Source organism: Chelonoidis abingdonii, chromosome 17 (assembly GCF_003597395.2).
Source record: "Chelonoidis abingdonii isolate Lonesome George chromosome 17, CheloAbing_2.0, whole genome shotgun sequence".
Classification (NCBI taxonomy): domain Eukaryota; kingdom Metazoa; phylum Chordata; order Testudines; family Testudinidae; genus Chelonoidis; species Chelonoidis abingdonii.
Window position 1 is genome coordinate 17,037,068 of NC_133785.1, and position 140,835 is coordinate 17,177,902.

Sequence of the window (140,835 nt, forward strand, 5' to 3'; positions counted from 1 at the left end):
CAGCTCAGGACTCCAGCACTGTGTCTTACTGAGCCAGACGCTTCCGTCTGCTCCACAAAGACTCAGGGTCTGAATTACTTGCCCCAAAGCTGCAGGTTTACCTGAAAGCAGCTCATAGAAGTGTTCCTGTCTTTAACACTCAGATGCCCAACTCCCAATGGAGTCTAAACCCAGATAAATCCATTTTACCCTGTATAAAGCCCTGTATGAGGTAAACTCATAAATTGTTCGCCCTCTATAACACTGATAGAGAGATATGCACAGTTGTTTGCTCCCCCAGGTATTAATACATACTCTGAGTTAATTAATAAGTAAAAAGTGATTTTATTGAATACAGAAAGTAGGATTTAAGTGGTTCCAAGTAGTAACAGACAGAACAAAGTAAGTCACCAAGCAAAATAAAATAAAATGCGCAAATCTATATCTAATCAAACTGAATACAGATAAGATCCTCACCAGTTCCAGAATGCTCCCTTTTACAGACTAATCTCCTTTTAGCCTGGGTCCAGCAATCAGTCACACCCCTTGCAGTCACTGCCCTTTGTTCCAGTTTCTTCCAAGTATCCTGGGGGTTGGAGAGGCTCTCTCTTTAGCCAGCTGAAGACAAAATGGAGGAGTCTCCCAGGGGTTTAAATAGACCTTTTCTCTTGTGGGTGGAGACCCTCTCCTCCTATGCAAAGTCCAGCTCCAAATGGAATTTAGGAGTCACTTGGGCAAGTCACATGTCCATGCATGACTCTCAGTTTTTACAGGTAGCATCCATTGTTTACATGCTACCTTGACTTCTTATGTGGATTGGAGCATTCCAAGATCCATTGTTCTTTAAGTGTTTCTTGATTTGGGTACTTAATTTCAACATTCCTTTCTCCAGGAACTGACCAAATGCTCTACTAAGGTTATTTAGAAATCAAGCCAGTAGATAGCCAACATTCATAACATTCATAACTTTGAATACAAAAATGATACATGCGTACAAATAAGAGTTAATACATTCAGTAGATCATAACCTTTGAGATATGTTACATGGCATATGTAGCATAAAACACATTCTAAGCATATTTCCATAAAGCCTTATGGGAGGTACTGTCACACACACACCTGCCCCATATTCTCCCTATGCATCCCCTCTAATTGCATGTTCCCATTATCCATACAAATGTCCAGTTCTTTTTTTAAAATTAAACTAAGATGTGGCCTCAGTTATACCTTGTAGCAGAGAGTTTCACCGATTCATTCTGAATTTTGTTTTTCAAAATGTCATTGAGTGTCCCTCATTTTTGTATTATGAGAATAACCAGGAGTGCCCAGTTTACCTTCTCAGCCATTCAGTCTATAGACCTCTGTCAGGTAATCTCTTAATCTTAATAATGCTGTAATATTTTTGCTTAAGCGTCATTGACCTAAACACAGTCTTTGCCCAGGGAGTTTACAATCTGAAAAGTTCTGGACAAGCAGCTTGTGTGATGGTGTGTATGTGTTTGACTCCACACTTCGACTGGATTCCCTCAGTCTGTGTGTAAGAGACCATTAGTATAGATTGCTTTTCAGGAGCATTAGACTGTATATGGTTCTCTGGCAACTTCTTCTCATGATACAGCTACTGCACTCAGTAATGATCGCCAGGTTTCAGTCAATTATGCAGCAGTAAGATACCACAGTGATAGAATTGTAGTCTGTACTTGCAAGAACAAACTCTATGGCACACGACCCTTCGCAGATGGTATGTTTAGATCTGGCAGGATTGGGTGAGGTGCTCTGGAAATGAATTAGAGACAGAGTGCTTCTTGTAGTAAATATGGCGTCATTATGGAAATGTATGTTAGATGGAAAAACTTTTTCCAAGGCATAAAAAGTATCTTTCTGTTCAACTTTAAAAAAAAAACAAAACAAACACCTGGGTTTTATTTATATCAGATGTATAAGTGACCCAATCACTATCAGGTAGATGTAACTGATCATAGTATTTAGCCTTTATTTAGCACTCTGCACTTCCAGAGCACAGCACAAACATTAATGCTCCGCTTCCTGAAATCTTCCAGATGGAATTGAGGGGATATAGACTTGTATTTCATTGTGACATATGCACTGTTGTATAGTTCTTCTATAAATCCCTACTGAAGCACACCAGCTAATTAAGATTCAGGGAAGGCAGTGGTTATGATACTGTGGAGCATTCCTGTAAAGCTACTGCCAGTGAAAATTGTGATAGACTAGCAGGTTGTGGGACAGATTGATGCATGGGACAAGTATATCCTGGAAAGCCAGCAGAATTCACACCTGGAGTCTTGAGCATTGTATGCTTCAGCCTCAGGTGACTTTAAACAGTTAGCCAGATCTGATCCATTGAAAATGGAAGAATGCAGACACAGTAGCAAAGAAACTTAGCCATGACATGTTAACCATTGAAGCAGGAAGTATTTAAAGATGGCTAGAAGGATGGGTGCTTTTCTGGTTCCAACTTATTATATAAATTGTTGGAGGTGTCCAGGGATGGCACAGGGGAGATTTTAATTATTCACCTGTCATGTTTATTAAGAGCCTCTTAAGAAAGAAGGAAAAAACAAGAACATTCATTAAGATCCCAAAATTGATTGAAAACGTATGTCTGCCATGTTCATTCCGATCCTGCTGCTTTTGCCTCTTCCCTTTCCACTGGAGTACTTACCTGATGTGTTGGTGTAGTTCAACAGGGTGTCTTCCAAAGTTGGATGAATTATGCAGTTTCTATAGAAATAATATGCATCAAAGGAAACTTCAGCCTATCAAACTCCTCCCCTACCTCTCCCCTCCCCCCCCCCGCCCAAAAATGTTTTTTCCAAACTCTATGTAAAATACATGAGGGTCTGGATGACATGAGTTACGGAACTGGAATGGAACTGGCCTGTCTTCTCTACAGATGTGGATTCAAACCCTGCCTTGGATCATGGATGAAAATGGGTTTCCTCTTTTTAACCCTGGCCACCTTTTCATGAACTTTTTATCTGTAACTGCTCTTTCTTGCAGGTTCAGATGTTGAGATGCGATCTCTGTTAGTGGTTAACACGTGTTTAGTACTGGACCTCATATTCACAAGAAGTCCAAGATTAGACTAGCAGGCACAGTATATGTCAGAAGAGAGGTGCCTTGGTGGAGCTAGGTGTGTGCTTGTACACACACCTGTGAAAGTACAGGATTATGGTAATAGAGGATGGTGTAAATGAAGTGTGAGCTGCATTGGCAGAGCTGCAGGGAACAAACAATCCTTTCAAAATGCTGCTTGGGGTTTTTTGTTTTTGTTTTTGTTTTTTTTGGCTTGGTTTTTTGTTTTAGAATGGGTGTTGGGAATTTAAATGTGGCAACTGAACTGAGAACTGAATCTGGATGTCCTAAATCTATCCTGTGCTACCTCACTGTGCTGTTAGTTAATGTATTTATCACTGCAGTGCTCAGAGGCCCCCATTAGGATCCAGGCTTGTTGTGCTGGTTGTTCTCAAACACATAGGAAGACCTGGTCCTGGTCCCAAAATGCGTAGACTGGAATATGGCAAATGATATGTGAAGAGTGTAGAGAGAGGGATACAGTAACATGCATGTATTGTTAGATACATGTGTTTATTTGTATTGCAGCATTCCAGCTGTCCTGAAATGCCCCTCTGCCTTGCCATCATTAATTGGCTGGGTGTCTTTTCTAAGCCTCACAGTTGAGATTCCTCTTAAAAAGGGAGAGGGTAGTTGCCTACCTCCCTATACGAATTAAATCATTTATCACCTCAAACCAGAGGGCAGACACTTGGGAGTATTAATGACTGGATCTATGGTTTTATCTTGCAGACCATCAAAAGATGTGCTACTCTGCACTGGTGCTGGCTATGATATTCTCCATGGGAGAGCCGCTGCCATATCACCACTATGGTAAGAACTGAGTGCATTGTGGAGAGGGAAATCTACTGCCTAGACATCTTGGGGGAGTTCCTGGTGGCCAAGAGCTCTCCAGAGTGCTAGAGGGGGATTCTCCCTGCTGCGTGCATGGGAGGAAAGAGATGCCCCTACACCTTCTCTATCCCCTCTCCAAATTTTGCACCAGCACGATGTAGGAGAGTCATTGGCCCAACATTGCCAAGAATCCTAAGGGCTTGTCTGCCCTTGAAACACTACAGTGGCACAGCTGTGGCAGCGCTTCAGTGTAGACATACACTAGAATAACAGGTGGGATTCTCCACATCCCTGAGAGATGTAGCTGCTGTTGGAGAGGTTTGTCTAGGAGTCTCCTTAGATAGTTCACTAGACTCCATGGTAAAGATGCACAATCTCTGAAACCAGTGAAATGGGGAGCACAGAATGAATCTCTCCAAGCTTTCAGAAACATGTATTCCTCTCCTAGTATAACCCGGTGATTATTTCCTGCAGGTGTTCTTGTTTGCATGGGCTGCAGCACTTTCCTAATAGCTAGGTTAAAATTAATTACTGCTAGTGATTTGGATTAATTTTAAATGGACTAAAGTACTGGGCAAGAATATAAATCTCTTCTTGCCCATAATGTTTATGGTTGTTGGTTGGTTTGCTACTGGGACAGTAGCTAGAACAGAAATTTGGGAATGCACTTAGCAAAACATTCGATCTGGTGCCCTGCCTCTAGCACTGCTGTGAAATGTGCATAGTTTTTTTTCTGAGCCATTGACATCTCCTACCACAAAGACCCCACAGCTGGCCATCCAGTGACCAGGGCGTTACCTCCTGGGTGGCTGAAATTGCAGCTGATTTATGCTCATAAATGTAAAAGAAGCAGGCGATGTCTTGCATCAGGGAGGGTAGCGTGTTTGATCAGCACTAGATACTGAAAGCCCTTTTCTCCTCATGTACAGAGCACCTCAACTCACAGTTTGTCCAGTTCTTGTTGGATGTGATTGAAGAGGGGCTGCCCTCAGATACCACAGAGCAACTGCCTGACCTGTTTGTTAATGTCCTTCTGGCCTTTAATCTCCACATTCCAGGTCAGTGACACTACTTTTCCTCCCTTTCACAGGATTCCGGTGGTCTACAGGAGGGAAAGTTTCTTGACCTCCTGGCTGCACTATGCTAACTTGCCAAGCTCCCTTCTCTTCTTTATTCCCTCTTCTAGTCCTCCAAGCCTTTCATTGTAGGCACTGAGCAAGGACCTAGAAAAAGAACGCCTTTGGGGGCAGGGCGGGATTTTAATCACCCACTAAGGAACGTGTGTGTGTGTGTGTGAGAGACACACACCCTGACCCCTCATTCTCTGGCCAGGACTGAGTCGGCAAATACAACCCCACCTGGGATTCCAGGTGAAAATACCATTCAAAGTGAATGACAGCTTGTCAAAACCAGTTAACTCCTTGGGGCAGGCCAAGCCATCCGGGCCCACATGATTCCCTCCACTCTTTCAGTCAGATATTTTGGTGGGATTTTATATCGTGCCATGCACTTGCGTGCGTTAACTTCACAGGAACATCTAACTACTTTAGTGGGCACATATCAGTATAATTGCACAACTACTAATCTTCTCTCTCCTTCAGGTGATTGGCAGAGCTGCTACTTATCCCTGGCTGTGCCTCCTGAATCTCATTAAACGTAGAAGCATTAGGGTCAGTCTCATAAACATATTCTGCTAGGCATCACTTTCTCCTGGATTTCTTGGTCCCTCATCATGCCTACCATGTTGAGCTCCTTACTAATAGGCAAAAGATCTAGTCTTGTGGAAAGAAGCTTAACCTCTCCCAACTGCTGCTGTTTGCAAGAGTTTTGGAGTCCATAATAATTTAGAGGATGGCAGTGTAATATTAGGGCCTAGGCTTGGATTAATCCTGAATATGCAAGATCTCCTGTTGCTATGTTGTAATTGTCATGTTGTTTCCTTGCTGTTGTTCTGTACAATGCCTTTATTCCTGGCTTCATGGAGAGGGAAGGCTGAAGCAGCAATAGCTCACTCATTATTTTGTATTCCCTTTCATTAGCATGCAAGTAGTTGTGGTTTTGTTTCTAATTTCATATGAAAGTTTATTGCACAAACACCGATTAAGTATGCTCTCTCAGTTGCTTTCATTCATTATCCTTTCTTACTGTTACCCAGTGCATTTGCTGGCTTCTGTAATTAGGCAATAACACTTGAGAGGCGGTGCATTTCTGGGGGATTATTGCCCACCTGGAGTGCGGCAAGAAGCTGAGAGCAGAGTGACATGTTCTCGTCTTCCGAGAACTTGCTAAACGATGTTCAGGCTCCTTATTAGTAGGTTGAATTTTTATTCCCAAACCTTCAGAATCTGTCAGAACATTAGCACTTCACTAATGCAGCGGTAGTTAAAGCTTTCTTAGGGTCTGTTACTAGATTAACTCCTTTCAACCTGAAGGCTCCTGAAGTACTTTACAAATGTATAGACCGGGATCCCGATCCCTATCCCCACCACAGAAACGCTTGAGCAGTGTTCCACCCAGCAGTTCAGAACAGGAAGAGATGAATAAATCTGTATTCAAACAAAACCTGAGGGAGGCAATGTAACCCAGTAAGAATTTGGCCAGGACACTAGGATTAACCCATCTATTCTTGCAAAAATGTAGGTCTTCCTCTAATCTGTTTGTCACCTCCTACAACAGATGGCACTTCCTGCCTCCCTCTTGCACCATGCTGAGGCTTAGAGGTCATTAGTGTGGTGCACTTCATCAGCACCTGGGTTTTCCTTTGGGGAGTGTTATACAAGTACATGCCCAGCCCTTATTTACTTTTGAAGTCTGAAAAGGTGCCAGACCACCAAGGTATTGCTGACCTGACAAAGTGAAAGAGATCCTATAGTGGGGTGGGTGGGTCCTCTGGCTTCAAGTGTTGGATCTGAAATAGAATGGAAGTGATGTTTCAGAGTATAAAGGCTTGCAGAGTATTCCAAAGGCTGCTCTGATCTCCTGGATGGGAGCTAGCAGCAAGCCAGCTCACCAGGTGCAAATAGAAAGTGAAATTCCAGTGTTTATGCATTAAATTTGGAGGAGATTTCCTGTCCAACCCTCTGACATTCTCATTCTGAGCACAGCAATGGTTGTGACATCCCAAAGATTCCCATGTCAGTGGCGTGAAGACAGGCTTAGAATTTTGTTTCTTTTCCTTTGCCACTCACTTAAGCCAACCTGAAATGTATTGCAAACAGATCTGTCATTGCTAGTGAGCCCATTTCATCTTTTAGTTCCAGAACACAATGTGATCATGACTACGCTGAGCAAGCACTCCAACGTCAAGACCTTCACAGAAAAGGTGCTGTTGCTACTGAACAGGGGAGGTGAGAGTCTCTGCAACTTTATTACATTCCCAGCAGGTGGGAAAGGTTAATGGCAACACAGAGCTAGAGAGATGAGGCTGATTCATTGAGAGGTCAGAGTTAGAGGGGGCGGCTGGCAGATGAGCTCATGGCTTCACTAAGATTTGCTGCTTTCATACAAGTCTCAGTGTGAGGTGGACAAGGCTGCATTCCTGAGGAAGAAACTGTCTGAAATAAAGCCCTGCTGATGACATCTGCTAAGTAACTAATAACAGCAGGTGGATTGATGTTCTCTTGCAAGCCGATCCCTATGAGCTGAGATTAGTGCAGCCTTTTGCGGGAATGGCAGGCTAGGCTTGGTGGGATTCAGTTTTAATTAAGAACTGTAGGTAAGAGTCCATTTCAGCCAATGCTGAAATTGACTAAAAGAATCAATTGGTTACAAATGAACGTGCTGCAGAGATCAGGCGTCCCCGGCCCCACTCACTCATCACCAGCCAGGAGTGCAGGAGCATTCCCCAGCAGGAACTATTCAGCAGTGAGATTGCCTTCCTGGGAGCCAAGGGCTCATCCTTCTCCTTGCAGTCCTGGCTGGGAGTCCCTGGTCCAGAACCCCAGCCTTTCCCACACCTTGTGTCTGCAGGGATTGGGTGTCACCAGCCCTGGGGCCACGCAGGGAGCCCTCTGCTGAGCCAGGATGACGACAGCCTCCCCTGTACCTTGTACCCTAGTGTCTTGGGTCTCTCAGCCACACAGGGAGCCCCCTGCAGCCCAGCTGTCAGCACTGCCCTAACGCCAGCCCTACCCCCCACAATCACGGAAATAAATATAGTTTAAAATAGGGGGGAAATCTTTAAAATAAGAATCAATAAAAATTCTTCGCAATTAGAAAGCTAATAATTGAACTCTGCTGAGCCTACCTGCAGCACAGCAGCGTTATCTCCTCCTGAGAATGGAAGGCAGTTTTTCCCTTGTCTTCATGCCCCTCCTGGGATGGCATTCGGTACCCCACATGCCAGGATCTGCCTGCCTGCCTTTCTTGTCTGTCAAGTTCGGAATCACTCCCCTGATTGCCCATGCTAGGGAGCAGGTGCCCCAGATGCTGGGTCTAGAGGGAATACTGTCCTCAGAGAACATTGCTTACTGGTACACTTTCCCTTTTCAAATCACCCACCTGATTTGCCAGCTCCAGTATAGTGTTTGTAAAGCAGATCATTAGAAACCCATAAAGCTCAGCTCCAAGTCAGCACAATATCAGGTATTTTTACCTGTTTATCTGCCACTGCATTGTGCTTTTTAATACTCCTGGAGCACTGGTATTAGCTTGATTCTGATGACATGCTGTTAAATAAGCCATCCTGTATCTGTGATACGTGTAGTTCTTTTCTCTGGCTTCAGTTCTTTTCAGGGTTGTAAATCATGGTCTTTGGACAACATCAGTTAAACTGCATACAGCCTCCATGCTGTCCACCTGACTTCCTTCCAAAGCCTTTACTTAACCCTTTCACTACCCGATTACCTCATGCTACCACCTCACCCTGAACGGATGCAAGAAAACAGCAGGAGTTGAGACGCTTTGGTAGCAATAATCTTTTGGGGAGACTTTACCTTCCTCCTTCCCCTGAGGCAGAGGAGAGGGGCCAGTGTACTTCAGAAGCCTCTCTGGGATGTGTATGAATATTTTCCTCTGAAGAGAGTGGAGATGCTGCTGGCCTATTTAAACCTGGAGGTGTTTATTATTTTCTTGCTTCTGAGTAGGTTATTAGGCTGGTCTCCATGGTGAAAGCTCATTTCAGATACAAGCTCTGCTGGACGGGGGGGAGCTGTTGAGGGAGTTTTGCACCAAAATTAATAAACCCCGGGGAGAAGAAAATGAGTGTGGCTGCTCAGGGAGGCCAGCATGTTCTGAGGGGTGCTGGGTAGTGTTGAAGTAATGAGCTTTCCCTGTGATGTGTTAGTGAAACACAAATAATGATTAATACTCAGACTAATATATGAGTTCGGTCTCAGCTCAGTGCCCTGCAGAGCCATCATCCCAATTATGCAGCCCGGAATTAGGCATTGTGCATGCCGGTGCTCTCCCAGCATTCGCAGCTGCCACGCGTGGTGCAGTGTCTGAACTAGTGCTTTGGAGTAGCTGTCTTAGGTTAGGGAAGGCACCTGGTGCTCAAGTCCTGGCTCTGTCCTGGTGCAGAGATTCAATCCAAAGAGTGTGGGCCACAGAACTTGAACAAATGTCGACTATAGATCTTAACACACTTTTTTTCTATGACAACCTGCCTTCATCCCTTCTCTGGCTTGGCCCCCAGATGATCCGGTTTGTATCTTCAAGCACCAGCCTCAGCCGCCGCATTCGGTGCTGAAGTTCCTTCAGGACATCTTTGCCAGCAAGGATACCGCAAACATCTTCTACCACACGGACATGATGGTGATGATTGACATAACGGTGCGGCAGATTGCCGATCTCTCCCCTGGAGATAAGGTGCTGAACCAGAGGGACTGGGGCTGGGATCTGGGAAGGAAGAGAGCTTTCCAGTGCAATGGAAGAGAAGGCCTCTTGCTACCCAAGCCATAGTTGGGAGGGGAAGAGAGGAAGCAGGTTCTAGCAGTGAAGCAGAATAGCCCAGATGAGTAATGGGTGCTCTGGAAGAGAGTAATCAGTGATTGCTGGATCCCTTTTCTTTCCTGTTCTCTGCCTGCTTGGCAGAGCTGGCCTTAGGCCAGATAACACCCAGGGATTCCTTGGAGATCCACGGCCCATTGCTAACTCAGCAACTGTAGGCCAGCCGGCTCTCCTCAGTAACAGGACAAGTGTGTGAGGCAAGCTGTCTGCCCTTGTAGCAGCTGGAGGAATGAGACAGTCCAGGTACTTGACTGAAGGCTCCTTTTAGGGAGTTGTTGCCAATTCTCTGTCCCTCACAGAACCCCCACATTGCTGTCAGATCAGGTGTTTCAGCCCTTAGGACCACTACAGTGATCAGGGAGCCGGGATCAGGTTTGAGTGGGGAGAGGCATGAAAATTTGCCCCATCCATCCTCCATCCATTCACAGAAAGATATAGGAAGAGCTAACCTGTGAGAATCATTTCTCTGCGTTTCAGTTGGTGGGTTCACTCCCCACCCCGGGGTAACTGGCTGCTGTCCCTTCCCTCTGGGAACTCCCAAAGGACAGGGAGCTCCTTGCTTTAGCCCCCTCCCTAAAAGCAGATAAGTGGGATCTGTTGATGTAACTGTTGTTAGTTGCTCTGGGAAAAGCATCAAGATTCCATAGATACTAATGAGTCCCACAGAAGGGCAGGTGCTTACAATGGAATCTCACTCCTGATGGTAACACCGCAGCAGCTCTTCCAGTGTTAATGCTTTTTGGAAACTGGAACACTTGTTTATCTCATTTAAATATTGCATTGTGCTCTGTCTCCCCCCCACTGCAGCTGAGGATGGAGTATCTGTCTCTAATGCATGCGATCATGCGTTCCACACCCTACCTGCAGCATCAGCACCGTCTCTCTGACCTGCAAGGTATCTTGCAGCGCATTTTGGCTGAGGAAGAGGAGGGGCAGCAGTGCCAGATGGACAAAATGATCATCTGGGAAATGTATAAGGAGTTCCCAGAAATGTCTCCAGGAACCAGCTAACTGACCATCAGATTGGACTGAGAGAGCCACTTGGAACAAAAATGTCTCATGTTGACACTTCTCCCCATCCCCTTCCAGTCCTGCTTATACGTATTATTCCTCCGGGTGAGGCCTAGGGTTCAGACAGGCCCTGTAGAAGTATCAGCAATGGAATACCCCAGCAGAAAGCATTTTAAGGGCACTGCTGAGGTCTGGCCCTTTATGAGAGTTGTTACCCTGAATGGAAGAGGACGATTGGCACTAGTGTCATGCTCTGACTGGGACAGGAAGTCCATTCATCAGCTGTGTGGGTATTGTTAACAGTAGGGGACACAGAGTGAGGGACTTACCAGCCTGGATGCTGGATAGCTTTGGATGTTTAGCTGTTCTGGGGTCTGAGGTCCCGAAGTAAAAAGCCTTTGCCGTAGAGTATCCTTTATCCCCATACGCATCTCTCCCTGCAGTTACCAAGTGGAGTAGGCCAGTGTTGGAAGAAGCTTTCATAACATCTGTTTTGTTTTCTGCTGCTAGTGCAAATATGCTGCAGTCCTGGCAAATGGGATAGCTAGCTACATCTCCACTACTGTGTCTGGTGAGCCTTTCACTTCCTCCTGACCTCTGGGTTACAGTCCACCAACTGGGGTCATAACAGCATGGTCCAGCAGCTGCTTTTTCCAGTCTGCTTTACATAGTGATGATTAAATCCAAGATTCTCACACTGTGCCCACAGAGTAGTAACAGTTGTCCAGGCAACGTTATTCTTGTCAGAGGCCTCTGGCCTAGACACAGTGCTAAGGTGGACCCTGCTAACTGAAACCTGCAGCTTGTCTCCTAGTGTCTTCCCAACCTCTGGTGCATCACACGGAGGTGTGTATTTGTAGCTAGGGGCATGGGGTGCTCTGTTCTTAAAGTCTGTGGATTTCTTGCCTTGAGCTTAGTAGCGATTGGTTCTGCCTAGCTGTACCTCCTCTCCTTGTGCCAGTGGCCTGAAGGTTGCTTGAGCCTGGTGACCAGTAACTCTGCTTGTGAATATGCACACGTGTGGAGAACCCGCTATATTTTCTCTGGGTCTCTAACAAAATGGATTAATCTGTTTCTTATTTCTATGTTACAGATGTGGTCACAAGCTAACATGGGTCTGTAATATCTATTGCTATGCACAGCACTGCATAGGTGATACTCTCCTTTGCTGGAGCTTTGCAGTGTTTTGTGTAGATGCTGTTAGAAATGAAACTGGAAATACTTAGGCAACTGGTTATTAGCAGATGAATGAGCAAAACTTGAAGTCTGTATGGTGAGGGCTTGGGCCTCAAGTGCAATGTGAGTGTGAAGCCCAGGAAGGGATCTTGTGATGGCCCTGCAGCCTAAAGAGGGTGAGTGGATCATGAAATCGGCGTTGGAGCATTCAAGGTAAATGAACAGCCCTGTTAAAACAAATCTATTTTCCCTGTCAAAATGTCTGAATGCCAAAAGGGAGCTGTATTTTCGTAATCACTAACGTAAATGTAACACGCAAAGAAATAAACATGTCTTAAACGCTGAGCGCCTGAGAACACTTCTGTTGCCTACTGCATTCAGTCACTATCTGAGAGTGCTGTATCCTTATTGTGGGGACTGAGGAAAGGCCACCACAAAATGGTGTGAACCCTTGTCCTTGGTTTGTTCACTAAATGTTAGTTCAAAGTATACAGTTGCTAATCTTTAAGTGGGAGTTACGGTAATTCAAGAGTTAATTTTTCAGACACCAGAGCCCCAGGTAGGGAAATACATGAGCCCAAACCCCACTCCCCTGCCCCATCTCAATGAAAGGATGGGCAGAAATGGGGAGAGCTAACTGTTCTGGCCTCTGGGTGTTTCTGATCCAAGTAGGAAGGAGTAAAAGTCTGAGGGACAGTGTCAGGGAGGAGGTTCCAGTGAAACGACTCTGCAATCAATAGCCTGCAAAACCTCTCTCCAATAGATTAAGGGTTTGCTTAGAGTTGCAATTCACATCCTACAACACACAACTTCAGTCTTCTTCCAGCAGAGCTTCTGTTTCATTTGGCATCCTGCATCACAGAGGATTTTTTAACTGTCTTTGTTAAGCATTAAGGAATCAAGCTTCTGCTGTTGAAGCTAGCTATATACCTGTTACCAACCCGCAGCCCTTCCCATGGGGTAGGTAAAAATGAGGTGGGGACAAGGGGTTGCTCCAGCCTCATTCTGAGGTGTTCGTTAGGATACTATGATAGAAAGGGTATATGTTGACTCTGCTGTGGAGAGACCTGCCACAGTTGCCTTGGAGGTAGGACTCGTTTGGCTGCTACGCTGAACGTTGGGCTCCTGAAGACTGTTCTTGGCTTGCATCATGGTAATTCCTTTCAGTTTCAGCCCCTCTGAGCTGGGGCAAAACTTACCAGAGCCTTTGGCTTACCTGCAAGCCCTCCTTCTCAAATGGGTTCCTCCCGGAGTGCTATTTCAGTAAGGGGATAGTTGCCCTCCTGTGATTCCTGCCACCTGCTTGGACTGGCAGGTCTGAGCATCACAGCAAGTCAGGAAGAGACCTGCTCCCCCTCCGCTGGTGGCAGCAGTGGCTGCCAGATTGGGTCCCTGCTCCACAGGAGGTGGGCAGTGGCTTTTGTGTCTGGAGAAAGTCAGCAAGAGGGGCAGGAAGTATAGAGCTGTGGGGAGCAAGGAGGCAACACCGCAATGGGACAGGTGCAGTTCCTGGTGGAGAACCAGTGTTCTGGACACTGATGCCTGCAAGTCTGCGTGATGCTGGGAGGCTAGATTCTAGCTCGTGCCCAGGCTGCAGGCATTAGCTAAGAACTGACAAACTCATAGCTGGAGACCAGACCAGCTCATCTGTATGTTTGTTTTGCTCAAAATAGGCATTTGTCTTAGAATGTATTTAGTGTTCAGGCTCTATGAAATACTTGTTAATTGCTGCCTGCATTAATCTCACCTGTAATGTTGGGATTCCACACTAAAGAAAATACATATGTTTTGCCTTATAACTGAGACTGTTTGCTCTGAATTTGTGAACCCAGGTGTGGGAATAATCCCCCTGCCCATCCAGAAGCCATCAAAATCAGATGGTCCATCAAGGAACATGGCAATATAAAAGATTAGTTAATGGCCCTATTGCACCTTGGAAATACTACGTGCAAGGAAGCTTGTCCTGTGGACTTCGAAGCTGAATGAAGGAAATAAAACATTCACAGCAAAATGTTCCCGCTCTTCGCTGTTTGAACTGTCACAGGGCCAGGGCCACCAAATTGAAGCCAGTGCTCCCCCGTGGCTGTGTGCAGGGGTGTTGAACAAATCTGCAGCTGCCTTCCCCGGCACTGATAAAATGTGAGCAGTTACCCTCAAGCCATTCTTGAGGAACCCCAGGGAGACCACTGTCACTCTGCCGTAAGGCTGGTCTGGGTGCTCTGACAGGTAAACCCTCCAATCTACAGCCTGAGTCAGCCAAGCTGGCTGAGTGCCAGACTTGGTACTAATGTTGGCTCAGCCCAGTGGGGAAGCATCACCAGTGAAGTGCCCTGCACTGTTGCCAGCACAATAGAGCGCTCCCCCAAGTGTCGGTTCCCCAATGCATTTGTGGCCTGGGTGCTACTGAGCCCTGGCTTCGTTAGACAAGATAGAAGCTGATACAGAAGACAGTACGGGGACCAGCAGCTCCCCAATGAACCTCCTGTCATAGCAGCTAGCCCCATGTTGTTCTCTATCAAGGCCACTGTCTTTCCTCCCTACGTGCCTGCTCTAAGCACCGGGGGGAATGTCTGAGTATCAATACATTGCATTGCCACTTCACCCATTGACTCCTGGTCCCCTGCCTGGCTGCTGTGACACCCACAGTACTGGCTTCAAGGCTCTCCTCTCACCCTATGTTAGAAGCTGTTGGACCTCTGTCCAGCTGGAGCACTTGAGCTGAGGCAGATGCACCTGCTCGGAGAGTTGGTGCTTTTGGTGCAGGCAGCTCTTCTCAACAGCGCCCCCTCTTGTGCCAAGATCTCCAGCCAAGATAGCATCGGTGCTTGGTGGTGTGTTAAGAGTGCATGAGGTCCCCACGTTGTGTAGGGAACTCCAGCCACTTGCGTGGGGGCTGTCTGAGGATCAGCTGCCGTTTGGATTGATATGAGCTGAAAGATTCTTTTGATGCCCAAAACTTTTCTGCTGTGCATTCCCTGGATCTCAGCAGTCATGGCAGAGCGGGCAGGGTGGCAGATGGGGAGAGGTTGGGCAATATGACCGGCTGATCATAAACATCATGAGACAGGATTCACCTGTCCACATGGGAGGAAATGGAAGGGAACAGCGATGGGTTGGGAAAGCCTGAGCCGTCTATACAATAGGAGATCACTGAAGTGAAGGAGCAGAAAATATCCGAGTTGTGAGGTTTCAGTTCAGCTCTGATGCCATGGTGAGAGGCTCTCTGCCCCCAGCCAAGAGGGTGAGTGGCTGTGCGGTTTCCCTAAGCTAGTAAGTTTCTGCGTGAATGGGAATCCTGTCAGATAATCCATGTAACTGCAGTGAGAGAAAAGGTCTTAGTAAATTGGAGAGAATCAGACTAGCTTTCCCTCTGTAAACTCATTATCATGGCGCCTGTTTAGCCATGCCAAGGCTGAATGCAGGCAAGAGGCACAGATAACACACTTGAATTTTCATTATATTTAATGGGCCATTATTAGACCAGTATCTCTTCAGATGAGTGTGTTTTCATTGTGCCTCAGCGGTGAATGGCATTGGGGGCTAGCATAGGGGAAGCTGTCTGTTGTCTATGACCCTTTGCGTTTGTCTTACTAGCTGGAGTGATTCAATTACAACTGTTGTGCCATGCCACTGCCCTGATGAAATCCTAGCCCTCCCCAGTGACGTGAGCTGGGTAATTAGAACAAATAAACTTGGAAACCCTCACAATTTTTTTTAAAGCATCACTTCTCCTCCAATTGGATTTCTTGACACAAATCCTGTGTTTAAGGAGGTGTGATGTGCAATCAGTTTGATGGCTGAGGCTCTCATTAGTTGGGTATGTCTGTTCCGTGCTTGCATTTACACTTCCCCTCCTTTATTAAGACCACTGGAGATTTCTCAAGCAAATCCATCCATTTCTGACTTGTGTAGCTCCAGTTTCTCTTCCCTCCTTTCTCGGTCAGGATTGTTACTTTATTTTTACCCTGTCCACCCGTCTGGCAGGCACTGGAGCACTGCCTGCCAGGACCTGCGGGACACCTCTGGTGGCAATGAGCCCCATGACTGTACTCCGTTCGGGGGAGACTTAGGTTAAACCCCACTTCATATTAGGGACTGGTTAGGAAACCTCCATTTCGTTTGTTTGTTTGCTTGCCAGGCCATGGTCTAACACCAGCCTGAAATCTGGGACTTAAATTTCAACAAAGCAGCTTGTGGTACTGGCTGTTGATAATCTGCCCTTATACATTTCAGCAAAGCTGCTTGTCTGCTAATCTGTGTCACTCTGCTCCTCCTAACAGTGAAATATGGCAGTGTGTGTGGAGAAGCAACTAATAGTACAGAGAGGGGGTTGAGAAGTGATTTCCAGGGTACTGTATGAAAAAGGTGGATGGCTTTTGTATAGCCTTGCTTGTATTTCAGTAAGCACAGCTTTGTAGTGTCTCCTGTATGTTGTGACGTAGTTAACCAGAGACACTGGAATGGAGTTAGACAATAGCCAATACACTGTAGCAATGGTTCTCAAACTTTTGTACTGGTGACCCATTTCAAATAGCACGTATCTGAGTGTGACCCTCCCGTATAAATTAAAAACACTTTAGCACCATTATAAATGCTGGATGCAAAGCGGGGTTTGGGGTGGAGGCTGACAACTCACGACCCCCCGTTTGAGAGCCCCTGCACTATAGACTATCACATGCAGCCTTATAGTGATGTCTCTAACTGAAGAAGCCATTGAGGGAGGAGATCTGTATCTTCCCATGTGCTTGCATCAATTATCTCCTTCCTCATTCAAAATGGGCTTTTGGTGACCAGCAAGATGCTGAGGGAATGAGGCCGCTGATTATTTTTATGTTCATGTAATGTGTGAACCACGACTGATTTACTGCACACCATTGCAGTAAACTTTGCCATGTGCTGGAGACAATACTTTAGCTTTATGTACTCCCATATGTTGTTAGAACGTATTGTAGCTTTCCCTTAATGTGTCTTCATGAGAGGGAGGAGCTTATTTCTGTGCATAGAGCTTATCCAGTTATGGAAAGAGTGACTGGACCTAACCTGAAAAAGGAAAATGGCCAGTGAGTTCCCATCTCCCTCAAGGAAACTGGGAGAGACCAGAGGAGAGTGGGCTTCCAACCAGTCTTCTGACCTCCACACTGGCTTAGCATCAGCAGCTGGAGCACCGAGAGCTTGGAGACTCTCTTCTCTACTTAGTGTTGGTGCCACAGCACCCCTGAGTAGCGTGGTGAGTCACAGCAGGGAAACCCATTTCAGTCCCTGCAATGCTATTGAAACCTTCCACTGGAAGCAGTGGGAGGAAAAGCCTAACTGGTTTCAAGACTGAGCTTGATACATTTATAGAGGGGATGGTCTGATGAAACTGCCTACAATCACACGCAGTCGATCTGCAACTGCTGGTAGCAAATATCCCCACCAGCTAGAGATGGGACACTAGAGGGGAAGGGCTCTAAGTTACTCCAGATAATTCTTTCCTGGGTATCTGGCTGGTGAGTCTTGCCCACATGCTCAGGGTCTATCTGATCACCATATCTGGAGCTGGGAAGGAATTTTCCACCAGGTCAGATGGGCAGAGACCCCGGGGGTGAGGTGTTTCGCTGCCTTCTACAGCATGAGGCATGGATCACTTGCTGGTTTGAACTAGAGTAAATAGTGGAGTCTCTGCAACTTGCAGTCTTTAAACCATGATTTGAGGACTTCAGTAACTCAGCCAGAGGTTAGGGGTCTATTACAGGAGTGGGTGGTAGGTTCTGTGGCCTGCAATGTGCAGGAGGTCAGATTAGATGACCCTGATGGTCCCTTCTGGCCTTAAGTCTGAGTCTATGGGCTTGGAACAAATCCAGAGAGAATATGACACATCATCTCTGGCAACTATTTGCATTTTACTCCTTTTAAAAAAAAATCTATAATCCTGAGAAACTCAAAGTAAGAGACAAGCTTCAGGCCGCCTTCTTTCACATGCTAAAAGGTTTGCATGAACACATGGCAAGTGCTACTGTGAAAAGTCAACACAGAGCTCAGCCAGGAGCAATAACACAGCACCGTGAAGACATGGATTCACTATGCATCTCCTTCATCTTCAGGCCAATGGCCTGCAGCTACCCTAGCTGGACAGAAGGGAGCTAGAGAAGACTCTGAGTGTGGGCTGAGAAGGCCTGAGTTGGACTTTACTTCATTTTGAGTTCCTTTTGTGACTAAAACCCCACCCCCAGGAAGTGGGTACGCTCAAACTTCTCCATCCTGAGAAGATGGTGTTTGGAGGAGGGTGGGGAAGCCACTTGCTCAGAGGAAGCATCTTCAAAATGGCTCCCTAGTAACCACTGCCAAGCTCACTGTAACATGCTTCTCACCTGCTATTAAAACAAGAGGGAGAGAAGTTAGTTCTGGTGCCACGTGACCTCTGACAACAAAAAGAAGCCAAAACGAGCTGAGGCAGCTTTTGTGAGTGGTTCTGTTCCTCTTTCCTAACACTCATTACGTTCTTGCGCTGGCTCTGGCAGAAGTGAACTAACCCATCCCAGATTAGCAGCATATAAATGTGACCAGTCTCCTGGGGTGAAGTGAGCTGCCCAGTTCCAAGTCCCACTATCCTTTCCCATGTCCAGCTGTTTCCCTGGAATGTTATTTCTTCTCTTGCTGAACTCTCCAAAGTGAGCTTCAGTCCTCTTCCCCCCCATTCCCTCTCCTGGCAGCAAGCTAGTCTCGCTTGCCCTGACAGACTGTATGAAGTGCTCTGTGACCCCTTTGGTGCCTTTGCCCTGGGAGACTGTCCCTGCCTTGTAATATACAGGCTCGCTAATTGCCTTGCTCAATCCCAGGATCTAATAACGCCAGACTGCAATTGCACAGACTGACCTCTGCCCAGAAAAGGAAATAGTGTGTGTTGAAGCAGTTCCCAGCAAGCTCAGTTTTGACTCTTGTGTGTCTGTCTTGGCTGCACATCTACCTAATCCCTGCGCTCCCACAAGGCGCTCTGCAGTGTGATACCAGCAGCCTGCTGTCCAATTAAGGATAGCAAGATGAGACAGACGCGTATTTAAACATGCTGAGGGCCTTCTGGCTGGACAGGGGTTAAATATGATCTTAGGCTAATGCAAAGCTTGAAAACTCAGTGCAAGTTCCCTGCCTTTTGTACTGCCATGAGGAAGGTCACTTTCCTTACCCAAGGCATGCCACCCTTTCTCCTTAAAGTTTGCTTTGCATTCTCCTAATACAGACGATGGCTTTGTGCTGTACAAACTGCATGTTGTGATCTGGGCCTTGCCGAGAGGGAGAGTCAAAAGTCTCCTTGGCCTTGGGGTGGAATAACTGTAAGGAGAATACTGGTTACAAAAGGGGCAAAACAGTGCTAGGAAAGGCCTGTTGCCATCAGGTCCACAGGCCCAAGTCTAAGAATAGCGAGCCGAGAGAGTGGCCATGTTGGGGATTGTAAGGAGGCTAGAACGGGGAGAGCATTCAAGAACTTGCATTGCCAGTTGTGCCACCTGTAGCTTTGCTAGCAAAACCACTTGAAACAGCAGCCCCCATTTAAAAAAAAAAAAATACCACCACACACATAGGCCTTATTAGTTTTGTTTGCACTTTATTTCAGCAGTGACAACACTCTCTTCTTGGGCTTAATTCCCCCTTGGGGTCCCTGGGCCCTCACTTCTTCCCAGCCCATCTTTAATCCCTAGGAGTTATCCTGTGCTGTGAGTGTTCTTGCTTAGACTTTAGTTGTTGAAGTAAGCTGAAATTTCCCACTTCTTTCCCACTCCCTCTATTGCTGTGGGGATGTCAGTGAACAGACAGAGCTATGTTGGCTGTATATTGTTTTGCTGAAAAGCAGAAACTGAATCCTCCTACAAATAAATGTCATCTCAGATGCCCTATTAAAGTCTCTTAGTGAATGCAGATAAAATGATTCTATATGTGTGAACTAGGATGTTATCGGAAAAGTCCACAGCACCGTAACATCTCCTCTCTCCATGGTTGCATCAGCTCTGTGTATGTTGTTCCACATCTGCATTTCAGAAATGAAAAATCTCTCAAATCAAAAGCAATAAAGGCTTTTGGTGATTTATTTTTTATAGCATCCAAGATGGCAAGCGAGGCCCTTCTCAGAGGACATAAGATGTTTACTTCTGAGGTGTAGACAAGGGCCAGTGAAATGAGGGTGATAACTAGGGGGAGGAGGGAGGAGGGGAACAGACAAAAGAGCATGTGGTTATTCTGTGTAAACGAGGGGGGTTAAATATGAAAATAAAATAGATTAAAACACTGAAAAATACTCTGTGGGCAGCACCAAAGGTGTCGGGCGCAGAGACTTGAACGAGGAGAGTAGTAGCTTGGTAAGTTAGTCAGGGGCTTATTTCACAGGCCAGGGGAAACTTATGAGAATGCACAAGGGACCTACTGTTCAGTGATTAAGTGGGGGCAGGAATGGTCCCTGGTTTTTGAATGGTCTGGAATTTACAGCTTTGGTCTCATGATATTAAATGAAATACTGTACTACAGTAAAATGAAATACAGATGCTTCATCAGCTCTAGACTAAACTGCAGTGTTGTGATCTTAGGCTCCCCAGTGCACATTCTCCACTGGAATGAATATAATGCTTCAAATTTTCTCAGCCATGCATATTTCTGCAGCCATTGTTGGTATGACTACAAAGTAAGGAATCTGGGGCCATGTCTAGTTGGACACTGGTAGGAATGGGGTGGTTGTGAACTGGTGTTTCCCAAATGCATTGAAAGTATATTTGGGCTTCTAAGGATGTCATACAAAATAAAATGCCCCACAAACAAGAACAGATCTAACCTAAGACATAAGAATAGCCATAATGGGGCAGACCAATGATCCATCTAGTCCAGTATCTTGTATTCCAATAGGGGCCAGTGCTAGATGCTTCACAGGGAGTGAACAGAACAGGGCAACTCATTTAGTGATGCATCCCATCCTCCAGACTCACCAGCTAGCAGTCAGAGGCTTAGGGACACCCTTGTAATGGGGTTGCATCCCTGACCATCTTGACTAATAGCCATCAAGGGACTTATCCTCCATGAACTTACCTAATTCTTCTTTGAACTTACACTTTTGGCTTTCATGAAATCCCCTGGCAGTGAGATCCAGAGATTGACTAAGTGTTGTGTGAAGTACTTCCTTATGTTTGTTTTAAACCTATTGCCTATCGATTTCATTAGGTGACCCTTGCTTCATGTTATATGAAGGGGTAAATAATATTTCCTTATTCACTTCCTCCATATCATTCATGATTTTATAGACCTCTCAGTTGTCTTTTTCTAACCTAAACAATCCCAATCTTTATAATCTGTCCTCTATGGAAGCAGTTCCAAACCTCTAATCATTTTTGTTGCCCTTTGCACTTTTTAATTCTAATACATCTTGATAAAATGATATCAATATTTTAGCTCTACTCTCAGTAAAAAGAAGTGGGACAGGACTACCAGCTATTCGACTCAAAATTTAGAAAACTTGCTTTGCAGAGTGAGACTGAAAAGGCTTGATCTATTTAATTTATCAAAGAGGAAGCTGAAAGGTATCTTGATCACAGTTTGAATAGCTCTCTGAGAAGATTTCTGAGAGCAGAAGGTCTTAAATCAAGATTGGATGTCTTTCTAGAAGTTATGCTATAGCTCAAATAAAAGTTAGGGGCTTGATGTAGGAATCACTTGGTGAAATGCTATGGCCTGTGTTATCCTGGCAGCAGGCCTAAATTAACCAATGTGCATTCAGTGCATTTCTACTGAGGCCCCAGATCAGGAGGACCCCCCACCCCAACCACCAGATCTGGGTGGGTGGCATTGCAACCTGGCTCATGGGGTTGCAATGTCACTCACCTGTGGCCTGGGTGCCCCTCTTCATGCCGAAGGAACAGCTAGACAAACCTGAATGAGTAGCATTGCGACCTGGCACGCAGAGCTACAGAGCTGCTCACGTTTGACCCAGCCACCCCTCTGACACAATGGGAGCAACCAGGCCAAATTGAGTTAAGGTGGGGAATTCCCAATTTCCATAGTGCACAAGCCTCCAAAATAATCTGGCACAGTGGTCAGACTAGGGCTATGTCTACACTGCCACTTACATCTGCCACTTACATAATGTTTGCCAGCATAAATGGTAGCGTGCACAGCACTATGTTGGTGGGATAGCTTCTCCTGCCAACATAGCTACTGCCGCTCATTGGGTGTGGTTTAATTATGTCAACGGGAGAGCTCTCTCCTGTCAGCACAGAGTGGCTACACAAACCATCTTACAGTGGTACAGCTGTGCCACCATACGCTCGCTAGTGTAGACATAACCTAGATGATCATAGTGATCCCTTCTGACCATAAGAATCTATGACTGAATCCATGATCTATCAAACACATAGACAGGCTACAATATGGGGAAGTTAAAGCACTTTTTCTCTTTAATTACAGTGTGTCACTGGCATAGCTGGGAAAGAATGCAGGAGTCTTGACTAAGGTATTCAAAAGCCGGAGCTAATGGATAAGCTCTGAAATAAGTGGTGTAATCTTCAGCAGGGGCGGCTTTAGGTATTTTGCCACCCCAAGCACGTCAGGCAGGCTGCCTTCGGCGGCTTGCCTGCGGGAGGTCCCCGGTCCCATGGATTCGGCGTCACGCCTGCGGGAGGTCCGCCAAAGCTGTGGAACCAGCTGGACCCTCTGCAGGCATGCCACTGAAGGCAGCCTGCCTGCCGCCTTCGCGGCAACCAGCAGAGCACCCCCCTGTGGCTTGCCACCCCAGGCACGTGGTTGGTGTGCTGGTGCCTGGAGCCGCCCCTGATCTTCAGAAGTGTTGAGGACCAAGTAGCTCCCACTTTCAATGAGAAGTGCTGGGTCCTCAGCATTTCTGAAAATCAGGTCACTAAGACTGTGTTTACACTATGCACCCTACAATGGCACAGCTACAGCACCATCACTCTACCATTGTACTGCCATAGAGTGGATGCTTCTTACAGCGACAAGGGTATTTCCATCCCTGTAGAAAGTCCACCTCTCCAAGCAATGGTAGAATGCTTCCCTCCATCTCATTGTGTCTACACTGGGGGTTAGATCAGCATAGCTATGGAGCTCAGGCATGTGAATTTTTCAGGCCTGGTCTACACTACGCTGTTAAACCGATTTTAACAGCGTTAAATCGATTTAATGCTGCACGCGTCCACACTACACTGCTCTTTATATCAATTTAAAGGGCTCTTTAAATCGATTTCTGTACTCCTACAAAACGAGAGGAGTAATGCTAAAATCGATATTACTATATCGGAATAGTGTTAGTGTGGACGGAAATCGACATTATTGGCCTCATTATTTTACAGTAGCTACCCACAGTGCACTGCTCCAGAAATCGATGCTAGCCTTGGACCATGGATGCACACCACCAAATTAATGTGCCTAGTGTGGACGCGCACAATCGACTTTATAATATCTGTTTTATAAAATAGGTTTAAGCTAATTCGAATTTAGCCTGTAGTGTAGACGTAGCCGCACACTCTGTGTAAGGTGGCTGAATCGCCAGCAAGCAGGCTCCACAGAGCCTGAATACACACAGCACCAATGTGCAATTCTAGATTCACTGTATGTGCATTATAAGGACATCAATATACTGCATAGTACAAACATTAGTGGAGTGCTGTCAGTGAGCTCCATGCTGTAAACATCAGAGAGGTGGAGGTAGTCCCTGCCTTAAAGTCACCAAGCAAATACCCACTACTATTGACTTCAGTGGGACTAAGTTCAGAGTAACTGTTCGCAGGCTCAGGCTCTTCATAACTTTCCCCTTCCTTGTACTTCTCCTGCCCATCCCTGCTCCATTTTAGTTACCCCTCACCCATGTTTGTCCCCCATTTCCACTCCTCAAGGTGAATTGTAGATTTTTCCATTCCCCAACCGCCCCTACCACCTCGCCAGCTCTCTTTGGATTCGGCTTTCTTAGCGGGGACTCTGCCACTGTTCCTTTCTTCTGACATCTAGTGCTGAACACTAATGAGGATGTAAACCCCTGTTATTCCTAAGCCTATTACAGGCTTCAGTGGATTAGGCTGCGATATTAGTTGAGTGAGATAAAACTAACAGGTAAGTCATGAGACTGACAAAATAATAAACCAACACTGCTGAGAGACCTGCCCCAAACGTAAAAGTCGGGGTGTCTTTTTCTCAATTTGCAATGCAACTTTCCCTCTAGTCTTGTTCTTCCCAAATGCAAAATGTTGGATTTTCCTTTCAGGGAGCAAGAGCAGATAAGCTAAATCAGTGCTATATGTACATGCAGACTTGTGCTCAGAGAAGAAGCCAAATGGCTGCAGCTGTTGTTATATTCCAGATAACCTGGCATCCTATTAGCAGTGTCCTGGAGAATCTCTGCCCACATAATATCCGCCTCTGCTCAGCTCCTTTTCGCATGGAAGAAAGGGAAGCTGTCTGCCTGAGAAACAAAAGCCCATTCTTTGTGAATGTGATAAAATCGGCTCTGCTGAAAAATCTACATTGAAAGTCACTCAATGCCTTACCACTGAGATCCAGATTAGATCACAGACACTTTGGAAGCCATGAAATTCTGAAACAGATGCATCTTTTGGCATAATGATTTGTTACTGGTGTCATGTTTTTACCTGACTCCTAATGGCCTTCCTAAGTCCTATAGAAATGTGAAATAGTGCTGCTGTGATAGGGCTCTAACCACTAGCAGCCTGCCACACCATCCATTCCAGCATACTGTTGCAGATGGCACCGAGTGGGTGGGTCTTTCTATTATTGTTTTGTTTTTCTAAGACCCAAATGGCTCCCTAGAGCAGAGCTGCACTAATTACAAGAAAGCCTCTTCATTCTCACTAGTTTGCATATCCTGGGTGCTAGCACTTCAAAGGGAACCAGAATAGCCCCTTAGCCTGCTCTGTAAGGGCGCCAAGGAAAACAGCAGTGTCACGCAGCTGGGGCCAGACACCAGAACCAGCAGAAGAGAATGTTCCCAACAGGCTCACTTGTACCTACCGTTTTTTGTGTGTATACCATATTGGCTGGAGCCTAATGTTCTTTAAATAGCACCTGAAGGAAGCCCTGGAGCGAGGAAACAATGACTCAGCAATAACATATTTCCCCACCACCACCTCTGCCTGCATTTCAGCCACCAATCACTTGGTTAATGCTTGTAAAGGGCTTTGAACATACGCAAAGTATTATTATAGAGAGCCTGCGACTTCACAAGCAGTGGTGTAATGCTGAAGCTTATAGAATTGTTCAGGTGGGAGTTGTCATGCAAGATATTCTCCATTTCCCCCTTCTGCTGGCTGAAAAGGGATGAGTGCAGTTCTCATCATAGCACTGCTGGGCCAGCAGGAGGGTCCCCCGCCATTCCTGCATCACTCCCCTTCTTTGCCAACTGGGTTAAAGACAGATCTGAAGCCTGCTGTCTGCATGGCACAGACTGTGCTTTCACTAGATGCCTGGGCCGTCTCCCAGTGGGCACTTTGGTACTTTCAAAATTAAACTCTTGGGCCTGATGAATGTGGAGGATTTTACTGTTATTTCTTCAAACCAGCCAAGTCCCCCCTAAGATGAGATTTCTCCCCTTCCCCTAACTGGTCCATGTAGCTCATTTGGGAAGTGCACAAGGAACTCACTGCTGCATGCAGTTTTTTGTGAGCAAGGACCCTGGCTGGATTGGGTATGTTCATCTACCAACTTTTTCTTTGGATAATGTCAGAGAACAGGGAGGAGGGCACTGGAATTGGTAAATTGAGAACTCTAGTACACCTAGCCCTGAGAAGACTTGGAATACTCAACCCTGGAATGGGACAAATGATTATTTCTTATTTGAATCATATTTATCTTAGTGCCTAAGAGACCTATTCATGGGCCAGGACCCCATTGTGCTAGGCACTATGCAAACACAGCAAAAGGACTGTCTCTGCCCCCAAAGAGCTTACAGAGACTGTAACAGCATGGCTCACCCACCAAAGGGCTGTGGCTAGCCAACCCTGCTGACAGAATGAGTCACAGCTGGAAAAGATCGGGGCGGCTATCCTGCAAAGAGCAGCAGGAGGCTGCAATGAAGGGGAAAAAGGGAGCTCAGGGAATGGTAGCCACACTCTGAAAGGCTTCAATGAGGAAGACTCTGCCTAAGAGAGCTGTGAAAGGCAGGGGCGGCTCTAGACATTTTGCCTCCCAAGCACGGTGGCATGCCGCGGGGAGGTGCTCTGCCGGTCGCTGGTCCCGTGGCTCTGGTCGACCTCCCACAGGCGTGCCTGCAGAGGGTCCGCTGGTCCCACAGCTTCAGTGGAGCTGCAGGACCAGCGGACCCTCCGCAGGCATGCTGCCGAAGGCACCCTGCCTGCCGCCCTCCCAGCGACCGGCAGAGCGCCCCCCGTGGCATGCTGCCCCAAGCATGTGCTTGGTGTGCTGGGGCCTGGAGTCGCCCCTGGTGACAGGAGTGAGTAGGAGGTTTCTGCTAGGGACCCTGACTTAGAGAAGGGTTTTGGACTTGAAGCCAGAACCAGAGAGCTGAGGGAGGCTGCGCTCCAGCCAGGTAAACCCCTGGAAATATTGGATCCAGCTCCCACTACAGACCCTGACTGAGAGAAAGGCTTGTGGGCCTGGAAGTCAGAAGGCTGAACTCCAGCTAGGTGAAGCTGGAGAGACTTTGTATTGGGATCTAGTCCTGGGGAGACTCTGCCTAAATGGGCAGAGTGATTGAATGGGGGTTGGGGCCTGGGGGTCCAGTACAGAAGGAGTCAATAAGTGGGGCCCTGAGAAGGGGAGAAATTGGTAGCAGGGCACTTCAGAATGACCTCCGGCTATGAGGGGGTGCTCAGGAGGCAGCTGGCCCTGTTACAGAGTCACGAAACAATAGATGGATACAGACAGGTCAACAGGAGTACTGGGAAACAATGAGTCAATGTTGGTCAGCATAATAGGCGGTGGCTCAGCACACCAGTAGCTTAACCATTTTCATGTTTTTATAGACTTCACGCCAGAGTGAAGTTTTAAAGAGGGTTTAGAGTTAGTTTTGCAGATGTTTAGAGGGAGTTTTTCCCAGGCGTGAGGGGCAACAGGGCAGAAAACAAAGGTGCTTGTTTGAAAATGTAACAATAGACAATAGGGGCTGGTATCATGGGCTGATTGGAGGCAAGAGTTGACCTTTCAGTAATGAATAGAGATGATAGGTAGGGTGGGGATAGGTCACGAAGGTCTGGAATGTGGCACTCACAAGTGTACTGAAGGGGCAATCTGAACTGGCCCTCAGAGGAGACAGACTGGATGACATCAGAGGGTCTGTCCCATTTCTAATTTCTCTCATTCTTTCTTCACAGATCTGCCTTGGAAGTGCAATCTGTGCTCAGCTCTTTTCCTCTCTCCTCCTGTAAGTAGAATAAGAAGACAAGCCGGAATAGAACCAGATTTGTGGCTGGAAGCCTGGATCCTAACAATAATATGCAGTGCTTCTACAGCACCTTTTTATTATTGTCTGGTATTTCTAGTTTAGTACACCTCTACCTCAATATAACGCTGTCTTCGGGAGCCAAAAAATCTTACTGTGTTATAGATGAAACCGCATTATATTGAATTTGCTTTGATCCACCGGAATGTGCAGCCCTGCCCCCCCGGAGCACTGCTTTACCATGTTATATCCAAATTCGTGTTATATCGGGTCGCTTTATACTGAGGTAGAGGTGCAGTACCTAGCGGCTCTAATTAGGGCCCTGTTGTACCAGGAACTGTACAAACATAACACAAAGGATTTTAAAGTGCCTCACAAAGGGGAGTAAATATCTCCATAATACATATGGGGACACTGAAGCTCAAAGTAGCTAAATGATTTCTCCAGCAGTTCAGTGGACTGGGCTAGAGTAGAATCTACATTCCCTGCTTTTACCACCCAATCACATTACCTTTTTCACTACAGTTGTGTTGGTTTGCTCCAGTGGCCCTTCTCCAAAATACTCCCTACTCACTCACTCCCTATTGTTGTGCTGTCTTCTGGTCTCTAGCTCATGTGTTGATGCATTATTTGTTGCCTATCACTGTGCTATCGGTGCCTTAGGTTTATGATGAGACATTTAGGATTTTAATAAGAAACCTCAAACACCCTGCTGCCTGCAGCTACTGCTGTATGTATATTGCTTGTTCAGTGCTTTACCGATACAAAGTATTAGTAGCTAGTCATCTTCAAAATCCCGTCTCAGAAAAAATGTATATAATACTCTAGAAAAAGTTGTGCAAGCTCTATATTTAACCCGCTCCAAAAACTTATAAGGCCAGATCAGAGCTCTTCTTGTCCTCCTGCTTGTTCATTTCTTTTAGGAGCAGAAGGTAAGCAAAATTTAATCTGCTGTAGATGGTGTCCAGCGAGTTAAGTCCAATTGGTTGTTGATAATGACTATGAGGGGACAGCAATAACGTTACTTTAAAAAGTATGCTCTGTACCTGTTACTGGGATTTCAAAGTGAATTCCATTCACATTCTAAAGAACTATTCCTACTGCATAAAATTCCTTTTCAGCTGGGAGAGCTGAAGTACCCCTTCAAATGAGGTGAGCTGCAACAGCCCCTTGCTTCTCCTCTGTGCCCTCTGTTTAAGCAGGTTCTAAAGTTTTCACAGCAGTAATTGGCTGGGCTGTGCCAGGTGATCTCTATCTGTGTTGCATAATTGGATTTTACAAGTAGGCAAGATCACTCCCTTATTTAAATACAGAAACTTAAATAAAGAGTAATGGCTACACTTAAGATTAAATAAGACTGAACCCATTAAATGTTATTTCTGTTAAGTGAACAATTATTGGTTAGATCCTCTTCTCTATGCTGGGCCTTGTATCAATAGTTATTGTGGTAACATGTCAGATATTTAAACATTAATCCTCTCTCCTCTTTTGCAAGTGGGCAGTGACCATGGTACAGAGAGTGGGGAAGCCTGATTGAAATGCAAGGAACTAGAGTGTCTGCTTTTTCTGACTCTACTCAATGAGAGGGGAAGCATAAGCTCCAAATCTGAACCTCCTAGACAAAAGCTGGCTGACTCAATGGCCAATGCTAGGCATTGGTGTGAGTGAAGGGGGTGGTTTCTCTCCATTGTGATAATAAGGACAATGAGGCTCTGATTTGAATTCTCTTCCTAGCCCAGCTTCTGTTAAATCTCTGCAGCAGCCTCCCATTAGCCAGTGGAGCATTGGCCTGTGCCATCCACATGCCAGGGCTAGGGGTGGTCAGGGCTGTACCATTGGAAGCCATCACTGGAAATGGCAATGGAGTATTAACTCTTGGGATACCCTAGCCCATGGTCAGCTCTTTAAAAGGATAATAGTGGACATCTCCTGTGCTCCAGTGGCACAGATGTGCCTGGGAGGAGAACATTTGAAAAGTTTTAAAACGCTTAAGGAGGTTTGAGTTAAAAAATAATCGCAATGCTCAGCTCTTTACAAATACTCACTGATTATGCCTACTGTGACCAGATAGCAAGTGTGAAAAACCAAGACACTTTTTCAGGGAGGCGAGCAGTGGGTACAGTTGCATATCTAAGACAAAGCCCCTAATATAGGGACATCTGGTCACCCTAACTATGTCTGATTGCCCTGTGTGTGAGTTAAATCAAGGCTGTTATCCCCATTTTGCAGTTGGGGAAACTGAAGCAAGTAAATTGTTACTTACCCAGGTCCAAGGAGGAGATTGCTGTCACAGTCCGAATAAGAGCTCTGCATCTTCTGGTTCTCAGTCTGCTGTTTGGTATTTAAATTCATGTGCAGGAGTCAAAAAATGACTGGGTCTTTAGATAAATAATAGGAACATCCCCAGTTACCATAGCTAGAATTTTTTTTTAAACAATGTAAGAGTTAGAGATCCTCATGCCTCAAAGCATAAACCACCCACTAACTGCTTGAGATTAGAAATAAGCAGGTGTCCACAAGGGAAATTTACATAATTTTCCATTGTGAGATTTCTTGCACTTTCCAGTGAAGAATCTGAGATTCGCTACTGTCAGAGCCAGATATCTCATATGGCCTGGCAATCCATATGTCTAGGATCTCTGAAATCACAGGAAAGGTGTGAGACAAAACTCAGGGAAATGGCCCAAAGAAGTTCTAATCTAACTTTCTCTCCATGTAACTTCTGATGTTTAATTTCTCAGATGATTACTCCATTTACATGGGCACAGAGCTAGAGTGGGGACTTGCCATGAAGGACAACCTCCTTTTATACAATTTGTTCTTAATGTTTCTTGTGTGGTACGACTATAAATATAATGTTAGCAAAAAGAACAAGCTGCAAAAGAGCAATGAAATTCTATATTAGAATTGAAAGTGAAAGAAGGCTGTGCTCTGTAATTTGTCTGACAGGCTGTTTCCAGGAAGTATCTGATGAAACTGATCCCAGAGCTTGCTGTAATGCATAAATTAGCTTCCTCATAAAAGCGTTATTGAATCTGGTGATTAACTGAGAGTGACTCATGGACAGGGGTGAGGAAGTGGGTGAAAGACAATGTAATGCTAGCCTGACCTGTATCATCCATTAATTTAAATGGAATGCTGGTCATTTGCTTTCCTCCCAATGTTCTTAGTCCCTCTTCTCTCAGCCACATGCTCCCTAGTTTCTGGTTTTCCTCTCATTCCCGCAGGAAGCACATTGCCATCTAATGATCAAAGGAAGGAAGAATTTCAGGGCAACCATATGGTCATGGGAGGAACCATGTTTGTTAACTAGGAGTACAGAATTGAATCCAGATTAAAAAACTAGTTAAGTAGCATTCAGTGCTGGTGCTAATAGACAGTAGAGATGTGTTGTCTGATCACTCATCTTGTATGTATGGTCGGGGCTGAGTCTTTAGGCTGGAGTTGATGGAGTAATCTCAGACTCATAAAATCCAGAACTGGTCAGCCCTATCACATCATGCAGTTCCTCTTCCAAGGGCCAAGGAAGCAGCATTCCTATTGTCATTTTTCTTATGTTTTCTCCTTGACTTAGAATGGTAAATTTAATCAAAAAAGGCAAAGATGCAGGTCAGAGCTTGTGGGCAGCTCCTCCTCTCATTCCCATCTACCCCTGGCTATGAAATTCACCATGCAAATTATATAGCAGCATCAATGCTAGGTGAAGTATACAATATGGCCAGCTGGTGCTTCCTGCAAAACAGCTGGACAGAGCAGGCATGAAGCAGGGAGAAAATAAGAGGGGATGAGAAATGCTACCTGGAGATGGTGTGAATATATCCTGCAACAGCTATTTCCTGCTTGTGCATTTTAGTTAAAAGCAGGAGTTAATTTGTCTGATACATGAAAAATGCATGTTGGGGGCGAGGTACTATACTGCATAGGAGCAGAGGCAAAGGCTGTATGTGGATTAGCACGTCTAGGCATCTAGCCGTCCTCCTATCTGCTCCTGTCTGTCGTGGGAGGGGAGCCAGCACCCTGTGGACTACTTGGCCCTTGTCTTATATCAGCTACTGCTAGAGGGAAGGGGAGGAGGGGGAGAAGGGAGAAAGGGGGAGAGAAGGGAGACACAGGTGAGACAAAGGGGGAGTAAGCAAAAGGCAAAAAGGGGCTGGGGGTTTATCCCCTATAGTCATGCACCATTCCCCTACCACAGCCATGAGCACCCTTCCCTGCTCCCAGCACCCAAATACATCCTCCCTACACCCACCACTGCTCTGACCAGCTCCTTTGAGCCCCTGCCTCCCATGTCAACTCCCCCAACCCATCTCCCACACCTACCAGCACCCCGACCCCTTCCCCACAGCTCTTCCCCCCCACACCCACTGGCACCCCGACCCCTTTCCCCCCACAACCTGCCCCATTCCTCACAGCCCGTCCCCCCAGACCCACCAGCACCCCAACCCCTTCCCCCACTGGCACCCTGACCCCTTGCCCAGAGCCCTTCCTCCCCCCCTGCCACCAGCACCCAGACACCTTCCCCACATTCCCCCAACACACACCCGTCGGCTCCCCGACCCCTTCCCCACAGTCCTTCCCCCACACAACTCCCCCCGTTCCCCAGCCCTTTCCCCCACACCACCGGGCCCGCGCCTTCCACCGCCCTTGCCCTCGACCCCCGCGTGGTCTCGCGGGCTCCTTCGCCGCCTGCACTGCGCGCCGCCCCTTCGCAGTGAGCACGCGCCGTTCAGCACCCTGGTCCAGCTCCGCCGCGTTCTCCCTCCCGGTGTCCACAGTGAACATGCTGGCGGCCTGCCGCTGCGCCGGCGGGCCGTACACTGCGGGGCGGCGGAGGGGCGGGAGGGCGGAGGGGACCATCGGGACCGAGCATGTTGGGGTCTCGGGAGTGGGCGTTCGCGCGCCCGCCGGATGCCGACCCGGCCCGCCGGGGGCGCCGACCGTAGATCGGGTGGCGCCAGTGGCGGGGCAGAGGCAGAGGCGGAGCGGCGGCCGAGGGGCGCTAGGCGGCACGCCCGGGGCGGGAGGGGCCGGCGGTCTGGCACTTGCCGTGCCGCTGCCGGGCCCGAGGGCTGGGCGCGCTCGCTGTGTGCTGCTATCCCTCCTTCTCCCTTTGTTCCCCTTCGGCTGGTGGGCGGGAGCGAGGGGCCGGGACGCGCCAGCGCGAGGGAGCGGCGGGGGGCTGGGGGGGGGGCGCGCAGTGCTGCGTGCCGGGGCCGCTGGCGGGGCTTAGTCCTCCTGGGTGAGCTGCACGGAGCCAGCCCGGCCCGCGGGGGCAGCTGGGGTTTGACCGCGGGCAGGGGGTGTCGCTGCGGCTGCCCCCTTCTGCGGGCCGGGGGTCGGAGGGGAGCCCTGCAGAGGAAGCCGCGGCGGGGCGGTGGGTCCTCCCGAGCTGGCTCGGGGCCCCCGCTGAGGGGCACGAAGAGGACTCCGCGCCTGGCAGCTGCCCAGGGGGAGAGGGCAGGCGGCTCCCCCTGCTTGTGGATTATAAACGCCCAGGTGCTGCCCCCGAAGCCGCCGGGCCTGGCACGGGAGGGCGCTGGGCAGCCCAGCAGCCAGAGCCCCGGCCACTGGGCAGCAGTGCCGAGCCCCGGCCGCAGGACTAGCGGGAAAGGCTGCGCCAAGCCGCCGAGGCACCATGGCGGGGAGCCGGCCGAGCAGCCAGAGAGCGGTGCGGGTCCGGAGCGCCCAGGCACCTTCGCCTGCCTCTGGACCGACTGCAGCGGGGCCCGGAGCCCCAGAGAGGAGGCGAGCGGACAGCAGCGGGGCCGGGACAATGGGGCCGGCTCCCTGGACAATACCGGCGGCCAGAGGGATGGAGCCTGCTGCGGCTGTGCGAGCCGGAGCCACCTGCCCGCTGCCACAGGGGCCCCGAGCTCCCCCGGGGGCTGGCTGAGCGCGGCGGGCGCGGGGCCCTCCCTGCACGCCGAGAGGCTGTGCGTAATGCAAGTGTCCAGGCACCAGCTCAGTCCCGGAGCGTCTAACTTCACGGATCCCTGGCAGCTGGAAATCTGGGGGTCCCTGGCCCCGGGGGCGAGGCCCCGGCACCTGGAGAGGTACCCGCCGGCCTCGGAGAGCCGCTCCTGGTGTGCAAAGATGCAGCTGAGGCCGCCACGCCGCCGCCGCGGCCGCTCGCACCTCATTGAGTGGCTGACCCTAGTGACCTGCCTTCAGCTGTGTGCAGGGAGACAGCCGCACGGGAGCACGTCCTGCCGGTGCGCAGGTGAGTGCAGGGTGGCGAGCCCGGACCATCCTGTGCGGTTGGAGACTGATACTAAAGGGCAGCCGCAGGCCGGTGAATTGGGACAGGCAATTTCAGCACCACCTGCTCCCGGGACAGCTCCTAGAGCGGAGCTGGAACTCGATCCAGCCCGCACTCCTCCCACGCCGCACAGACAGCAGGATCCCTGTCTGTTTTTTCACCTGTTTGATTCCACCAAAGGCTGTTTACAAACTCTTTGCTTTGCTGTGGAGTTTGGGAGCCCGTCAGCCCTGGAGCTCTTTGCTCACCTGCCAGTAAAGCCTCGTCCAGCTATACAGCTTGATCTACCACATTATCAGCCTGTGAAGCGAAGGAGGAGGAGAGAGAGTGCTTTCCTACCATTATTAAGGACTGGCAGGGCAGCCAACCGCCACCCCCACTTCCCTCAGTACAATTACCAGGTTCAGGTAGCTGAAAACCAGCCTCCAGGGACTCCTGTGATAACTATGGCAGCACAAGACCCTGATTCAGGGGAGGCTGGGAAGCTAGTCTACTCCATGGATGCCCTGATGAATAGCAGGTCTGTGGAGCTGTTTAGCATTGACCCCAAGAATGGTCTCATCACCACCACCAAAGCTTTGGATAGAGAGACTATGGACCTGCACTATTTCCGGGTTACTGCTGTGGATCATGGGATCCCTCGCCTTTCTGCCACCACCATGATTGCTGTAACTGTTGCTGACCGAAATGATCATGACCCTGTTTTTGAGCAGAGTGAGTACAGAGAGACTATTAGGGAAAATGTAGAAGAAGGCTACCCTATCTTACAGCTGAGGGCCACGGATGTGGACTCCCCACCCAATGCAAACATCAGGTATCGATTTGTGAATGAACAAGCAGCCCACTCTGTCTTTGAGATAGATCCCAGGTCAGGTCTGATCACCACCAGTGGGCAAGTGGACAGAGAGAAAATGGAGAAATATTCTTTGGTGGTGGAGGCAAACGACCAGGGTAAGGAGCCTGGGCCCAGATCTGCCACGGTTAAAGTCTATATCACAGTTCTGGATGAGAATGACAATGCCCCTCAGTTCAGTGAAAAACGCTACATCATCCAGGTGAGAGAGGATATAAGACCCCATACGGAAATCTTGCGAGTTACTGCCACTGACATGGACAAAGACAATAATGCTTTAGTCCATTATAACATCATCAGTGGGAACAGCAGGGGTCAGTTTTCCATTGACAGTGTGACTGGGGAAATACAGGTGGTGGCACCTCTGGATTTTGAAGTTGAACGTGAATATGCCCTGAGGATACGTGCTCAGGATGCAGGGCGCCCTCCTTTGTCTAACAATACTGGCATGGCTAGCATCCAAGTAGTAGACATTAATGATCATGCCCCAATCTTTGTCAGCACCCCTTTTCAAATCTCCGTTCTGGAAAATGCCCCCCTTGGCCATTCAGTGATCCACATCCAGGCAGTGGATGCAGATTATGGAGAGAATTCTCGTCTGGAATATAAACTAACTGGGGTCTCAGCTGACACCCCTTTTGTGGTGAACAGCGCCACTGGGTGGATCACAGTGAGTGGCCCCTTGGACCGTGAGTCAGTGGAGCACTATTTCTTTGGGGTGGAGGCTCGGGACCATGGCTCTCCATCTTTATCTGCCTCCGCTAGTGTCACTATCACTGTCATGGATGTGAATGACAATCGACCTGAATTCACCCAAAAGGAGTATTTCATCCGGCTAAATGAGGATGCTATTGTGGGGACCAGTGTTCTCAGTGTCACGGCAATCGACAGGGATGTGTACAGTGCCATAAGCTACCAGATAACGGGGGGGAACACCCGGAACCGCTTCTCTATCAGCACTCAGGGAGGAGTGGGGCTGATCACTCTCTCACTACCCTTGGACTACAAGCAAGAGAGGCGCTATGTGCTAACAGTGACTGCCTCTGACCGGACCCTGCATGACAACTGTCACATTCATATCAACATCACTGATGCCAACACCCATAGGCCTGTGTTCCAAAGTGCCCACTATTCAGTGAGTGTCAGTGAGGACCGTCCTGTGGGCAGCACTGTGGTGGTAATCAGTGCCACTGATGATGATGTGGGGGAAAATGCCAGGATCACTTATTACCTAGAGGACAATATTCCTCAGTTTCGTATTGATGCAGACTCTGGTGCCATCACATTGCAGGCGGAGCTGGACTATGAAGACCAGGTCACCTACACCTTGGCCATCACTGCCAAAGATAATGGGATCCCTCAGAAAGCGGACACCACCTATGTAGAAATCATGGTGAATGATGTAAATGACAATGCCCCTCAGTTTGTCAGTGCTCACTATCAAGGCATTATATCAGAGGATGCCCCTTCATTCACCAGCGTGCTCCAGATCTCTGCCACTGACCGCGATGCCCACACCAATGGGTGGGTACAATACACCTTCCAGAATGGGGAGGATGGGGATGGGGATTTTACCATAGAGCCCACCTCTGGGATTATCCGTATTGTCCGCGGGCTGGACCGAGAGAGTGTCCCAGTCTATGAGCTGACTGCCTATGCTGTGGACAGGGGAGTCCCTGCGCAAAGAACCCCAGTCAACATTCAAGTCACTGTTCAAGATGTGAATGACAATGCCCCTGTTTTCCCAGCTGAAGAGTTTGAGATTTTGGTGAAGGAGAACAGCATTGTGGGCTCTGTGGTGGCCCAGATCACAGCCATTGACCCAGATGAGGGACCCAATGCCCAGATCATGTATCAGATTGTGGAAGGCAACATCCCGGAGATCTTCCAGATGGACATATTTTCTGGGGAGCTCACTGCCTTGATTGACCTGGATTATGAGACAAAGCCCGAGTATGTAATTGTGGTCCAGGCCACGTCTGCCCCCCTGGTCAGCAGAGCCACAGTCCACATCAAGCTCATTGACCAGAATGACAACAGCCCTGTCCTCAAGAACTTCCAGATCCTCTTCAACAACTACATTTCCAACAGGTCCAACACCTTCCCTTCAGGGGTCATAGGGAAGATCCCGGCTTATGACCCAGATGTGTCCGACAAGCTCTTCTACACTTTTGAACGGGGCAATGAGCTGCACTTGTTGATTGTAAATCAGTCAAGTGGTGAGCTGAGGCTGAGCCGTAAGCTGGACAACAATCGTCCCCTGGTGGCCTCCATGCTAGTGACGGTCACAGGTAAGATATTTAAACTCTTTGAATGACTGTGATAGTGTAACATTTCCTAGAGACGTTCAGGTGGTTTCAGGTTGGATACTCCAACATGTATCTTGTGGTGCTGAGTTTTCAGCATTTGGGCCATTATTTTACTTAAAATCTGAAAAAATAAAATAAAATGGGTGCTTATGATAATATCCATACTACTGGAACGTCTTGTAAAGTGTTTCAATTGTAAGGATGACAATGCTGTATAACAGCAAAGTGTTGTTATTTAGCTAGAAGATCAGTTAGTCATAGCTTTAAGCATGAGGTGCTCTCTCTAGTAAATGCAAGTATCTGTGATACACTGCATAGGATGCTGGCTTGGGAAGCACACTGCTTTTCCTGGTGGCAGAACAGACTGCTCCTGCTGGTTCCTAGAGGCTGCTGACCCAGGAGCTAAATGTGCCATCTCTGCTTTGCTTTGAGCCCCTCCTAGCTTAGGGAGTGAACCATTCCCATCCTTTGGGGCCTGAGCATGCTCTTGCTACTGTGCTCTCAGCCTTTGCTGATTCAGAGAGTGAGGGATCAACTTGGGGCTTGAACTCAGCCCCTTAAAAAATCTTATTCAAATGTTTGCTGTTACCATTCCCCTTTTTGTTCTCCCCGCCCTTCCAAAAATAGTTTGTTTTAAAATTCTGGTTTTGGAATATTAATACTACAAATATTTAGGGCTCCATTTTCAAAAGCATTTTCTACAATTTTGAATTCATTTTTTGGAGTCCAAGTTATTGCATGCACAGAAATTGGGTGTAAAAGATCACACACACAGTTTTAGAAGAGAGGTTTAAAATGTAGCCCCTAAACTGTCAGTGTAGGTCCTTGTGTGGTGTGCATCCTCTGTATTAATGTGTGTATCCATACTAACCTCCCCTGTGACATAGAGAATTATTATTATCCCCACTTTACAGATGTGGATCAGAGGCACAGATGGATTAAGTGACTTGCCTGAGGTCACATAGGAAACTGATGGCAGAGCCAAATCTGAATGTAGATCTTGTGAGTCCCAGTCCCTTGCCTTTACCACAAGACCATCCTTCCTGCCTTGTAAAGGGTGTTTCTTGAAATACCAAATAACCTATGTGTGACTTGTAGAAGGAGGTGGGGGAGGTGTCCATTTGGAGGGTATCAGTGACACAGGCGAAGTTATTTAGCTGTGTCTAGGGAGGCATACATTATTCATGACTTTCCACAGATCCTCAGCTTCCATCTAACCCTCCCTCCCGCTTCCCCCACCCTACCAACTCGTTTAGTGAGTGAGCTCGGAAAATAAGACCCTTGTTTCTTTCAAAAGATGCAGTATGGGCTTTAAATGTTGATATGTTGAGCCCAGCCCAGCATACTCAGCTACAGCACCTCACTAGAATGAGGTTCTTTAGGGGTTAATTGTAACTGCAGGGCAGGGTAGTATCATGTTCAGACACACACATGCACAGGCTGATTGCTAGAGATGTGGGGAGCCGTGCTGACCTTTCTTGCTTCTGCCAGGGTATGTTTATGCAGGCTCTGCCTCCTAATACACTTAACCCTGCACAAAGGCAGGAGGAAATCACATTTCAAGGCCTTGCACTAAACTACCTTAGAACAACAAGGCTCTTGAAATTACCGTGTCATCCTTTTCCAGTGGAAGTGAGGCTAGAAAATGCTAAGCTCACCATGGCGAGAAGGATAAGAAAGGAAGCCCAGTCTTGCAGGAGGGAAGCAGAGTGGAAAACGTGCTTTTTTTGTTGGCTTCAGTGGGCGTGAGGGGTGTTTAGGTTTAGACCCTGCTTTGTAAGAATGTCACCTTCCTGTAGCCATGGCATTTTTTATTATTCTGTTATTTACTGAGCACCCTCCATGTGCTTTATAAACATATAGTGATGGAAGGCCCAAAGCTCACAATCGGAATCAACACAAAATAATAGTAACATCTAAAGAAAGAGCTAGGGGCACTTTGCAGATTAAAATGAACTGAAATTAAAATTTGATTACACTGTTCATTTATATACAGTGCACACCCAAAATGAACTTCCTTCTTTAACACAAGTACATTCATTTCTGAAGATTCACAGCAATAAAAGCACGTTGGTAAGATACCCAGAGTTATGATCACATAACAGACCAAGAACATTCCTGGTGTGGGAGAAGATTCATTGCTCTGTGTGAGTTTTTGGTCAATTTGGTAAAATGCTAGAGGGCTACAGACTGGAAGGAAGGTTAGAAAGTAACACTACATTAAAGAATAGATTACCACTAAACTGAATATATGAAAATGCGAAACAGAATCTATCACTAAATTGAAGGCTAAGTGCCTGTTCAGTCTCCATCTCTGTTTGGCTGCCAGCTGTATTTGTTATCGACTAGGACGGGACCCTGTCATTGGTAGGGTTAATATGGTGTGAGGAGGAAGGGAAGACTTTGATAGTACTAAAAATATTATTGTACAGGGACTGAAATAACAAAACCACTGATAGGCAGCAAAAACAATAGACTTCTTTGACTCCGAGGAATAAAGTGTTTGAGTTGGAGTGGCGGGTCTCAAAGGAAAATGTACAGGAGTTTCCTGAGGGTAGGTGGATGGTTCCACTTGGATCCCCCTATAATCCCTCTGAAAGACCCCATGTCAGACCTATACTCTGTCCAAAGAAGGCTGGATGCAGCTTCCTATGGAGCCAATCATCATTAGTGTCCTCTATGCATAAAACCCACTTTGGGGTTATTGCAGCTTCATTTTAAGCATCTGCCACTGTTAAGCCAGGATACTGGATTAGATATGCCATTGGTCTAACCTGGTTTGGCAAGTCTTGTGGCAGGCATCACGGCACGAGCCTTTTCCTAGGAAGTGACAAGATCAAAACCACCTTGCACAATAGCTAACTATTCCATGGCAGCTAGCATTTTGCATGAGACTTTGTCTCATCAGTGCTTGAAATCTTTTACAGTGAGTATCAGTGCATAAAACCTTCCACATCCTGGCAGATGGTGAGAGTGCATGCCCAGCTCGAACCAAAATGAGTTGCACTTTGGAGTCCTACTGCAGCAATTGCTGCCCCTCCCGAACAGCTCTGGTGACTAGTCTTTACCAAGTAGCCAGGAGCCTGAGAACTTGCAGCTGTCATCCACACCTTTGTTACTCCAGGCTGCACAACTGGAATATGGTCTATTTAGGGCTACCTCCGAAGTCCACCCTGAAACACCAGCTGATTCAGTATGCAAGGCCTGGGTAGCTCACAGTGAGCGCATAACATTGTTAGTTCAGCTCTCTGAATTAGACCCCTGTTTGCATCTCGGTGCAATTCAAAGTGTTGGTGATGATTGTTAAAGCTCAGAAAGGTCTGGGAACCAGTTATCTAAGGTGCCTCTTACTTTATACTTCACTATGGAATTTAAGATCAAGGGAGGTGCATTCATTGTCAGGTCCTTAGTTTAAACACTCTGAGTCAAATCACTCTATTGAAGTCAGTGAAGTTACTACAGGGATGAATTTGCCCTCCATGTCTGGTGCCAAGTTTTGTTCTGGAGCAGCCCTGCTTTTGGAATTTGCTTCTCTTGCAGGTCCATTAGAGCCCAAGATTAGTAATCTTTAGAGCATGGTGCAACACACACTTATTTAGGTTAGGTGTTAAGTAATAGTCTGGTGTTGTCCTTGGATGTTATATTTTAATCTCCATATTTGAAGCTGCCAAGGCAAGAGACCCTATAATTAATTTCATGATAATACACTATGTAAGTTAAATTTGACCAGATTCACAAGATTTCACAATTTCCCCCAATTATATATATCAGAAACTTGAAAAAGCTGCTGATGCCTCCTGGAAAATAGAGAGGAACATTTACTTCAGAAACAATTCTCTCTTAGTTTCGCTTTCCTTTCATGGCTTTCTCCTAAAGACATTTTTGTAAAAAACACTAAGATCTTTCCAACATAGGCATCTCTCTTGCTCCTTATTCCCACGTGTGCACGTTGTGAATCTTTTTTTTGTGATGGCATCATCCTCTCTTAGACAACTGATTGTGATGCTACAAACAGGATTATGACATGAGATGGGGAAAGAAACCTCAGAGGCTGCTGAGCTCCTAAAAGACAAAGGTCCCAGAGGACATACAGAAAAGCTGGTGTTCAGGGAGAATTGTTTCTGAATAAAATGTTTTCTATGAGGCATTGATTTCTCTGTATCTTTGGCTTATGGGGCCTGGCAATTGATGTGTTAGGAAAAACAACAGTAAGACTGTGTATTCTGCATCTCTCGCTGTTTCTGATTGGCTTGGCATTGGGCACCAGAAAAAGAGACATTAAGCTATCATTAGGGGGAAAGGGACTACTGAGATATTCAGGCTTGAGTATTAACCATAAACTGGGATATCCTGAATTGAACTTGTTCCCTGTACTTTGGAGATGGGCTCCAAGTATGCAGAACTAGTCTCTGATGGCTGCTTCCTCAGGCAGCATTTGTCATGAGCAGATATGATAGTGTCATAATGTAGCATCTAGTGAGGTTCACTGTGGGGTCAGAGGTTAGAACGTGATTGGTGGTTGGCTTTCTGCTAGGTCCATTGGCTTTCACTTACCCAGTATCTTTAACAGTATAGAGCCTAGATACAGTGAGCTAGGTTCTTGGCTGTTGTAAATTGGCATAACTTCACTGAATTCAATGGAGCTGCATGAATTTTTACCAGCTGAGCATCTGGCCCAGCATGACTGTCATCTTGTAAATACCTTAGCTGGAACAGCAGAGCATCCTTACTCCCATTCCCAACCCAAGTTCTGGTTTCTGACAGTCTTTTACCCTAAGCCAGTGGTCCCCAGACTTGTTCCAGCGCTTGTGCAGGGAAAGCCCCTGGCGGGCCGGGCCGGTTTGTTTACCTGCTGCATCCACAGATTTGGCTGATTGCAGCTCCCTGTGGCCGCGGTTTGCTGCTCCAGGCCAATGGGAGCTGCTGGAAGCGGCCGCCAATACATCCCTTGGCCCGCGCCGCTTCCCGCAGCCCCCATTGGCCTGGAGCGGTGAACTGCGGCCACTGGGAGCTGCGATCGACCGAACCTGCGGACGCGGCAGGTAAACAAACCGGCCTGGCCTGCCAGGGGCTTTCCCTGCACACGTGGCGGAAGAAGTTTAGGAACCACTGCCCTAAGCCCATGTGTCTAATAGGAATCAACAGCCAGGATGTCCATAACAGCCTGATGTATAAATGAGTGATTAGTTGCTGCATGTTTGGAGAGAAGAACTCAACCTGTAAAGGATAGTAGGAAAGAACCAGCAAAATAACATATTCTGCTGCTATTCAGATGCATGTGTGACTCCCATTACTGATTATGACAATTATGTAGGTTTATTGACAAGAGTTTGGACCCCAGCATTGAGGTGGGGGATCCTGGGATTTGGATTAAACAAGAAAGAGCCCTGGAAAAACTGTGTGTGACTGCAAAAGATACAGGGGGGTTGTGATAAGAATGACCATGCTGTACTTTATACTTCCACCCCTCCTACTGCAGCTGTGGTGCCACTCACTTCAGCCCTGCTTCTGACATCTTGTACTGTGTCTTGGAACTGTAACTTTGATCTCTACAACCAGCTAAGCAGACTGGTTTTTGTCCTCTGTAAGTACTGGTTCAGTTGGTCAGCAAAGGTGTCACAAAGGACAGGCAGGGAGATAAAGGAACCACTTTCCAAGCTCCATGTTAAGTAAATGCAGGAGCAAACTTCTCCCCATATTCCCTTTGCCATGTCACAGTGGAGTATTTTCCTGGCTGCACTGTTCAAACTGACTTGTCTAGTGTTCCATTGCTCATTGATTGGGTTTTTAATAAATGTGTAATTCCCCTCCACCCATCCTAAATCCCCGCACTCCCTATGTTCCCATCACCATTAGCAATAATCATCTCCATTGGCTGGCAGTCTCAGCAAGGAGGTCCAGCAGGCAGTCCTGGGCATGTTTGTGGAGAGTAATTAGAAGCTGATGCTTCTACCAGCAGTGCAGGGGAGATAAAATGAGCTTGACTGGTGGTTGTGGCCAGGGATTGAATGTTGTGTCCTCCTTGCTCTCAGAGAGCCTGGGACAGGGGTGTAAAGATCATACACAAAGGCCATTTATTTACCAAAATACAGACAAGCTTTTGTCCATGGCTTCCACCATGGATGGACCCAAACCTACTGTTATAGAGGTGTTCTCTGGCAGAGAGGGACACAAAGCCTCTGCAAAAGCTCTCACACACTAGTGTTCTCTGCTCCAGGGCACTCAATGACAAAGCAAAATGTGTATGTGTGTGTGGGAGAAACAGAGGGAGCCCCAAGCCAGACAGCCCTATGGCTGTGAGAAATTCAGAGGCCTCAGTGTGACTGAAGAGGAGATAAAGATGCTAGGCTGCTTTAGCAAGTCTGGCTATGGTGCTCTGCTCCTTTCTTCTCTTTCCTCTTCAGAGGGTGTTTTACAGAATGTGGCTGCAATTTTATCTTCAGTTCTCAGGCCATTAACTCAATAGCAGCCTCTGCGACCTCACAGCCTCTCTTCACTTGCAAAGTTAGCCTGGAATGGTCCATCATAATGCAGCATTGAGTACCTCATGGACTGAGACAAGGCTAGGCTGGTAAATGAATGGAAAAGAACACTCCTTGAACCCCCTCAAATGAGATGTAATCATCTCAACCTGTCTGAAAGGAGAAAGAGAGGTGTATGTATGTGACAGGGAGGGACAGGAAGTGGTGCAGCTTGGAATAGGAATGGGAAGTGAGGAGCTGACAACTGATTCCTGTCAGGCCATATAGATGGGTATCTCCTCCGGAAATAGGTGGGTGGAGTGGGTGGCTGAGCAGTTTTCTAGGTGTATAGCTGGATCTCCCTTGAGGAAGTGAGAGAGACGAGGTGGGTGAAGTAATATCTTTTATTGGACCAACTTCTGTTGGTGAGAGAGACAAGTTTTCGAGCGACACAGGGCTCCTCTTGGAAAGCTTGTCACTTTCACCGACAGAAGTTGGTCCAATTAAAAATATTACCTCACCCTGCCTTGTCTCTCTAATATCCTGGGACCAAACCATCTGCAACAACAGTGCAAACACCTGGGGCATTGAGGCATGCAGGCCTATCCAGGGCTCCTGTTCTATCAGGATAGGTGGGCTTATCCTGAGGGGGTGGAACACTTTGAGCTGCTCCCTCAATCTCATAGACTCATAAACTTTAAGGTCAGAAGGGACCATTGTGATCATCTAGTCTGACCTCTTGCACAACGCAGGCCACAGAATCTCACCCACCTACTCCTGTAACAAACCCCTAACCTATGTCTGAGTTATTGAAGTCCTCAAATTGTGGTTTGAAGACCTCAAGCTGCAGAGAATCCACCAGCAAGTGACCCATGCCCCACACTGCAGAGGAAGGCGAAAAACCTCCAAGGCCTCTGCAAATCTGCCCTGGAGGAAAATTCCTTCCCGACCCCAAATATGGCGATCAGCTAAACCCTGAGCATGTAGGCAAGACTCACCAGCCAGCACCCAGGAAAGAATTCTCTATAGCTATATATTTCTCCAATCTCTATAGCTATATACCTCTCCAGCTTTGTACGTGGTTATTGTAAACCTCAATTCAATGCAAAAGTAGCAAGCCCTCCTCCCTGCTGCTGGACCTGGATGTGCCCTGAGGCTGGAAGCTCTCTTCCCTTGCTCCTCGCTACCTTCCCTGTAGGCAAGTTTCCAGGACATTCCTCTTTGCAGGACATGAATATTCACCAATATCTGGCTCTCCATCCATTCACCAGGGCCTGGATTTAATCAGAATGGCTGAGGAGTCTGTGATTAAATGGTTCCCCGGGGTGTTAGTGCCTCCAGTCAGCTTTGGGCTTTCTTTGTTTTTTTGGAGGGTCATTCCCTGAACCATCTGCTTCCCCTTAATGTGGCAGGGACAGGGAGGCCAGGCAAAAGCCTGAGCTCCGCAAGGACAGTGCTGTCAGTGGGATGCATTGTGTTGTGCAGACAGTGAATACTGAACAGCCCACATGGGGTCACTTGGACTAGCAGCCCCCTTGTGTAAAGCAGAGGCTGAGTGGTGTGTTACAATGAACAGATCTTCATGCTGGCGTAAACAGGGAATGCATTGTCAAGGCCTGGTGAAGTCTCTATCGTAGCTTTGTGCTTCAGAAGCACCATCCATGGTCTGGATTCTGGTATCGCTTGTCATCAGAGGGGAGATGAGTTTGCCAGTGTCAGCGTCATCCCTAGTCTGCAGCACTAATATGGCATAAGTCCATTCTGTGAGGACAGAGGGAAATAGGGGATCCTCCGGAAATTTGCTCTCAGGCACATTCCATTTGTGGGGAAGTCCCCCTCAGAATGACCCTCCCAGCACTTGGGTGAGAAGGGCTGATTCTACACAGTCAGCTCGGGGGGGTGGGGAGTGTGCAAGGTTGAGATCCAAACTGTCACATTATTGGGATCCCCTTCATTGGGTCTGAGTTCCCCTCAGGAGACATCAGGGCTGCTTCGTCATCGCCCAGGTCTCCAGAGACAAGGGAAGTCCTGAGATGAGTCCAACACTGGCTGCCCCACTAGCTCAGTTATCGTTTCTGTAGCACTGGAAACACGCAGGGCACTTCACACTGGGTCAGATATGCTAAGCAGAAAAGTCAGCGCAGCTGCTGGGCAGCCGCTGCAGCACGTGGGAAATTCCCTGTTTCATCACAGCTTCTGGGACCCTACTGGATCGATCAATCTGAGGTATTGATGAGCTGTTGACAGTCCTGCTGTCTAATGCTGGATAGACGCTTCGTCCCTCCCCCCGACACATCAGCCACAGGGAGAGAGCTCATCGCTCCCTGAGGACACGGGCATTATTTAAGAGGCAATGAAGGCTTGAGGGGGGTGCAGAGATCTGTGGGCATCAGGTGTAGAGGGATGGAAGCTCCTTGTTCTCTTTCTACCTGGCAGTGTTGATGCAGCTACAGTGAGTTTTGTTGCCTCTCCCTTCCTATGTCTCTCTGCCTCCTACTCACCATAGCCTGAAGGCAGCAGTTCAGGGCTCAAATACAAGGCAGTGGGGATGAGAGGCATATCCCAAGTCTAGCCAGCAGCATCTGAATGGGGATGGAGAGTTTCCTTCATCCACAGGCTTCTCTAGACAGGTGCTAATTGTGCTTTCCAGTCTCAGGGCAGATGAGGCCAAAGCCAAGTACACACCCAGCCCCCTGCCTCCAGTCCAGCCTGTCGCCTTCTCACTGCTCAGAGGTTCTGCTGCCAGGCATTCTCCTGTCCGACCCAGAACTCAGACCCATATCTGCTAAGCTCTAACAGCTATAAATCAGGCACGTGCCCCCTGCCTGTTGATTGGCGCTGAACAACCTGTGAGCATAGTGAAGGGAGCTCCTCTGTCTATGGGTGGGAACAACTGGGATGGAACCAACCAAACACACAGATTGTACTTGCAATTACTGGAAAAGAAAATGAGCAAGGAAAGAGGAGGCAATGGGCTTGCAGTGCAGACTCTCAAATCCCCTCCCTTCCTCCAGATAGTGGGCTGCAATGCAAAGTCCTAACAGCCTCCCCCTCACGTGGACAAAGAGGCTGCCATTCTGGGACCCTTATAGGACCCTTATAGGCCCCTTATAGGCCCCCTCTAGGACCCTTGTCCGAATCAGCCCCTCCTGATTCGGACAAGGGTCCTATAGGGGATTTCAAAATCAGGGCTAGAGCAACAATCTCCCTGAAAAGCTGATTGATGAAGCGGAGCAAAAAGGGCCAAAAGGCTGCTGTTTATTTGGAGACCTTCATATCTAGGACTTGTAAAAAATCCCATTTAACATTTCCCCTCCGCCTGGCACCATGCAGCCCCACGTGCCTGTGGCAGAGTGCTAGGAACAAGAACCCAGGGTACAGCTACACTGCAAAATAACCCTGTGGCAGCAAGCTCTGGGCTCGTGCTACAGGGCTTAAAACAGCAGCATAGACATTCCCACTTGGGCGGGAACGCAGGCTGTGAGACCCTCCCGCTTGCGAGATTCCAGAGCCCAGGCTCTAGCATAAGCAGGAATGCCTACCCTGCTAGACCGTGAGTCCTAGGAGCCTGAGTTAGTTGCCCTGGGCTCTGAGACTCACAGCTGCAGGGTGTTTTTTGCAGTGTAGATGTCCCCTGACGTACAGTACTAGCTACTTCCCTCAGGGACTGGATTTAACTGGGGGTGGGACTGGGTGCTCAGTGACTTAATTAGGCAGCCAGGCTGATGAGCTAATGAGAGCAATCAGCCTGTCCTTTGGGAACAGTTAAAGCTCAGGAAGGAAGATAAGGGAATGCAGCAGGATGTGACCTTTCCCTCGCTCTCTCCCCAGGGTGGACTGAAAGGAAGTGTACTTCCAATTGTATGTTGTTGTACAGAGCTGTACTGGTGGAGGGGACCCAGTGAATAGCACCCGTGTCTATAAACTCAGAAGCATGCAGCCTGTTTGTGGTGGTCCAAAGGATGGCAAAGGCAGCCTGCTAGAGTGCCTCACCACTTCACTACCCTGAGTACCCCATAAATGGATCCACCACCTCTGGGGTGGGGAGGAAGCAGTCAACATCCAGCACCTGCAGGGAAGAGATTTGGGGCAAATTTCAGTTCTTATGGAAGTTCCCAGGGATCTGTCTTGTCCACATAAGATGAACAGGAGCTCAGCTTTTAGGGTCTGGTATGAAAAGACTCACTCGCTGTAGAGTGGGTGGTGCTCAGTTTGCCCCAGATGAGAGGAAGAGCTGGCATTTGGGTGTTTTTAGCCCTTGGCCATCCCTCTAACTTCTGAGGTCTGGATTTCCAAGCTAGAATGATGGTCCTGCGGACTGAAGGCCTCTCTCCTACAGAGCAAAGCAGCAGTTGGGGAAGCTTCCCACCCACCACTTTTTGCCAACAGAAAGACCCCCTGTAGCACTCAAAGCAGAGTTATGCTCCATGGCCTAGCCAGTCCTTGATTTCTCTGATAGAGGTGCACTTTGTGACACAGGCCCCAAATTCATCTCACGCGGGGGCCACCAAACAACTTCTTGTCACTGCATTCTTGTCTGGGATTCCCAGTACACCCAACAATCAGGAGGAGAGCACACATTCAGGACACCCAATGGAGGGCTCTTGGTTAGATCATGTTGCTTCTTTCCCTGAAATCTAAGCAGGTAAAAAGCATCCTATTGGTACTGGTTGGACCTACGCCAGCCTGTGTTAACGTCTAATGGAAGATGGTTCCTTCTATTATCCCCACCACCCTCTCCTCTGCCTCTGAGTCAGACAGAGTCAGCAGTGGGAGCTTCACAAGGAGAACTCGGATGAGATTTTCTGCCTCACTTCCACATGAAACATAACGAGTTGGATTTAAAATGAAAAGCAAGCCCCCAAGCCATCCACCAGGAGATTAGCTCTTGGGTGATTGCTATGGTGTCTCTCCTTCCTGCCCCCTCCTCTTTCTCAGGCCTGTTTGAATCTTATCTCCAGAGCTCCAGTGCTGGTGTTTGTGAGGGAGGCTTCCACCAGAATTTTCAGGGGTGCAGAAAAGCAGTCACCTTTTAAAGAGAGGGAAAAGGGAGAAATTTCAATCTTTTAAATCCTCCCAAGCGCTGAACTTCAAACGGGGCTGAGGAAATCAAAGGGCTGGCGTCTCGGCACAGCAGCCCTGGAGAGAGTGAAACAATACAGCCAAGTTGCGCAGGCAGCTCAGAGGCAGAGTGGGGCTGGAGCAGTGTTGCAGTGAAATGGGGAGCTTAACACTTAAATACATTGGCTCTTCATCTCCTGAGACCAAGCTTCCAGTTAAAGCTCAGGAGAGTTTGCAGCTCCCAGTGCTGCCAACAAACCTACAACCTCAACCTCTGATGGGGCCATTTGTGACAGATTGTGCTGGGCTCTGTGATTTGGAGCCTTTAACAAGGATTAGACTGAGTCCTCCAAACTCGTTTCACTTGTGAGCACAGTAAGATCTGAATGCAGCTGTCTATTGGAGCGTCAGCCCTCTTGCGCAGCGCAGTAACAATGCCCACTGGTTGTATGTAATGCATTGAAGCCCAGGTTATGTCAGCGCTGCAGGAGATAGCAAATGCAATTATCTCCCACCGGCAGGGCGGGCAGCACAGACATAGCACGAGGGACTGATAATATCCTCCTGCTGTGCTGTCCCTAGGATACAGGCTCTCCCTTTCACAATACCATGATATGAACAATGTGGGGGAGACCAGAAGGACTTTTGGGTCCCCCCAGACCTTCCAATGAGAACACAATGATGCTTCTCTGTGCAGGAGCCTGTGGAGGGTGGGACAGAGCTTATTAATATGAGTTAAAAAGTTCTGTGCACTTACACTAGTAATTCAGGCAGCTCCCCACCTTGGAAATGGTAGGAGCCATTCTGACTGTTGCGTGAGGGCCGTATCTCGCCTTTGGTGTGGCGTCCTGCTAATGGAGTGGTTACACTGGCTGAGGATCCGGAGGTGCTCTGTTACAGTGGAGAGGAGCAGGCAGCACGGGTTATAGATAGACGGAGTAGCTGAGAACTCATCTTTCAGTTTTCAGCTGCAGGAAACAATATGAAAGATGTATAAATAAAAGCACAAAGAAAGCAGAGATGTACGGGCCAGAGTGTAATGACTTGATTTCTCATTCTCCAGAAGTGCTTTTGCTGGAGAGAGCCATTCCATCACAATCACGTTGTCCTGGGGCTGCTGCTGTCACAGTCACTACTAGTGTGGGCTAGGAAGGAGCCCACAGGGAAAAGGTCGAGCCCCCTCACCTCCAGGCCCTGCCACAGCTCTCTGGGCAGTGACACAGCAGGAAGTTATGTGCAGAGAAACTGAGTCCTGTGTCTCTAGCAGGTTGGTTGTGCAGGAGAAAGTCTCGGCATCACAGCTGTATGATTGTGTGTGGTGAGGGGAGCTGAGGTTGTTGCACTGGCCCACAATCCTTTGGGGCACAAACTAATGATGCTGCAAACAGCAGCATCCCCTGGGAATCGGGAGTATCCTGGAAAAAGCAGAGCGGGTGGTTGCACCAGTCTGGGAAACAGGAAGCTGTGAGTTCCACTTGAATGCATCAGTGCGCGGTAGAAGATAGGGCCGGGTGGTGCAGTGAGGCCTGGCACCACTGGGTTGATGGGCAGGTCTAGGAGGCTGCTGTTTGTGTGAGCTCAGGCAGATCATCATGCCAGCAACACTGAAACCTCCAAGGAGAGGTCAGTCACTGATGCATGGAGTATGTCTTCTCAGCACAGCTGGGGGATGGATAAGGATGTCATTTCTTGGGGGGGGGGGGGGGGCATTCCAGCAGACCTCCCGTAGCCCTGAGTCCATTTGCATCAGTTCTGGAATGGTCCTGTGTCCCCCTCTGTCTGGGCTGTAGCATTTGCTAGGCACCGATATGCTAACACCCTCCACAAATGGTAACTCTCGGAAGAGGGACCTTCAGAGGAGTGTCCTGAGGGAACTTCAGCATCTCAGGTTCAGGGTATTGGCCTGTGGGTGCCCATTGCTGATTTAACTCCTCTGAAGGGTCGAAAGGCGCTATCAGAATGTCCCAACCCTCAGTTGCTGTAGGGGTTCTCCAGGGCATGAAGGGGAGGTTAAAAAAAGGGACTGAAAGTGTGTTGGATTCCTCAGTGCTGCAGCGGTTCCCTGGTGGGACACGAGGGGGGGGGGTGAGTGGGAGGAGTGGAGGCAGTTACAGAAGGTGGGGTTCCCTCCTAGTCCATGTAAGTTGTCCTAGTCACAGTGGCACAGCCCCATAAATCTACTCACATCTCTTTGCTTTTTCTGCCAAGATGAATGTTTTCTTTGAACCCTAAGCTATGTCATAAATCAAAGCGCCCCTCCCTTGTATGTGCTGAGTCCCAAGCCACAAGATATTCCTTGAACTTGGCACAAAAATGTTAACAATCGCGTGGATTAAAGGCGCCCCATGTTCCTGTGAAAGGGTATGTGTGAGGCCATTTCTGGGGAATCCATTTTCCTGTCAGACGCCAGGTCCAATCTTTCTGCAGCAGACAGGGGAAGAGTAATGCCCCTTCCAGGAAACCAATCAAGGCTCTTTCAAGTGGTACTTTGCAGAGATGATGGCACTGGCTCAGGAAGGGGAGAGGGAGGAGGACACTGGTTCTGTAGCCTGCAGGCCTTTTGTGTCTCTACAGGGGACCAGCTCCATCCATTTTCCAGCAACCTTCATGTGTTAGCACTTGTAAGAGGTATTGGGGTCAGAGGCAGAGTGGCTGAGCTTGGTCTCAGGCACAAGTCACCTCCCCTGGTCCAGAAAGGTGCTGCTTTGGTATGAGTTGCTGCAGCCGTTCTAAGCACTGAGGCTGGTGTGAATATTGGCTCACAGTATTGGTGCCAGTCTTGTTGCTGAAGGTTTGTTTTTAAATCTGGAGTTTCCCAGAGTCTGTGTTGCGCATGGTGCCGCCCATAGGAGAAGTTCACACAACAGCCACCCAGGGAGTAGATAAGTGAGGAATAGCACCTTGTATGTGTGAAGGATAAGTGCCAAATGACACCAGGGCAGCTGTCTAGTAAGTCTGAAGATGGATTGTTCCATTAGATGGTGAATTGAAAGTTTTCTTATGATTATTATAAAACATTCCTATATCATTATAAATTTCCCCACGGCCTTGCGGAGCATCAGCAGAGCACGTGCCCTGCCCTGAAGAGCTTCCTGGCTCACAAAGAGAAAAATGCACAAGGGGCCTGAAGATGTGGGGATTTCTCATGAAGAGAAGAAGGATCAGATTCATCCCCGGTGCAACTCAGCTGACGTCACTAATGAGTGAGGCCTGAAGGGAGGAGGGGTCGCAGGAAGAAGCATCTTCCAGGAAAAGATTTGAAGGAGGAAAGGGAGGGGCCTCTTGGTGGCTGAGGGGTGAGTGGGCTGGACTTGTGATCAAATGGGGCGTTGGAATATTTCCTGACAAAGCCACTAATTTGCTGTCAGTCAGTATTAAAAAAATAAAATCACTGCATAGCCATGTCTACACTAGGGAGCTTACAGGCACAGCTGAACCGATGCAACTGTTTCGCTGGAAGATCGCTCGTGTAGCTGCTCTGTGCCGACAGGTGAGAGCTCTCTCATTGACAGCAAGCGGTGGTAGCTATGTCGGAAGGGAGAGCATTTTTGTCAGTGTCACTTATGTTTTTTCACACCCCTGAGCAATAGAAATTATACTGACAAAAGTGCTAGTGTAGACATAACAGAAACCTACTTTTCCCTAGTTAGATCAGGGAAGGTTAAGAACAGCCATACCAGGGACCAGCAGACTTAATACCAGGTAGGATAATTAGCAGGATGGAAAACTATGGTCCAGTGCATTCCTGATGAATAAAGAACCCATGGCATTTTTGCAGGATTCAGGGTGTTAGTCTCATTGTCCTGGCAAAACCCCAAATGGGTAATTATATTCTTCCATTCTATGGCTAAACCCGAACTTGGATCTATCTACCTACCTTCCTACTCATCACTTCAATATCTAAGTTCTGTGCTAAACTCTTGTGTAGTGTTGCTGGGAAGTGCTGCTGCATTCCACCCAAAGCGAGATGCGTTTTAGTGGTAGGGAAGGTGGAGTGATGCTGAGTCTAACGTCAGGGGAAGGTCTGTGTCGGCTGCCAGCAGCAGCCTGGGCCCCAGGGGAAGGGGCAGCTAGCTCGGAAAGCCCAGGGTATGGAAAGTGATCTCTATGAATTGAATTCTGTGAAATATTTGAAGCTTTGGAATACCCTGTAGAAATCAGTTAATAATGGACAATAATAGTAACAGTATTAGACCCAGGAGTCTGCCTTGTGACCTTATGTTTTCCTATCTATGCTGCTATGTGGGCAGGCCCTGGGGGAGGAAGTCTCTCACTGCCAGGGAGATTCACACCATTCCTGCGCGCCTTTGAAGGGAGTCCCACACAGCCCATTGCCTCGATTGTACATCGCTCACTGAGAGCTGCGGCCTAGAGGAAGGGTCCCTCTCCACTCTCATTCCAGAGGAGGCAGGCTTGCCCCTGAGCATTTGGTGAGCTGAGGACTCTGAATCTGAAGTCATGGGGATGCAGAGTGTTAGCTGCTAGTAGCCTGTGCTCCAGGGGGAAGGGGCAGCCACCTCAGCAAGCTCCAGGGATGTTCACAGAACTGTGCATGGAACAGGATCCCAAGGACTGGAGTTTGTTTGCAAGGAAGATAAAGATAAAAGAGAATGAAAAATTCAAGTTTGGGGGAGGAAGGAAGAGCAGAATGAGATGGGGAGCAGATGGTGAGGAGGAAGGAAGCATTGAGACAGGCATAGAGCCTTTGAGACCCAGAGAAGAGAGCAAGGGGATGGAGAGGGAAGGGGAGAAGACAGAGGGAAGGGGGGAGGAAAAAGCAGAAGGAATTAATTGTCAGAATACTAGTAGCCAAAACACATTCAAACCCTGTTATCTGCTCTTAGCTCCCGCCACCCCAGTGCTCACTTACTCCTCAGCCCCTCCCCCAGCTGTGCCCATGGCTAGCCAGCACTATTGCTTGCTCATTTTCATGAGCACCCAGTTTGCTCCCAAGTGTGCAAAGACCCAAATCAAACAGAAGCATAGTGGCAGACTCTGCCCAGGTCCAGTGTGTGCTGAGCACAGCAGGCATGCACTCTGGTACACACCCTGTCATGTTGTTTATATATACAGGCCTCATGGAGTCTGTGATTCCATGTATTAAGTGGTGGCACAGACTCATGCTCCAGAATCTCAGCTATCATTTAAAAAAAATATCTAGCCCTCATGGTAGCAAGGGAAGCCTTCCAAATGTGACCTGAATGTAACCAGTGCAGGAATCTCTGCCTGAGTCTGCAGAGTGCCTGAAACAATAACTCTGTAGTGGAACTGCCCTCTGACGCTCAGTGGAGAATTAATTCTCAAACTTAATCATGACGGTTTAAATTGCACCACTGCTGACTGTTTCACTGTCAATCATTTCAAAAGTAACATCCTTAGGCCACAACCCAAGCTGCCCTTTTCAACTGCCAAAGACTCAGCTTCCCTCTGACAACTTCTGTGGTGGTTGTGTTGTGTTAATACACTGGTCAGTGGCACACTGAGAATTGTACATGTAGAGGTAGTGTAATGAACAGGATTCAATATCCAGTTAAATACCAGTGTGGGAAGGGTTGTCCTAAGTGGGTTATTCACACTAAACACAGTGATACTATCCAATTTTCAGTGTATCAAAAGTTGTTGCAGAGACTTCTCTCTGGGTGCTGGAGTAGCCACAGAAATTAGGCCTAGCCATGGGGTTTAGGCCAAGCTTGAGGTGGGATCTGTGGAGCTCTAGTTACTCATGGATAGGACCCTACCAAATTCATGGTCCATTTTGGTCAATATCATGGTCATAGGATTTTAAAAATAATAAATTTCATGATTTCAGCGATTTAAATCTGAAATTTCATGGTGTTGTAATTGTAGAGGTCGTGACCCAAAAGGAGTTGGGGGGGCGGCGTTGCAATACCACTACCCTTCTGTGCTGCTGCTGACGGCAGCGCTGCTTTGAGAGCTGGGTAGCTTGAGAATGTCAGCTGCTGGCCGGGACCCTGGCTCTGAAGACAGAGCCACAACCAGCAGCAGCACAGAAGTAAGGATGGCATGGTATGGTATTGCCACCCTTACATCTGCACTGTTGCTGGCAGGATGCTGCCTTCAGAGCTGGGCACCTGGCCAACAGTCACCGCCCTCTGGCTGCCCAGCTCTGAAGGCAGCTCAGAAGTAAGAGTGGAAATACCACAACACCCCAATATAACTTTGTGATCCCCCTGCAACTCCCTTTTGGGTCAAGACCCCCAATTTGAGAAACGCTGGTCTCCCCCCTTGAAATCTATTTAGTATAGGGTAAAAGTACACAAAAGACCAGATTTCATGGGAGGAGACCAGATTTCATGGTCCGTGACATGTTTTTCATGACCATGAATTTGGTAGGGCCCTACTCGGAGCTCTATCCCACTCATGCCCTCATCTTCCAGGCAAACAGCTGCCATGCTTTAATGTTTTCCTTGTCTCTTCTGCAGACGGGATCCACAGCGTGACAGCCCAGTGCGTCCTGCGTGTCATCGTCATCACAGAGGACATGCTGGCCAACAGCATCACGGTGCGGCTGGAGAACATGTGGCAGGAACGCTTCCTCTCGCCGCTGCTCACCAGCTTCCTGGAGGGCGTGGCCACTGTGTTGGCCACACCCAAAGAGGATGTCTTCATCTTCAACATCCAGAACGACACAGATGTGGGTGGCTCGGTGCTGAATGTCAGCTTTTCTGCGCTGGCTCCCCGCGGCGGCCACTTCTTCAGCTCAGAGGAGCTTCAGGAGCAGCTGTACATGAAGCGCATGACTCTGACCTCCGTCTCCATGCTGGACGTGCTGCCCTTCGATGACAACGTCTGCCTGCGGGAGCCATGCCAGAACTACATGAAGTGCATCTCAGTGCTCAAGTTCGATAGCTCAGCCCCCTTCATCGCCTCCCCATCCACCCTCTTCCGGCCCATTCACCCCATCACAGGCCTGCGCTGCCGCTGCCCCCAGGGCTTCACTGGGGACTACTGTGAAACCGAGATCAACCTATGCTACTCCAACCCCTGCCATAACGGGGGCATCTGCACCCGCAGGGAGGGTGGCTATTCCTGCATCTGCCGCCAGCACTTCACAGGTAAGTCCTTATCCTCGCTGAGGGGGAGGAGCACACTGTGTTGTGGGCATGGCTCTGCCAGGCCTGGCCATCAGTGGGGTAGAGGGTCTGTGCTATAGCAGGATGAAGAGACCAGCTTTCGGACGTGTCTTTGCCACACACCTTTCCAGCAATAATAATCCTGGGTTTTCGCTCTGTAAAGGAGCCAGAACAGGGTTGGTTGGTTGGTTGGTTACGGCTTTTGTATCCAAAACGACGCATTGCATCAGTGTGTCAGAGTCTCGTTGGGAATGGCTTACTAGAACCACAGGGGCAAACGCTGACCTTGTCAACTTAACCCTTCATCCTTCCAGAATGGGGACCCCGTGTGGGTCTGTCAGACTCTGTCTGCCTGGATGGACAATAGAGATCCTAGGCAGAGGCCTCCTTCCATACTGGGCAATGCGTAGCACTGGGCAGAGCAACTCTGTCTGCCAGGCTGCTGCCCTCTAACCCCACAGAAGTCCCTGTGTTTCCTTGGTGCTGTATGGAACAGGGTAAAGGAGAGTGGTATTAACACGGCCCTGAGCAGTCTCCTGGTTTCTTCCCATCCCCCTCGCTCCTGAGGAATCAGCTGCTAATGCTGCAGACGTAGTGGATTCTGCTGCTTTGAGTTTGTAAATGTCACCTGGCTTGTGTTTTGCTGGTTTAACCAGGACGAGAGGCACTGGGTACAAAATGCCATGGCTCTATGCCTGGCACCAGGAATCAAAGCCATGGGAGCTCCCGGCTCTATGGAACTGTTTGTAACAAGGCTGAAACCCTTTGATTAAAGCAAAATGCCTTGTCGTAGCCCAGTATGTTGGGAAGTGGGGATTTGGAGCTTACTCCATGGAGAGGGGACTCTCTCCGTCCTCTTCAATCAATTGCTTTCTCAGAACAACAGTTTCCCAGGGGCTGAGGAATATGCATGGGGTGGGGAGGAAAGAGGCGGTTGTTTCTGCTCATCCTCCCACTTGCTCATGGCTGCAATGCCACAGATATCTGTTCCAGGCTGGCAGACATGACACTCGGGTGCCTTCCACACATGGAATCCACCCTCAGCTCTGCAGTGGCTGGAGCTTTCCATCCTCAGCAGCCTTTTGTCCCTGACAAGTCAGAAAGTTTCATTTCACTTGGGGAAATTAAACTGCTAAGGAGCATGCTCCTCTGAGCCATTGCTGCAGAGTGCACTGAGGGAGCAGTAGGGAGACTTGTGAGGGAGGCTCCAGCCTGTGACGGTCACACACTGCTGCTGGAAGAGGCAGCCACGTCTATTGTGTCTCCCCAGTCAGTCAGTTTATCAGCCTGGCAGAGCCACTCTGTGCATTTAGGTCTCCTCCCCCAGCAGGTGGGAGGGCAGGGAGGGAGCCGCTCTTAGGAGGGAAAGTAAGGCTGGCTGGTGCATGGCATATTCCACTTGGGGAAATGCAGAGACCGAGCATCATTCCAGAACTGCCAGCACCCCTGCTGCTTGAGAAGGAACGGAGAGGTTGAGTTGTGCTGTGCGTCAGGGAAGGAGATTCTAATAAGGGTGTAGAGGCTGCTAGGCTGAAACGTGAATCTATACCCCAGTGCCAGCCCCCCGGCAGCATGAGGAACAGTTCGCACTGCAGGAGCATGACTGGGTCTGGGGAGCATTGGCAGAGCTGCGTGGGGCTGGGCCAGGCCTGGAAGAGTTGAGGTGCTGCAGGTCAGGAGGGAAGGGCATTGCAGAGCTGTGGTGGGGCTGGGCCAGGCCTGGAGGAGTCGACGTGCTGCAGGTCAGGAACGAGGGGCATTGCAGAGCTGTGTGGGGATACTAGGACTGCAATAGATGGGGGTACTCTTGGTCAGGACTGAGGGACATGGGGAGAGGTGCAAGGACTGGACTGGCAGAGGCATTGGCCTCCTAAACTAGCCCTGTGCTTGCTGCATAGAGAAGTGGGAAGGGAGCCTGTGGCTGCTGGTGGAGTGAGGATCTCATTTGCTGGGTCCCAGGCCTGTGGCTCCCCTCAGCTGGGAAGAATTGCTGTGGGGGCTGGGGGGCAGCAGGTGGCAGGGTTGTGAGCATCTCCTGTGTTGGTGGTTACTGGTGAGATAAGCAAAGTCAATAGTAATTAACCCCCAGCATTTAAAGTGTGAACAAACATTAGCAGAGAGGTTAATGAGTTCGTTTCCCTGTCACTTCCCGCCATCTCCCCATCCCCCACAAGCAGCCGGGCAGGTAACAGGACCTAGTGCTGGGTACTTCTGTTTTGGGCTCTGGAAGCCCCAAGGAGACAAAATGGGAAGAGGCAGCTCCCCCTGCCCCTTCCCACTCCAGGTTCTCTCTGTCTGTCTGTCTAAGTGCTTCCATAGCCCTCATCACCTGTTTCCCAATCCCTATCTCCTGCTCTGTCACCTGAGCCCAGCTCTGAGCATCATCCCCTGGGCTGGTCAAAGCCTTGTCAGGGCTGACCAACACGGGCAAGGATAGCTCAGCCAGCGTGTGGGGAGAGAGTGTGTCAGCCTGCTGGGAGGGCCTGGCAGGTAGCCTGGGCCAGCCAGCTCCTGTGTGCGCACAGGGTGCATTGCCCTGCCAGGATGTGTGTGCAGCAGCCAGAAACTGCTGCAGGTTGGGCCTTTGGATGGGAGCAGGGGTCTGTCAGTGCCCAGGACTCTCACCGTCCTACTCCTAGCTCTGTTCCTTCTCCCTCATGCACAGGGTTCTCATGGGCTGTCCGTGGCCCATTGCTCTCTCCCTTTCCTCTCCAGCCTGGTTACATACCCATGTGGATAGGAGTCCCTAGCCTGTAGGCACCCCTGCAGGACCTGGGCCTTCCACTAGGCTCCATGCTTCCCACATTGGTTTGCTCTTGTCTTGACCCTGTGGCCCCAATGACCTAGCAACAGCAGCCTGTAATGTGTGGTGGGGTGACAGCACAGAGTCCAGGCCAGGCCTTACCTAGAGCTAGGCTGTGGAGATACTGCGGCCTGGCAGGCAGAGGGCTCCCTGCATGCTGATTCCCTTGGAATAATGAGTTGGGGACTGTCCTGGATCGCTGTGCACTGAGAGGGATGCTGAGGAGGCCCTGGGTTTCTGTGCTCACTAGAATCAGGCTGCTTACCCCACAGCATGTCACCAATGTGATGTGGCCCCATCTCATTCGAGGGCTGTTTGATTTGTGCCGATATGTGTCACTGGGGGGAGGCCTGTGTGATGGGCCCACGCTAATGCTAGGTTGAACGTCAGCGCCCAGAAATGGATTCTGGGAACGGCCCTGGTTGTGCTCCTTCGGCACAAAGGGGGTGGGCTGGTGTTGGGAAGGAAGTGAATAGCTGCTGCACCTGAGTTCCCTGGAGAAGAGGCAGGTATGGAGCAGTACTCCAAAGGCAGTTCTGGGTGGGTGTGAGAGACACATGCTGTTGGGTGGGGGAAGGGCCAGTGTAATAGATACCACAGGAGAGACGGACCAAGAGGGGAGAGCAGAGAGTCCAGGACTGCAAGCCCTGGGCTCTGAGGAGCTCTGGAGCCAGAGGCAGCTCCGGGCACCAGCATGCCAAGTGCGTGCCTGGGGTGGTAAGCCACGGGGGGGCGCTCTGCCGGTTGCCACGAGGGTGGCAGGCAGGTTGCCTTTGGCGGCATGCCTCTGGTGGGTCCGCTGGTCCCGCGGCTTCAGCAGACCTCCTGCAGGCATGCCGCCGAATCCACGGGACCGGGGACCTCCTGCAGGCATGCCACCGAATCCGCGGGACCGGGGACCTCCTGCAGGCATGCCGCCGAATCCGCGGGACCGGGGACCTCCTGCAGGCAAGCCACCGAAGGCAGCCTGCCTGCCGTGCTTGGGGCGGCAAAATACTTAGAGCTACCCCTGTCTGGAGCATGCAATCACTTGAGGAAGAGGGGAGGAGGGTGAGGAGTTCCCAGCCCTCCAGTTGGGATGAATAAAACATGGCTGCTGCTTCCTTCCTTCCAGCCCCACTCCCTCCCCCACACAGTGCTGGCTCAGAGGAATACATTACTGACCCCATCAAAGGAAGGGAGGGTGCTTTCATTTCAGAGAAATGAAAAATGTTTCTAGTTCCCTTTGGTGCATGGCTGCCTGTTCCCAGATTTAAAGTGACAGGAACTCCCCCTTTGATAGCTGCACGGATCAGCCTTGATCTGTGGTAGAAGGGAGACACAGGGCAGGGAAAGAGAAAACAGGAGGCTGATGTTGCAGACCTACAGCAGGCAGGGCAGGTGTGTGTGGGAATCCCCTGTCCTCGCAGCCACTGACAAGGGCTCCAGTTTGCAGCTGGCAACTGTGGGGGCTTAGACTGCAGAGACCAGGATATGGGGATTCCCAAGGGTCATGTGGTGTCTGCCTAGGGTGACCAGACAGCACCTGTGAAAAAACGGGATGGGTTGGGGGGGTATATCAGAAAAAGACCCAAACATCGGAACTGTCCCTATAAAATTGGGACATCTGGTCACCTTATGTCCCTCTGGGAAGGCTGGGAGGTTCGTCCTGAGCCAAGGTACAGTGCAGGGACAGACGTTTCCAGATACCATGTGGGGTCATTACAAACATAACCCAGGTGAAAGGGGTGGTGGCTAGCCTGGGGGCGGGCAACTAGAGATAGCGCTTTCCACCTCCAGTGCTCCCCTTCCAAGGGGGGGCTGAGATCACTGGGCCTGGCTGTTCCAGGGCTGGAGGAAAGATAGACAGAGCTTTTCACCGGCTGGCCAGCTGTAGCTGTAATTGTGGCCATGGCCTATGTGAAATGGGTGTAGGGTGCCAGTCTGGTTCCTGCAGGATCACACAGGGTGGTGCTAATCACTCCCTGTGGGAAAGCTCATACCAGAATGGCCCTGGAGAGTAAACGCCTCACCTCCTGGGGACAGAGTCCCTCCAGGGCAAGGCTGAGGCACACGGGCAGGGCAGCATGGGAGGGAGGCCTGGCCTATGCCTTCTCGGTGGGTAGATAAATCTGGTGCTCTCCAACCTGGCATCCTGCACCAATCGAGTCACAGGCCCAGCTCCTCCCTGGGGGTTAGGGTCCCAACTCTCACTGATGTCAGTGGAAGTTAGGAGCCTAAATATCTTTGGGGGTCTGGGCCAACGACTTCAGAGATCTTCCGTGGAGCTGTCCTAGGGCAACACTCTGGGGATTACAGATGTTTTCCCTATGGAGAAAGGGAATCTGTCAACCTTGGCCATTCCTGAGAAAGATGTTTCCTGTTGAAGAAAGGAGACCCAGCTTCCTCCATTAGCTGTGTTATATAGTGTGCAGGTGAGATGCTCCACCAGCAATGCTGCAGGGCATGGCCATAAGGGTTTCTTCTTAGTGGAACTGGTGAAATGAGTGCATGTGAAACCAAGAGAATGGAGTGCTGAGTACTCAGGAAAGGGTGGGCAGGAGCTGTTGAAGCATCCCAGTACTGCTCAGCTGTTGCACTTCATCCCCTGCTAGTCCAGACCTCGGCTTTCCCCATACAGCTCTGCTGATGTGCCACAGTACTGACCCACAGATCCTGCCCCTTGTGCAGTAGGGGCCTCTTCCAGCCTCCTTGGGGCAGAGACTTCCAGTTCAAAACTGTGAGCTGATTTTCTTATGCAGCGAGGCTGAGAGAGTGGGACTCATTGCGTTGGTGACCTAAGCAAGCTTGTGAACTTTGGTCTGCAGGGCTACATGTGTAGTAAGAGCCTCAATAATTACGAGTTTGAAGGTGTTCTCGGCCATGCCATAAAGCCCTGTATGCTCCGGTAGCTAATGAGAGAGTATTGAAATAGATAGGGATTCATCCCTTCTTACCCCTCCATTCCCTCTCCAGAGCCACAGGCAGCAGACAGAAACCCCAGTGGAACTGACATTTCCTGCCTCAGTGGCCCTGGCAAAGAGTTCAGCTTGTCTGAATGATGGTGCAAGTGTGAACTTAGGGCCCTGCTGAAGTTCCAGCCAAGGCCTTGAGTGGCAGGCAGCGTCACCAAGTGGCCATGCAGGCAAATGGCACTGTTGTAGCTGTGTCAGTCCCAGGATATTAGAGATAAGGTAGGTGAGGTAATGTCTTTTATTGGACCGACTTCTGTTGGTGAGAGAGACAAGCATTTGAGCTTTCTGTAAGTGCAAAAGCTTGTCTCTTGCAGCAGAAGAAGTTAATCCAATAAAAGATATTACCAGGGCCGGCTCCAAGTTTTTTGCTGCCCCAAGCAAAAATATTTTCCTGCGACCCTCTCGGCTCCGCTGCATCCCAACCGCTTTCCCAAATCCTCAGCCCCGCCTCCTCCCCCGGACACACTGCATTTCTCCTCCTACCCCTTCCTCGGCACGCTCGGGGGAGGAGGCGGAGGTGAGCTAGAGGGGAGCAGTTCCTCTGCCCCCCCCCGGGTTACTTCCTGCAGCCCTCCCTGTGCCCCCCATCGCTGCAGCTCACCTCCACTCTGCCTGCTTCCCTGAGTGTGCCGCCGCCGCTCTGCTTCTCCCCCATCCCTCCCAGGCTTGCTGCAAAACAGCTGATTCGCATGGCAAGCCTGGGAGGGAAGGGGGAGAAGCGGAGCGGTGGTGTGCTCGAGGGAGCAGGCAGCAGTGGAGCAGAGGTGAGCTGGGGGGGAGCGGGTTCCTCTGCCCCCTCTCCCAGGTTACTTCCTGTGGCCCTCCCTGTGCCCCACCGCCGCAGCTCACCTCCACTCAGGGCCAGCTCCTGGCTCTTTGTGCCCCAAGCAACAAAAAAAAAGGAGCCGGAGTGCCACCCCTTGGAAAGTGCCACCCCAAGCACATTCTTGGAGCACTGGTGCCTAGAGCCAGCCCTGGATATTACCATACCCATCTTGTTTTTGTAACAGCGTATGCACAACAGACTTCTATGTAACAGCACAGGAAGCAGAGATGGAAAAGACCCATTAGGTCTTGCAGCCTTTCTCCCCAATGCCAACGCAGGATTGCTGCCCCCAAGCCAGTGTTCCAAGCAGGGCCGGTGCTTCTATTAGGCAACCCTAGGCGGTCGCCTAGGGCGCCAGGATTCGGGGGGCGGCATTTTGTGTGCTCCCCATGGGGCGCACGGGAGCTTCCGGTTTTGCTCCCGTCGCACCGCCGAAGAAGGACCTTCTGCCAATGAGCCACGGAAAACAGCGACAGGCCATTGAGCAGCTCAATGACTGCCACTGTCGCCTGCAGCATTTCGGCAGAGCGTCCTCCTTCGGCGGTGCGATGGGAGTGGGACCGGAAGCTCCCACACACCCCATGGGGAGCGCACAAAATGCCGCCCCCCCGAATTCTGCCTAGGGCACCAGAAACCCTGGCGCCGCTCCTGGATCCAAGCCAAAGGAGAGTCCCTCTAAAGACAGAGATGAGTTCACTCTCCAGAGTTTATGCAGTCCCTGGCCTTTCTCCTGGGCCTGCTGTCAAAAAGTTCATCGGATGGCAGTTACACTGGTGGTTTATAATGAATACCCCAGTCCATTAGGCTACTGGACTAAAGCCAGGCTTTGTGTCCTGTTTCCTGGTTTCCTGGCTGTGGATTGGGTTCCCCGTGGATGATCCAGGTTCTGTTGCTCTGGGGCACTAACCCCATTCCATCTCCTTGCTAGTCCCTTCATGGGAGCAGTAATGTGTGCCCTTTACTCTTCACACTGCTGCCAAGGCAACAGATTGAAATAAGGAAATGGGATGGCTTTCTTCAGTCAGTGCCAGCAAAATCTGCTGCTATTCCTGTCTTCCCTTGCAACTCCGCAGTCCTGACCTGGGCTACCCCCTTCTGCACCAGTTGTGGGCCCACACGCTGTGCAGCCAATGCAGCTCAGTCCACACTTCAGCGTCCCTGATACGCTAATTCTGATCCCAGCAAAGCTCTACTCATGTACTGCAGCCCAGACCTGCAGCCTCTCCCTCATTACATTCTTGGGACTCTACCTAGCTCTGCCAATGTCCCTCACTTCTGAACTGCAACATCCCTTTTATCCAGGCCCACTCCTCTCCGAGCAGAGACCCCTGGTAGCTTCTGGACAAACCTCCTTTAAGGACTAGGCTGAGGAGAGCAAATTTATTTCACTTATAGCTGTGAACTCTGGGTTCTGGAGGAGACAGCTACCATCAGTGCTGCAACAGAGTGAAAAGCCAGAGAGGGCCTTTGCAGTGTCTCACTGGCCTTTACAAAGCATTTCCTTCTGCTTGGATCTCTTTGCTATGCAGTATACTATCCTGTTAGTGCTCAGTGCCAGGATGTAGGACCCTGTTAGTTGACAGCAGGGGCTTTGATGTGGGAGAAGGTTTGGGAATCTCCACACCGTAAGTGCCCATCTCACCCAGAGCAGAGAGGATCTTTAGTGGCTTCCAACTTGGGGGTAAGATCAGAGCTGCTGGGTCCAACCATCAGTGAAGCCTGGCCAGGTGTGCAGTGGTGCCAGGTGCTTGCAGGGATCAGGTCACATCCCTGCACTCATGCTTCAAAGGGAAATGCTTGCACTGAATGAACGCTGTGGAGTGAGGCATATATGGGGTCCAGCTCGCTGTGTCACTGTCCCTGAGACTCGCTGCATTAGGAGGTTGCCTCTGGCTGCCCTCCCCACATCTGCAACTGGATCACTCTGCTGTGCTGCATTGTGATGACTTGGGTCTGGGCTCGTCATAGGCGCAACCCTCTGACTGTCTCAGCCAGACACCAAGCCTGTCCCATAAGAGGAAGAAGGAGGATTTATGAGAGGCCCTCTGTAGTTGGGGATGAAGGGGCCAGATGCAAGCAGGAGCTGGGAGGCACTGTCTGGAGATTCATCTCTCAGAGCTGCTGGGAGAAGGGTGGTTAGTGAGCAGTACACATCCCACTCCAGGCTGGTCCCCTCTCCCAGCCTATGGGGTTACAAGTGGCACTGGCAGCAGTATTAGCAGCCCAGAAGGCAGATATATTTCAGCTCAGGGGCAGAGGGACTGAAACCCCAAAGTGTCCCCTGCCTGTAACCTCTGTGATCCCATTGGGCTGGAGAGCCAGTGCTCCAAATTCCAGAGCTTGGGGAGGTTAGAGGCTCACCCTTGTGGCGATTAGGAAGGGTGAGGGAGAGCCTAGGGCAGCTGGGGAACAGCTGAAAGCAGGCTCTGGTGCCCACACCATACTCACCTTGCTGTGGCACTGTTCTCTGGATATGCTGGATCCAGGGCAGGAAAGCCCCTCCGGGAACTGGAGGCAGCAGGCAGGGCTGGGAAACATCTCTTCGTTAGGGATGAGGCTTTGGGTGACAGCTGAGCTCTGCGTCCTGGGCGACAAGCAAAAACCTGCCTGGTGCATATGCTGGTATTTGAAGGGAGCTCTCTTAGCTCGGCGGGAATCTTCCTGCAGACCTCAGCCTGTGCACCTTGCACCCACAGCTGTGCTCAGCTGCCTCAGGCCAAGCAATGGGAGACACTTAGCCTCAGGGTGATGGGGCTGGGCACCACTGAGATGGTGCCTCCTGGGACATCTGGGGACCTTTAGGTTTCACCCTGGTATGTGACTTATGTCCCTCCACTAAGGAGTGAGAACAGACAGAGCTGCAGGTCTGTCATATTCCTGCAGGGGGTAGTGTTACAGCCCTATAGGGCAGGTAAATCCTGCCACCCAGAGTGCACTGGCCATCCTTGGGCCACGTCTGTCCCGGAGCCACAGGCAGCATGTCTCACACACACGGTCTCTCAGTGTGGCAGGGCAGAACTGGCCAGCACCAGGAACTCTGGGGAGCAGGGAACTGGCACCGAGGCTGATGGGCCCGATGTTGAGTGACTCACCGTCCGGGAGGATGTTTAGCCAGCTGTCAGCCTCTTGCTAGGGGGATTCTTTACAGGGCCTGGGAAGAGCAAGGTTCCCCAGCCCACTCCCACTCTGGTGCTTGGGGAATGGAACTGGGGTGCCTGTGGGCTGCTGTCAGATGCCCGTGCAGCTATGGGGAAGGGAGACCCGTTCAGCTGGCCTCCAGTCTGGCTGGTTCCTGTCCAGGAAACTTTGGGGCAGGGACCTCCATCCCTTACAGCTGGGAGCCCCCCAACTCTGCTCCAGGTAGTGTCCTGAGCCTCTTGTTCCGTTCCTCAACAGGTGACAACTGCGAGGTGGACAGCCGCTCGGGGCGCTGCCTCCCTGGTGTGTGCCGGAACGGCGGCACCTGCACTAACTCTGCGGATGGCGGCTTCCAATGCCAGTGTCCCTCTGGGGGTTTTGAGAAGCCCTACTGCGAAGTATCCACACGATCCTTCCCCTCCACGTCTTTTGTCATGTTCCGGGGGCTGCGCCAGAGGTTCCACCTCACCCTCTCCCTCTCGTAAGTCCTGCTCTTCCTCTTATGTGGCGTCGGTGCCCACGGCCCTGCTAAAGCATCTGGGACCCACCCAGCCAAGGACTCTCCCAGCCCAGGTTCCTCCTGAAGCACCAGGGGGGAGGGGAAGGGGAGTTCGTCAATTTATTCTGAGGCTCCTGTGAAGTGCCTAGGGTCTACCAACTATGGACGCACTCCTGGGCCCACCTGTCCAGTGAATTGCTGAAGTGCCCAGAGCCCTCCCCACTGAAATGCCTTGGTCCTGCCCAGCCCAGGGGCCTATGAAACATTTCCATTGCACTCTGTAAACCCTTCACTCCTGGGATTTGCAGGGAAAAGCTCTCTCCAGATATTGCATTCAGCCCTCCTCTATCCCCCCTGCCTCCCAGCTCCTCTTTGGAGCCTTGCTGGTAGAGTGGCATGGGGCCCTGTCAGGCTCTCTCTCACCAGAGGGCCTCTCAGTGCTCTTGCTCAAGGAGTTTAACCGGGGTAACAGATGTGCCAGCTGTTGCTGTGATTTCCCATTCTGTTCGAGGGGCATTTCCCCCTGGAATACCATCTGCAGTTGTCCCCAGCCTGCCCTTCCTCTGGAGGGTGCCCCAGGGAATAGATGCTGTGCTTATCCCACCTCCTCAGGTGTGTGGTGTGAGTACAGAGCTCTTCTAGCAGGGAGTTCATTCACCGCTTGGAACCAGAGGCCAGAATGTGCTTTTGTACTGGTGTCCAGGTCTTCCTGCAAATCATTGCCCGCTGCAGGGTAAATGCACGTTGCTGTGGGTAAATACATCCTGGAAAGTATTGTCCCAGGGGATTCCTAGCATGTTCCTGCTGAAAGGGAGTGGAATGGCTGGATCAGTTAATCCCTTGTGACTCTCTAAGGGGCACTGTTCCCTCTGCACTCCCGTGAGCGCACACCCAGGATCTGTGCTCTGCTTTCCGTGTCAGGTTTGCCACCCTGGAGCGCAGCGGGCTCTTGCTCTACAATGGGCGCCTGAATGAGAAGCATGACTTCCTGGCCATGGAAATCATTGATGGGCAGGTCCAGCTGAAATACTCCACAGGTGCGTGTGCCCGGATCCTGTGGCCCTGGGGCTATAGAAGCAACTTGCATAAGGGCACGAGAGCCTCTCAGCATGTGTGTGTGAGAGTGGAGGAGAGGGGCTGCGTGCACAGGGGTATGGCTATGAGAGAGGGAGTACATACCCATCTGTGTGTGTGTGGCATCCATCAGAGGTGGCAGGCGGTGTGAATGCAGAGGTGTGTGTGTTTGCATAGGATTGTATGTGTGTAGGAGTGTGCCTTGGGGATGTGAGTGTGTATGCATGCATAGGAGTGCTTGTGTGTATGTGCATGTGTTATCACCATTGAAGGCATTGGGGGGGGTTGTGTATGTGTGTCATTGCCATAGAAGGCAGTGTGTGTGTGTATGTGTGTGTGTGTATGTGCGTGTGTTATCGCCATCGAAGGCAGTGGAGGGGTGTGTGTGTGTTCGCACGCACACGCACATAGTTGTTTAGGGGACTAAAGGTCACTTACATTCCAATCAGATGAAATCTGAAAGGCCCATGAAAGCCCATTTTTGCTGCTGTGCTCTCAGGATGAAGGGCTCGGCTCCGTGAGGAGGAAACCGCATTCTACTTTAAAACTGATGCCTATCATAGACAAACTAACATATGGCCCAGAAGCCCTCGTTTCTAGCAGTGGTTTAAAGCCAGCTCAACACCCTGCATGCGGAGATACCCAACCCCGTTCCCTTTCATGGGTTTCAGCAGGCGCAGTAAAACACTTCCGAAGCAATTCAAACTCAGCAAAACCAATCAGCTGCAAATCAGCTAATGTGCAATTACCAAAGGAAACGGCTCTCACCTGTATGGCTGTAATAGTCTCTGGATGGTGACCTCAGCTGCTGGCAGGCCGCTCGCTCTCCCAGTGGAAATGCAAGTGCAGCAGCTCTAGTGCCGCTTAGGTCTTAGTGGTAGAAAAATGCCAGGGAAGCTTGCTGGGGTCAGGCTTGTGGGCGGGCGTTAGATGTATGATGGGCTGCGAGGGTCTGTCGTGAGCAGACGGGGGTCTGTATGAACAGGGCATGCGAGGTCAGCTGGGCTGCTAGGCTTCTCTTTTGCCTCTGTTCTGGGTGACTGTGCTTCAAGTCTATTCAGGCACATCTTTTCTACCTGCTCACTTCCTGCAGGGGTCAGGGCAGGCATGTTGTCTCCGAGATCAGCAACCCCTTCCTGGGGTGTCATTATCTATTCTCTCAGGCACAGCTCTGCGGTGCTGTTCATCTGCTCACTAGCGTTCTCCCTAAATGGCTGAGTCCTTAGCTCTCTGGCTTAGCTGCCTGAGAGTGCAGAGCAAGCTCATCCCTTCCTCATTTCGGTATCCAGCCAGCCTCTCACTGGAGCGCATGTTGTTAGGTAGCAGGGGCTTCCTTCCCCTCTTAAAAATGACAGAGAGCTCATCAGTAATGTCACTGCCTCCAAGTGACCTGTCTGTGCGTCAGCTCTTTTCATGAGGGCCGCTTAGTGGGAAGAAGGCCAACAGTGAGAAAGCTGGGAAGAAGATTAATGTGAAGGTTGGTTTCTTTGCTTGGGCTCCTGCCAGAGAAATACCAAAGCAAACACAATTGTCATTCATGTGAATCAAAGAACAACACTCAACACTGTGACCAGGGAGGCAGTGGCCCAGCCTGCTATGCACTGATACATGCAGGGTGACATTTGTGTCTCTGATCCATCTTCTAGGAGGGGATGTTGAAAACATTCAGCCAACAACTTGGAGTTAGTGAGTGTAACCTCTTTTGATGAGCAGTTGGCGAAGGTTCAGAGAAGAGCCATGAGAACAATTAAAGGGTTGAAAACATGCATTCTAGAGAAAGATTAATCTCCCCGAGTCTATTTCGCTAAACAAAGAGAAGGTTAAGGGGTGACTTGAGCCCAGTCTAGCAGGACCTACGTGGAGAACAGAAGTGTGATCACAGAGGACTCTTCGATGTAGTAGACAAGGTATAAAAAGCTCCAGTGGCTGGAAGCTGAAGCTCGACAAGTTCAGACTAGAACTAATGCACAGTTTTTAACAGTGAGGGGAATTAATCTTAGTAAGTTGTTCCAATGGGTTGAGGTGGATTCCCCAAGATGGGATGTTTTTCTGGAAGATCTTCTCTACTTCAAGCACAGCTATTGGACATGAAGCAGGAATTAATACAGGGAAGTCCTGTGACCTCTGGTATGCAGGAGATCAGATTGGATGGGTCCCTTCTGGCCTTAAAATCTATGACTCTCTGTTGTTCCTACAGGTGCGGGTGGGTGTGTACACTGGTGTGTTAGTGTGTGTCTCCATCAGTGTGTGTGTATGTGTGTGTAAATGACATGGTGTGCGAGGCGGGTGTTTGGGTGCATGGGGGACTGTTTGCAGGGAATGAGTGTGGCCTTGTGGATGCATAACTCACACCCTCATCGCTGCACTGCTCCCTCCTGCCTGACCACGTCTGTCTGTGTGACCATGTGTAACAGCATTGTGCTTTTCAGGTGAGTCGAGCACCCTGGTGACCCCATACCTGCCGGGGGGTGTGAGTGATGGGCAGTGGCATACAGTGCAGCTCCGCTACTATAACAAGGTACGTGCCACCTTTTGTTTTCTCTCCCTGGGATTATCCTGTTTGTCCCACTGGCTGCAAGCCTGGAATTGGTGAGCTGCAATCACTGAGCAAGATTCCCCAGCAGGCACATTTTGGGGGAGCTGAGCAGTGCTGAGGGGCTGGGAATGTCCAGGCTGGATGTCCGGGACAGGAGACCCTCAGTTCATTAGGGAGGTCCCTGCTGTCCTGCCTTCCAAGCCTTGATTCAGCTTTCCAGTTCTGATTCTCCTAGCCAGGAGACCTGTCTTCTTGCCTTCTTTGTCCCACTGATAGGCCTCGTCACCAATGGGAGTTGGGTCTCATTTTTCTATCGATGTGAAAGTAGAAGGGATGCAGGGTAGGAGGCCACCCAGAGAGACCTGCAGATCTGAGGCACATTTGTGCCATGCACCTGGTGTGTCTCCTTGTGCTGAAGGAGCCGGTGCTGAGGGAAACCTCCTACTAACTCCTTGTTTTTTTGGTTTCAGCCCAAGATTGGCTCCCTGGGGGTGGTGCAGGGGCCTTCCAAAGACAAAGTGGCCGTCCTAATGGTGGATGAATGCGATGCATCAGTGGCACTGCAGTTCGGCAGTGAGATTGGCAACTACTCCTGCGCAGCAGAGGGCACGCAGTCCAGCTCCAAGAAGTGAGTGTCCAGAGGGCCTGCTGCTCACTGCAGGGGGGAGAGGGATTCAGGAACAGGGATAACCGGACTAAAAGGGAGCTTTGAGCTCTCCAAATCCTGGCAGGAAGGAGCCTACACTGCTCCCACTCAGCATACACTCCACTTTACCTGGGAAAGCTGGGGTGCCATGGAGCCAGAAGTCCCCCACAGTCCTGGTTGTCTCCAGTTTGTCCCACATCCTGCATGCCTGGCTGGCAGGACAGTGTCAAAGACCTGGCATTAATGCATGATGACATTGCCACAGAGCCTGAGCATGGAGCTTCCGCCTCTTTCCCTTGGCTATGGGACCCAGGATGGGGCCTCAGTTATTGTTCCCATCCCCAGCAGGTTGTAACAGCCTGCTGCTGCACTGAGGGGAAAGGACCAGTGTAGTGGTGTGTGAGGCCTGGATCTCTGCACAAAATGCCTCTTACAGGCCTCTTCTCACAGGTCCCTCGACCTCACAGGGCCCCTGCTCCTCGGAGGGGTCCCCAATCTGCCTGAGAACTTCCCAGTGGCCCACAGGGACTTTGTAGGGTGCATGAGAGACCTGTACATCGACAGCAAACGGATCGACCTGGCTACCTACATTGCAAACAATGGGACCTCTGCAGGTAACAGGAGTGTGTGGCACCTCTGCTCTGTACCATGGCCCTGGGGCTGCATGATCTCCCTGCTCCCCACTGTCTCCCCAAAACGGAGCTACCAACAGTTGCTAGGCTGACAGCCCAGGACACAGAATGGACAGGGCTGCTCAGGCTCTAATAACAACTGCACAGGTAGCAATTAACACCAGCTTCCTCACAGGACCCCGACTCTTTCCAGGAAAAAGAGAGAAACTCGGTCTTCAGAGCCCAATCAGTCCAGGAGCGCAGGGTCTGCCAGTTCTGTTTGTGTTCTTTGTGAAGTAGACACCTCTGCTCTGCCAAGGACCTGAACAGACAGCAGCTTATTTCACATCTCATTGGATAGTCTAGACCTGGGCCAGATTCCAGCCAGGATCCTAGTGGTGAAAGACTCCTGTTCTTATCCCCAAATAGCACTTTGCCATGCTGCATCATCCAGGAGCTTTACAACTGGTAGCACATATGGGGAATGCAAAGCCAGCCTGTTCCTAGGGGGATTCCCTGGCAAAAGTCATTCTGTCTCTGTGCTGCCTTTTCACACAATAAGGGGCCCTTGTTCCTGGGCAGGAGGGCAGAGCACAGTGGCTGTGTATTGACCGGGGCGTAGAGATCTCAGCTGCGGCTTCCACCTTTGGTCGCTCTGAGGAGCTGCTGAGATTTCTCCCCCATCTCAATGTTCAAGGTGCTGGGAGGGGAAGGTCAGGGCTGAGCCATTGCAAGTAACAGTCCCCTCCTCTGTCTTTGCCTTGGCCGCGTGTCGGCAATGTCCCCAGGATGCCACGCCAAGCACACCTTCTGCGATTCCAACCCCTGTAAGAACGGTGGCACCTGCTCAGTGGGCTGGGGAACCTTCTCCTGTGAGTGCCCTGTGGGCTTCGGGGGCAAGGACTGCAGGCATGGTGAGTGAGCCCTGTGGAGAGGCAGGCTGGGGGCACGCCAGGGATGTGTTGGTCTGAAACTGTCCCTGAACATTCTGGTGAGAAGGAGCCGGTGGGGCTGAAGGCTCTGCATGGTCTTGTCCATGCGTCAGTGGGAGTCACTCCCACAGGGGTTCCCCACCGGGGCCCTGCGGTGTGTGGGGTCACCAGCATTCGTGCTTTATTTCCCAGAAGGGAAGTGGCCAGTTGTCCTGGCAACAGGTGCAGTAGAGACTGGAGAAATAAATACATAACTCCACTGAGAGGCTGGTGCCTCCTGGGGACGGCAGTACATGGAGCTCCCTGCCCCTCTTTGGCAAGAGGCACAACCGGGCTCTGGTCTGCTCAGACCCTGCAAAGACTGAGCCATCTAGTCTCCCTTGCCAAATGAAGTGTGAGTGAAGGCCCTGAGTGGGAATTAGTGCTCCCCACATTGCTCCAAACCTCCACAGGCCTCATGCTCCTGCTTTCCCTTCCAGCCATGCACCATGCTCACTATTTCCATGGCAACAGCATCCTTTCCTGGGACTTCAAGAATGAGGTGAAAATCTCCATGCCATGGTACGTGGGGCTGGCGTTCCGGACACGCAAGCTGGATGGGGCGCTGCTTCAGGCTCATGCTGGCCAGTACACCACCATCCTCTGCCAGGTACTGCCACAGCAGCCACAAATGCAGCGTGGGCAGCAGGGCCTCCCATGCTCTCCTCCCAGCTCTGAGAGGAAAGCCTGCTCACTGAATACAGAGGGAACCTGCCACTTGGTAGCTCTGTGCATGGGGCCAGAAGCAGCTACTGCAGCTGGGGTTTGTCAGAGCCAGGTCCCTGTGACTTACCCTCCAGTCCAGTGCAGCAGCAGGTCTGACACGCTGTGTGTCACAGCAGATTCCTGGCTGGCGCAGAGCTGGGAAGTCTCTCAGGCGGGCTCCTGGCTGAGCTGGGCACCATCCCCATGTTCAAAGCACAGGTGAGGGGTAGTGAGGAGGAAGGGGAGTAACCTGAGCTGGCTTGAGCCTTGCTCACCATTTCTGTCACTGGCTCCCCTTCTCCTCAGCTGGACTCCGGCATGCTCTCCTTCGCTGTGAGTAGAGGCTCTGGGCACACCACCAGGCTCCTCCTGGACCAGATGCACCTGAGCGACGGGAAGTGGCACGATCTCCAGCTGGAGCTGCGAGATGTTCGCAGTGGGCGCGACGTGCGCTATATCATCACTGTCAACCTGGACTTTGGGCTTTACCAGGTCTGTAGCCTCACATCCCCAGCCACTGGGCTCACTCGGGGGGGCTGGGGAGCAGAGTGTGAGGGCTGGGGTCCTGACTGAGATCTGTAATCTCTGACTCCTTCTGTCTGTCTGGGCATTGCTAATGTGCCTCTCAGTGGCCTCGGGGGTAGCTGGGCATGTAGGGTTGTGTGGAGCAGGAAGGGAGTCCGGTGACCTGCAGACCCAGGTTTGGGGTCTCAGGATGGCTGGGTGAAGCTCCTGTTTCTTGGCCTCTTTTGCAGGACACAGTGGTTGTTGGAAATGAGCTGCATGGGCTGAAGGTGAAGCATCTTCACATTGGGGGGATCCCAGGGTCTGGCGAGGTGCAGAGTGGTCTGAAGGGCTGCGTACAGGTGAGCGCTCAGTTCCAGCAGCCTCCCACACTGGGTGGTATTTAGAGGTAGGAAATTAGAGTCCCCAGACTTAGCTGCAGAGGCTGCTCCCAGAGCCCTTTCCAGACAAGCACAGGAATTTAGTCCAGGGCCCTCCGCTCCCAGGGGCTGCACCCAGAGCCCCTGTGGACATATGCTTCAGACTTGAGCACTCTCGTGGGGAGCCCTGGAAGAATGGAAGGTGACCACTGGGTGGAGCAGAAGGATGTGAGCAGCAGGGAAGGGGAATTGATGGGAACGGCTTGGCAATGTTTGCTGGGTGACTCTCCAGGGCCCTTGGCAGCTCTGGGGAGCTCGGTTCTAGGATCTGTAGGAGTCAGCTCTGCTTACTGGAGCCTTCTGCAGCCATAAGGGTGGAACCAGGGTCCCTGCCTTAGAGCCAAGCTGGGTCACCCTGACCAGGCTCCTGTTGCTGAAGCCCTGAGCCCCGTTCCTGAATGTACCTGGCTTTACCATGTATTTCTGACTTGGTTTTCAGGGGGTGCGCCTAGGTGACACGCCCTCTGGGATGGCATTGCCCAAGCCTAACAGAGCTTTGAACTTGGAGGCAGGATGCAGCGTGCCCAACCCCTGTGACTCCAGCCCTTGCCCTGCCAACAGTATCTGCAGGGATGAGTGGCAGCGCTACTCCTGCGTGTGCCAACCAGGTAGGGCCCATCCAATGGAGCGGCAGGCAGCTCTGGCTTCCTTTCACTCCCCATTTCCCTTTTCTGTTTCTCTTCCATTCGTTGCTACTCCCCTTTGCCTGGCTTGTCTCTCCTCTCTCCTGCCACCACGCCTCAGGGCTATTTCCACACACAGCAATGCTCCCTTGAGCCATAGCACTACAAGCACTGGGTCACTCGGTAGCTTGCTCACCTTTGGGAGGCTAAAACCCAGTCGCAGCCAGAGACTGGAAATCCCTTTAGAAAGCGGCAGGCAGAAGTTTGGTTGGCCTGGCTCAGAGAGCATAATGCCCTGACATCCACCTGAATAAACTCCGTCCCTCTCTTGCCTCTACCCCAGCATGGCTGGACTTTCACAGTGTTTCCTTAGGAAGCCAGGATGGTTCGCTCCCTGTTTTGAAGGTCTCTGTCTGTCCCCTCAGGATACTACGGTGGGGACTGCATGGACGTGTGCCACCTGAACCCCTGCAAGAATAAGTCGGTGTGTCGACGGAAGCCAGGCTCTCCCCTTGGCTACGTGTGTGAGTGCGGAGGAAACCACTTTGGGCAATACTGCGAGCACAGGTGAGCCAAAGGGCAGCCCGGCTTGGCGGGACTTGGCTGTCTTCCCAGCAGCAGTCTCCAGGCCCCTTGCAGGGATCCTGGTGCTCAGAGAATGTTGGTGTTTAAGTCAGGGGCCATGTCTAGACTACCTGCTGTATCGGCGGGTTAAAATCGATTGCTCGGGGATCGATATATCGCATCTCATCTAGACGCGATATATCAATCCCTGAGCGCGCTTATATCGATTCCGGAACTCCACCAACCCCAACGGAGTTCTGGAATCGACATGGCGAGCCGCGGACATCGATCCTGCGCGGTGAGGACGGGTGAGTAAATCGATTTTAGATATTCGACTTCAGCTACGTTATTCACGTAGCTGAAGTTGCGTATCTAAAATCGATTTTCCCCCGTAGTGTAGACCAGCCCAGGGTTTGGAATCGGCCACTGCTTGTTACTGCCCTGCTGAGGTCAGGCTCCTCCCTTTGTAGCATTACCGATGGCTAGTGGAGAAGCAGCTGCGAAGGAAGTGGTGACACAAGGTGGAGAATAAGCTGCAGCTGCAGATGTGCTCTAGAGCACTAGGTGATTGATCCTGTTCTGTGTGTTCCCTCCCGTGGCTCTCCTGGGAAGCAGCGCTCCCTCTCTGGCCAGTCACTAGAGTGCACTCGTTAGTGCAAGGGCACCGACAGGCAGGCTGGCTTTAAAGGAGGGATGGGGGCTCCCCTGGGATCTCCCCTCCCTGTACTCCACTCTGCTCCTCTTCAGAGACCCCGTGTTGTTTTTTCTCTCCCTCTGGCCGAGGGAAAGTTGAATCCATCTCTCGTTGGCACCCATCAGTGCTGCTCTGAATATTGTCCAAGTGGGGCTGCTCAAATCCAGTGCAAGTCCTTCCTTCCAACCCCAGCGGGGAAGCCTACTGCCTGCCGGGGGCGGGGGCCAAGCCTCGGAGCCAAACTCTGCTCCCAGTAGCTCACAAGCACTCACAAGGTGACCATGCTCCTTTGGGGGGTGTCAGGACACAGTGGGTGAGTGAGAGAAGGCTGTCAGGTGATTGTGGGTTTCTTTCCTCAGGGTGGATCAGCAATGTCCGAAGGGCTGGTGGGGGAACCCGACCTGTGGGCCCTGTAACTGCGACGTGAACAAGGGCTTCGACCCAGACTGTAATAAAACCAATGGGCAGTGCCACTGTAAGGTGAGGGGGCAGCTGTGCACACATACGCCTCATCTCGCCCACCCTTGGGCACCCGAGCCATGGCCCTCATCCCATCCGCCTTTGTTAGTGGTCTCCTCTGGCCTGTAGTACTCTAGGCAACCACTATCTACCCTGTTCTTTGATGCCCCACACCCCTCGCGCACACCCAACCTGCCAGCACCATTCGTAGTCCCCTGGCCCTGGCCCTCCAGGACTCCACTGCCAGCCAGCTGGGGCAGAGAATGAATTCCCTGAGGGCCGTCCTTGCTGTCCTGTGGAAAGCTGTGCTTCAGTCCCCGCTGCTGCTGGGGAGCCTCACAGAGAGCGGAGGGGAGAGGGCAGTGGCAGGCAGGTGGGAAGTGGGGTGTACATGCACACAGAACTGGGGAGACCTGTCTGTAAGTTTGGAGGAAGCTGGAAGAGTTACAGCATGTGCTGCTTTGCATAGGATGCTGCCACACCGGCCTTGGGCTGGCCTTGATCCCCAAACTGAGGATGTGCCCAGCCAGTGCAGTGTTAAGAAGCTGAAATTTAGGTGCCTGTCTCCCTAGCTGCTCTTGCTGTCTGGCTGGTCCCTCTTTCCTCCCCACTGAGTCCTTCCCCGTCTTACCAGGCCCCTCACTCTTCCCCTGGGGCCCTGGCCACCTCTGGCCACCCTGCTTCTCCCCCTCCCATGATTCATCTGTCTAACCGCCTTCCCTGTCCCTCTCTGGCAGGAGTTCCATTACTGTCCCAAAGGAAGTGACACCTGTCTGCCCTGTGACTGCTACCCTATTGGCTCCTCCTCACGCTCGTGTGACCAGGAAATGGGCCAGTGCCACTGCAGGCCCGGAGTGATAGGTCGACAGTGCAACAGCTGTGACAGCCCTTTTGCAGAGGTGACGCCAAGTGGCTGTGAGGGTGAGTTTGGAGACATGTGTATGTTCTGCATGGGGCAGCAACCTGCAGCCAGAGCAGCATGGCCTGCCTCTGAGCTCAGGCACTAGAATCTTAGGGACGGTGTTGGACTTCTCCTGCGGCACTGCCCTTGATCCCCTCCTGCAGGACACTCTCCTGGGGCAAAACCCCTCCCCTCTGCTCCTGCTTAACTCTGGCTCCTTCATTTTCATTTGCAGTGCTCTATGACGGCTGCCCTAAAACCCTGAGAGCTGGTGTCTGGTGGCCTCAGACCAAGTTTGGGCTCCCAGCATCAGTGCCTTGTCCCAAAGGCTCCTTGGGTAAGTGATCCTCACGGATGGCAGCAGAAAGGGGCATGTGGCTGGAGCCTTGGAGGGAACATCCTACCATGTCCATCAGCCTCATAAAGATGAAAACCCGCCCTCTCAGCCCACAACAAGGTTCTAAATCCCCTGATGGCCAGCTCCTGCTGCTAGCACTGCCCTGGGCAGTTAGGAGGAGCTGCTGTGATTGTCAGGTTTGGAGCTGTGGAGGCCTGTGTCTCTGGTCTTTGAGGTGTGGAGAATTGTTGTCTGAGGGAAAATGGACTGGAAAAGAGAGAGCAGGAGGAGCTGTGAGAGCAGAGGAAATCTGCACAGACCCTGTTCCAGACAGAGAAGTGGGGCTGCAACCTAACAATGAGATCCAAGCTACCTGACTGGAGCTTCTCTGTGGGGTCTTCTCAACACAGTCAGGAGTGCAGGGCACTTCTCTGAGCAGCCTAGACTTAGGTCCACAAACATCACTCATACAAAAACGGGGGGGGTCCTGGGAACACCCCTTCCCTCCGGCCCTACCTATCACTGCATCCACTGCTGACTGAGCAGATGTTGTGGGCACTGCACCCTGAAACCCAGAGGAAGGTTCTGCACTCACAATGCCCTGCTGCTCCCTCCTCCTCCTCAAGTTCAACCCTAGCTGCAGAGAGCCAGAGAATCCCAGTCAGTTGTAACTGCCACTGTGGGGCAGAGGAAGAGAGCAGCAGCCCTGGCCATGGAGATGACATTCAGCACCTTGGAGCAAAGATGAGTCAGAGCAGAGTGGAGATCTGATGTGGCCCTGTCAGCCACACTCTGCCCCAGCTCCCGAGCAGGTTTCAAAGGCAGCCCCAGCTAGAGTGCGTTGTAGTGATCCAGCCATGGCTGAGTTTGGAGAGTGCCACATCAGAAAGGGAGGAGAGCAACCTCCAGGCCAGTGGGAGATGGGAATCCCTGGTTTCTGGGAATCCAGGGTGGTTCTGAGCCTGAGTGTCACTGAGCCAAAAAGGGACAGTCGCAGTCCCAGCCCCTCCCCTCCTCCAGACTTTTCCCCAGGAGGTGCGTTATTCTCCCACTCCAGGTCAACTCCTAACCATGTTGCTTCTCTTCCCCGCTTTTGCTCTCTTTTGATCAGGTTTGCGGGGTGCAGGTAAGGACCCAGTGTTGTCTCATTTCCCTCACTATGTGTTGCAAAGTCTGCGCTGCGTGGCTTTTCATTCCCCTCTCCCTGCCTGAGACACCCACAGACCCCATGCTTCCAGGGCTGCTGACTGTGTTACTAACGCTGCACCGCGCATTGGCTTCCTTATATCCATGTCTGCCCTCGATTGCTTTTCCTAACCCCAAGCAAACTAACCTGCAGAGATTGAACTGCAGCCGGACTCCCTCCCACCCCTTTATGTCTTGCTGCCTTTACACTGTATCGTTTGCTCTGGGTGGCCCAATAGGCTGTGGTGCTGGGATCTCTCAGTGCTCCTGTCCCTATGAGATGTGTGCCAGTTTCCAGTCAGCCTTGGCCATGGGCTACTGAGGAGCTCAGTTCTTTAGGCTTTGAGGGGGAAGGGCTAGTAACTAGAGGAAGAGGAGAGTAAGTGCTGTCTGCTCTGCTAGCACCTGCTGCTGGTTGGTTCGCAGGGTGCTATGGGCGTCAAAGGCTAGTGGGCACTTCCCTTCAGACCAGAGGAAAGGAGCTGCCATCTATTGGGGAAAGCAGATGAAGGGCCATAAGAGAGTCCATGGAAAGAAGTGACAGTAGTAGGACCTCATTTGGACTGATCAAGGTGGGGACTATGCGTGGCCAAGGCAGAGGATCTTTTGGGGTACACAAAGAGCAGAAACAAACTCACAGGTGTCAGAGAGGAGATCTCTGTGCCTGGCAGGCCGGCTTATGGCGCTTGGGCCAGTGCAATGGGGAATCACTGCAACCTATGGCCTAGCTTCATCATGTCCCATGTTCTGGAAGTAGAGTGGCCCCAACCCTACCTTTAGGGTTGCCAGGCGTTCGGTTTTGTGCCATTAGAAAGTTGGGAACCCTACCTATCTCACATGCCATGTTGTCCATTCACCCTTCTGGGTGGGAAGGGCCATTCTCTAGTGAGCACATCATGAAGGGAGCCTTGATAAAGGAGCCCAATGACTAAGAATGGTCAGCAGGATCCTATCCAAAATATGGCAACTCAGCGAGGCCACAGGGATTGCTACGGGGATTAAGGCTCAGTCTTCTGCTGAAGGGAGGGCAGGAAGCAGAGAACAGGGAGAGTGGGTCCTCCTTTGCTGGTTACTTCCACCACTAAGCCCCTTCCGTCTCTGGCCTGGGTAGCTGGGTTGATGCTGCTGTTGGCAATATGGAGGACGAGGAGCAGAAACCTGTAGGGAAAGATAGCGATGATGATGATGATGATGAAGGGGCTGGAAAGCTGAATGTGGGAGCTCCTTTGGGCCAGGAACTCCTGACCTTTCATCCTGGCTTCCCCACCAACCCGTCTGACCTTGGGCAAGTTGCTTCCCCGCTCTGAGCCTCAGTTTCCCCATCAGTAAAACTGAGATAATGCCATTGACCCAGCTGAGGGTGAGAGGTGTGTGTAGCCCCCTAAGTGCTGAGTTGTTGTTCTGCTGGCGCTGCTCCTGTTCCAGACGTTGACATGGGCAATGCTGGTGCCACTCATGGTGATAGTGCATGGTATGCTTCATGTGATAGCTAGGTCTGTGGGGTGTGACACTGACTGGCATTAATGATGCACTTGCTGCTGCTGATTATCACTGTACTGCTTTGGGGATGGATAACGTGGACCCTGCTGGGAGGCTGTTAATGACGATATTGCTTATGTGGGTGCTTTTTAAACAGAACTGGTTGAGAGTACATATATTATTATTTATATTCCAGGAGCTCCGAGGCTTCAGCCAGGATCAGACCCCTACTGTGCTAGGCTCTGTACATACAGAGTGGGAAATGGTTTCTGCCCAAAGAGCTTATCATTTAAGGACTTGTCTACACAGAGAAAGCTCCCAGCATAACTACACTGGCCTAATTGTACTGCTGTAGCTATACAGGTGTAACTCCCTGTGTGGACACTTATTCTAGAATGTGTGTGACCACCCAGGGGGAGATACTGGTGTAACTAAAACCGTATAATTACACCAGTGTCGTTATACCGTACTGACTTCCTCGTGTCAAAAAGTTCTAAGTAGACAAAGGCTGTGAGAGAGAGATGCAGTGTCCCAGCAGGGATTTCAGTGAATGCAAGCACCAGGCCAGGTGGATTGATTTGTCAGTCGTGTCTTTAGTCAGCTGTGGGGTCTGGTGAGCACTGGGGGAGGTACATACTTGTCTGTCAATATGCAAAGTTGCATAGAACTGAGCCCCAAAACCTCCATGAATTACACTGCTTATTATTTGCTATTCATTATTCCCCTCTCTAAAAGCCTCATCCAGTCAGCTACACTGTTACACGGGTAACCAATCACATGCCACAAATAGGAAAAACAGCCCACAATCTGATCATGATTTTTCCCAGTTATTGGGTGAATTGTTATGGAAACTGGAACTGTTCACAGACGGACTTGCTAGTGACAACTCCCGGATGAATGCAAGTTGAATTCAGAATGGGTAGTTCAGGTGGCCCCCTCAGCAATCCAGGGCTTTGGTGTTACTTCCTGGTGCTGTTCTGAGTGATACTGACAGCATGGTGGGTTAGCTTTGGGAACAGCACTATCCTAACCAGCTGGGAAGCTGTGTCCCACATCTCTGAGTTTTGAATCTGCAGCGCCCCCTTCTTTCAGGTGCAGCAATTCGCCACTGCGATGAAGAGAAAGGTTGGCTGGAGCCCGATCTCTTCAACTGCACATCACCTGCCTTCAAGGAGCTCTCTGTGCTGGTAACTGCCCCCTTTACTTCTCCTCCAGGCTGCAGCTCACTGGGACAGGGTAGCCCTTGGAAGCTACATTTTCAAAAGAGCTCAGGGCCAGATTTTTAAAAGAGCTCAGTTCCCATTTAGGCCCCTAAATAAGGGCTGGACTTTCCATAGTACTCAGCAGCTACCCTTGTGAGACTTGTGGCTTGGCTTTCCACAATGCTCAGTACCCACCGTGCACCCAACATCAGAGCTCTTTTGAAAATCCGGTCCCAATTATGGGTGCTGAGCTCTTGAAAATCCAGCCCTAGAGGGGACCAGAACATGACCCTGCTTCCACCAGGAGCCCCTGTCAGTACTTGGATCCTCCAAACCTGCCCTTCCTTGAAACAGGGATTAATTTTAGTTTAATTTGTCAGACTATCACAAGCACAAACTGCCCCTGATGGATAAGTGCATTTATCCCAGGCCAGTATTCGAAGAGAAAGCATCAATAATCCCAAGAGGGCCACAGGATCAGATGATTCAGCACCCTCCATTTCCATAGCAATAAATGTTCATGCAGCCTCTCTCTCACTACCCCCAGTGTGTTCATTTTTAGGCCATGTCTGCACAACCACGTATGTCCCTTGGGGTGTGCAAAAACCACCCTCGAGCGACAGAAATTATACTGACAGAAGTGCCCATGTGGACAGCGCTACGTCAGTGGGAGAGCTTCCCCTGCCAGCAGAGCTACCGACGCTCGTTGGAGGTGAATTAATTATGTCAATGGGAGAGCTCTCTCACTGGCATAGAGTGACTACAAGGGAGAGCTTCCAGCAGCAAATACAATGCAGCTGTGCCTCTGTAAACTCTCTAGCGTAGACATAGCCTTAGTTATTGGCTGATCAGTACGATTAAATGAGGAATCTTTAGGTTCCTCTGACAATTTAGTTTCCAAGCACTGGGACAAGTCATTATGGCTGGATTGTTAATTTCAACTCTTAGCCTGTCTTTGAAATTCCTTTGCCCTGCTGGGGAGCTTCTGCTGAAGTTACTTTTTTGTTCACTGTTTTGTCACACAAATGGATAACAACAACAAATCAATAGCTGCTGTTTGCCTGGGGTTCAGTAATGCCGAGCTCCGCTGTTCCAGAGCTAAACAGGCTGTAGATGTAGAGAGTTTAAGGGATGCTCTCAACTGTCAAAATCAAAATTCTCTCTGAATATTGTTTAGTCCACCTCAGTTGTGACTTAACGCTGAAGATTCTTGTAATTAAATGAGATGGGAGAGAAAACATTGTATTAGCTGCTCTTTCCCCCAAGTCTGTTTACTTTGTGCAGAGCCCTTTCCCTAGTATAGTCAGTTTCACCTGGTGGTTTGTGAGGATTTTCACACAACAGCGGAGAAGAAAAGAGAGTCTGTTTTAAAACAGGAAAATGTGATGGTAACACCACAGCAAATGCCGGCTGGACCCCTGGGCAGACACGGCACCTGAAACCACTTTGAAACTTTTTTTGGAAGTTGACTAGATTTCAGGCTGAAGGGGTATCTCTATAACTATCAGACCCGCTTGTATGGAGTTAAATGACACACACCTGTCATCAGGAGTTTCTTCTCTCCCTGGGGAGCAGGTTCTTGAGGCACAGTTTGCTGCTCACTCAAGCAACTGTTTGGTCCCAGTGCCTGCCGTTGGCCTTGTGACTGTCCCTAGAGATAATCCTTCTATTGAAAGGTTTGCAGAGATGTCCAGACAGTCCAAGGGAAATCTGATCCCCCAACCCAGCTGCTGGGACTGTAGTTCATCAGCCTTTCTCCCTGTTACCCCTGGCTTAAAGTTGGGGAGGGAGGGACCAGATTTTAGCTCCACATCGCACTGTTTCATCCTGTCTTCATTCTCTCTCTTGGCAGCTGGAGGGCCTGGAGCGGAACGAGACAGAGCTGAACACTATTGAGGCGAAGAAGCTGGCGCACCGGCTGCGTGTGGTGACGGACCAGATGGAGCGCTACTTCGGCAACGACGTTCACATCACCTACCGCCTGCTGTCCCACCTGATGGAGTTTGAGAGCAGGCAGCACGGCTTCAGCCTGACGGCCACCCAGGACACCCACTTCAATGAGGTGAGCGCTGTTCCTGTTGGGAGGAGCCCTCCTCCTTACCTTGCCTGCTGAGCAAGGCAGAACTCATTGGCACTGCCCCTTGGTCAGCCACAGCACAGCTTCTCTGGGACAAAGGATGCTGCCTTCTCAGCCTCACCAGCCCCAGCTCTGAGCCCTGTGGAGCAGAGGTCCTTACCTCCAGGTAGGATGGCTGCAACCTTTGTCATGGCTTGTGAGCCATCAGGGGTGGTGCCTGCCCCATCTCATTGCTACTGCGAGTAGCTAAAGGTTGTGAAGCCCATGGCGGCCAGGGGAGAGCCAAGGGAGAGTGACCAAACAAGGGCCAGTGTGAATTGAGTGAGGGAACCCTTCCCAGTACAGCGAAGGGTGAGAGTGTGGGCTTGTCTCCCAGTGGTGCAATGCTCAGCTCCGAGAACACCCTGTCCCCCTTCTTTCCTGACTCACCTGCAGCAGGCAGGGAAGGTCACGGAGAGAGGAGGCTTAGAAGATTTCAAACAAAGGTCTTTTACCTTCAAGCCCACTGAAGACTCTCCCTTTGTCTGCAGAACCTGCTGAGGGCAGGCAGCTCGGTGCTGGCCCCGGAGAACCAGGAGCACTGGGACATGCTGCTGCAGAGTGAACATGGCAGCATGGGGCTGATGGAGCAGCTGAGAGAGTACACGGGCACACTTGCCAGCAACATGAAACTCACCTACCTGAACCCCATTGGTGTGGTGACCCCCAACATCAGTGAGTAGGCAGGAGGCTGGAAGCATTGCCAGGAGGGCGGTGGTGCAAGGCATGCAGCTTTCACACCACACCTCAGAGAGTTACAATGGGCACAAATGCTAATCTGTGATTGTCAGCTGAGGAGAGTGCAGCTGGTCAGCTGTTGGGGGGGAGGCCCCCAGGAAAGCCTGGAGTGCTGCAGAAAGTGGTGGTCTTTCCCCTGAGTCAGCTGAGACTTGGGGTGCTGTGCTGCTGGAGCAGATCTAAAGCTAAAATCATGGCCCCCACCCCTTCGGGTCATGAAAGCTCCCGTTGCTCTTTGTGAGAGTCATGGTGTTACCCCCTCTGTCCTGGCCAAATCGCAGTGATAGCAATTCCATTCCAATTTATTCCCCCAGTAGTGTCAGCTAAAGAAGTTATTCCTCACTGCCCTGAACACTCCCCCAAGGGAGCCACAAGCCAGTAGGTGTCTTTGGGATGGTGATTCTACCACAGCAAAGCTGCTGCCTGTCTGTTATTCCCAGTCTTCCATAAATCCTTTAGGAAAGGATCCACTGACCACAACCTTCTACAATTCCTCCTAAGTGCTAACCCTGCAGAAGGGGCCAGCATACCCTGGGCTACCTGCTGCTAACTCGCTGAGGGTTTGCCATGGGATTCTGATGACTAGAAGGCTGACTGGTTCCACTCTCCAAACTCACATGTGGATTTGGGGTGTGCATCCATAGGTAGTTCTCTCACATGGAGCTGGGTCTCTCACATGGTCCCATTAGAAAGCATATGTACGGGAATGAACATGTGTCTTTTACAGTCCCCACATCAAGGCCCAGCAAACTCAGTGAGTGCATTGCTCCTGAAAGTGAGCACAGAGAGAGCTAGCAAGTGCGGACGGGAGCTGGACATCCTTCTCACTCCCCATAGCATTGCTCCATCCCTCCGCTTTGCAAGTGCAGATGTGACCAGGGATCCACAAGTGACTGGGCTGAGCCCATCACACTGCACTCCTGACCTCAGACACATTTGAATTAGTTATTCAAAAGAGAGGAGCGAACGTGTTAACCCTAGAACGCTGAGCTTGTCCCATTGCCACGCTGTCCAATCAGAGTAACGACCATGCGCCCTGGCTCCCCGAGCTGTCCCAGGCCCCTGATTCCTCTGTCTCCTCCCCACACAGTGCTCAGCATTGACCGCATGGAGAACCACACTCACGTCCGACGGCGCTACCCCCGCTACCACAGCAGCCTTTTCCGGGGGCAGGCCATGTGGGACCCACACACTCACGTGGTGCTGCCACTCTCGGTGCTTACACCCCACAAAGTGGAAGGTAAGTGAATGGCTGCCCTGAGCCCAAGGGAATGACCATGGTGTACTGGCTGCCTCCCCAGCAGGCTCTGTTGGGCCTCTCTTCATGCCCTGCATTGTATTCAGTACCATCTGCTCAAGGGACAAGCACTGCATGCAGGGTAGCTGGTGAGGGGACATGCAACTGCCAGAACCCCAGCCTTGGCTGTCTCCTGGGTCTGTCAGAGATTCCTCTGCCCCAGGACCTCAGAGACCAATTGTGCCTTACCCCAAAGGCTTCTGGCACCTTTTTTGGGCCAAGAGGAGAGAGCCCCTCACTTCCTGGGCTGGGAGGGAGTATCCTATTGGTGCTGTGACCTCCGGGCCCGCAGGAGCTGGGAGCCTGCTGTGCCCTGGCAAGGAGGGTCTGGAATTGCTTCCTGGTGATCTCTGGGAATAGCACTGAATGCTGGACTCGGGAGGGCCTCTCTGGCCTTGGTGGGGAAGCTGCCATGATGCAGGGACCCTGCAGGTGGTATCCACGTCTTAGATGCCTCCCATAATGGGAAAATTGCTATCGCCATGGACTTCTCTGGGCTCCTCACTGCAGCCCCTGCAAAGATGAATGGGGCTTTGTACAACTTTCTTCCCAAGAGACACCGCTGTGTCCCTTACGTAGTGCCCAGTGTTGGTATGTGGCTCATGAGCCATGGCCACAGAGATGGCCAGTGGCACCAGGCATTTCCTTCCCCCTGGCTCTACGCTCTGCCTCAGAACAAGACAAGACACGGTTGTTACAGGCACCTTTTCTGACCCAAGCTCTGCCCACAGCAGCCCCCACGCCCATGAGCAGGGAAGTGAACGACACAGTGGAGAGCTCCTCCCCAGAGCTGACCCTCCCGGATCCTGAGCCTGCCGTCACCATCATCATCCTCATCATCTACCGCACCTTGGGGGGGCTGCTGCCAGCTCGCTACCAAGTGGATCACCGCAGTCTCAGGTACTGGCCGCTGCATGTTTGTCACCCTGCCGGGACATGCATTCTCTGCAGAGAAGGCGGCAAGCAACTGGGTACTGCCAGCCATGCAGGTTCTGGGGTGCGGGGCTTTTCAGCATTCCAGCCTGGCTCATCTGACTGCTGCCTAGTGGCCTGTGTGGAGGCTAGGGGCTCTGTCCAAGGCTGGTATCTGCAAAACTGAAACCACTCTCACAATGGGTCCTGCTTGGCCCCTGTGTTGGCAGCCTTCTAAGAGGCCAAGGCCTGGATGGACCACAGAGGATGAACTGCCCTCTCCCCATGGCCTAAGGCAGGGCGGAGGCTGGGTGGGCAGTGTGCAGCCTGTCTTGTGCAGGCGGATGTGTTTCAGGCTGTCAGCCCAGCCCTTGTCACCCCCCTGGCATTCTTTGACAAGGGTCTGACCGGTTGGGAGGATGATGGGCTCAGTGATGAGACCCTTGTCATCTCTTGCAGACTGCCCAAGAATCCCATCATGAACTCCCCCATAGTAAGCGTGTCCGTGTTCAGCAACCACACCTTTGTCCAGGGCACTTTGGACACGCCCCTGGTGCTGGAGTTCCGCCTGCTGGAGACAGCCAACCGGAGCAAGCCCCTCTGTGTCCAGTGGAATCATTCCAGCCAGTAAGTGCCCAGCCTGTCTGCACCACGCTTCAGCCCAAGAGTCTCACTAGCCCCGAGGCCATTCACTGCTGCTGCTTTCAAAGGGTTTAGTAAAAGAAACTGGAGATGTTAACTAGTTCCCTGACTCTCCTGAACCATCCTTGCGGCTGTGTGCTGGGACGGAGCTCTGTCACATAGCCCTCTTGCTAGGGCAGAGGTGGGGGAGCACCAGGGAGGGTGGAACTGGCCCGCCAAGGTGCTGCCTTCTGGCACATTGCACTGTCCTTACTGCTGAGAGCAGGTCACCAACTTCAGGCAGCATTGAGTAGATGCTTCAGCATCCAAACTTGGAAACATCCTGTCACATCCTGCACCTTAGGAGGAGTAGAGAACCTGTCTAGGCAGCCAAAGAACCTCTGAGCAGGCTGATGCTCCTCACCTATGCACCCCCGGACCTCCCAGGGCCTGACAGGAGATGTGATTTTGAAGGCCTATTCCTTTGAGATTGCTCTGTGTTCTCTTGTGGCTGCAGGACTGACCCCTCTGGCTTCTGGACAGCAAGGGACTGTGATCTCGTGTTCAGAAACACCACGCATGTGCACTGCCAGTGTTCCCAGTTTGGCACCTTTGGGGTGCTGATGGATAGCTCCCACCGAGAGGTAACCCTATCTCTGCAGAGGCGGGAGGGAAGGGAGCAAGGAGCAGGAAGGCTGGGGGGAGGGAAGGCCAGAAGCACCAATGGTGAAAACCAGAACAAGAGGATGTATTTCCATGAGGTTGTGCTGGGCACACCATGGACAAGTGGCAGAATGGAGCACCCCCTGATGCGGTGGAGACCATGATCTAAACGCACCAGAACGTTCAGGGTAGAACTCTGGGTTACACAGGTGCAGACAGTGCCCGCTGCAGAAATGTAGCAGAAAATCCCAGGCTGTTTCTCCCATCTAATTCCCAGCCAGAGGGAGAGACCTTTGAAGCCGACACATGCTCATGCTTTCTTGCCTGATTCTGCCTTTTGTCTGTGGTTTCCATCTGCAGCAGCTGGAGGGTGACCTGGAGACCCTGGCCATTGTCACCTATTCCTTGGTGTCTCTTTCTCTCGTGGCCTTGCTGCTGACCTTCTCCTTCCTGACATGTCTGAAAGGCCTCAAGTCCAACACCCGGGGCATCCACTCCAACATATCTGTCACCCTCTTTTTCTCCGAGCTGCTCTTCCTCTTGGGAATCAACTGCACTGAAAATCAGGTAAGGGGAGGAGGAAACAGTCCTGAGTGCAGCTAGGTGTGATGGCATCATAGAATCATAGAATATTAGAGTTGAAAGGTCCTCAGGAGGTCATCTAGTCCAACCCCCTGCTCAAAGCAGGACCGATCCCCAACTAAATAATCCCAGACAGGCCTTCCTCAAGGCTGACCTTAAAAACCTCTAAGGAAGGAGATTCCACCTCCCTAGGCAACCCATGCCAGTGCTTCACCACCCTCCTAGTGAAATTTGTTTTCCTAATATCCAACCTAAACTTCCCCAACTGCAACTTGAGACTATTACTCCTTGTTCTGTCATCTGGTACCACTGAGAACGGTCTAGATCCATCCTTTTTGGAACCCCCTTTCAGGTAGTTGAAAGCAGCTATCAAATCCCCCCTCATTCTTCTCTTCTGCAGATTAAACAATCCCAGTTCCCTCACCCTATCCTGATAAGTCATGTGGTCCAGCCCCCTAATCATTTTTGATGTCCGCTGCTGGACTCTTTCCAATTTTTCCACATCCTTCTTGTAGTGTGGGGCCCAAAACTGGACACAGTACTCCAGTCGTCAGATGGGGAGACCTAGAGGGTAGGAAGGAGGCCCAGGAGAACAGAACTGTTGGGTGAATGCAGCAGGAGTGTAAATGCTTTGCTCGTTTAGTCTCCAGTGTTTCATATTTGACCTAGTTTAAATAATGGCCCTGTGAGTATCGCATAAAACAACCTGAGCACTGGAATCATCCTGCATGATGCAACCTCCCAGGTTCATAGGGATGCATAGGGGAAGAGTGGGAGATTCCCCCAGAGAGGAATCTTCCCCCTAAATTCTCTTTTTGAAGTAATCCAATCTTTTCTTTCTGCATTTCATACCACGCTTCTCACCATGGAATCCCAGCCCCTTTTAGGGCCCTGGCACCAGTCATAGCATTGGGTTGTGGTGCTAACTCTCAGGCACAGGGCAGTTGGTTGCGACTTAGGGCAGGCTGTTGCTAATCAGGAGAGGCCCATGTCTGATGGGATGATGAGCTCTCACTCCTGGAGGCTGTAGTGCATCCAGCTCAGAAGTGAGGTAACTACTGGAGAGTCTCCTGTAGCACCAATGGAGCAGCTCCTGGATCTGAGCTAGGTCTTTGCTTCAAGCCCCAGAAATGACAGTGTGTTCCCCACATCCCTGAAGAACAGAAGGCATCACTCAAACCACCTACCCAATGGATATTGACATGTGTCGGAGAGGGACATGAGCAGGGTTATGAGGCTGCTTGGTTTGGATGTGGGCTCTTTGGGGTGGATCACTCCAGGGTTTATTACTGTGACTGTGGACCCAGACTTCTAGCCCCTTTCTAGGAGGTTGGGAATCAGCAGCTTAGGTCAGGGGCACGCAGCAGAGGTACAGGATCCCACAGGCCAGCTCCCTGCTGTGTGTAGAGCAGAATGGGGATGTCAGAAATGCTCTGGGACTGACTCTGCTGCAGCAAGGGAGATTGCCAGGCTGTCCACTCTTTGAGTGGTGATTTGCTCCTTTCAGTTCCTCTGCACTGTGATTGCCATCCTGCTGCACTACTTCTTCCTCTCCACCTTCGCCTGGCTCTTCGTGCAGGGCCTCCACATCTATCGCATGCAGACCGAAGCCCGCAACATCAACTTCGGAGCCATGAGGTTCTATTATGCCATTGGCTGGGGGGTGCCTGCCATCATCAACGGTAGGTTCCGCACACTGGGCAAAGATGCTTGGGAAGACAGGTTCCTGCTCTGAGGGAGGGAGGAAATGGATAAAACTTGCTACAACATGGAAACTGCTTGGCCTTGGGCGATGCCAAAGGCATTGGCCTCAGAAACCGCCTTTGGTCAATGCCAGCTGCTGAAGGAACAGTGCATGGGCCTCAGAGCTTGTCTCCTGTCTGATTCCATGAGCATTGTCCAGCCCGAGTGTCTGGTGGGGGAACGGGTGTGGAGGGGATGTATGTGCATGTCTGTGGGCATCCATATTTGCCACTGTGTATGTGTTTGTGCTGTATGGGTCTAGCCAGGAGCAACGCCGCTGACAGATTCTAGACCATGGAGACACGGTCAGTGAGCTACAATATGGTGCAGGAGTTATCTAGACACAAGGCAGTGATGAAGACACTATGCATTTATACCACTCCTAGTGTTTGACGTGCTAGATACCACAGCAGAGGGTGTGCTGTAGTTTTCTGGTGTGAAATGTCTGTGGGGTTTAGAGGCCAGAGTCTCACTCTTTCAGAAGAACCTACAAGGCTTCTCACCCTTTTTGGCCTGATGGCCATGAAGCTCCTGCCTTCTAGGATTCATAGCATGAGATGCAAATGTTCTTTGGCAATTCATCTCGATCCATTTCCCAAGGTTCATCACCACTGGGGGCATGTGTTCCTGGAAGCAAATGCCCTGCTGTGAGGCTCTGCTTAGGTGGACATCTCGAGGCATAGGACACAGACCTCACAAAGCAGGAGAGACAGCTTAGCCATTGCTAGATATTACCATTGCTACGGCAACTTGGCCAGAGGCACTGGCAGGAACCGAGGGGAAGGAGGAGCACTGGATGGGGAGTAAGTAGACATGGGTTCTGTCCTTGGTTCTGCCCCAGCTCTCTGTTGTGGCCTGGGGCAAGTCATTTCCTCCCTGTACTGCCATCTTCCTCATCTGTAAATGAGGACAATGATATTGCTCCCCAAGGAGCATTTTGAGGCTGCATTGACCAATGTTTGTCTCTGCTTTGAAATCGTCTGGTGGAAGAGGCCATAGTGAAGTGCAAAGTGACCCCACTGTCTCCTAGGTGGCTGTGTTGTGGAATTGACCTTTCCCTTTTCTCCCCCCAGGACTGGCCGTTGGCTTGGACCCAGAGGGCTATGGGAATCCAGATTTCTGCTGGATTTCTATCCACGATAAGCTGGTCTGGAGCTTTGCAGGCCCCGTTACTGTTGTCATTGTGGTAAACTCCTCTCGTGTTTATATTGTGTCCCGGCCCACCCCCCCATGGCCTCCCCTCTTTGCACTCCATGTGTTTGCTGCCCTTGCCTTCTACTTACCTTCCCCTGGTTTCTGATGCCTCTTCCTCTTCTCATTGCTTTTCCTCCTCCATTTATATTTTCTCTATCCCTTGAGCTTTGCTCCTTTCTCCTGTGCTCTCTTCTTCCCCTGGGGCTTCCTTTCTTGTCACATGTCACCAAGCCCGGGCAGAAGTATGTAGCCCAGAGAAGTGGGGCTTGTGTAGAGCAGACAGAGGAGGAGGTGGACGAGCCTGGGTCTGCACAGAGTTCAGCTTCCCAGGTACAGGAGTTTGTGGAGGCACATGATTGAGATGGCAGGACTGGAGAGAAAGAGAGCCTCAGTGTAGGAGCAGCAGAGCAGCTTCTAACCACTCTCTGTGCTTTCAGATGAATGGGATGATGTTCCTGCTGGTGGCCAAGATGTCATGTTCCCCAGGTCAGAAGGAGACCAAGAAGAAATCAGTTCTGTGAGTATTGATTGGCCAGGATCCCAGTGGAGGGTCTGCTGCTCTGATCCCTGGCACAAGTATCTGAACTCTCTCTCCCCCCCAAGCCATCCCCTTCTCCATCACTGTCAAAATCTACCTGGCCTCCCTGTTGCCTGGATTCAGCCTTGAAGTCACCTTCCACTACTGCTTCTGTTGCCAATATCAGTCGTTTCTCTAACATCCGTCCTTTCCTCTTATCCCCACTCCCACAGCCTCTTCCTGTCAGGCCCCCACATCTCACCTTATTCCTCTCCAGTCTGTCCATCTGCCCTCTGCTGAAAGGTGATTCCTCTCCCACTGCTCTGCCCATGTAAGTCCCCTGCTCAAACCCTATCACTGGCTCCCCATCAGCTGCCATTTCCATTCCTGCTTCCTGTCCTTGTATCCAGGGCTTCATTCCAGCCTCCATCTCTGTGCTTGTTTCTGTTTCTCCCCCTCTTGCTGCCTATGTCTTCCCAGCCCTCCTAAATGCCTCTTTTGCATCTTCTCCGCTCCTGCCTTCACTGCTTTCTTCCAAGCCATCCCTTAAGCCTCCCCTGAGCCCAAATGGTCACTCTGGGGATACTGTGTCTGAACCGTCCTGTCTGTCTCGTCCAGAAGAGAAGCTCCTTTGGGCTGAGGCTGTGTCTTCCTACGTGCTTTGTCAGTACTCAGCTTGTAGTGATCAGTCCAGACTGGGTGTGGGCCCACAAGCTGCAAACATGCTGCAGGGAGTGTATTGTCCCACTGTGGTGCTGGCGTGCGGAGTGGGGAGCTGGTGGCTCAGGACAGGAGTGTACTTCCCCTCTGTCTCTGAGTGATAGACTGTAGATTAACAAGAGATTCTAACCTCTGCGTCCCTGTCTCTGTGTGTGTGTGTATCTGTCTGCCTCTCTCTCTCTCTCCAGCATGACGCTGCGAAGCTCCTTTGTTCTGCTTCTAGTTATTAGCACTACCTGGCTCTTTGGCCTCTTGGCTGTCAACAACAGTGTCCTGGCTTTCCACTACCTCCACACTGTCCTCTGCAGTCTCCAGGTAACTCTCCATCCAGCCTGCCCGTCGGGAGGCCAAGCAGGAGCTCTGCCCCTCCCCTCGGGAGCATCTCTCACTGGTGCCTTTGGACAAGGATCAGTGATGGGAAATTGTAAACAATGGAAAGGCAGGTTAAAGGGAAACGACAGACAAGAGGAGCACAGGAAAGATGGGAAACAGTGAGCTGGGGTCTGGTGGCACCCACTCTGCAGCATTCACCTGTTCTTCCTCCAGCTCCCCCATGAGACCCTCTCCAGCTCCCATGTGCTCAGCCCCACGGCCCAGCCCAGCCCTGGAGCCTTCCTGGAGCTCCCCCGCTCTCCAGCTCCCCTGTGCTCAGCTCCATGGCCCAGCCTGGCCCTGGAGCCTTCCTGGAGCTCCCCCGCTCTCCAGCTCCCCCATGCATTCCTTCCCAGCTCAGACCTGCCTTGCAGTACTACAGCAGCTCCCATGTTTTATTCTTTCCACTTCAAGCACTGCTGTACACTGAGCTTTTACTCAGCAAGCAGGTTTATCTTAGGAAAGTAACACAACACAGATTCTTCCAAACAGCTCAAATCCCCACCTGCTGATAGGCTCTGCCACTCCCACGCATGTGCGCGTGCACACACTGACATACCTGCTGATGGGCTCTGCCACTCACATGCATGTGCATGCACACACACACTGACACACCTGCTGATGAGCTCTGCCACTCTCACGCATGTGTATGTGCACACACTGACACATCTGCTGATGGGCTCTGCCACTCATACCCATGTGCATGCACACACACACTGACACACCTGCTGATGATCTTGCTCTCTTGTGCACGCACACACACTGACACACCTGCTGATGGGCTTGCTCTCTCATGTGCACCACACACACTAGCTGTTCATGCCTCTCTGGTATGTATGGCACAGAGACAAGCTGAGGTTGGTGCACACTTCAAACACATCGGCAGACACTAACCCCTCAGCACTTCGAGCTTCCCCCTGGCCAGTCACCCTGTGAGTTTGGCTCTCAAGAACTGTCCCACCAAGCCAGAGCTGGCTCCAGGCCCCAGTGCGCCAAGCACGTGCTTGGGGCGGCATGCCGCAGGGGGCGCTCTGCCGGTTGCCGGGAGGGCGGCAGGGGGCTCCGGTGGACCTCCCGCAGGCATCCCTGCGGAGGGTCCGCTGGTCCTGTGGCTCCGGTGGAGCATCCGCAGGCATGCCTATGGGAGGTCCACCAGAGCTGCGGGACTGGCGAGCGGCAGAGCGCCCCCCGTGGAGTGCCGCCGTGCTTGGGGCAGCGAAATGGCTAGAGCCGGCCCTGCACCGAGCCTCCCTTCATTAGGAGCATTACACAGACAGAGGTGTTCCCTTAGAGCAGCTGCCCTTCAGCAGTGACTGTGCCCTTCTGCTCTGTCACTCTCCTTCTCTGCTCACAAATTCGCCAGACATTCTGGCTTCCTTTAGCTAAAGCTCTGTGCTGCCCTGGAGCTCCTGATTTCAGGCCCCCTCCTGCTGCTCTGCTCACCCATGAACTGACTGCTCCCTCTAGTGGTCATTGTCCATGTTCGCCTGCTAATTCTGTAGCCTAGCTCAGTGGTTTTCAACTTTTTTTTATTTGTGGACCCCTAAAAAATTTCGTATGGAAGTGAGGACCCCTTTGGAAATCTCAGACATTCTGTGAACCCCCAGGGGTCTGCAGACCACAGGTTGAAAACCACTGTTCTGTGATTATGACCACCTTTCGTGGACCCCTTAGACATAGGCTACAACCACTGCTGTAGAGGAACAGAGACCTGCTGCACCAAGAAGAGACTTCAGTTGTAAGCCCAAATGAGTTGGTTATTATGATTTAATGATACCCATTCTGAGGCAGCCCTGCTCTGGGACATCATGGGACAATAATCATCTTCAGAGGAGTTTTCTGCTGTCATAAAATGAATCAGCAAAGAGTTGGGCTGCTGGGAACTGCACGCAGGGGAAAGCTAACAGCCACCAGCACCCACTGTTTGAGCTACCCCTTCCCCCATCCTAAGCTTTCTCTGTATAGCCAGTTATCCCACCACTTCCAAAGCCAAGGGCCTGCTAAGCTCCTCGCTGTCACTGTGACCCTAGTGGGCCTGGAACCGCTGTCATGTGCCTTCGGACTGCTCCCTAGTCACTGTGCGCACAGTACAGAATCAGAGCTGCCCAGACAACCTCAGTTTCAGTTTTCCTCTTCCACTAACCCCATCACCCTTACGCAGCCTCTCTCCCCATCCATGCCACTGGGCCCAGGAGCTTTCAGCAAGCAGGCCCTCCTCGTAAGTCTCTGATGGCCCAGAGAGCAGCTAGACCAATCTTGTGACACCAAGCTCCTAGCACTGAGTCATTGTATTAACTGGAGCCTATTCACATTAGTAATTGTCTGTGGCCCAAAGCTCAGTCAGTCTCCAGCAATTCTACCCCAGAACAGACACACTGGTTCCTGGGGGAAGAAACTGGTTTAAGCACTGCTGGGCCTCACGCATCAGGTGGGATAGCATGGCAGGCACTGTTCCCCTTGCCTTCCCCCAGAGACCCACAATAAATTTGGCAAGCTGGAGGCACTTTCCAAGGGGCAGCTGCTTGTCCCTTCCTCTTCTAGAGGCTAATGGAGTCATGAGTCTGGTAAGCACAGAAATGCCTCCACTCTGTGGCCCTGCTGCCCTGTCAGGGGTCTAGATGCAGCCCTCTGTGCTATGCTGGAGGCCCGGGTGCAGTGTGAACGTGACTGACTGAAATGCAAGTAGCTGGATGCAATGCCAAGCAGTGCGATCGAGGAGAGCTGGCTGACTCCGTTAGCACACTCCCGAATGGCCAAAGCACTGCCCCATTGCCAGGAAGAGTGGAAGTGTGGGTTCCCGGCTGTGCTGAGTGCTTCCCTGCCCTCCCTACTCAGGCTCACAGCCTCTCTTCCCTTCCCTCACAGGGCCTGGCCGTGTTGGTTCTGTTCTGCGTCCTGAATGAAGAGGTGCAGGAGGCTTGGAAACTGGCCTGTCTTGGGAAGAAGAGTCAGGGCGAGGAGGCAGCTAGATCTGCACAGGTGGGTGTGGAAGGGCACTGCCCCAGTGAGTGAGCCCAAAGACAAGAGTCTTCTCCGTCCCTGAGCCTGCACTCTGCCTGACAGGGAATCCCTCCCTGTGCCCACCCTCCCCACCGAGCATGCAGGTTAACTGGTCCTTGCTGTCCTGCTCCAGGAGGTCAGTGGGAAAGACCTCAGACAGACAGCCACCCCCCGTGGCCAGGTCCTAGCCCCACAGCCCATTTCTGAATTCATGTACTGTCATGTCCGTGGGAGCCGCGTGCCCCACAGGGAGGCTGTGGGACCTTGCCAGTGAACGAAGAGAACCCCTTCGCGGTGCCTGAGGCTGGAAACTCCTGAATGGACACAGGCCACCCCCCGCCCTTTACAGTGTTGGGCCGGGGCAGGGAGAGACTCTCAAGACTCAGCTGCTGCAGCGTCTTCCTAACAAATTCTCCATGTGTCTTCCTCGCCAGGGCCCCAACGCCTATAATAACACGGCCCTGTTTGAGGAGAGCGGCCTCATTCGCATCACCCTGGGGGCCTCCACCATCTCCTCAGTCAGCAGCGTGCGCTCAGCCCGCACCCATTCCAGCCAGAGGGGCTACCTCAGGTAGGAAGCAGCCAGAGGGGGAGGCATCTGGCTGGCTGCTGGCCCACACAGCCACAGCTGAGAAACCACAGACGTGGAGCGGGATGGGAGTGGGGCCCACCATGGAATGGGGAGGGCATTGCCTCCTCCTGGCCCTTCTGGACCATTGCTACCTATGCCTCCTCTGCTATGACCTTCAATCCTGAGACTCCATGCTCAGCTCTGCTGGCTTGCATCACTCCTGACCCACCACAGACCCCTGTTACTCCAGTCCTGAGCTCTCCACAGCTCTGCCGGTGCCCCCCACTCCTGACCCACCACAGGCCTGCCTGCTACTCCAGTCCTGAGCTCTCCATAGCTCTGCCGGTGCCCCCCACTCCTGACCCATAACGGGCCTGCCTGCTACTCCAGTCCTGAGCTCTCCACAGCTCTGCCGGTGCCCCCTACTCCTGACCTACTACAGCCCCCTGCTACTCCAGTCCTGAGCTCTCCACAGCTCTGCCGGTGCCCCCCACTCCTGACCCATAATGGGCCTGCCTGCTACTCCAGTCCTGAGCTCTCCACAGCTCTGTCCATGCCCCCTACTCCTGACCCACCACAGGCCTGCCTGCTACTCCAGTCCTGAGCTCTCCACAGCTCTGTCGGTGCCCCCTACTCCTGACCCACTACAGCCCCCTGCTACTCCAGTCCTGAGCTCTCCATAGCTCTGCCGATGGCCCCCACTCCTGCCCTGCAGCATTCCTTGCTGTTCCAGTCCCTTCTCTGCCCTGTCCCAGGGCTCTGCCCATGTGTTGACCTCTCTGCCAGGCACAGATATATATGGGAGGTGAGAGGAGAGCACTCCGTTACCCCAGGACAGGGACAGATGCTCCCAGGTGAGGAATTGGGGTTTGAGTGTTTTTGCCGTGTGTGTTTCAGAGAGAATGTGATGGCGCATCAGGGCTCAGCTCTGGATCACAGCCTGCTTGGTCACACCGGCCCCACGGACCTCGATGTGGCCATGTTTCACCGTGATGCAGGGGGAGGTAAGGCTGAGACCCAGCCGGCTCGCCCCTGGGACCTGCCTGTGGACGTAAGAAGGCTCAGTGCTGCCCAGAAGCTGCCCTAGCAAGTGGCATTTCCCACATTAGCGAGCAGCCTTTGAGGTTATAGTTTCTTGCTGCACCTTTGCACACTGAGCACCTGCCACTCCCAGCAGCGTCACTCTGACTCCTGAGTATGCTTAGCCTGGGGGGGAGGAGGGAGTGCCCAGTGCACCCCTTGGACCAATTAGTTTCCCAGAGTAAAAACAACAGCACAGGCCCCTCAGTGGGCTGGGGCCCTGGCCTGGCCTGGGAATGTCCAAACACAGGGTCTGTGTTTTGTGCCAGAGGAGTGCTAGACTGGGGGATATAACCCTGGGACGCTAGCAGGCAAAACCCAGAAACCAAGATTCCTTCCCTCCCTGCCCTGCTCAAAAGCCATCCGATTCCCCCCATCCCCACCTCTTCCACCCTGCGTGTGCCCTGACAGACCAAGACTCTGACTCAGACAGTGATCTCTCCCTCGATGAGGAGCGCAGCCTTTCCATCCCGTCGTCGGAGAGCGAGGAGAACGTACGCCTCCGGGGCCGGTTCCAGCGCCAGTTCAAACGGGCAGCACACAGCGAGCGGCTCCTCACCAACCCCACCAGCACCACTCCCAAAGGCAAGGCCCATGGAAGAGCCAGGGGGCCCACCTGGGAGCCACCATGGCTGCCTGGGTCTAAGCAGCTTGGGAGGGAGGGAGCATGGGGAGACCAAGCTGAAAGTCTCCTTCCACAGTGTGTGTTTCTGATGTAGCTGCTGTCTGATGTGATGCAAGGCATCCTAAAGGCAAAGCGCTACTTAGTGGGTCCTGAGAGCAGTCTCTGTGGCAGGAAGGGGTTAGTACCACCTGAAGATGTAGTGACTCCAGCAGAGGCAGGGAAGGCGCCTCATCCCTCCTATCTGCTGGTTCTGCCCCTGCAAGCCCCACAGCACGTTACAGGTGGTCAAGCAGCCCTTGGGACCTTATCCCAGTGAGTGTCAGAGCAGGCCCTGCTCCGTTCACAGCTGGGAATAACTCTGATTCCTCTTTCCCCCTCCCCCCCGGTATGTTGCACTGTTCTTCTCCAGATGTGGATGGCAATGACCTGATGTCCTATTGGCCAGCGCTGGGCGAATGTGAGGTTCATCCCTGCTCTCTGCAGAAATGGGGGTCTGAGCGGAAGCTGGGCTTTGACATCAACAAGGATGCTGCCAACAACAACCAGCCAGACCTGGCCCTGACCAGCGGGGATGAGAACTCCCTCACCCAGACCCAGCACCAGAGGAAAGGTAACTAGCCTCAGAGCAGCCAGCCTAGTGCTCTCTGGGTGGACACATATCCAGCTGCCAGCTGGCACAGTGTCCCACTGGCTGCACCCCCCGAGTCTCCCCATGCCCCTGCCTGGCACGCCCAACATCTCCCTGACAGTGTGCTAGGCTGGCCATCCACCTGTAGTCAGAAAGTGGGGCAAGAGCCTGTCAGAGAGAGAGAACGTGTAAGGAACGGAGACAAGGGGGAAATTTCCCTTGGCTGAACTGGAGTTATAACTTCCCCTACGTGTTGCCGGGGACAGAATGGGAGGTGGTCTTGGTAATGTCCCCTCTGCTGCTTTAAGCCAAGAGTGCTGCACTCTTACAGGCAAGCCACTGACAGGAGTGGCTTCTCCTCATGTCTAGTAGACTGGGACACGCGTCCATTGTGGAGGTGAGGTGGTGCTAGGCCACAGGGTGTTGTGATCTTAAAAGCTTTGCAACATGCAAACACAGGTGGCAGTTTCCTCCATCCTGGGGTGATCTTGGGGAGGGGCAGGGCCGCCCAAGCTGCCAAGCCGAGTTCTTTGTCCTTGCTTTCTTGCAGATAGCGAGGAGAGTTGTTTGCACTGTCACGGAAATTCTCTTCACTTTCTACTTTGTTTCTGTCTGCACAGGGATTTTGAAGAATCGCCTCCAGTACCCTCCAGCTCTGCAAGGCTTACCATCCGTTGGCAGAATGACCAACGAGTTTTCCTGGTACAAAACATCCACCCTGGGTCACAGGGCTGTTCCTGCTGCCTCTTATGGCAGAATCTACTCTGGTGCAGGTAGCCTCTCTCAGCCAGCTAGCCGGTACTCTTCCCGGGAGCAACTTGACATGCTGATGAGAAGGCAGATGTCCAGAGAACAGCTGAGCAGGAACGACGCTGGGGAATACTTGGAAGCTGTACGCAACAGGCATGGGTCCAGGGAGGAACTGGACACCATTCTCAACAGGCCTGGATCAAGGGAGCAACTGGACACTATCCCTAGTAGGCATGGGTCTAGAGAACATCTGGAAAATATACCCAGCAGGCATGCATCTAGAGAAGACTTAGATACATTAGCTTCCAAGCCTGATCAGAAAGATTATGGGAATACACTACCCAGGAAGCAGGGTTCTAGAGACCATCTAGATACTTTACCCAGTCGATTTGGGTCAAGAGAACTACTAGACTGTGGGCCAGTCAGAGAGGTCTCTAGAGAGTGGCTCAACACTTTGCCTAACAGGCAAATATCTAGAGATCGAATGGACACTTTACTAAGTCGAGACATGTCTCGAGAACAATTGGACCTGCTTTCAGGAAGACAGCCTTCAAGGGACCAGCTAGCACTAGCTAGACAAACTTCAAGAGAGCAGTTGGACTTTTTATCCAGACGATCTAATTCCAGAGACCATCTGGATACAGTGCCTAGTAGGCATCCATCACAGGAAAATCTGGAGTTTCTTTCTAGAAGACAGCCATCCAGAGAAAATCTAGAACCACTTTCTAGAAGGCTTCCTTCTCGAGAAAATCTAGAACCTCTGTCTAGGAGACAACCTTCTAGGGAAAATCTGGAAGCAATCCCTAGCCAACATCCTTCCACTGAGCAATTAGATATCCTTTCTTCCATACTTGCTTCTTTTAATTCTTCTGTCCTGTCCTCTGTGCAATCTTCCAGTACTCCCTCTGGCCCACAGACCACAGCAACTCCTTCTGCTGTGCAGACTTCCTCAACGCCCTCTGTGCTGTGCTCATCACCACCTCTCTCTGCTACATCCCACAGTATCTCTGAGCTGTCGCCAGATTCAGAGTAAGTATTACTCCTTCTCCAGGGCAGCTTTTGGGTCAGTCCAGGCCATGCTGTGAGATAGCCAGAGGATAGTTTGTATCTTCTAGCCACTTAGTTACCAAACAAACGAAAGAGCAACCTGGAGTATGGGATCTGAAAGCACAAAGCCTCCTGGCGAAACGAGATCAACCCCCATAGGATGAAACTAGGCCCTAAAAGTTCTTACTGGTTGTGATGCTCTGAAGGACCCCGTCACACCAGTGCAATGGGTGGAAGTGCTAACATCTCTAAAGGGGCAGCTGTCCCATAGGGCGCCCCTATGCTCCTCTGGGGCTCAGCATCCATCCCGGCACACCTGCCGGGTACTGACAGAGGGGAAGTGGCTCTGAGCTATGCTTTTTAGAATGCATGGCAGGGTACAGATCTGTCTGTTGCCTTCAGCTGTACATGGCACAGGCACTTGGGTGAATAGGTATGGCCAAGGGAAAAGATCTGTATTCTGTTTCTTATATGTGCCTGGCCTGGCCATTGTTCTGGGAGTCACAGCCAGACCCTGCCCTTGTCATTAACATTATTTATTGCACCAGGAGGTGAGCATGATGCTTTCCCAAGCCCCTGGCCAAGCAGGGAGAGTCCAGGGAGTGTCACTTGGGCCTGGGGAGTAAGGCACCAGAGGCTACATTTGTTAATTTTGTTTCCTTTTCCCTGAGAAGAATAACGAGAAGTGAAGGTCATTCCTGAGGGGCCCGAGCTGCGGCGAGAGCGAAGGAAGAAGCAGAGATGATCGCCTGGCCAGACACTTTCAGCAGAGGTTTGGAGTCCCTGGGTGCCAGGCGTCTACAAGGAAAGAACTGATGATGGTGGTCAGAGGCCCAAATCTACCTCGCCCTCTCCACCCATTGGTTCTGGACAAGTCATGGAGGGGAGAGTTAGGCAAACCATCTCTGGGAGGAAGGGGTCTCAGGTACCTCTGCACCAGAATGGAGCTGCACTGACCAATCGCCTGCTCAACAGGGCACCCCCAGAGGTGGGGAGAAGTACACCATGAGCAAACCCAGGCTGGTGCCGCTGGTTACATATCAGAAGCAAACAGACCGAAATCTTCCTTTCTGAACCATTTCTACTCGTGTGTGTGTGTGTGTGAGAGAGAGAGAGAGAGAGAGAGAGAGGGCGGGGAGCGGGTGGCGGCAGGAGATGGGGCCGGGGAGGGTTTTATACATTTTGTATCTTTGTAATCAGAGAGAAGAGAATTTCTATGGTTATTTTTACGGAATGTTCTGTTTCCGTTGCTGTGATGCTGACAGTGTTTGTCTTGACAGCGAGTCCCAGCTGTGACTAGAGGGGCTGCTGCTGGCCTTTCCACAGTGGGGCTGTGTGTGTGGAAGCCCAGAGCCCAGGGAGCGGCTTTCTCCAGGCTTCCCTTTGTGTTGTGTCCTGACCTGCAATACTCCCTGCTATTCTGGCCCTGGTGCCTCCGCAGCCCTGCCAACACCCCTGTCATGCTGCTCCCAGGGCCAGTCCCACTCTCTCCCAGCAGCCTGGATTTTCTAGTCCTGCATATACTGTAGCTCATCAATGCGTTTCAGTTCTCAGGAGGAGTCTCCTACTGTCTGAGTGCTGAGCAGAGGCTGCCAGTTGTGCCCAGCTGGACTGAGGTTTTGTGCTGGGTAGAAGCCTATGTTTGTGTTAGAGCTGTGTTGTGTCACACAGCCATTGCTTGAAACGGGCAGAGTGGGAAAGCCTGCTGAGTTCATAGGGTTAGAACACAGGAAGGCAAAGCGGATCTGTGAGAGCTCTTGCTGAGTGAAACAAGCCTCTGAGAAGCCTTCCAAAGGCGCCTACTCTCTGGGCCTCTCCCTGAGTGTCCATCTCCAAAGGCCCAAGTCCCCAGCAGGGAGGACGGAGGAGAACACTGATTTTTTTTAGCCACCATCACATGTGCAGTGTCCTCTTTTTTTCCTAGTATTGACTGGAGCAAACCCCACCCTCCTCACGTCCCCAGGAGCCTCAGAGTTACAGACTGGCTCAGGGAGAGAGGCTAGACACCACTCTCCGTGGGACCTAGACCTGGGTGCTCTGCAGGGGAGTAGGGAGATTTCTCCTGTGCTGTCTCCAAGAGTGGGCAGTTTCCCAAGTCCCAGGTTAGCACCAAGTGGCCCAAGGGGAGGAGCTCTGAAATGGTCCCAGCCAGCCAGGGGGCATGGCTGGAGGGCTCTGGTCAGGGCACCATTGTTGCAATAGAGGAGCAGCCTCTTATCTCCATTTTACACGCCAGTCCCTAGCACACAGGAGCCAGCATCTCCCTTGGCCTGTACTGCAGGCTGCACTTCTGTCGGGCACTGATGCCAGTAATAGGGTCATAGTTATACCCAGGCGGCTCCATGTGCATGTCCACACATGTGCACCCCTCCCCGCCGTCCCAACGCTCCCCTGGCAGGAGTGACAGCTGCCTGTCTGCTGCAAAGGCCCGCAGCTCAGAATGGCCTGAATGTCGAGAGAGAGAGGGCAGCTGTTTTCAACCCACTGTAGTTTGACATTTAAGCCACCCTAACGGCTTATCCTTCCTCCCCATATCAAAGGGGCTGGGGACTTTGATTATCCCAAGGAGGCCCTCATGAGCCATGTCATTTTATAGGCTGGATTTGTGCTTATTGAACTCGATATGAAGATGGAAGTAAAAGAAAGTTTGCCAACCCCCCCCAGCCCTCTTTAACTGGTGTATTGCTGCTGTTTTCCCCAGAGGCACAGACATTACCTCCCCCTGCCATGGGCGACAGTCTGTGCCTGGCTATACCCTCTCAACCATCAATGCAGTCCATTTTGATTGTCAAAAGCAATGTGTTTACTAAAGTGAGTGTGGGGTGTTATCTGTCTCTCTCTCTCCAGGCTGCAGCCCTCAGTGGCCTCGAGTGTCTTGCTCTGGTTATCACCCACTTACAGAGTAATGACACCCTATTTACTGCCTTATTACCATAGAACACTGTAGCGTAATGTTGACTAAAATTATGTAATGTTTACACAAGGAAAGTTTTTCCAGTGATTGTGCAAACAGGATGGAAGGTGGTTTGCATCCTCTGAAATCTGGCTGCCCTGGCGCAGCCCATGCCACCACCAGCAGGAGCCTTGGAAATGTTAATGGTGATTAAAAACTGTATTCTCAAATACACGCCACAGTTGGCAGCTAGTGCAAAGGGCCTCGTGGCCTTCCAGCCTGCGGCCTGAGCAAAGTGTGTGCAGGAGGAGGAGAACCTCTGCCTTGGAAGCGATTGATCAGAGCTGCCTCGTGGCCCGGGTCTGACGTGAGCAAGGCCCTTTAGGAGTGGAGGAAACTCCCCGCACCCGCCCACCGCAGCATTGCCGCTCACATATTCACTCACCTCGACTGGCCGTGGAGACTAGGGCAGCATGCTGCAGCCCCCCTCCCCAAGATGGGCGGGTGGGCAAGAGGTTTATACACACCTACTTGTTTACAGAAATGAAACTCTAACATGCAGTGGAGCAGAAAGCACAGGCCACGATATTGGCCTTCTGTCTTGAAGAGCAGGTTCTGACAACGCTGGGGAATGCAGACTCCCCATCTGTGCTGGTCACCCTGTGGCACCTTCTCAGCGTGATGTTCCTTTCAGGAACAATCTTGTTTACACTGTTTTTTCAGGCTGTATATAACCAGGACCTAGAGCTCTGTTTGTTACACTGATTTCTACAACTGCATCTTTCTTCAAATGCTGTTTGTACCTTCCATCCTGTTGTGAGACCATGGGGATCTGGACTACTTCTTATCACCAAATAGCTGGTTGGGTTGTCTTGTAATTGGGTTTGACTGGAACGCGATTTTCTGTGGAATTGTTTTTCTGGAGGGGGTTGGTTGGATGAACGGTTTGTTTACACTCAAGGAGCATTAGTTCAGTGAGGGATGGCTGTGGGAGATCACAACCCTGTGTTCAGGAGAGGCAAGTGCCAATATAGCTCTGGGCTGGAGCTAGCTGATATGGGTGAAGCAGCTGAGACCATAGCCATTAACCCTTAGAATGCTGCTGTTTTCCAGCCTGCCACCCGCGTGAACACTGGTGGAGGGCTATATCGGCACCCCCGGAAAGCTCCCCAGGAAACATCCATGCAGCGCTCTCCATGCAGGCTGCACTGCTGAGTGAACACAGCCCCCATCTTCAGCCCTGTCCAACACTAGCCAGCTTGCGACTTCGGGGAGAAGGGCAGGATCCTGCTCAGGCCCGCAGGTGCCTCTCTCTGACTCTTCGTAGATGACAGGAATTCACACAACTACCAAATGGTGAGCTAGTGACATGTGCCAAAAAAAAAGAGAGCAGCAATGATATTAGCCTTGTGCCAGGCCTTGCTGGCCTTTCCTGTGCCGCTACAAGCTGCTGCATTGCAGCTCAGAATGTTCTGGGGAGGGGAGACCACCTCCATCTTTGGAAGCTGTGCTTAGCTAGTGACTCTGCGGATTGTATTGCTGTGGCCTCGGCTGCGGAGCGCATCCTCTGGTGGGTTGGTTGTCTCCTCTCCTTTACCCACTTTGTTGGCAGGGAGTGGAGAGGCCCACGGGCTCCGTCCCTGGCTGTGTAAAATTGTACCATGAAAGCCCCAGATTTGAAAATAAAATTCTATAAAAGTCCTAGGCTCCCTCCTGTGTCTCACTCTGCTCCGGGGTTCAGTTCGTTCCGTCGCTATAGCCATCTACAGCACAGAAGCCCAGCGCACTGTACAGACTGTCCACACACAGCACCGCTGTGACCAGCCGCATTGGGCGTGGAGGGCGGAGGTCAGCAGGAACACAGCCTGCTGCACACTGGAGGGAGGGGAAGGGGAAGATTTAAGCAAGGGTGCGGGTGGGAAAGCCCAGCTCTGGAGAAGTGCCCCAGGCTCTTTAATAACCGTGCAGAGGAGATGGGCACATACGGTTGAAGGTCTGACCCAAAAGACCCATGTACCATACAGTGCATGGACCTCAGCTAATCTCCCTGGGGAGCGGGGAGGGCTGAGCTGCCACTGACCAGCTGGCATAGAGTCTGGGGCCTCCCCCTGCCCTACTTAAAAGGGCACCATGCAAAAGAAGGGTGGGTGGGAGCAAGAGTGCTTCTGAGTCCGCCTGTGAGTGGGAGGGGATGAGACAGACAGGGGGATGTGCAGGCACTGGTGTGTGAAAAGGGAAAAATGGAGGGCACTGGGAAAAGGAGATGTTTGGAGTAATAGCTAAGAGCCCAGCAGTTAATTAGAAAGCTGAGACTGCAGCCTCCTACTTTGCTAGAGCCATATAAACCCCTACAGTCCAGTGGGGCCCATCCAGACCCCACAGCCAGACACCCCAGCACCATAGCAGAGGACAGACTCCAAGCTAAAGTTGGTAGGCAGCCCAGCCCCCTTGTGAGATTAATTTAACTGCAGGAGCAGGGCAGGCACTCCCCAAAACTCCCCCACCCAGCTCCCTAGTGCCAAGGCACACAGTCCGGGAATCATTATCTGGAAGCCTTAAGTCAGCAGAACTGTCCTTGGCTGAGCAGGGCTCCTGCAGGCAGGACGTGTTCCCAGCAAGCTGGGGGACAATTCCCCCTTTTCACAGGGCACTTAAGCTGGGTGGGTGCATGAGATGTGGGACGATATGCTTTTATCCCTACAGCAAGCACAGGCTCCTTGTAACGACCAGCCCCATGTGGGAGCTATGTGAGTCCAGCACCGCCAGCCTGTAGTTGGAGACAAGCTTCTCCCTGCACAAGGACAGGTGGCTACAGAGACCCGGGGAAGCCTCCCTTCAGTTTTCTCTTTTCTAGGTCTCATTTGTTGTTCTAATGCATGTGAAAGGGAGGGCCGAGAGCACTGGCCAGGCCAGGACAGCCTGAGCAGGCTCTGCACTGCTGTGCTTGCCCCAACCCCCATCCAGCTCAGCCACTGCCCCAGGCCCCTGACCCGCAGCCCTCCACTACTCCACTCCTCGGCCCTCCACACAGCCCTGCCCAGCCCCTTTAGCCTGACCTGCAGCACAGAGCCTCAGGGCACTGCAAGCGTCTGCTCTGGGGTGAGGGGCCCATACCAGTAAGGGAGGCTCGGTGTACGATTGCGGGCCAATTCCCCCACCTGGTTCTTTGTGCCACCACGTCCCCCGGAACCAAGAGGTGTAAAATGCTCTTCTGAGCAGGCAGCATTTCGCGCTCACAAGGCCCTGCTGTGAGTGACTCCAGCAGTTGCTAGCCTGAGGGAGCTTCAGGAGTTGAACACATTTGTAGTGACGAGTGGGTACAAACAGGGCCGGTGCAACCACTTAGGCGACATAGGCAGTCACCTAGGGCACTAGGATTTGGGAGGCGCCATTTTCTTCGGCAGTGACCGCAGCGGCCGGATCTTCAGCCGCCCCGGTTGCCGCCGGCATTTAGGCAGAGGGAGCTGGGGCAGGGGAGCACGAGAAGGGCCGCTTGCAGCAAGTAAGCGGGGGGCATGCAGGGGAACTCCCTGCCCCAGCTCACCCCTGCCCCACCTCCTCCCCAAGCACACTGTGGCCGCTTCACTTCTCGCACCTCCCAGGCTTGTGGCGCCTAAGCGGAGAGGGGTGGAGGTGTGCCTCAGGGTGGGGGCGCGAGTGGGAAGGGAGAGCGCGAGGTGGAAGTTTCGCCTAGGGCGTGGAACATCCTTGCACCGGCCCTGGGTACAAATAATATTGGATGGTTCAAAGCGGCAGCGTCTCAAAAACCAAGGGGTCAGCTCTGTGCCAGGGGAACAGCACCGTTGCTAAGCCACAGTCCACTGATAGCAGGAGATCGATAAGTGCTCACAAGCTAGAGATCACGCCTGAGCCCTGTCCGATAGCCCCTCCCTCTCCTGCCGGCGCTCCTACACAAGATCCTGTTCTCCAAGGGATAGGAGAAAGAGAAGGGCCAGGAGAAAGCCATGAAATTGAGCACAAAGGTTATGGTAGATCGCCGCTAGATTAGACACCTGCCTCTCCTTTATTACTGAAAAAAGGGCCTTTCCAGAGCACCTTTTGCCAGGTTTGGCTAGCTGGGTTTGAGTCTTCACTCCACACTGTGTTGCAGCGTCAGGAGTAACCCCAGTGAAGCCAGCAGTTACCCCAGGTACAATCTGTGTAGTGGGGAGGAGAATTAGGCCCACTGGGACAATTTAAACAATTTCTAAGAGCTGTGATCTCTAAATTACTTACTAAGTTATCCGGGTTCTGAGCTCTCCTCCCCCAAGACCACCTCATGTCTTTCAGTTCAGCCCTGCAGCCCTCTGGTTAGGCCCTGGCAAGGGTGACCCATCCCGTTTAAAAGAAGCAGGCCCAACGGCCCTGTGCTAGAGCAGGTGCTCCCAGTTGGGCCAATAAAGATGGCAGGGCAGCACCTGGGCCTATCAAGGAGGTTCAGCAAGTGAGGTAGTTCCTGGGGGAAGGTTGAAAGCAGGTGATGAGTGGAGGGGTTGGCTGTGATCTCCCCAAGCTGGAGAGCCAGGGCTAGCGAGGGTTGAAGGCAGTACAGGGCCTGCTGAGCCAGCGCTGAAGAGGGAAGTAACAGGGGGGAGAAAGGGGTTTCCATGCTGAGCTAGTAACCTGCTGAGGGTCAGGGGGTGGGGCAGAGCTAGGCCAGGCCTACTTTCTGGCCTGCCTGGGGTGGGAGGTTAATGGAACAGGGGCAGTGCTGGAAGCTCCTCTGGTAAGGATGAACTCCCTGCTAAAAGGGCTGGGATGGCTGTCCTGGCAGGGCAGGAGGGGACAGAAGAGCAGCCTAGATGTGGAAGCTGCCTGAGCGTCATCCATGCTTTGCTTGCTGACTCAATGACAGGGGCCTCTTAAGGACTGCATGCCCTGGGGGAGAGACATGGACTATGTTATGGAACTCCTGGATAGGGTGACCAGGTGTCTGGGTTTTTACCAGAACCACTGGTCAAAAAGGGATCCCCCCCCTGTGGGGACAGGAGCCACAAGTGTCAACTCATTCTGTTTTTTTTTTTTTCTGTGGGTCAATGGCCCATGACAGAAAAAAAGATTCCCTACCCCAGAGCTGGCACACTCAGCGAGAGCTGTCACTTTCCCCCCACCATGCACCCTGGCCCAACCCAGAGCTCCTTCCCACACCCAACCCCTTGGTCCCAGCCCCTTGCCCCCTCCTGCACCCCAAATCCTTCATCCCTGGCTCCACACCAGAGCCCTCACCCCTTACACATCCCAAATGCCTGCCCCAGCCTGAACCTCTCATTTATGGCCCCATCCTGGAACCTGCACCCCCAGCCCAGAGCCTACCCCTTCTCGCATCCCAACCCACTGCCTCAGCCTGGAGCCCCTTCCCGCACTCTGAACTCTTCATTTCTGGCCTCACCCTAAAGCCTGCACCCCCAGTGGAAAATAAGTGAGTGAGTGAGGGTGAGGACAGTGAGAGACAGAGGGAGGGGAGATGGTGTAAGCAAAGGTGGGGCCTCAGGGCAGGGTATTCAGTTTTGTGGGAGTAAAAAGTTGGCCACCCTACTCCTGGATGGATGATTTGCACTAGGGTTAGTAATACACTGGCCCTGAGGAGGGGGATTTGTGAGGCAAGGGAGCCTGGCATGGAGACCTTAGAGACCGAAAAGAAGTGGGGTAGTAACAGCACCATGAGGGGCTCAGCTGCAAGGGGGCCCAGGAGGGAATTGTTCACAGGCCCCTACATGCAGTTTTACTAGTGTCCCTGAAGTGCGAGCTGCAGCCCTTGCTGCTTCAGTCCCGGGCCCCTACACACAGCTCTGCCATTGCCCCTCAATCCTGGCCTGCATCCCCCTGCTAAGCCAGGCCTAAACTCTCCCCCCGAAGCTCTGCTGATGGCCTGCAGCCCTGCCCCATTGCAGTCCTTTGCTCCCCTTCTCTTGAAAACCTAGTCTATGAAGAATGAATGAAGCAGCGGCAGCAATTCGGAGGCAGGTCCTTCCCTCTGAGAGGGACTCCGGGCCCCGCCGCCAAAGAAGCGGCGGCAGTAGGGCTGTCACCGAAGCACCACCGATCGTGGTAGAGCTGTGCCCCTCTGCTTTGTCTCGCTCGCCAGTCACCTCGCCCTTGCTACGGCCCTGGGGGGCAGGGAGGAAGAGCTCCCCAGGAGAGGGTGTGGAAGGACTGCAGGGAGGAAGAGTTGGGGGTGAAGGCAAGGAGGAAGAATTGGAAACTCCTCTTACCAGTGGCTCCAGGCTATGTGTAACCTTAAGCCATTTGTGGGGAGGAAGGTGGGAGCCCAGTTGGCCAGAAGTTCAGTGAAAGGAGACAGGGATAGAGAAATGGGGATAGTGATGAGGGAGGGGGTAGCAGTGGGGATGTGAGACAAAATGAGGAAAGTGAGACGGGGAGGGGCAATAAAAAGGTTGTAAAAGGCCCTGAGCTGCTACTTGTGGCAGTGCTTTTATAGCTTTATGGGGGCTGGAACAGCTCTGGGACACACCGTCCCCGATAAGGGAAGGATTGAGCAGTGCTGCTCAGTGGGAGGAGCTGCACAACAGGGCATAGGGGCTATCCCAGCATGTCCAGACAGCCAGGTGGGACCCTCCTGGGGAAGGTGATGCCAGAGACCAGCTGCCCTAGGGACACACTCACCTGCCATAGAGGCTGGTGGAGGGCAAGTCTATAGCAGTGAGCACCTGGTTGGGGCAGTCAGCATCAGCTGATGGGGCCTCTGGAAGACCAGGGATTATATGGCCTTTGGGACATGTATGTTTGACAGAGGCCCATAGGCCCCGGCGAGAGAGGGGTGGACTCTGCAGAGCACAGGATGCTGGAACACGCTGCCCCGTCAGCCCCACCCCATGGACCAGCCGCTGAAGAACCTGGGCTTTACACTTTGTTTTCCAGCAGAATTCCTACTGGGTGTTGTGTGCAAATGTTTCAGCTCCATCTTCCTGGCAAAGCATTGCTAGTCTGTCGCTGCGACTGCCCTGGGATGCCCATGGGATGGGGTACCTCGTGCATGGGGAGCACTCACAAACATGCTGGTATGAGTTAGCAGTAAATATTGTTATGATTGCACTGCACAAAGCCCATGCAGAGAGTGGGTCCCATTGTGCAGGGTACTGTACAAAGATCTGTCTCCTAGCCCCCATTGCCAAGAAGGAATTAAAGCTCCCTAGAGAAAACATGTACCTGATGCTTTCTCTGTGCACATACTCAGGAAGTGCACAAGCATCTGTGGCACTTTCACCTTCTGTGAACATCCTTGCAAATCAACTCTTTACTGGTGCGAGTGTTCCCCTGAGAGTGAATGAAAGGGCCGAGATACCAGCAAGGGAGTTTGCTGGTTTGATTTGACCAAATGCTCTTGAACAGCTGTTAGAAACATTCCACTGGCTCTACCCGAACACCACGCTGATGGGCACAGTGCAGTCAGAGACGCTGTGGGCGCTAGCATTGCTACGCGGGTGATATTCCTAAGCTCCTGGTGCTAAGGGATGCACCAGCTGATCACCCACAGCCAGCTTAGGAAATGCACCAACCTGATCCTATGGCTGATACTTGAAAGACAAGTATCCCAAATGCTGCTCTAAGAGGGAACGGGGCTGGAGAAGGAGCTGTAGGTAGCCCTGGGTGTCAGACAGTAGATATTCTGGTAGGAGAGGTTTGGTCCAGCTGAAGAAAACAGTCAGTGAAGACCAAGTGAGGAGGTGACTGTTCTTTAGAGAAATGGGCTGAAGCACAAAGACAAAAGCTAAAGCCTTGTTGCCATCTGCACCTATGTGTAGAGGCCAAACAGAGGCAAAGCTGCCCCATGCAGTGTGGTATTTCTGATAGTGCCTAGTGCCTAGAGAGAGAGTGCGTGTTGTGACCGTGAACATCTTTCTTGGCAGAAGGAGATGGTCTCCAGCAGGTGCTCTGCCACCAGAGAAGGCAGGAGTGCGGGAGAGGCTTCCTGGACAGGACAAGTCTCTTGAAATGGCACCCACTCTGGATTGGAGGTGAGGTTGTTTTGTCGCTGGATGCTGCAGGATCTAGAACCCACCCTAGCTTCGGTGGCTATATGATCATGCTGCCCTCTAGCAGAAACGGTGCGAGGAAGAAAGCAGGATAACCACGCAAGTGTCTGCACCATGGGAACTGGTTACACTGGGTTTTCTAACCACAGGTTGTTTCACCTGAGGATGGTTCTTCTGAGACCAGGCAGCTCTGAGCCCCATCCATGAGCACTGGGGTAATTTCATTCAGTGTCCTATGTCCATTCACTTGCTGCGTCCTGTCATGTGTAGCTTGCATGCCCTTGGGGGCAGGGATGGTTTGGGGACCTGTGTCTTTGAGTGGCCCAGTGCCTAATGGGAGCACAAAAAGCACTCTACTAATGCTGGATGAGTCACGCAGGTGGAGGGCCAGCTATGACTCAGCAATGCTAGACTGAAACCTTACCCAACCCCTTCCCACCCCAGGGAGCTGGAAGATGTGAAAGGTTGAGTTGAACTCAGGGAGCCTCACAGGGAACTTTGGAACAAGATAAGGGAACTCCTGCTCTGAGCGCATGTACTCAGAGAGTGCACATAGAATAGGCCACTAGGTACAGCTGTCCCTGTAGAACACTCCGGTAAGCACCCACCTTTGCCAGTGGGCATTGCCCTAGGAACTCAGTAGCCTATGGGAGCATCGGGGCTGCAGGCAAGGGTGTTATAGGACCATCCAAGGTTATTCCTGCTGACCCAGAGATGCCTGTGGCACTGAGGATCTGGCACTCTGGAATGCTGGGAGATCAAGGGGTCTGGCAGTGAAAGAGTCTGAGAGGTGGTGCTTGGTGTGTGTTCAGGGGCAGTGCCCAGGAAAAGGCTGGATTAGGGCATTGATAATGGGACAGGGCTGCCTGGGAGGAGTGAGTCTGGGGCAGGGTTTGAAGGAGCAGAGGGAAGGGCATAGCTGCAGGTTCAGGAAGGATCCTGGGGATTAGCACAGGAAAAGGTGCAAAGCTGCTTGGGGTTGTGACAGGGAGTGGAGCTGGCAGAGTGGGGGACATGAGAGGAGGGAAGTCAGGGGCATGCAGGATAAGCAGGTTGGCAGCGGGCCAAGGCCTGCAAGGACGGGGGGCTGTTTGAAGCCAAACTGTTGCTGGTACAGAGTGGAGCAGCATCCCCCTCTGGTTAGGGGTGTTGGCTGTGACCTGCAAAGCCGTGTCTGGTTTGGGATCTGGCTGCCTGAGAGATGGGAAGGGCTGGTGCCAGGGATCTCTTTGTGAGAGACCCTAGCAGGGCCAGCCCCAGGCACCAGCCTAGCAAGCAGGTGCCTGGGGCGGCCAATGAAGAGGGAGGTGGCACGTCCAGCCATTCAGCATCAATTTGGCAGCGGGGCCGTCACTCCCTGTCGGAGCAAAGGACCTTCCGCCGAATGGTCGCAGCTGTGCTTGGGGTGGCAAAAACGCTGGAGCCGGCCCTGGATCCTAGACTCCAACACATGCCAAACACGGATCCTAGACTCCAACACACGTAGTCTGACAATGCCCAAGGCTCCTGCTGCCCCAGGCTCCCAGCCACTGGGAGCAAGGTTCCCATGGCTCTGACTGAGGAACAGCCCTAGACTGAGGCTACTTGCCCCTGGGTAGGAAACATACAAGTTGCCCCTGAGGGTGCCCTCTGCAGGCAGCTCCTGGGGCTGCTACTAGCCTCTGGTCCTCGCAGTGTGGATGAAGAGTGCCCACTCCACACCCGGGGGAACGGTTTTAAGCCAGGGTCTCTGGAAGGGGCATAGGGCTATCCTCAATGTGTCAGCGACTGCCAAGGACTGAAAAGATGGACAGGCCAGCAAGAACATTTCACCCTGAGGCCTCATCCAGCCAGCCTGGGGTAGGGTGACCAGATAGCAAATGTGAAAAAATCAAGACACTTTTTGCAGGAGGAGGGGATACAGTTACTTAGATAAGACAAAGCCCCTAATATCCAGATGTCTGGTTACTCTATCATGGAAGCACAGGGCTGTGCTCAGCAGGGCCACCCTGTGGCTGATTGAGGTGCCACATTGGTAGACTTCAAGGATCTCCACTCAGCTCTCCTGAGGCAGCTGTGCTGTGGTGCCATGACAGAGATGTGGGAGGTTGCGCAGTGCAGGAAAGGATTTCAGGAAGACATCCCCCTGTAGATGACCCACAGGCCTCTGCCCTAGCCTCCTTGGGGCCAGATTGCCCACCCAGGGGCCCCCAGCCTGGCAACTGCACTTTCAGGGTTTGCCCCTTTAAACCTATTGACACATGAGGCTGTGGCACCCTCTTGGCAGGTGAAGGAGGGTGGGAGGGGGGAGTGGTGTCTCAAAGATCAGAGTCAAGTATTAATAGTGGGAAGGAGCGTGCACACTTCACTGGAGGGCTGTCGGGCACGGCAGCTCGCACCCCACAGCAGGTAAGCACCAGCGATCGCGAGACAGAGTCTCCTCCCGCTGAGGGGGAGAGCTGCAGCTAGCCAGAGGGAAGAAGGGCACCTCACCCAGCAGGGAAGTTGCTCCAGCCATCTCAGCATAGCACCAGGAGCAGCTCAGCCTGGCCTCAGCTTCACTGGATCTGAGCTGAGTGTGCAAAGAGCACCTCCATTACCCGTCCGTGGGGCTATGCCCCAAATCATGGGGGTGGGACACCCCGTTAGCGCTCATGGGGGCTATGCCCCAAATCAAGGGGGGCAGGATACCCCATTAGCACTAACAGGGGTGGGACACCCAGTTAGCACTAATGGGGGTTATGCCCCCATCTCCATGAGGTACGAACTCTAGGTGCAGACGGTGGATTTGTGCCTGGAGGGGTTGTCAGCATGTGTCTGTTGTGATGTGTCCCACTTTGGCCCCTGGCCTCTGCCAGAGCAACCAGTCAGCGGTGACTTTTGGCATGGTGCCCACTGGAGCAAGGCTCCTAGGCTGGAGACTCCAGCCTAAAATAGCAGCGCAGCCATTCCCGCTTGGGCTGGTACCTGGGCTCTGCAACCCGGCCGGGAAGGGCTCTCCGAGCCCGAGCGGGGACGGCTACGCTGCTGTTTTTAGCACCGTAGTGCGAGCCACCCATCCTTGATTTTCCAGGCCCTCCTGCACTGTTTTAACATTACACTGAAGCTTGTGAGACTTGTACAGTGTACTGGAGGGCACCTGAGAAAAAATACACAATGTGCTGAGGGAAATGGTGTTTCCCTAAAACCTCCTGTAAAATAAACCCTTGTCCCTCACGTGGTTTCCCTTTGTTTCTATCCCGTGCCGCCACCCCCACCCCCAAAGGGGATCACCCTACACAAGCCCCAAGAGTCCCGGCCATAGGCCTGGCCTCTGAGACTCACAGCCAGGGGTGGCAGTGCAGTGTAGACGTGCCGTCAGACCCTGAGCACAGAGCTGGCTCTGCCCAGCCCCACAGGACGGGTGGGTTAGGCTCTCCCTGAGGTAGGCTGGCTGGGAGGGAAATAGCCCACTTCCTTGATCAGCCCTGTCGCTGCGAGGAGCTGGGGTACCACGGGGAAGTATCCCCACCGTGCCCTGCTGCGACTGCCTTCACCGGGATGCTGGTGTGAAAGCAAGGGGCCTGACTGCTGTACTAAGGAGGTCCCTGGGGAATGTCCCAGCCTCCTCCAGGCCCCCAGGAGGGCATGCTGGGGGGCTGCCTGCAGGCAGCCACAGTACATCATGCCCACCTATTCAGAGTGCGCTGTGCCACACAGGCAGCCCCCCTCCCCCCCCCCCGCACCTGTGCTGTGCTTGCTGGGCAGGGATGCCCCTTCAATAAAGGCTGGGTGGTCACGCTGGGCTTGCATGATTGTGCTAAAGATTGCGTAGCTGTTCCCACTCGGGCTCCAAGAGCCTTCCCATCCCTCCCGGCTGGGTTTCAGAGCCCAGGCACCAGCACGAGCAGGAACTGCTGCGCTGCTATTGTAGCCCTGTGAGGCCCCCGGGGAGCTGCGCAGGCCAAGTTCTCCTTGGTGGCTGTAGCTCTAAACCCTGAGCACTGGCAGGGATCACGCCTGGGGTGAAGGGCTGAGCTTGTTCGCTGCTATGTGTGTGGGGTCTCATGAGGGGCTCAAAGCAAGGAGAGGAGATTGGCCAGCGCTTGCTGCTCCCACAGCCAAGTGGGCTCTGCTTCATTCCTCTGGGGGCTGGCACTGTGCCCTGTGTACCTGAGCCCTACACCAGAGCCCTGCCCTCTGTCTGGGCGGCTCCCACCTTGCTGAGGTCTGGCCCATGTGAGATTGAGCAGCGGGCTGAGCCTAGGGCCAAGAGACAAAGTCGTTCTTGGGAGCAGGGCCTGCTGCCCAAATGATAGCACCTCCCACCACCCCACAGCCGGGGCTTAGCAATAGCAACAGATGCCAATGGCTGGATGTGCCTCTCCCTCCCATGACCCCTGCCTGCAGAAATGGAGGCTGCAGGGTTGCCGCTCTGGCCCCTTTCACCAGCGCTGAACACATTCAGACCTGGCAATTAAAATCCTTGCTAAGTCTGACTGGAGAGGGGGGTGTGCATACCTATGTGCGTGCACTTGTATATCTGAACATGCGCGGAGGAAGGCAGGCACGGAGGGTATAGGTACACAGCTGTATATGTGGTGTCTGGGGGGTGGGGGTGGAGGGTATAGGTACACAGCTGTACATGTGAGTGTCTGGGGGGTGGGGGTGGAGGGTATCGGTACACAGCTGTACATGTGAGTGTCTGGAGGGGTGGGGATGGAGGGTATAGATACACAACTGTACATGTGAGTGTCTGGGATGGAGGTGGAGGGTATAGATGCACAGCTGTACATGTGAGTGTCTGGGGGGGTAGGGGTGGAGGGTATAGATACACAGCTGTACATGTGAGTGTCTGGGGGTAGCGGTGGAGGGTATCGGTACACAGCTGTACATGTGAGTGTCTGGGGGGTGAGGGTGGAGGGTATAGATACACAGCTGTACATGTGAGTGCCTGGGGTTGGGGTGGAGGGTATAGATACACAGCTGTACATGTGAGTGTCTGGAAGGGTGGAGGTGGAGGGTATAGATACACAGCTGTACATGTGAGTGTCTGGGGGGGTAGGGGTGGAGGGTATAGATACACAGCTGTACATGTGAGTGTCTGGAGGGGTGGGGGTGGAGGGTATAGATACACAGCTGTACATGTGAGTGTCTGGAGGGGTGGGGGTAGAGGGTATAGATACACAGCTGTACATGTGAGTGTCTGGAGGGGTAGGGATGGAGGGTATAGATACACAGCTGTACATGTGAGTGTCTGGAGGGGTGGGGGTGGAGGGTATAGGTACACAGCTGTACATGTGAGTATCTGGGGGGTGGAGATGGAGTGTATTGGTAACCCCCACCAATGGCTGCCCGTTTTGCCTTGAAAGTCAGTTACTCTTGCTGAGAACAAAACCCCCTCATGTGAAAAGTGCAAAGTCTGCAGGTGCAGGCTCAGCATTGGGCTGTCCTGTGGAGCTTGAGCTGGCTGCAGGGAGCCTTTTCCTGGCCACTCAGCAGCCTCTGTTTGTCCCTGGCATAGGCTAGACAGAGCAGCCGCTGGGCTGTTTGCACTTGCACTCGGGATACAGTGATCCCCAACGGACCATCCCCTAGTCCAGAATAGCTGGAATACACAGCACACTGACCATGCACCCTCCAGCCCTTGGGCCTGCCCCTATGCCAGGGACTGCAAAGAGGGCAGTGAGTGTAGGGTCCACACTGTGGCCAGGATGCAGCCCAGAATCACTCTGGGTTTGCCCAGGGACTGTCCCCCTCACACTCTCCTCAGCCAGCTGCTGCTCCTCCACAGCCACCAGCACCTGGGACAGCAGAATCATTTCCAAAGCAGCCAGCTGCGAGGTAATGAGCATGGAGCTGCAACTTCCTTGCAGGATCGGACCTGGGGAGCAGGCTGGGCTCGGACAAGCACTGACTCCAGCCTGGAGCCGTGCAGTGACACGGAGCTGCGCGGCCAAGGGCCTGGGCTGCAGTGTTCCTAGGGGTGAGATACGGGCCCAGATTCTGGTGGAGGGACAGGAGTGGGAAAGAGGCAGGGAGCTCCCCTCCCAAATCCTGGTGCCTTGTGCTCCCTAATCATAAGTTGCAGGGGAGTCACAGCACCAGCAGCCTGAAGAGGCAGGGCCCTGGATCTATCCATCTCCAAGTGGCCTAGGACTGCTCCAAGGGAATAGTTCTGCTCCTGAATGCCCCAGTGTTCCCAAAGTGAGTCCACCTACTGGTGTCCTCCCCAAACAGCAGGCTCCATGCTGTGCTGCCCCCCGGCATTGCTGAGCTCCCTGCACCCCCACTGAGCCCTGGTTCTCTCCTGCCCCCATGGCTTCTGGGAGCTCCCAAAGGCTGGGCCTGTCCTTGGCTCCTGAGGTCAGAGTCTAACTGTGAGTGTTGCCAGGTCGCACCAACCCACTGGATCCCTCAGCAGATTTAGACTCTGGCCTCAGCTGGCAATGGAGTGGTGGAGATTGGCACAGCTCCTCAACTGGCAGGAGAAACAGCTCCCCGAGGGGCACCCGTGGCCTGGGACTCCCCAGCACACAAGGCTGAACTGGCCTCTAGGCAATGGCGGCAGGGCGTGGGCGTCCCCCGGGGGGGCAGTAGCACTGCCAGCACTGAGCCAATCTCCCCTTCTCGTCTCAGCCTGAGTGCGGGTGGGGTTGGTGCCGGGACGATGGAGCAGAGTGAGCTGCGGCGCCGCCCCTGGGCGTCCCAGGCAGACAGCGAGGTTCTGAGCGAGGCTGAGCTAGAGGAGATCGCACCGAGAACCCAGGCTCCAAGGCCCTCTGTCTGCAGCAGGCTCCGGGACGTAAGGTAGGAGGCTCTTCACGCACCTCCCCAGTCACTGGAGAGGGGGAAGTGGCACCGCCCTGGGGTTGCTGATAGGGGTTTAGGACCCTGGCAGGGTGTTTTTTCTTTGCCTGACCGGGCTCCCGCTGTCTCCTGCCCTGTCCATATGCAGGGGTCCAGGGCTAAAATGACTCATGTCCCCAGGAAAAAGCACTGTGTTTGAGACTGCCCAGGACCAGGCCCCACTGCTGGAGCCAGAGCAGGGGGAAGGGGTGTAAAGGCATCAGCCCCTGAGGCTGGATTCACCCATGCCATGCTTGCCCTTTGGCCCATGTCCTCTGGTGCTGCCGGAGCTGCTATTCCTTGACTCCACACACAGCCGAGTGCCAGCCAGGTGGGGAGTGCTGTGTGCCAGGCATCCCCCCCAGGGCATGCTGGGCCCCTGGCCAGCCCAGGGCCGAAGCGGCAGGAAGGCCAGTGATGCCCTGGGCCAGCATTCTGCACAGGCCTTTGCCACCACTGCATGCGGACTTGGCCTGGTGCTTCTAAAGCTGCAGTTTGGTGCTCCAGTCCTTACTGAAGGGGCCCCTCAGAGGGAGTCCAGGGGTCCTGCATGGGGGGTGTTTGGTTTGGACTTTAGCTGATATAGTGCTCTCAGTACATTGACCCCTGCCCGGACAGGGCGGGACTCTGCCAAGGCCCGGATCCCCTTGCTCCAGACCTCCTGACTCTGTAGGGCCCTAGTGCACCCAAGCTTTCTCCTCATTTGTGGCTCCCCCGCCCCTCCAGGTGCTCACGTGCTACTGCCAAGTCCCTTCTGTTCCGGTTCCTGCCGATCCTGAGCTGGCTGCCCCGGTACCCATTCAGAGACTGGCTCCTCGGTGATATTACCTCGGGGTTCAGTGTGGGCATCATGCACCTCCCCCAGGGTAAGTACCACAGCCCCCACCTCTGCCATGGGAGTGCCTGCAAACACATTCCTCTAGGGGTGATCGCTCTGGGACGCAGCCAGGCATCTCTCATCCCGGTCACTTGTGGGCCAAAGGCTGTAGCCCTGCTGTAGGTGTGGGGGAGGGGTATACAGTACATTATGGGGGTGGGTGTATGGGCAGGCAGAGAGCTATGAGAGTGTGTGTGTGTGTGTGTGTAGGGATGGGTCTGGTGTTAGTGTGTGTGGAGAAGGGCGGGGAGCTGGGGTGGGGGGGTGCATGGGATGGGGGGGAGCCTCTAGTAACTCTCCTGCCTTCATTGCTGTGTTTAGGTTTAGCTTATGCACTCCTGGCAGGGGTGCCTCCCGTCACTGGCCTCTATTCATCCTTCTATCCTGTCCTCCTGTACTCCCTGTTTGGAACATCTAGGCACATCTCAGTGGGTGAGCAGGCAGTTGGGTGATTGGGGTGAGCCAGGGTGCCCAGGATGGAGGTCAGGAGTGAGGGGGGGCAGGGTGCTGTGCATGAACAGAAAGCTGGGGCCTCTGGGTGAGCCGGGGGTGCCCAGGATGGGGGGGCCTGTGGGTGAGCCAGGGGTGCCCAGGATGGCGGGGCCTGTGGGGACCTTGCACTCCTGCATCACCAAGGAAAGAGAAGCAGCCAGAGTCAGGAGCATATGTCCTATGCACACAGCTCAGACTTGGGCCCACACACACCACTGCCAGGGAACTGGAGAGATTGGCCCCACGCACAGGACTGGAGGAGTGTGTGCACAGCCCTTCTCTGCCCACACAAAGAGCGCTCAGCAGTTGCTGTGCCAGCAGCCACATGCCCCCTGTGAGCGATTCTTGCACATCCCTAGCTGAGCGCTCAAAGTGACCCTGTGAGCCAGATACAGATGAGTGAGCAGCCGGGTAGCTGTGCTGGCTACAGGAGGGTGACAAGCAGAGGCATCCTGGGTGTGACCCCGCTCCCAAGAGGATACAGGGTGGGCAGGTCTCGGCTACACACAGTCTGCCAGGGCACAGGTTTGAGTTGGCAACTCTCATGACCTCACCCTGTGTCCCTCCACGCAGGCCCCTTTGCCGTCATCTCTGTCATGATCGGCAGCGTGACAGGCTCACTGATGCCTAACAGCAACTTCATGGATCCGGACAATGGCACAAATGAGACAGTCCTCAACGAGGCAAGGAGAGACAGCGCCAGGGTGGAACTGGTGGCTACACTCACTGTCCTGGTGGGCGTCTTCCAGGTGAGCAGGGTCCTCCGGGCAGGGCAGGAGACTGGGCCAGGATGTTGTTTCCAAAGGCTGGTGGGTGGGCAGAACCAGTGTCCATGGGTGGAGGTAGTCAGCACACCCTGGGACCCTGACAGGTCCAAGACTGAGAGGGCCATGCCATCCAACCTCCAGTCCAGGCCTGACCTCCCTGAAACACCCATTGAATCTGGGGGCAGTGGCAGCTTTCCCATGTGCTGCTGCACTCATGCTCCGTGCTCTGTCTTCCTCCTTTGGCCCTCAGTTGCTCCCATTCCCCCCAGGGCAGGTGAACGGCATGGGCAAGGGGCATTCCTCCTCCACTCCCCAACACCAAGACCAGCTCTGCTGCTTACATCACGTCTCTCAGTGGCTAGTCCCTGCTCCAAGGGCACAAGCTGCATTTACCCTTGGAGACCTTGAGCTGGTCCTGGGGGAGATGCCACGCAGCTGATTCCTGAAGGGTGCATCCTGGCACCAGTCCAGAGGCCGGGCTCACTGCAGGCCCTTGGTGATGTTTGTGAGCCCCTCCCAGAGCAGGACTGGGGACACTGTCCTTCCCTGAGGCTGACCCCTATTCCGCTTGTGGCTAGGCCAATCAGCATGGTTGTATGAAGTGCGATCCCCACTCTCAGTCCCACCAGCCTGGGAACCAGGGGTCTCAGGTTCTGCCCAGCACACCAGATTTCTGTGTTGTCCCCCATCCTTTCCAAAGGGTGCTCCCCCAAAGAGCCACCCGATCAAGTGTAGAGATGTCACTGGGCCTCCCTCCCCTCCCTGTGTACTCTGCTGCACAAATGGCCCTGAGCACAAACCACAGTCATGCAGCTTGGGTGACCCCTGGGCTGGCCTTCCCAGCACAAACCCTACCAGGTTCTGTCCCACTGAGTTTCCAGGGCAAGCAGAGGAGGCTCTGGGCATCCCAGCCCACGGCTGTTAGGGGCAAAAATACAAGTGTTCGATTTGTTCCTCAGGAAAACTGAAAGAGGTGGCAGCTGCATAGCTGTAGTTCTGTCCCCCAAGCCCTGCAGCTCTGCCCAAGGCGACCCTTATGTTTAGCTGTGCCCCGCCATGCCCAGGCGAGGTTGCCGTCAGGGTGAGAACCCTGCGAGAGGAAGTTGGTTGCTGACTATCGCTGGGTCTCTTTCCAGATGGCCCTGGGGATGCTGCAGTTTGGATTTGTGGTCACCTACCTGTCCGAACCCTTGGTGCGGGGCTATACCACGGCCGCTGCCGTCCAGGTGCTGGTCTCTCAGCTGAAGTACGTCTTTGGGGTGGAGGTGGCTGAGAAGTCAGGGCCATTATCCATGTTCACTGTAAGTAGAGCCCAACTAGGGTGGGTGGGGGTGGGGGGATTTAACCCTTCCAGCACTGATCCTACATCTCCTGTTACAGAACACTTTCAGACAAGAGGAGTGTGTGCACAAACACATTCTCTGGTGTTGCGTACAGTTTGGGGGACCCCTGGGGATCCCCAGTAACAGACTGATGACCACAGACATTCTTAAGGGTCAAACCCTGGGCCCCTCCTTCTCTCAGTTTTACTCTTGTTGACTTTCATGGGAATTTGCCTGAATCAGGAACTCAGGATATGGTCAACTTGTTCCATCCATAAAATGAAGGAACATCTCATAGGGACAAAATTCCATATGTACTCTCAACTGGTCAGCTGTGAACCAACCAGGCTGCTGTCAGCTGATCGGTAAATAGGTGTCATGTGATAGATCTTAGTCACATGGAAAGGGACCAAGCTCCTCATTTTATATAACCAGCTCCTCAGGTGATGTCAATGGTCATAGCTGCATGTGCTTCAGTGGGGTCCATTGACTTCAGTGGAGCTATGACTACATACACCAGCATTGGATCTGCCCTCACAGGATTTTAGATGCTGCCACTAATGTTTTCTGATAAATACTCTTACCCATGGAAGAATCCAGTCCTGCCACTTTCCCAGAGGAGCAGCATTTGCTGAAGGAATCTGCTGGGCTCAGACTGAGCTGGGATTTCCCAAGGCAGCAGTGTTTGCTAATGGGATCAGACTGGGCTGGGATTTCCCAGGGGGCAGTGTTTGCTAATGGGGTCTCTGCTGGGGTCAGACTGGGCCTGGGATTTCCCAGGGGGCAGTGTTTGCTAATGGGGTCTCTGCTGGGGTCAGACTGGGCTGGGATTTCCCAGGGGGCAGTGTTTGCTAATGGGGACCTGTGCTGGGACCAGACCAGGGCTGATGGGCCTAGCACAAGGGAGGGTCTGCACTGGGGCTATACGGGAGGACGGGTTTCTCCAGCAGCTGGGATTCCCTTAGAACTCCCAAGCGAGTAGTGCTCCTTGGGTGTTCACGGGGGTTGGACAGTGAGGAGGCTTCCTCAGGCTGGTTTTCCTTGGGATGTGGCCAGTGCAGCACCCTATGGGTATGTAGTCTGCGTCAGTATTACTTGCTGTATTGCGCTAGTGCTTGGCGACCCCAGCCTCCACAGGCCCACTTTGTGCAAGTTGCCAAATGTACACAGGGGATGACAGGACCCCTGCCCCGGGGATAGCACAGCCAGTGCTGAGACGTGAACGTGGGCACGTGCTGATGCTCTCTGGTTCCACAGGATGTATCCAGTGAGTGGCCCCTCCACGCCAGGGCTCTGTGTCCTGAATGGATTTGGTGTCATGGTCTCCCCTCCTCCTCTCCTTGTAGACTTTCATTGAGATCTGCACCAAGCTGCCACAGACCAACGTGGGCACCCTGGTCACTAGCCTGATTGCCATGGCCGCCATCCTCGCTGTGAAGATGCTCAGTGCCAAGTTCGCCTCCAAGCTCCCCATGCCCATCCCCATAGAACTCATCACGGTAAGGAGGGGCGTGTCACAAACTGCATGGCATCTAGAGCACCCAGCCCCATGGGGCTCTGCACAGGGCAGGCTGTCACCCCCATAGAGCACGGCTCGGCTCTCTGCCAGGTGCCTGTACTGGTGGTTGTTTAGTGGCTGCCCCTCGTGCTAGTGTTTCGCGTCCTCTGCTGTGGCCAGGAGGTTTTGGCACTTGGGTAGGTTAGGCAACGTGGCCTGAAGAGGTCAGGTTTTGGTTTAGTCTCACCACTGGTGTTCCAGAGGCAAGCCCCAGTTTTCCTAGAATGTGTCCCCCAGTGCTGGGTGTGTGCTGGAGCCAGCCAGGGAGGGGGCTCTGTCTGGCTGAGGTTTCCCTGGGATTGTACGAGGCATGGGTTCTCAAACTGGGGGTCGTAACCCCTTGGGGCTGCAAGGTGACATGGGGATTGCAAGCTGTCAGCTTGGTGGGGGCTCACAGCCCTGAGCCTCCCTTAAATTAAATGAATCCCCCCCTCCTGTTTTCAGTGTATGGGGGGGGGGTCACACTCAGGGCCTTGCTGTGTGAAAGGGGTCACAGTACAAAAAGTTTGAAAACCACTGGTCCAAGGAGAGCAGTTTTCGCTAGCAGGGGCTGTGCTAGGGCCAGACAGAGAGGACAGCTGATGGGCTCCTCTTACATCAGTTGCCAGGAAAGGCGCAGCTGGGAGCACCCAGAGCCAGGTCTCTCAGCCAGCAAGTCCACTGGCCCCAGGGGTGACAATTGCATTCAGAGCCCAGAAAGGCAGCCCTGTCGCCTTCTATCTGCAGGTCCCCGGGTTAAATCTGGCCCAGGCTAGCAGTGCGTAATGTTGGACAGCCATCCCCTTCCCAGCACAAACCCACAACCAGACCTGAGTGGCCCCTGCTTGTCTCTGGGTGAAATGGGTCATGGAGACTCGGCTGCCCTTGGCTACCCCGTGGGACAGTGGGCGCTGGCTGGGGTTCCCTGCTCTCTGTCCTCATCCTGTCCCCTCCTTCAACCCTTCACCTGGTCTGATTCGTTTCAAAGGGCTCCTGATCCATGTTGTTTTTTTTTTTGTCTGTTGATTCTTGGCCCTGGGGCTCTTCCCTTGGTTGCGGGGAGGCACTTAGTGGCTGGTGGACTCTTCCTGCCAGTCTGGGTTTTCAGCTAGGGCGGCCCCTTTCATTGACCCCCTCCGAGGAGGGCCCTGAGCAGAGGCCTGCATGTGTCTGCTGTTCTCTAGCAGGCTCATGGAGGTTGCATAGCAGGGACGCTCTTTGCCTCACGCTGTCCCTTCTTTTCAGATCATCGTCTCCACGGGGATCTCCTATGGAGCTGGCCTGAAGGCCAAGTTTGGGATTTCTGTTGTGGGCGACATCCCCAGTGGGTGAGTGAGGGTGCAGGCCGGGCTCTGTAGCAGGCACTTCATTATAGGCAGAGAATGGCATACGTTTCTGCTGCAGCCTCTGACACTGGGGATGGCGTGGTGGGGCTGTGCCAGGGGGAGCAGGCTGCCATCCCTGAGGGAAAGCCTCTTTCCAGCTGGGTTTCCTTCTCTTGGCTGCAGGATGAAACCACCAGTGGTTCCCAATGTCAGTTACTTTGGGCAAGTGGTGGGCAATGCCTTTGCCATCGCCGTGGTGGGCTATGCCATCTGCATCTCCCTGGGCAAGATCTTTGCCCTGAAGCACGGCTACAAGGTGAACAGTAACCAGGTGAGGACCCCGCTACGCTCTGGACTTTTCCCTCCCGCCTCTCTTCCCCTTTTTTTTAATTCTTTGTTTTTGTCTTTGGCACCCACATGCCGCAGGAATCTGAGTCTGGGCAGTGCCCGCCCCTCTCTTTGGGGTCTCCCATGACACCAGGCGAGGGCCTGCTCTGCTCTGCCCAGCAAGGGTGGAGCCTCCATGCAGTTCCTGACCCCTCGCACTGCTTTGCCTCTTGCAGGAGCTGATAGCCCTGGGGATTTGTAATTTCGTGGGTGGCTTTTTCCAGTGCTTCAGCATCAGCTGCTCCATGTCCCGGACCCTGGTGCAGGAGACCACTGGAGGGAACAGTCAGGTGAGTCCCAAGTGGCTGGTGCTCCCATCAGTTTCAGCCCTGAGGAATCCTGGAGGATTCCAGCATGAGGCAACGAAGCTTCCCTATCATCTCTGGCCTGACTGGGAAAACCCCAGAAAGGCGCTGTGGAAAGCCATGTAGGGTGTTAACCAATGGTGACAGTGGGCAATGGACGGATGGTAATTACCCATCATTCATGGGCCAGATCATCTGCCAGACCAAATAAGTACTTAAAGAGTAAATTGTTATTGATGCTCCACTGGGAGCAGAGAGCTGGGGGCAGTGGGGCAATTCTCATAAATAACTCCCACCCGCAGGGCAAGGGCTGCCTGTTACTTGCTCTGGCACTCGCGGACCTGATGGGAACATGAGAGGGTGTAAGGGGGACATGCTGGATCACCGGCCAGACAGCCTTCCTACGTGAGCTCACCTGCACCCCCTTCTCGCCCAGCATGCTCTCTCGGGGCCAGTGTGACGCCCACTATATCAGACACAACATACAGGTGGTGTCTCTGCATCGGAGGTGGAAATGTCCATGCATGCCTGTCCCTTCTCTCCTTTATCTCTCCTCCCTCTTCTCCAGGTGGCCGGGGTTATCGCCTCACTTGTCATCTTAGTGACCATTTTGAAGATTGGACAGCTCTTCCAAGACCTGCCCAAAGTATGTATTGTCCTAGCGTTGCCTGCCTTCCTGCCTTTTCACCCATCTAGACAGTTACCCCAAGTCTCCAGGCCCATTACAGCTTCTGGCACCACTTATAGATCAGCCCATGAAGGACAAAAGCAGGCCACAAGTCCTATAAAAATATAGGGACAAGTGAGTTCCCATAGCTGGTCCATCCTCGCAAGTATCTTCCCCTGCCGCACTGGATCAGATCATTGGATGCATTGGACTGTGCATCCTCTCTAGTATCCTCCTCTGCTGAACTGGGTCAAATCATTGATGCATCTCTTACAGAGTCCCTCCTCCAGCGCTATCTGGCATTTGAGGCATCACAGAATGACAGAAAAGCACCCATAACCCTTCTATCCAGTTGTGTGATGCAGTGGCACAGAGGGAAATGCTCCCATCCTGACTCCTGCAGGAGTCCAGCTAGCACCCTGCTGCATGAGGCTAGAGTCCCCTTCACATTACCACAGCTCCCTTCATTACAGGAGGGGTTGTTAATGACCATTGCTCCATTCCTGCCTTTGAAAATGCAGCTGTGTTGTTTGACTCAGTGGTCTCTGCAAAAGGGAGTGCCCTAGGTCTCACCTTCCACTGGAAGGTCAGTGTTTTCTTGGCAGCATTTCCCTCCCATCCCTCCCTCGCTTTGGCTGAATCACTGAACTGGGGGTCAAAGCCTGAGCTTCCTCGCTCACTGTTTGCTCCGCCCCCCTCAGGTCAGGTCCCATATGGGAGGACAGAGTAATAGTGGGGAAGGGCTACCCTTTTCTGTCCAGGCAGGTGCTTGTGGGAAACACAGGCCCCTGGAATCATCAGCCTGTGGGGTCCTGGGGTGGCCTCATAGTGCCTGCTGAGTCCTTACAGCTTTGGGGATTTCTCTTCCAGGCCATCTTAGCTGCCATCATCATTGTGAACCTGAAGGGCATGTTCAAGCAGTTCACAGACATCCGCACACTGTGGAGGTCCAATCGCATAGATCTGGTAAGAAACACAACAGGCCTTCACGGGCCTTGGACCATGGGGCCTGATTCCCCTGACACAAGCCCATAGGGCTCTGCCTTTGGGGGGCACAAAAAGGGAAGTCCTCAGTGCTGCCCTGGTCTGGCTCCTGATAGCCCCTTACTAAGGGAGGTGGCAGTTCTCCCAGGACACTTCTTACCAGGCTTGAACCAACTGAGACTAGAATTTGGGCCATAGAAATTTGACAGAACCAGGACTCTGAACCCCAAATCACAGGGACCAGATTCTGAACCTCACAGTGCAGGCCTATTTCTGCAGTGGGCCTGAACTGGATCCAGATCTAACCTCCATGGCTCAAGTCCATCTTGGCTTTCGCCTTGTTGCATCCCTGGGGGCTTCAGAGTGGGGAACCAGATCCCCGCAGGATTCAGAGCAGGGAACTGAATCCCAACAGCACAGAGACTCTGCAGGTAAATGCAATAGCCAATCTGCACTCAGCATGAGCTTATCCCTCTTTGTATGTCACAGAGAGCGCATGTTAACGAGATGGGGATGTCAGCCAGGACACTGGCATTCCCTTCCATATCCCTTTTCAAAGGGTGTCCTGGGATCTCTAACTTCTACCCGGGATTCCCACTAGAGACAGGCAGGCAGGGCCTTGTTTTAACATCTCCCCTGAAAGAAGGTCCCTCCCACAGTACAGCTCTCCCTGGGACTGCATGGCAGCATCAGCATTGGCAGTGATGGCCAGTGCACTAGTGAACATCACACCGAAGTAGCCAGTGTCTACCGCAAACCTGCTCCCCTTCCCCAGCACTTCCCCTGCCTTTTTCTGCTACAGCTCATCTGGCTTGTGACCTTCGTGGCCACCCTTCTGCTGAACCTAGACATGGGGCTGGGGGTCTCTGTGGCGTTTGCCCTGCTCACAGTCATCTTCCGGACCCAGATGTGAGTAGCACTGTCCCAATATCCCATGCACCTCCCTCTCAGCTCCAGTAAGTGCTACTGAGCGACTAGTAGTACCCTGCCCTGTCTGTATACTCGTGTGCATGTCACGGGGGGCTGCTAATGGGCACAAAGGAGCCACTGATGACATCATCACAATCTGAGAAGCCCATTTGCTGAAAACCCGCTATTAATTCTGTACCCCTGCCCACCTTCACCACCCATGGGTGAAGCAAAGCCATAGCCAATGGCAGGCAGCTCGTGGGCACACACAAAAGGCTTTAGCCTGTTAGCACTACTATGCTCTCTCACAGCGTGGCTGTCAATGTTATATCACCACCAGGTCACTGGGGCAGTACTTTGAATGTAAGGCACAACATCACTCCCCGTGAGATAGACGGTACCTTTGCTAACCCTGCTCTCTTTCTCTGTCTCCCCTCAGGCCCCGCTACTCCATCTTGGGGCAGGTTTCCAACACAGACATCTACAGAGACTTGGTGGAATATAACAAGGTACAAGTGAGTGGCAAGATAGTTGAGGGAGTGGCCAGAGGGGACCCATGAACAAAGACAGACCAGCTCCTTTGCTGCTGCTAAATGTATTAGGCAAACCAGGATGCTGGGGAGCAGCCAGGGGAGCTGAGATAGGGCACATCCAGGAGTAAAAAGGTTAAAGTCCTTGTCAGACATTTGTCCTTCCCAGAAGGAGCTTTCCTGTCCTATCAGTGCCTGTGAGTACTGGCCTTCAGGGACTGGATGCCACTTTCCCTTCCCCCTGGGGAGGAGGAGCTCCTCCTTTCCAGAGCACTGCACGTGTGCCTGGCTCTTTACAAAGCCCTAGAAAGCCAGGTCCCCCTCCAGTTCAGCTGTGTAAGCTGCAGGCGGTGCTAGTGGTGGGACCCTGTAGGGGCTTTGGGGGCTCTAAGGCAATGATTCTTGACCTTTCCAGATTACTGTACCCCTTTCAGGAATCTGATTTATCTTGTGTACCCCAGGCTTCACCTCACTTAAACTATTTGCTTACAAAATCAGACATAAAAATATGAAAGTGTCACAGCGCCCTTTCTCATTTTTTCCATATCATTATAAAATAAATTGATTGGAATATAAAAAAAGTCTATAGTATATAGAGCAGTATTAATAAGTCATTGTATGAAATTTTAGTTTGGACTGACTTCACTAGTGCTTTTTATGTACTGTAGCCTGTTGTAAAACTAGGCAAATATCTAGATGAGTTGATGTGTACCCCGGAAGACCTCTGTGTACCCGCAGTGCTATGTATACCCCTGGTTGAGAACCACTTCTCTAAGGGATGCTGTGAGGCAGTTCCAAGCTGTGAGGTGGAGCAGCAGGAGAATGGGAGAACCGGAGAGGGGGAGCTGAGGAGGAAGGGAGCTCAGAGATGCCGGGGGGCATGGCTTTGCTTTTCTGTGATGTCTCTAGCTCTCCCTATTACTGATTTTCCTCACTCCTTCGAGGCAGTGTCCCTTCCACAACTTCCTCCATTTCTTTGTTTCCAGACTGAGGAAATTCCAGGTGTGAAGATTTTCCGCTCTTCTGCCACGGTGTATTTTGCCAACGCTGAGCTGTATGCAGAGGCCCTGAAGGAGAAGGTGAGGCAGGGGCAGAGATGGACTCATGTAGCACACTCTGGAGTGAGGCCTGACTCTTCTCTACAGCCTGGTCTCCAGTACCTTGGCCAGGAGGTCACTTCAGGCCTGGGGTGCTATTCTCCAGTCTAGCTGGGAAAACAGCACAGCTCCACAGTCCTGATTCTCTCGGCTCTCATGCTACAGTGCACGGGTTCTCCCTTCCCCAGTATGTAGTGGATCTAGCGAAAGGCTAATATGGCCCCTATCCTCATAGTGTTGGAGCATCTCACACACCAGCGATGTTCTCCTCACAGCACCCCTCTGAGGTAGGTAGGTAGGAACTGAGGCCCAAGGTCACCCAGGGAGCCTGTGGCAGAGCCAGGAATTGAACCCTGCTCTCCTGAGTTCCAGTCCATTGTATTAACTGCAAGCCAACCCTTCCTATCCTGCTCCTGGGCTCTGCTCCTGCAGTTAACCAGTGCTCCAAGCTCTCCTGTTCCCAGAAGCCAAGAAAAGGATGTGGAAGGAGAGCGCTCCATTCTGTGCAGGAACAGCTGTGGCGACTCCGTGCACCTTGCGGTGGGAAGTGGGTTGGGAGAGAGCAAGTCAGTGGCTTCCATATCCAGGGAGCTGTATCTTTTGCAGAGTGGCATTAATGTCGATTACCTCATTGGGAAGAAGAAGAAAGCCCTCAAGAAACTGAAGAAGCAGCAGGAGAAGGATAAGAAGGAAGAGGCAAAGAAGAAAAAGGTTCGTCTCTGCCAAATGTTTTCTTCTGGGGTTCCCTCCAGTCTCTCTCACTCCTTCCCTTCATCCATATCCTCATCCTCCTCTCTCCTTACATATCTCTCTTGGTCTCCTCTTTCCTCTTTCTCTCTTCTCACTCCCTCTTCCGAGCTCTCCGTTCCTCCCTGCCCCGACTTCTCTAGATTGGCTCTCCCTAGTCTTCAAAAATCAAAGATGGACCCACAATGGAAATGGCTTATCTTACCCTGAGGAGGGGACCCAAGGGTATGTTCCTGACGAATGCCCCTGGGGAACGTTCCTGTGCCTGACAAGCATTTGTACTGTGATTGGAGCCACCAGGGATGGGAAAGAAATCCTAGGGAATCACCTGACACTGGAGTTGTGTCCAAGGTTGGGGAAGAGGCTGCTGGTGTTAATAATTAAGGAGACAGTGATTCACTAGCATTTGGTGAGTGGTCAGATATTAGAAACAAGTGCAAGGTGTGATCTTGGGAATTCCAAACTAATGAACCTAACTTCAATGCCAGACAAATAATTAAAGAGGGACTTATACGCCCCCTGATGGACATATGATGGGAACAGACCAGCATACCATCTGCAGAGAAGTCATGCCTCTCTTAACTTACTAGATTCCTTTGAGCATGTCAAGTAGGAGAAAATACAGGAGACTCAGTTGGCAAAAGTTATTTGGACTTTCAAAAGGCAAATTCTCTCAGAAGAGGCCATTAGGGACCCTGAGCTGTCTTAGGGTGAGTTAAAGTTCTGTCATTGATCAAAACTGGCTGAAGAGAAAGGGAATAAAGAGAAGGAATACCTAGCTCTTATATAGCACTTTTCATTAGCAGATCACAAAGCACTGCACAGAAGAGGTCAGATTACTCCCATTTTATGCATGGGGAAACTGAGGCATGTAGCTGTGATTTGCCTCAGGTCACCCAGCAGGCCAGTGGCAGAACCAGGAATAGAACCCAGTTCCAATCCTCTATCTACCACTTCTGAATAAATGGTCAGTTTTCCATCTTGCAAATGTTAGCAGTGGAGTGCCCCAGAAGCTTCCACTCTAGGCCTGGTGTAGAATATATTTACTAATGGTAATATTCGTACGGGGAGAGAATGGTGGGTGAGTGTAGGCAGCTAGCTGCCATTGCAGACGGCTCAGTGAAAACCCCCACTCATTGCATAAGGGCAGTCCTAAGAGCGAATGAAATCTTAGGATGAATAAAGCCAACCACTATGTACTGGGCTAGGGAAGATACCTCCTCCATGGGCAAGTTATTCCAGAATTGTCCACTCTGGCAGCTTTGCATCTTCCGTTGACCTGGCCATGGTCAGAGACTGAATATTGAACTAGGTGGCTCACGGGACTGAATCAGGCTTTTCTTATATGTTGTGACCTATATTGTCCCAAACCTCCTTGCTGGGGTTGACAAGCCTCCTGCGGGGTGATGTGGGCTGTGCGGCTACACCAACCCCTCTTTAACGCTCTCTGTCCCCATCTGGCTTTGGTAACAGAAAACTAACTCCAAGGTCTCGGAGGCATCTGACCCCAGCAGCGATGACCTCGGCTTTGTAGATATTGACATGGAGACCAAGATGCAGGTATTTTATCTATGTTGATCTTTAAAAATCCAAGTCCTACAGTGCCTGACATAATTCAATGTCATAGTAAAATCTCAACCACAATGGTCTTCTCTATCATTAACACATAGCCTCCATTAGCAAGCAACAAACTCCTCTCAACCCTTCTTCCTCCCCGGACACCTGGGGAATAAGATGTGTCATTAATCTAGGGCATGGGCCATCTCCCACTCTGATGTGTGCTGGGGTGATTGGTATCAGTAGGGGTCAGGGCCTCTGTTTAACGTCTCGTTTCAAAGCCTTGTTTTTCCACCAGTGGAAATAGATATTTTCCAAACCTCTTTCTCACTGCCGCCCATGCTGATACAGTGCACTCAGTCAGTTTGACGCTCGTCTGCTATTGGCTGAGGTGCTCCCTGAGGAATGCCATCATCTCATTTGATGGGGGGACACTGTTTTCTTCCCCACAGGAGCTGGGGAGTGACTGCAATGGATCTGGCCCTGCAGTGGTTGACTCCAATGGAAGCACGATAGAGTTGGAGCCCCAAGCCAGCAGCACCCCAAAAGCCTTCAATGAACCCACGCTGGAGTCTTTAGGTCTCAAAAAGCCCGACCTCCATTCCCTCATACTGGACTTCACCCCTGTCAACTTTGTGGATACTGTTTGCATAAAGATCCTAAAGAATGTAAGGGAAAAGGCAGGGAAAATGTCCCAGGCACTGCTGCCCTAGGGACTCTGCTACAGAGCTCTGCTAAGTGGGAGCATTCAGACACCCAGTGCTGGGAACTTGAGTGCCTCAGCTCTGCTCTTCTGCTACCAGCTAAGGTGAAATCTCACCAGACACTGGCTCCAACCTGTCCCCATCCCCTCCCTGATCTCATCACCCACCACCTCTCCCTCTGAGCCATTACTGTCTGTCACAGATAAGCTGTTCTCTCCTACACACTCACTCCCTCAGGCTGGCATTTTAACATCTTCTGCATCACCCTGTCTGCCCAGGCCTGTCAGCTGTAAATTGGGCATCAAGATGTAGAGTATGTTTCACATCCCTAACTTGTCTTCCAGGCAGCCTGCTAGCCCACAGGAGATTGGCTCCAGGTCTATGGTATCAAAGAGCAGCAGGCGCCAGGGGGACATCTGGGGCTGCTTTGGGGCAGTTGGCTAGTAATCTCGTACCCCATCCCATTCTGCGTGTGGGGCTGCTGCTGGGCATGGGGCATGGCCCCCAGGGACAGGAGTCTGTGGAGGGGCTCGACTCATCTTTGTGCTGGTGTCCATTGCAGATATTCAGAGATTTCCAGGAGATAGAAGTGGATGTGTTTCTTGTTGGCTGCCATGGTAAGGAGGCCTCAAAGCTCGGGTGCAGCAAAGCTGTACCCCTCTATTTGATCGCAAGTCCTCCCTTCAGGAGGATGTATCTTGTCGCACTGAAATCCCCATCTGCCCTCCCTTGGGGCAGAGTCAGGTTCTTGCTTCTGGTTTCACCTTCCCCTGTCTCCTCTTCTCCTCTCCAAACCATACCAGCCTCAGATGTTACCCAGATAGAAACAGCTCACAGAACTGGTTTCAAACCCAGTGTGACCGGTAGTTCAGATCCCACATCAGAAACCAAATTCAGCCGTGGTGTAAATCCCTCTGAGGTCAACACGAGTCACATCAGCTTCTGCCATAGCTGAATTTGAGCTAGAGTATGTGCGTGGGGAATCTTTCCCAAGCCCCATTCAGGAGATCAGCCAAAGCCCCTGCAAGTAGGCAAAACTCCCAAGGTGCAATGCCAGAGTCTGTTTATACCTCAGAACAGAGACCACATCCAGGGAAGCATTCCTGTTTCCCTGAATTCCAGCTTGGATCATTTTGCCAACACTTCCCAAAGCAAATAATCTCAAAGGCAAACGGTAAAGAGCAAAGAAAAAGAGAGAGGTGGTTCTAAGTGTGTGGAGGGAGGGTGGGTGGGGGTCAAGGCTGGGCATGTTGGCCAGTCCTCATGCTTTCACTCTAGGGTGTCCTGGTGTTAATTGTGCCACCTTTTCCCCTCAGCTTCTGTCATTGACCAGCTGGAAAAAGGCAACTTCTTCAGCCAAACCATCACCAAGCACCACCTCTTCGCCTCAGTGCATGATGCCATCACCTATGTCACCAGGGGGCAGGGACAGAGCATGCCACAGCCGGTCACAGTAAGCACAGTCTTTCTGCTTCACTTAGGAAAAACAGTCTCCCTGGCAGTCCACCAGGTTTATAGATGTGAAAGCAGCTTTTGTTACGAGTTGCTGGCCAGCATGCTTCTATCCACCAGCTATGCCAGTGTGTGTGCCTCCCCTACCCACCCTTGCCTAGCCAATGTGCTCTCTCTCTTCCACCACCACCACATCTGCTGTCCTTCCCCGCCTCACTTTTCCTCTATTGCTTCTCAGTTATGCAGACCTCTGAGCAGACTCCGTCATTAACACTATCCCATTCAGGTGGCCTTCTGGGCTACTGCACATGCAACCATGCAAGGAAACCAAGTGCATGCCCTGAAACCCTTGTGTCAGCAGGGGCCGGGAGACCTGCAGAGGGGAAAAAAACCCCGCTCCTGCGGGAGAGAGACCCCCATTCTCCAGGCCAGTCAGAGCTGAGAGCACATCATATTGTTCTTGGTCCCATCTTGCTGGCTGATGAACAGAACAATGTTAATGGGCTGCACCCCACTCTCCTCACAGTGCAGAGCCTTCGGGTGGTGGAGGGGAAGCCACAGGAATGTAGAGTTATTCCAGGTAGTTGGGGGAAACCAAACCAATCTCTTTATTATTTGACTTTTTAGACTTATTCCAGCACTAAGCTGTAACCACCAAAAACAGCATCTACTGTCCCCAGGAGCTTAACAGGTGAGAGGGAGCCACCAAGGCACATTTCCAGAGGACTCTTTGAGCTGGCTGATGTTTACAAGGGCAGGTGACATGGGATTTCCTGCCACTGGGATTCTAACAGACACAGGATCTCCTACTGCTGAGCATCTGCTTTGGGCACTGGAGACCTAAGATCATCTGCCCTTATGACCCCACTTTAGCTACTGGACAAACTGGGAATCTATCTCAAACTTGAAATCTCCTTCTGCTGGGAATCTTCTCTAGACACAGGAGATCTGGGATCTCATGGGCTTATGAATCCACTTCACACACAAGATCTTCTGCCCCTGAGAATCCCCTCAGACCCAGAAACCATCTCTGATTGTATCTGTGTGTGTGTGGCCCTTAACTTGAGTGATGGTGTCCCTAGTCTCTGTTTGCCAGAAGCTAGGAATGAGTGATGGGGATGGATCACTTGATGATTACCTGTTCTGTTCATTCCCTCTGGGGTACCTGGCATTAGCCACTGTCAGAAGACAGGATGCTGGGCTAGATGGACCTTTGGTCTGACCCAGTATGGCCGTTCTTATGGAATATCACTGGAGAGAAGCTGCACTTGAGAGTTTTCCACATGGCTGGTTAATTAAATTATGCTCTTCAATTGAGCCAGACAAACAGTTCTATTGACTGTGCAAAATTCCCTGCAAAGAGCAATATTGAACCAGCCTACAGGCTGGAGGCTGCCTAAGATTTTGTCCCCTCCCTGCATCCCATTTCCAACTTTGTGGGTAAAATAACCAAGAGCAAACTCCAACCTTGCCACATGGGCCAAGCTGTGACTATGCACAGATTATATTAGAGAGAGAGAGAGAGAACACACTAAGATCAGAGTATCACTTTCTGGGGTGCAATCCCGACCAGTAAGGGACTGTCACCACCTGTTCTGCAACCTTGAGTACCTCACAATGCATTGCTGTAACTCCCAACCTGGGCCCCTTGTGAACAGCATGCAGGTCACAGCCCAAGTGTCTGTGTATAGCTGCAGTTTGCCAGCAGCTCCTGGCTTCCACCAGAATTGGTTACCACTTGCAGGGTGATTTCACCACGCTCCCAGTCCCAGATTTTCCCCAAAGAATGTGTTTGGCACCATACAGCCTTGCCTGGACAGTCCAGATATTAGTCTGTTGTCATTGTACAACAGTTGCTACTTTAACTGGAGTTACCAAACAATTCAGTTTAAACACAATACTGAATTAGATTTGAATAAAGAATAAAACAAGTTTATTTAACTACAAAGGGGGAGATTTTAAGTGAGTACAAATTAAAGGTATTAAAGTCAGAAATGGTTACAACAGAAATGAAGAAAAATCACTTTCTAGTAACTAAACTTAAACAAACTATACTCAGTTTAAGGTAAAATTCTTACCAAATGTTCCCAGCACCAGAGCTGACTAAATTTTCAAGTAGTGCCTCTCTCAGAGTCCAAGGGCTGGTTCCTTTGTCTTCTCAGCTGAAAAAGTGAGAGAGAGTGAGTGGGTATGTATCTGAGGTGTTCCCTCCCCCCTTTTATAGGCTGGTTGGCCTTTGAAATGCATTTTCCTGAGGGTTACCCCTAGATGAAATTCCGTCCAGCTATACGGATGGAGCCATGAAAGAGGTTCCATGGTGTTGGTTAAAATGTAAATCAGTCTGTTACTATCCCCCACCTTCACTGCCAAAGAATAGCCACTTGACCAGTGATTGCCAATCAACTTTAATGACCCCTGACTAGAAGTGTCAGTTTGTCCTTTGTCTTCAGGAAGCTGATTTACCCGCTCCCCAGACTTACCTGGTCGACACATTTTAGTCATAACTTCAGCTTATATTCATAACTTTCCATATAATGTTGCTACATGCACTTCACCATGCCATTATTGATCAATGAGTTATTAGTTTTCAAATGATACCTCACAAGGCATATTTTGTACAAAGATTATTACAGTTGTGTAAGGTGTGAATACAGGAGTGCATTCAGTGACATAGGGGTATTGCTTACTATTTATTATCAATACTGTACATGTTGTGGTTCTTGAGAAAATCATCGATGCCAGAAAAGGAAAAGACACATTAGATTATCCAGTCCATTAGCTGCCCAGGACAGGATTGTTCCTACAGAATATTTTCAAGTGTCCAAGCCCCACCACTTCCTTTGAAGACCTCTACAGCTTAATGCATCTAGTCAATACAGGACCTGAAAAATGTGTTTAGTCAGTGAATAGACTGTTAGACCTGTAAAGGAGTTAACAGAAGGCAGGAATTAGTTCTGATAATTAACTGTTATCTAGCCTGACTCATGTTGCACTGCTAAGACTTAATTTGAAAATATGATCTGACTTAAAACCCAATCATCTATGAATATTTCTCAATAAACTGTGTTGTTACGCAAAGCAAGTATTTTTGCCATTTATTAACATGACATTTGTCAGTGCTAGCCTCAAATCCATGTCAGTGCTGACCATTTCATCAGATTACATCGTTATAGCCACTCTTAAATACTGTCTGTTTGGTCTACCTTATTTATAATCGTGGCCTTATTCTACCAGTCCCGCTGAATACTTTTTACAATTGTTTGACTTTGTTTTAAGAAGGCTAATGCTAGGTGGTGCCACGGCCACTCCGGCTTTGGAACAGCCACTAAGAAGCAGAGAGAGCAACAGGGAAGGGAATGAATGACTATATTCAATATAAAATTAACATACTCAAAAAACAGCTCAATCTGACCCAAACTGCTGGGGCTGGACTTGCACCGTTTGGCTCCAACACTGTTTGGAAAACGTGCCTCATTCTGTTGCAGCTTTATATATGGATGAGTATTGTGTCAGATGTTTTTGTCAGCAGGAGATAAACTGATGGAGGTGATGCCTTGGGGCCTGACTCAGTGCTGACAGGTGGGAGGTGAGGGAGAGAGAGCAGCTGAGCTCTGAGCAGAACCAGGTTTACAATGGTGCCAAGTCCACACTGAGAAAGGGCCTGTTATGGACCTGTCTAATGTATCCATGAGGCTGCCTCTGGCCCCTCACCAAGGGAAGTCCAGCACAGGAGTGATCTCAGGAGGTCTGGGGGAGGGAGAGCTGGACAATGGGGGAGGTTTTGTGTTGGGGAACTGGGCAGTGCGGGGGGTGTCTCTATGGGGTGCTGTGCAGTTGTTGGAAGTCTGGGGGAGTTTTGAGGGGCACTGGGCTTAAAGGATTGGGGGGTGCTGGATGGCGGAAGGGCATGTAGTGCAGAACAAGGCCAGGCAGGCCAGTGTGTGTCTGGCGGCTGCCAGTTTATAAACATTGCCCTTGCGCTGAGCTGGACCAAGCGTCCCCACCCCAGGCTGAGCCCCACTGCTCCTGGCCGCCCCCTCACTTGGGGCCTGACACCCCTGCCCCCTCCAGAGGGGCCCACAAAAGGTTAATCCGGCTCTGGTTCCGGGTTGATGAGTTTCCCGCCTGCAGCCTGGGCCATGCGGAGCAAGGCCAGCAAGCAGCAGCAGGTGCTTCCCTCCTGGCCTGTCAGTGGCAGGGGCTGCTGGATGCCCGGCCTGGGGAGCCCAAGGCTTAGCAGGAGACTGGCCTTGCCCCTGCCCAGTTCCCGTGGGGGTTCGTGAGCAGGGGCGAGGGCTCATCTCTGCCCCAGGCTGCAGGTATCCACCCCCCTTGGGAGAGTGGGGCTCTTCCAACCCGGGCAGGGGCTCGGGCGCTGGGCCGCCTGCGCATTCACTTTGCCTGAGTGAGGCAGGCCCCGAAGCCTCGACCTCCAACCAACAGAGGGCGCAACACGGTCTCACCCTTGCTATACCCATTGCTGCGCATGCTCTAAAAAGCTGTCCCAGTCTCCGCCCATGCGACCGTCTCTCCCTGCGCATGCGTATCCCCCGCCAGCTTGCCTACTTGCGCGTGCGCTCCTGTGCGTGTACGGCTTGTCTTTCCGCGCATGCGTCTTTTTCGCCCCGCTTGGGGTCAGTCAGGCCTCGGTAGCGGTAAGGTGACAAGATGGCGGCCTCCTCGGTGTGCCGGGCTGGCTGTGCCGCGGGCCGAACCCTTCTGCGGGGTCCTCGCTCCTCGGTGAGTGGCCGCGCGCTGCTGCCCCGCTGGGGCCTGGGGGAGGAGCTGCGGAGGGGGCCGGGGCAGGCCCGGCCGCCGAGAAGGTCACGGGGACGGCGAGGCCCCGGGGACCGACAGTGGCCCGGCCTGGGTCTGTCTGTCCCGTTGCGGATGGGCTCAGATGGGGGATGCGGTGCGGGGGGCCCGTTCCCCTGCAGGGCCCAGTGCGCGGGGCTGGCCGGAGGAGCCGTGCCCGTTGAGGGGGGGGGCGGTCCGAGGCCAACGGGCCCTTCCGTCGGGCGCTGCTCCTGTCTGCGCCCGCTCCGTCCGGTCGGGTCCCGCCTCCCTTAGTGCCGAGAGCCCCGACACGCCCGCGGCGGGACCAGCTGGCCTGGGTGCTTCGCTTCGGAGATGGCCAAGGAGCGCGGCTGTTCCTTTTGCTTTTTGCTGTTAGATCAGTCTTACCCGGAGCCTCAGTGCTGCACCTGCGGGCGGCTAAATCCTACACGCCCCCTGCTCTCACCCCCCATCCCACCCGGCAGGGATCCAGCCAGGGGTGCTGAGAGCCACTGAACCAAACTGTAAACCCTGCATAGGATGGAAACCGCTTCAAGCCGGAGGGTGCTGCAGCCCCCCTACTTCCAGCACCATTGGATCCGGCGAGCATGAAGAAGTTTAAAAGCTTGTATAGCCTTTGAAGCGCACCCAGTTCCTGTGTTTGTGCTGAGATGTTGTATACATTAGGGAGGCTTTGCTCCTTTGTAGTAGTCTCTGGCTGAAACACTAGTCTTAACCAGACATCTAGGTGGCATCTATAAATAGACATCTGTTTCCCTACTACAGTCATTCAGTGTATGTCAAAACTGGGTGCAGTTTCTGATGCTGTGGGGGAGCAGAGTACTGCACCTTCTGTTTGAAGTTCATAATCCAAGGAAATCCTGCTATCCAATTTGGGGGTCTTTTGAATACGATGATTTCAAGTTTTAAAACTATTAAGACAAGCCTCTAAAAGCTTATCAAATTATATTTGAGGTAGGAAAATGGGTAAAAGAGGAGAGTAGTAATACAGATGTTGCTTTTTTAAAATTATTCCTGCTACAACTCTTTATTCTGATGATATGATTATTTAAAAAAGGGGAATTTCAGCCCTAGATCCCACTGCAGCAAAGGCCTGACCATTCAACAATGACAATATCAGCATAATGTCAATCCTTCTTTAAAAAACGAGTTAAAATAGTTTCTGGTGCTACACCTGCCTTGGGTCCTCCTGCCGAACTTTATAGTTTTGCAGTTGTGTTTTCCTATTTTGAAAACTTTCCCTTTTTGCTGAGTGCAGAATCCACATGGGCAAGAGCTAGTTATCTAGGACAGTGGTTTTCAAACTTTTTTCCTGGTGACCCAGTGGAAGAAGATTGATGCCCATGACCCAATGGAGCTGGGGATGAGGGGTTTGGGATGTGAGAGTGTCTCAGGGCTGGGGCAAGGGGATGGGGTGCTAAAGGGGGTCAGGGCTCTGGGCTGGGGGTGCAGGCTGTGGGCTGGGGCCAGGGATGAGGGTTTTGGGGTACAGGAGAGGGCTCTGGGTTTGGGGAGGCTCAGGGCAGGGGATTATGGCCCGGGCTTACCTGGGGCGGGTCCCGTTCAGCAGGGGTACTAAGGCAGGCGTCCTGCCTGTCCTGGCACAGCGAACTGTGCTGCGTCCTGGAAGTGGCCAACAGCAGGTCTGGCTCCTAAGTGGATGCACACAAGCAGCTGTGCGCGGCTCTCGCCCGCAGGCACCACCCCCCAGCTCCCATTGGCCAGTTTCCAGCTAATGGGAGTGCGGAGCCAGTGTTTGGGCTGGAGGCAGCACACTGCTGACAGAACTTTTAATTGCCTAGTTGGCAGTGCTGACCAGAGCTGCCACGGCCCTGTGCCTTATATTCCACAACCCAGTACTGGGTCGCAACCCACAGTTTCAAAACTGCTGATCTAGGGAAAACAGTGTAGCAGACAATGCAAAGAACTGTCAAAATGCACAGAACAAACTGTCACAGATCCACGGGATCGCTGCTATGCCCCCAGCTTTAAAGCAATCTCCAGGAAGAATCTGTTCTGTGTACTAGACCCTCTGTGGGTCTCGCTCTTCCTTCAGAGCAGCCTATGCCACCTCACTGCCTCTTTAGACTGAACCTCTGTGGCTTCAGCACTCCTGCTTCACACTGTGAGCTCTGTTCAGTGAGTCCAACTGAGGGAGATCACCAGTAGAGACCTGTATGCTTTTTGGGGATTAATGCATTTCATTGAGTATTTACAGTGACATTCAAATAGCACTGTCAAAACACTCGGGTTTATTGCTGAACTGGAGCACAGCACTGGAAGTCCATAAGTTAACATAGAGAACTGAAGATTAAAGCATAGTTCAGATCTTTTCTGGTGAGCCCAGAGCCCAGCCAGGCTGTAGTGAACCCTCATGTTCAGGATATTTGTCTTTCTCCATCTGACCTCCTTGGTCATTTTCAGGTGAGAGCAGTTACTCCTTCCAGCAGCCACCTCTCTTATCCCACCCACCTTGCCCCTTCCCAGTCCTTTGTTCTCAACCTGTGGGATTTTGCTCTGCTTTCCTGCTGTGCAGTGGGGAAGGCCATCTCCCTGTGGGTTGGTGGTTGCTGGGTGTCAATGTCCTGGTGATTGGATTTGCCGTAGATATGGAGTTGCCATGGCCAGTTGTTTTAATAACCTGTTCAAGCTCCGACAGGTAGGCAACGTTCACTTATGTCTCTGACAGCACAGCTGTGCTGCTGTAGTACTTCAGTGGAGATGCTACCTATGCTGACAGGGAGAGCTTCTCCAGTCAGATCAGTTAATCTTCTTCCCTGAGAGGCTGTAGCTTTGTGAATGTGAGAATTCTGTCAAATTAGTGCTGTGTGCACTGGGGGGTTAGGTTGATTTAACTGCATCACTTAGGAATATGGATTTTTCATACCCCTGAGCAA

General features: G+C 52.0%; 4 protein-coding genes across 4 annotated transcripts in view; all 4 read left to right on the forward strand.

Annotated features, from left to right (window-relative positions):
* Positions 1–12,393, forward strand: part of NCKIPSD (NCK interacting protein with SH3 domain) — a 120,553-nt gene extending 108,160 nt beyond the window's left edge. The window contains exons 9-13 of the mRNA XM_032801330.2: positions 3,811–3,891; positions 4,842–4,970; positions 7,167–7,259; positions 9,548–9,720; positions 10,669–12,393. Coding sequence (XP_032657221.1) covers positions 3,811–3,891; positions 4,842–4,970; positions 7,167–7,259; positions 9,548–9,720; positions 10,669–10,872 — 680 coding nt within the window. The 3' untranslated portion in view covers positions 10,873–12,393. The remainder of the gene's footprint in view (positions 1–3,810; positions 3,892–4,841; positions 4,971–7,166; positions 7,260–9,547; positions 9,721–10,668) is intronic.
* Positions 12,394–33,595: 21,202 nt separating this feature from the next.
* CELSR3 (cadherin EGF LAG seven-pass G-type receptor 3) lies at positions 33,596–100,869 on the forward strand. Its single transcript, XM_032801344.2, has 36 exons — positions 33,596–36,827; positions 54,811–55,443; positions 65,441–65,663; positions 66,603–66,718; positions 69,185–69,273; positions 69,762–69,919; positions 70,388–70,551; positions 71,337–71,462; positions 71,960–72,129; positions 72,531–72,716; positions 72,980–73,090; positions 73,608–73,776; positions 74,217–74,358; positions 75,409–75,529; positions 76,246–76,429; positions 76,645–76,746; positions 77,858–77,872; positions 80,503–80,597; positions 82,465–82,674; positions 83,220–83,403; positions 84,557–84,706; positions 85,495–85,663; positions 86,135–86,302; positions 86,814–86,940; positions 87,320–87,526; positions 89,049–89,223; positions 90,358–90,470; positions 90,916–90,995; positions 91,904–92,030; positions 94,953–95,066; positions 95,522–95,658; positions 96,556–96,662; positions 97,150–97,323; positions 97,773–97,973; positions 98,612–99,770; positions 100,463–100,869. The coding sequence occupies exons 1-36, from the start codon at positions 34,130–34,132 to the stop codon at positions 100,488–100,490; spliced, it is 9,132 nt and encodes a 3,043-aa protein (XP_032657235.2). The 5' UTR covers positions 33,596–34,129; the 3' UTR covers positions 100,491–100,869.
* Positions 100,870–117,303: 16,434 nt separating this feature from the next.
* Positions 117,304–133,792, forward strand: SLC26A6 (solute carrier family 26 member 6). The gene is made up of 20 exons (XM_032801346.2): positions 117,304–117,443; positions 118,209–118,348; positions 118,681–118,791; positions 119,425–119,600; positions 120,755–120,919; positions 122,287–122,439; positions 123,723–123,805; positions 123,986–124,133; positions 124,366–124,479; positions 125,063–125,140; positions 126,032–126,127; positions 126,948–127,054; positions 127,494–127,563; positions 128,571–128,663; positions 129,288–129,392; positions 130,902–130,988; positions 131,438–131,653; positions 132,252–132,306; positions 133,006–133,142; positions 133,769–133,792. The coding sequence occupies exons 1-20, from the start codon at positions 117,304–117,306 to the stop codon at positions 133,790–133,792; spliced, it is 2,298 nt and encodes a 765-aa protein (XP_032657237.1).
* A 3,922-nt stretch (positions 133,793–137,714) lies between these two features.
* The window catches only part of UQCRC1 (ubiquinol-cytochrome c reductase core protein 1), a 23,580-nt gene continuing 20,459 nt past the window's right edge, over positions 137,715–140,835 (forward strand). The window contains exon 1 of the mRNA XM_032801325.2: positions 137,715–137,881. Within this exon, the coding sequence (XP_032657216.1) occupies positions 137,810–137,881 (72 nt within the window). The 5' untranslated portion in view covers positions 137,715–137,809. The remainder of the gene's footprint in view (positions 137,882–140,835) is intronic.

Excerpts from the sequence above, each read along its gene's own strand:
- CELSR3 (XM_032801344.2), top strand. The coding sequence starts at position 34,130 with ATGGCAGCACAAGACCCTGATTCAGGGGAGGCTGGGAAGCTAGTCTAC. Across the intron at positions 69,274-69,761 it reads AGCTCCGCTACTATAACAAG|CCCAAGATTGGCTCCCTGGG; the intron begins GTACGTGCCACC and ends TTTTGGTTTCAG. Across the intron at positions 85,664-86,134 it reads GTGGATCACCGCAGTCTCAG|ACTGCCCAAGAATCCCATCA; the intron begins GTACTGGCCGCT and ends CATCTCTTGCAG.
- SLC26A6 (XM_032801346.2), top strand. The coding sequence starts at position 117,304 with ATGGAGCAGAGTGAGCTGCGGCGCCGCCCCTGGGCGTCCCAGGCAGAC. Across the intron at positions 120,920-122,286 it reads GGCCATTATCCATGTTCACT|ACTTTCATTGAGATCTGCAC; the intron begins GTAAGTAGAGCC and ends CTCTCCTTGTAG. Across the intron at positions 124,134-124,365 it reads ACAAGGTGAACAGTAACCAG|GAGCTGATAGCCCTGGGGAT; the intron begins GTGAGGACCCCG and ends TGCCTCTTGCAG.